This window comes from Mustelus asterias, unplaced genomic scaffold (assembly GCF_964213995.1).
Source record: "Mustelus asterias unplaced genomic scaffold, sMusAst1.hap1.1 HAP1_SCAFFOLD_1276, whole genome shotgun sequence".
Taxonomy (NCBI): Eukaryota; Metazoa; Chordata; class Chondrichthyes; order Carcharhiniformes; family Triakidae; genus Mustelus; species Mustelus asterias.
In genome coordinates, this window is record NW_027591221.1 from 1 (window position 1) to 101,214 (window position 101,214).

A 101,214-nucleotide genomic window follows, 5' to 3' on the forward strand; every position below is an offset into this window, starting at 1 on the left:
CCATACCCCCCTCAATAGCATCTCCCCTGAATTCCCCCTCGCTCCTCCCCCCAATTCCTCCCTCAATTCCCCCAATACCCTCCTCCCCACTCAATTACCCCCTCCCCCCTCTAATTCCCCCTCCCCCAATTCCTCCCTCAATTCCCCCAATACCCTCCTCCCCACTCAATTACCCCCTCCCCCCTCTAATTCCCCCCTCCCCCAATTCCCTCCCTCAATTCCCCCAAAACCCTCCTCGCCCTCAATTCCCTCCTCCCCCCTCAATGCCCCCAATAACCCCCTCCCCTGAATTCCCCCGCCCCCTGAATTCCCCCATCCCCTCAATTCCCCCCTAAACCACCAATTCCCCCTACCCCCCCCTCAATACCCACTCCCTCTGAATTCCCCCTCAATTCCCCCTCCCCCAATTCCCCACTCAATCCCCCTCCCCCTATTCCCCCAATTCCCCACTCAATCCCCCCTCCCCCTATTCCCCTCTCAATTCCCCCAATCCCACCTCCCCCCAATTCCCCCCTCCCCCTCAATTCCCCCAATACCCTCCTCCCCTCAATTCCCTCCTCCTCCCTCAAATCCCCCCAATACTCCCCTCAATTCCCCAACCCCCTCAATTCCCACCTGCCCCCTTCAATTCCCCTACCCCCCCTCAATACCCTCTCCCCCTGAACTCACCCCTCAACTCCCCCTCCCCCAATTCCCCCTTCAATTCCCCCAATCCCACCTCCTCCCTCCCCCCTCAATTCCCCCTCCCCCTCAATTCCACCAATACCCATCCCCCCCTCAATTCCCTCCTCCTCCCTCAAATCTCCCCAATACCCCCCTCCCCCCTCAATTCCCCAACACCCCTCAATTCCCCCTACCCCCCTCAATACCCTCTCCCCTTGAATTCCCCCTCAATTCCCCCTCCCCCAATTCCCCCCTCAATCACTCTCCTCCAATTCCCCCAATACCCTCCTCCTCCCTCAATTCCCCCCTCCTCCCTCAATTCCCCCCTCCTCCTCAATTCCCCCATCCTCCCTCAATTCCCCAATACCCTACTCCCCCCTCAATTCCCCCCTCCTCCTCAATTCCCTCCAATACCCTCCTCCCCCTCAATTCCCCCCTCCTCCCTCAATTCCCCCCAATTCCCTCCCCAGTTCCCCCTACCCCCTCAATACCCTCTCCCCTGAATTCCCCCTCTCAATTCCCCCTCCCCCAATACCCTCCTCCCCCCAATACCCTCCTCCCCTCAATACCCACTCCCCCTCAATTCCCCCAATACCCTCCTCCCTCCTCAATTCCCCAACCCCCTTCAATTCCTCCCTGCCCCACTCAATTCCCCCCTACAACCCTCAATACCCTCTCCCCCTGAATTCCCCCTCCCCCAATTCCCCCCTCAATCACTCCTACCCCAATTCTTCCCTCAATTCCCTCCTCCCCCTCAATTCCCCCCATTACCCTCCTCCCCCTCAATTCCCCCTCCTCCCTCAATTCCCCCCAATACCCTCCTCCCCCTCAATTCCCCCTCCTCCCTCAATTCCCACCAATTCCCCCCTCAGTTCCCCCTACTCCCCTCAATTCTCCCCTACCCCCTCAATACCCTCCCCCCCTGAATTGTCCCTTGAATTCCCACTCTCAATTCCCCCTCCCCCAATTCCTCCCTCAATTCCCCCCAATACCCTCCTCCCCCTCAATTCCCCCAATACCCTCCTCCCTCCTCAATTCCCCCAATACCCTCCTCCCTCCTCAATTCCCCCCTCCTCCCTCAAGTCCAATACCCTGCTCCCCCCTCAATTCCCCCTCTTCCCTCAATTCCCCCAAATACCCTCCTCCCCACTCAATTCCCCCTCCCCCTCAATTCTCCCAATACCCCCCTCCCCCTATACCCCCCCTCAATTCCCCCAATCCCACCTCCCCCTCAATTCCCCCCCTCAATTCACCCTCCCCCTCAATTCCCCCAATACCCTCCTCCCCCTCAATTCCCCCTACCCTCTCAATTCCGCCTGACCCCCCTCAATTCCCCCTGCCCCCTCAATTCCCCCCTACCCCCTCAATTCCCCCTGACCCCCCTCAATTCCCCCCTGCCCCCCTCAATTCCCCCCTCAATACCCTCTCCCCCTGAATTCCCCCTCCCCCAATTCCTCCCTCAATACCCTCCTCCCCCTCAATTACCCCCTCACCCCTCAATTGCCCCTTCCCGCTCAATTCCCCCAATACCCTCCACCCTCTCGAATCCCCCCTCCTCCCTCAATTCCCCCCAATACCCTCCTCCCCTCACTTCCCCCTCAATTCCCCCACTATCCTCCTCCCCCTCAATTCCCCCCTCCTCCCTCAATTCCCCCCTCCCCCCTCAATTCAATTCCCCCCTCCTCCCTCAATTCCCCCCTCCTCCCTCCCCCCTCAATTCCCCCCTCCCCCCTCAATTCCCCCCTCCCCCCTCAATTCAATTCCCCCCTCCTCCCTCAATTCCCCCCTCCTCCCTCAATTCCCCCCTCCTCCCTCAATTCCCCCCTCCTCCCTCAATTCCCCCCTCCTCCCTCAATTCCCCCCTCCTCCCTCAATTCCCCCAATACCGTCCTCCCCCTCAATACCCTCTCCTCTGAATTCCTCCCCCTATTCCCCCCTCAATTCCCCCAATCCCACCTCCCCCCTCAATTCCCCCCTCAATTCACTCTCCCACTCAACTCCCCCCACCTCCCTCAACGAGACCCAGTCCTGGGAATCCTGAGCGCGCCTCGGGACCGCGCACGGCGCCTCTCCATTGTGTGTGGCGGGAGCGCGCGGCGGGGCGGCTGAGGCGGGCGGTGGATACAGAGTGAGTGTGAGGGAGGGGTGGATACAGAGTGAGTGTGAGGGAGGGGTGGATACAGAGTGAGTGTGAGGGAGGGGTGGATACACAGTCAGTGTGTGCGGATACACTGTAACTCTCTCAGCGCCGCGGATACACTGTAACGCAGCCAGGGGAACATTGTCTCTCACTCTCTGCAACATCGTGTGTCCCGCTGCTGGCGATCCTCAACATCCTCCAGCAACAAACTCCCGGAAAATGGCACCGCGAATCCAGGTAGAGTCTCAGCTTTCACCCCTTCACCCTGTGTGAGTGAGAGACACAGAAAGACAGAGAGAGACAGTGAGATAGAGAGAGAAACGGAGAATGTGTAGAGAGAGAATGGAGGGAGGGGGGAGTAAGAGGGTGGAAGGAGGTGGGAGTGAGTGAGTGAGTGGATTAGGGGAGAGGCAGTTGGGCAGAGTGAGTGGGCCAGAGAAGGGAGAGGAGTGAGGGTGCAAAGAAGGGGGAAAAGGGCAGAGTGAGTGTAAAGAAAGGGTGGGAATGAGGGGAGAGGGGTCAGGTGAGGGTGGGGGTTAAAAGAGCGAAGAGGATGAGGGAGAGAAGGTGAGGGTTGGAATGAGGAGAGGGGTGGGCAGAGAGGGTTGAAGTGAGGGAGGGGAGAATGAGGGACTCATTCAAGGAGGAATTGGCCATTGCTTGTATTGGTCTCAGATGGTGAGTGTGTACTGAAGTCTGCTCCTACTTTCCTGAGGCTGCTACTGTCTTTGTGCACTGAGTGTGGCTCAAAGAGCCAGCAACAAACTGTGGCTCACTCTCTCTGGACCTGATTTTAACTTTGTGCGAGTGAGTGGGTTTTGAGTGAGTTAAAATTCCCCTGTCTCCCATCCTGTGTTAATTCGACGCGAAACATGGTGCTGTGTGTTTGTTTTCCTGCGATTATAGATTGTTAATATGTTCCTAAACCGCCCCCCCCCCCCCCCCCAATGCCTACACCATCCCCTCTCCCAGTAATTAATATTTGTCTTTCTGTTTCATATTCGGTAAAGCTAATAATTTATTAAATGTGGCAAAATTCTAACCAATGTTAGTTTGTGTTCTGAATGTAGAGTGTGTTACCAAGGCTGCATTGGGTATCAAATTCGGCGTTGTTCCAATTGTGCTAAATTGTACAGAGTTACAATTTTGGTGACTCATGGCTAAAAAGCAATGTTTAAAGGGGTTTACAATTTATTTTACAGTCCTGGAATTGAGTATAAATATGTTTCTGAGTTTGTTGCATTAAATCCTCTCTCCTGGTTAACAGATGCAGTTGGAATGTGCTGGCCATCCATACGGAAATGCGTTTATGTATGGTGCTGTCTCACTGTTGCTTCATGGCAGTTAGCAGATAGTCCCAGAGATTGACGGCAGCATAGACTGTGTTTAAAAGAGAGATCTTACCTGGTGTCGTATTTTAATGACTGAACTTAATTTAACCCAGCTGTTTCTAGATTTATAGGCATGCATTGCGCTGTCTGTGTTACCAATGCACTTTCCCTCAGTTCTGATTGTCTGAGGTAATACCTACTCCTGTCTCTCTTGTGTACGTTTCGTTAACCCTTTGTGATCGCAACCTGCAAGTAGGTTAGTGTGTGTGGGAGTGAGGGGGGTGGGGAGGAAGAGTTTATTAAGTTTGAGTTTGTTTATTAGTGTCACAAGTCGGCTTACATCAACACTGCAATGAAGTTACTGTAAAAATCCCCCCAGTCGCCACACTCCGGCGCCTGTTCGGATACACTGAGGGAGAATTTAACCTGGCCAATGCACCTAATCACGTCTTTCCGACTGTGGGAGGAAACCGGAGCATCCGGAGGAAACCCATGCAGACATGGGAGAGTGCAGACTCCGCACAGACAGTGACCCAAGCCGGGAATCAAACCCAAGTCCCTGGCACCGTGCCACCCCTAAAAAGTGTTAGGTGCTGTGAGCAGTGCCGTGCCACCATGTTGCCCTATTGGAAAAACACCCAACCAGGCAGTGTCACTACATTTGATCTGATTTATTATTGTCACCTGTATTAACATAGTGAAAAGTATTGTTTCTTGCGCACTATACAGACAAAGCATACGGTTCATAGAGAAGGAAAGGAGAGAGTCCAGAATGTAGTGTTACAGTCATAGCTAGTGAATAGAGAAAGATCAACTTAATGCGAGGTAGGTCCATTCAAAAGTCTTGACAGCAGCAGGGAAGAAGCTGTTTTTGAGTCGGTTGGTACGTGACCTCAGACTTTTTCCCGAAGGAAGAAGGTGGAAGAGAGAATGTCTGGGATGCGTGGGGTCCTTAATTATGCTGGCTGCTTTGTCTGCACTTCCCGATGCCCCGGCAGAGTCAATTATTTGTCATTTATGTTAATGATTTGGATGAGAATATAGGAGGCATGGTTAGTAAGTTTGCAGATGACACCAAGCTTGGTGACATAGTGGACAGTGAAGAAAGTTATCTCCAATTGCAGCAGGATCTTGATCAATTGGGCCAGTGGGCTGACGAATGGCAGATGGAGTTTAATTTAGACAAATGCGAGGTGATGCATTTTGGTAGATTGAACCAGGGCAGGACTTACTCAGTTAATGGTAGGGCATTGGGGTGAGTTACAGAACAAAGAGACCTCAGGGTACATGTTCATAGCTCCTTGAAAGTGGAGTCACAGGTGGACAGAGTGGTGAAGAAGGCATTCGGCATGCTTGGTTTCATCGGTCAGAACATTGAATACAGGAGTTGGAACGTCTTGTTGAAATTGTACAAGACATTGGTAAGGCCACACTTGGAATACTGTGTGCAATTCTGGTCACCCTATTATAGAAAGGATATTATTAAACGAGAAAGAGTGCAGAAATAAATTACTAGGATGATCCTGGGACTTGATGGATTGAGTTATAAGGAGAGGCTGGATAGACTGGGACGTTTTTCTCTGGAGCATAGGAAGCTGAGGGGTGATCTTATAGAGGTCTATAAAATAATGAGGGGCACAGATCAGCTAGGTAGTCAATATCCTTTCCCAAAGGTAGGGGAGTCTAAAACTAGAGGGCATAGGTTTAAGGTGAGAGGGGAGAGATACAAAAGTGTCCAGAGGGGCAATTTTTTCATACACAGGGTGGTGAGTGTCTGGAACAAGCTGCCAGAGGTAGTAGTAGAGGCGGGTACAATTTTGTCTTTTAAAAAGCATTTGGATAGTTATATGGGTAAGATGGGTATAGAGGGATATGGGCCAAATGCGGGCATTTGGGATTACCTTAGGGGTTTTAAAAAAGAAAGAGCGGCATGGACAAGTTGGGCCGAAAGGCCTGTTTCCATGCTGTAAACCTCTATGACTCAATAGATGGGAGGCTGGTTTGCGTGATGGATTGGGCTACATTCACGACCTTTTGTAGTTCCTTGCAGTCTTGGGCAGAGCAGGAGCCATACCAAGCTGTGATACAACCAGAAAGAATGCTTTCTACGGTGCATCTGTGAAAGTTGGTGAGAGCCGTAGCTGACATGTCAAATTTCCTTTGTCTTCTGAGAAAGTAGAGGTGTTGGTGGGGCTTTCTTAACTATAGTATTGGCATGGGGTGACCAGGACAGGTTGTTGGTGATCTGGACACCTAAAAACTTGAAGCTCTCGACCCTTTCTACTTCATTCCCATTGATGTAGACAGGGGTATGTTCTCCTTTACGCTTCCTGAAGTCGATGACCATCTCCTTTGTTTTGTTGACATTGAGGGAGAGATTATTGTTGCCGCACCAGTTCACCAGATTCTCTATCTCATTCCTGTACATGCTACATTATAGGTGAGGCTGGATTAGACTTGTCCAAGCGGTCCCTTTGCTTCTACCCTGCCCCGTTTTGCCAATGGCTGGAATTTCTCATGAACTGCACGGTCTGATTTTCCGAAATCCGTATCCTGCAGTGTAGCTGGGAGCAGAACCCTGGGATCTACCCCAAATGGTACTGGGTTCAAGCTGTGGCCCAGAATGAGTATTTTCCATTGCATACACTGAGGGTCTTCGTGATATGAAATCAAAATACAGCAGATGCCGGAAGTCTGAAATAAAAAGAGAGAATGCTGGAAATACTCAGCAGGTGAAGTGACATCAGCAGAGAGAATTAATGTTTCAGGTCGATAATGGCACTTAATTCATCTTCGTGATCGAAACAAGGTGTTAGTTTTCAATAGGTCGATAATGGCACTTAATTCATCTTCGTGATCGAAACAAGGTGTTAGTTTTCAATATTATGACATTGGAAGTGTGAGTGTGTGTGTCCCAGTGTATGTGTGTGTCCCAGTGTATGTGTGTGTCCCAGTGTATGTGTGTGTCCCAGTGTATGTGTGTGTCCCAGTGTATATGTGTGTCCCAGTGTATGTGTGTGTGTGTGTGTCCCAGTGTGTGTGTGTGTCCCAGTGTGTGTGTGTGTGTCCCAGTGTGTGTGTGTGTGTGTGTGTGTCCCAGTGTGTGTGTGTGTGTCCCAGTGTGTGTGTGTGTGTCCCAGTGTGTGTGTGTGTGTGTCCCAGTGTGTGTGTGTGTGTGTGTCCCAGTGTGTGTGTGTGTGTGTGTCCCAGTGTGTGTGTGTCCCAGTGTGTGTGTGTGTGTGTGTCCCAGTGTGTGTGTGTGTGTGTGTCCCAGTGTGTGTGTGTGTGTCCCTGTGTGTGTGTCCCTGTGTGTGTGTCCGTGTGTGTGTCCCTGTGTGTGTGTCCCTGTGTGTGTGTCCCTGTGTGTGTGTCCCTGTGTGTGTGTCCCTGTGTGTGTGTCCCTGTGTGTGTGTCCCTGTGTGTGTGTCCCTGTGTGTGTGTCCCTGTGTGTGTGTCCCTGTGTGTGTGTCCCTGTGTGTGTGTCCCTGTGTGTGTGTCCCTGTGTGTGTGTCCCTGTGTGTGTGTCCCTGTGTGTGTCCCTGTGTGTGTCCCTGTGTGTGTGTCCCTGTGTGTGTGTCCGTGTGTGTGTGTGTCCCCGTGTGTGTGTGTGTCCCCGTGTGTGTGTGTGTGTGTCCCAGTGTGTGTGTGTGTGTGTCCCAGTGTGTGTGTGTGTGTGTCCCAGTGTGTGTGTGTGTGTGTGTCCCAGTGTGTGTGTGTGTGTGTGTCCCAGTGTGTGTGTGTGTCCCAGTGTGTGTGTGTGTGTCCCAGTGTGTGTGTGTGTGTGTGTGTGTCCCAGTGTGTGTGTGTGTGTCCCAGTGTGTGTGTGTGTGTCCCAGTGTGTGTGTGTGTGTCCCAGTGTGTGTGTGTGTGTCCCAGTGTTGTGTGTGTGTCCCAGTGTGTGTTGTGTGTGTCCCAGTGTGTGTGTGTGTGTCCAGTTTGTGTGTGTGTCCCAGTGGTGTGTGTGTGTGTCCCAGTGTGTGTGTGTGTGTGTGTGCCAGTGTGTGTGTGTGTGTGTGTCCCAGTGTGTGTGTGTGCAGTGTGTGTGTGTCCCAGTGGGTGTGTGTGTGTGTCCAGTGTGTGTGTGTCCCAGTGTGTGTGTGTGTGTGTGTCCCAGTGTGTGTGTGTGTGTGTGTGTCCCAGTGTGTGTGTGTGTGTGTGTGTGTCCCAGTGTGTGTGTGTGTGTGTGTCTCCCAGTGTGTGTGTGTGTGTGTGTGTGTGTGTCCCAGTGTGTGTGTGTGTGTGTCCCAGTGTGTGTGTGTGTGTGTCCCAGTGTGTGTGTGTGTGTGTCCCAGTGTGTGTGTGTGTGTGTCCCAGTGTGTGTGTGTGTCCCAGTGTGTGTGTGTGTGTGTGTGTCCCAGTGTGTGTGTGTGTGTGTGTGTGTCCCAGTGTGTGTGTGTGTGTGTGTGTGTCCCAGTGTGTGTGTGTGTGTGTGTCCCAGTGTGTGTGTGTGTGTCCCAGTGTGTGTGTGTGTGTCCCAGTGTGTGTGTGTGTGTCCCAGTGTGTGTGTGTGTGTCCCAGTGTGTGTGTGTGTCCCAGTGTGTGTGTGTGTGTGTCCCAGTGTGTGTGTGTGTGTGTGTGTCCCAGTGTGTGTCCCAGTGTGTGTGTCCCAGTGTGTGTGTGTGTGTCCCAGTGTGTGTGTGTGTGTGTGTCCCAGTGTGTGTGTGTGTGTCCCAGTGTGTGTGTGTGTGTCCCAGTGTGTGTGTGTGTGTCCCAGTGTGTGTCCCAGTGTGTGTGTGTGTGTCCCAGTGTGTGTGTGTGTGTCCCAGTGTGTGTGTGTGTGTGTCCCAGTGTGTGTGTGTGTGTGTGTCCCAGTGTGTGTGTGTGTGTGTGTCCCAGTGTGTGTGTGTCCCAGTGTGTGTGTGTGTGTGTTGTCCCTGTGTGTGTGTCCCTGTGTGTGTGTCCCTGTGTGTGTGTCCCTGTGTGTGTGTCCCTGTGTGTGTGTGTCCCTGTGTGTGTGTCCCTGTGGGTCCTGTGTGTGTGTCCCTGTGTGTGTGTCCCTGTGTGTGTGTCGGGTCGTGTGTTCCCTGTGTGTGTGTCCCTGTGTGTGTGTCCTGTGTGTGTCCCGTGTGTGTGTGTCCCGTTGTGTGTGTGTGGTCCCCCGTGTGTGTGTGTGTCCCGTGTGTGTGTGTGGTCCCCAGTGTGGTGTGTGTGTGTGTGCCAGTGTGTGTGTGTGTGTGTGTCCCAGTGTGTGTGTGTGTGTCCCAGTGTGTGTGTTGTGTGTGTGTCCCAGTGTGTGTGTGTGTGTCCCAGTGTGTGTGTGGTCCCAGTGTGTGTGTGTGTCCGTGTGTGTGTGTGTCCAGTGTGTGTGTGTGTGTGTGTCCCAGTGTGTGTGTGTGTGTGTGTCCCAGTGTGTGTGTGTGTGTCCAGTGTGTGTGTGTGTCCCAGTGTGGTGTGTGTCCCAGTGTGTGTGTGTGTGTGTCCCAGTGTGTGTGTGTGTGTGTGTCCAAGTGTGTGTGTGTGTGTGTGTCCCAGTGTGTGTGTGTGTGTGTGTCCAAGTGTGTGTGTGTCCCAGTGTGTGTGTGTCCCAGTGTGTGTGTGTGTGTGTGTGTGTGTGTGTGTCCCAGTGTGTGTGTGTGTCCCAGTGTGTGTGTGTCCCAGTGTGTGTGTGTGTGTGTGTCCCAGTGTGTGTGTGTGTGTGTGTGTCCCAGTGTGTGTGTGTGTGTGTGTGTGTCCCAGTGTGTGTGTGTGTGTGTGTGTCCCAGTGTGTGTGTGTGTGTGTGTGTCCCAGTGTGTGTGTGTGTGTCCCAGTGTGTGTGTGTGTGTGTCCCAGTGTGTGTGTGTGTGTGTCCCAGTGTGTGTGTGTGTGTGTCCCAGTGTGTGTGTGTGTGTGTCCCAGTGTGTGTGTGTGTGTGTCCCAGTGTGTGTGTGTGTCCCAGTGTGTGTGTGTGTGTGTGTGTCCCAGTGTGTGTGTGTGTGTGTGTGTCCCAGTGTGTGTGTGTGTGTGTGTGTGTGTCCCAGTGTGTGTGTGTGTGTCCCAGTGTGTGTGTGTGTGTCCCAGTGTGTGTGTGTGTGTCCCAGTGTGTGTGTGTGTGTCCCAGTGTGTGTGTGTGTGTCCCAGTGTGTGTGTGTGTCCCAGTGTGTGTGTGTGTGTGTCCCAGTGTGTGTGTGTGTGTGTGTGTGTCCCAGTGTGTGTCCCAGTGTGTGTGTCCCAGTGTGTGTGTGTGTGTCCCAGTGTGTGTGTGTGTGTGTGTGTGTCCCAGTGTGTGTGTGTGTGTGTGTGTGTCCCAGTGTGTGTGTGTATGTGTGTGTGTGTCCCAGTGTGTGTGTGTATGTGTGTGTGTGTCCCAGTGTGTGTGTGTGTGTGTGTCCCAGTGTGTGTGTGTGTGTGTGTGTCCCAGTGTGTGTGTGTCCCAGTGTGTGTGTGTCCCAGTGTGTGTGTGTCCCAGTGTGTGTGTGTCCCAGTGTGTGTGTGTCCCAGTGTGTGTGTGTCCCAGTGTGTGTGTGTCCCAGTGTGTGTGTGTCCCAGTGTGTGTGTGTCCCAGTGTGTGTGTGTCCCAGTGTGTGTGTGTGTCCCAGTGTGTGTGTGTGTCCCAGTGTGTGTGTGTGTCCCAGTGTGTGTGTGTGTCCCAGTGTGTGTGTGTGTCCCAGTGTGTGTGTGTGTCCCAGTGTGTGTGTGTGTCCCAGTGTGTGTGTGTGTCCCAGTGTGTGTGTGTGTCCCAGTGTGTGTGTGTGTCCCAGTGTGTGTGTGTGTCCCAGTGTGTGTGTGTGTCCCAGTGTGTGTGTGTGTCCCAGTGTGTGTGTGTGTCCCAGTGTGTGTGTGTGTCCCAGTGTGTGTGTGTGTCCCAGTGTGTGTGTGTGTCCCAGTGTGTGTGTGTGTCCCAGTGTGTGTGTGTGTCCCAGTGTGTGTGTGTGTCCCAGTGTGTGTGTGTGTCCCAGTGTGTGTGTGTGTCCCAGTGTGTGTGTGTGTCCCAGTGTGTGTGTGTGTCCCAGTGTGTGTGTGTGTCCCAGTGTGTGTGTGTGTCCCAGTGTGTGTGTGTGTCCCAGTGTGTGTGTGTGTCCCAGTGTGTGTGTGTGTCCCAGTGTGTGTGTGTGTCCCAGTGTGTGTGTGTGTCCCAGTGTGTGTGTGTGTCCCAGTGTGTGTGTGTGTCCCAGTGTGTGTGTGTGTCCCAGTGTGTGTGTGTGTCCCAGTGTGTGTGTGTGTCCCAGTGTGTGTGTGTGTCCCAGTGTGTGTGTGTGTCCCAGTGTGTGTGTGTGTCCCAGTGTGTGTGTGTGTCCCAGTGTGTGTGTGTGTGTCCCAGTGTGTGTGTGTGTCCCAGTGTGTGTGTGTGTCCCAGTGTGTGTGTGTGTGTCCCAGTGTGTGTGTGTGTGTGTCCCAGTGTGTGTGTGTGTGTGTCCCAGTGTGTGTGTGTGTGTGTCCCAGTGTGTGTGTGTGTGTGTGTGTCCCAGTGTGTGTGTGTGTGTGTGTGTCCCAGTGTGTGTGTGTGTGTGTGTGTCCCAGTGTGTGTGTGTGTGTGTGTGTCCCAGTGTGTGTGTGTGTGTGTGTGTCCCAGTGTGTGTGTGTGTGTGTGTGTCCCAGTGTGTGTGTGTGTGTGTGTGTCCCAGTGTGTGTGTGTGTGTGTGTGTCCCAGTGTGTGTGTGTGTGTGTGTGTCCCAGTGTGTGTGTGTGTGTCCCAGTGTGTGTGTGTGTGTCCCAGTGTGTGTGTGTGTGTGTCCCAGTGTGTGTGTGTGTGTGTCCCAGTGTGTGTGTGTGTGTGTCCCAGTGTGTGTGTGTGTGTGTGTGTGTCCCAGTGTGTGTGTGTGTGTGTGTGTGTCCCAGTGTGTGTGTTTGTGTGTCCCAGTGTGTGTGTGTGTGTGTCCCAGTGTGTGTGTGTGTGTGTCCCAGTGTGTGTGTGTGTGTGTGTGTGTCCCAGTGTGTGTGTGTGTGTGTCCCAGTCTGACGAAGGAGCAGCGCTCCGAAAGCTTATGGTATTTGCTACCAAATAAGCCTGTTGGACTTTAACCTGGTGTTGTGAGACTTCTTACTGTGTTCACCCCAGTCCAACGCCGGCATCTCCACATCATGTGCATAAAACACAGTTCTGCTGCTGATGTTCTCAAGGTTTCTATCCATGTGGATCTGTTCCCAGGTACCTAGTTTAAATAAATGTACCCACATGATGTTTATGCAATCCCTTAGGAGTGATTGGTGCCTTTACATCACTATAAAGACACAACAGTATGGTGCCCAGAATTGCTGATGGTAACTCTAGGTGTGGTCTAACCAGGGCTTTGTGTAGCTGAAGCTTTGTTCCCTCGTCCTGTCGATATAAGCACCAGCATTCCATTAGTTTTTCTGATTATTTTCTGTTCCTGTCTGTGACATTTTAATATATTATCTGTATTCTTTCATGGGCAACTAGGGATGGGCAATAAATGCTGCCCAGCCCGTATCCCACAAATGAATAATAAAAATGTGGGCATCGCTGGCAAGGCCAGAATTTGTTGTCCATCCCTAATTGGCCTTGAACTGAGTGGCTCATTCGGCCATTACAGAGGGCAGTTAAGAATCAACCACATTGCTGTGGGTCTGGAGTCACGTGGGTTAGACCGGCTAAGGACGGCAGATTTCCTTCCCTAAAGGACATGAGTGAACCAGATGGGTTTTTCTGACAATCGACAATGGTTTCATGGTCACCATTCCAGAGACTAAAAGTAAAGTTAAAGTTTATTTATTAGTCACAAGTAGGCTTACATTAACACTGCAGTGAAGTTACTGTGAAATTCTCTAGTGGCCACACGCCGGCGCCTGTTCGGGTACATTGAGGGAGAATTTAGCGTGACCAATGCACCCTAACCTGCACATCCTTGGACTCGTTTTCAGTTCTAGATTTTTATTAATTGAATTTAAATTCTACCAGTTGCTGTTCTGGGATTTGAACCCATGTCTCCAGAACATTAACCTACCCCCAATTGTTCATAACTTTTCACTATTTCATATTTTGGTTCCGAATGGACGTTGAAATTTGTATCTTTGTGACATATTTAGAAGTATCACAGCAGATATGATGCTGAATGCAGAAATGTACATAAACCTGAGTTTATTAGGGATAGAAGCAGGAGTAATCCACCAGGCCCCTCAAGCCTGCCCCATCACTTGATACTATCATGGCTGATCTAAGCTAGTCTATTTCTTTGCCTCTTACTGAAATATACACTCAGGTGTTTTGCACTTATATAGGCAGCACCTCACGCCCTGTCGAGACACTTGTCTAGAAAAAGTCTGTGGGAATTGTGAAAGATCTGGTTCTGTGTAGAGCAGGTTGGAATTGACAGAGTCATAGAGCAATGTAGCCATTCGGCCCAACTGGTCCATGGTGCCCTCCCAGCTAGTCCCAATTGCCCGTGTTTGGCCCAATATCCCTCTAATCCTTTCCCATCCATGTCCTTATCCAAATGCTTTTTAAATGTTGCTATTGAACCCGCCTCAACCACTTTCTCTGGCAGCTCATTCCATATCTGCACCACCCTCTGCGTGAAGAAGTTGTCCCTCAGATCCCTTTTAAATTTTTCCCCCCTCACCTTAACCCTATGTCCTCTAGTTTTCAATTCCCCTTCCCTGGGAAAAGGACTGTGTGCGTTCATCCTATCGATGCCCCTCATGATTTTATACACCTCAATAAGGTCACCCCTCATTCCTCTATGTTCCAGGGAATAAAGTCCTAGCCTGGCCAACCGCTCCCTATAACTCAGGTCCACTAAAGTTTGTTTATTAGTCACAAGTAGGCTTACAATAACACTGCAATGAAGTTATTGTGAAAATCCCCTAGTCGCCACACTCCAGTGCCTGTTTGGGTACACTGAGCGAGAATTTAGCACAGCCAATGCACCTAACCAGCACATGTTTTGGACTGTGGGAGGAAACCGGAGCACCTGGAGGAAACCCATGCAGACATGGGGGGAATGTGCAGACTCCACACAGACAGTGACCCGGTGATCGAACCTGGGTTCCTGGCGCTGTGAGACAGCAGTGCTAACCGCTGTGCCGCCCCGCGTCCTGGCAGCATGCTTGTAAATCTTCTTTGCACTCTTTACAGTTTACCAATGTCTTTCCTATAACAGAATAATCAAAACTGTACCTCACACTTCAAGTGTGGCCTCACCAATGACTTCTACAACTGTAACATAATGTCCCAACTCCTCCACTCATGATGGTCCCATGTAACACAGGAATTTCTACACTACCCGGGCAGTACCAGGAACATAGCTTTTTATTAAGAGGAAATAAGCAACTTGAAATTTCCTCATAACTCCCTCCAATCTAACTGCCTTCTATCCTTATTCCCCAGTTTACTCTCCAGTTGGATTTTGTCAAGGAATTCATGTGAAATCTCTAAGTTTGTTCAGCGTGGAATTAGTTCTGGGCATGATTTTCAAGTTTTTCAAGTTTAATTCTAGGTCTGCAGAGAGCTACAAGTTGCTTCCTGGGATAGGGAAAGAAGTCACCAGTGCTTTTTCAGTCTAGATTATTCTGGATGTGAATATGATGGGCAGGGTGACGATGGAATCAGATTTTGCTATAATAGCTTTCGATTTGATTTATTATTGTCACATGTATTAGTATACGGTGAAAAGTATTGTTTCTTGCGCGCTATACAGGCAAATCATACTGTTCATAGAGAAGGAAATGAGAGTGTGCAGAATGTAGTGTTACAGTCATAGCTAGGGTGTGGAGAAAGATCAACTTAATGCGAGGTAGGTCCATTCAAAAGTCTGATGACAGCAGGGAAGAAGCTGTTCTTGAGTCGGTTGGCACGTGACCTCAGACTTTTGTATCTTTCCCAACGGAAGAAGGTGGAAGAGAGAATGACCGGGGTGCGTGGGGTCCTTAATTATGCTGGCTGCTTTGCCGAGACAGCGGGAAGTGTAGGTAGAGTCAATGGATGGGAGGCTGGTTTGCGTGATGGATTGGGCTACATCTATCTCTGACAGAGCATCCCACCCAGGCCCTATCCCCATAACCCCACATATTTACCCTGCTAATTCCCCTAACCTATACATCTTGGAACACTAAAGGCCAATTTAGCATGGCCAACCCATCTAACCTGCACATCTTTGGACTGTGGGAGGAAACTGGAGCACCCGGAGGAAACCCCAACAGACACGGGTAGAATGTGCTGACTCCACACAGACAGTGACCCGAGGCCGGAATTGAACCCAGGTCCCTGGTGCTGTGAGGCAGCAGTGCTAACCACTATGCCACCATGCCGCCCTCATGGGCACAGCCAACTCTTAGTGACAGGAAAGGGTCAGTGTGAAATTTCTTCTTTGTTTAGTCTCGCCCATCTAACATTCTTGTCTCGTTATTCTTTGCCAAATGCTTGGAGTGTTGGTTGGCTGGCTGCTTTTGGACCCTTCACCCCATTGGCCATGCCTCATGTGTGGGCCTAATCTGTGCCTCACTCAGCTGCTGAAGTGAGGAATAAGAACAGAAAGTGGGGAGTGGGTTGGGGGGAGCGGGAGAATTGCAGCCAAACCTCCTCGTGGAATCGTACAGGACAGAAGGAGGCCATTCGGCCCATTGTGCCTGTGCTGCCACTTGAAAGAGCTACCCAATCAGTCCCGCTGGCCTGCTCTTTATCCCTCTCGGCCTTGCAAATGTTTGCCCTCCTGACTTTTGTCAGCCTCTCCTTCGCTTGTCCCAGGGCGAGGGTGGGGAGAATCGCTGCTGTTGCCATGACACCAACAGAGGAATATGTGGATATCTGGTGAGGACTGGTTCTGTCTCAGCTGTGTATCCTCAATCGAATAGTGCTCCTGACACTCAGTGCAGTCAGCATGAGTCAGCAGTGTCACAGGAAATGGTGGCAGGGATGGAGATGGTTTGTTGCTGCGTTTTAATAATGTCCGCCCTGCACCGATATATCTCTGTTTCATCGAGTGTTGTTTCAGCTTGGCAGCAGTCATAGAGCCATAGAGGTTTACAGCATGGAAACGGGCCCTTCGGCCCAACTTGTCCATGCTACCCTTTTTTTTAAAAACCCCATAGCTAATCCCAATTGCTCGCATTTGGCCCATATCCCTCTATACCCATGTAAACTCTCTAAATGCTTTTTAAAAGACAAAATTGTACCCGCCTCGACTACTACCTCTGGCAGCTTGTTCCAGACACTCACCACCCTCTGTGAGAAAAAATTGCCCCTCTGGACACTTTTGTATCTCTCCCCTCTCACCTTAAACCTATGCCCTCTAGTTTTAGACTCCCCCACCTTTGGAAAAAGATATTGACTATCTAGCTTAGTCAGCACGGATTCGTGAAGGGCAAGTCGTGCCTCACAAATTTGATAGAATGTTTTGAGGAGGTAACAAGTGTGTTGATGAAGGTAGGGCAGTTGATGTCATATACATGGATTTTAGTAAGGTGTTTGATAAGGTCCCCCATGGTCGGCTTATGATGAAAGTAAGGAGGTGTGGGATAGAGGGAAAGTTGGCCGATTGGATAGGTAACTGGCTATCTGATCGAAGACAGAGGGTGGTGGTGGATGGAAAATTCTCGGACTGGAGGCAGGTTGCTAGCGGAGTGCCACAGGGATCAGTGCTTGGTCCTCTGCTATTTGTGATTTTTATTAATGACTTGGAGGAGGAGGCTGAAGGGTGGATCAGTAAATTTGCTGATGACACCAAGATTGGTGGAGTAGTGGATGAGATGGAGGGCTGTTGTAGACTGCAAAGAGACACAGATAGGATGCAAAGCTGGGCTGAAAAATGGCAGATGGAGTTTAACCCTGATAAATGTGAGGTGATTCATTTTGGTAGGACTAATTTAAATGTGGATTACAGGGTCAAAGGTAGGGTTCTGAAGACTGTGGAGGAACAGAGAGATCTTGGGGTCCATATCCACAGATGTCTGAAGGTTGCCACTCAAGTGGATAGAGCTGTGAAGAAGGCCTATAGTGTGTTAGCTTTTATTAACAGGGGGTTGGAGTTTAAGAGCCGTGGGGTTATGCTGCAACTGTACAGGACCTTGGTGAGACCACATTTGGAATATTGTGTGCAGTTCTGGTCACCTCACTATAAGAAGGATGTGGAAGCGCTGGAAAGAGTGCAAAGGAGATTTACCAGGATGCTGCCTGGTTTGGAGGGTAGGTCTTATGAGGAAAGGTTGAGGGAGCTAAGGCTGTTCTCTCTGGAGCGGAGGAGGCTGAGGGGAGACTTAATAGAGGTTTATAAAATGATGAAGGGGATAGATAGAGTGAACGTTCAAAGACTATTTCCTCGGGTGGATGGAGCTATTATAAGGGGGCATAACTATAGGGTTCGTGGTGGGAGATATAGGAAGGATATCAGAGGTAGGTTCTTTACGCAGAGAGTGGTTGGGGTGTGGAATGGACTGCCTGCAGTGATAGTGGAGTCAGACACTTTAGGAACATTTAAGCGGTTATTGGATAGGCACATGGAGCACACCAGGATGATAGGGAGTGGGATAGCTTGATCTTGGTTTCAGATAAAGCTCGGCACAACATCGTGGGCCGAAGGGCCTGTTCTGTGCTGTACTGTTCTAAGTCTAAGTCTAGCTCACTTGTGCCCCTCATTATTTTATAGACCTCTATAAGATCACTCCTCAGCCTGCTGCGCTCCAGAGAAAAAAGTCCCAGTCTATCCAGTCTCTCCTTATAACTCAATACATCAAGTCCCGGTAGCATCCTAGTAAATCTCTTCTGCACTCTTTCTAGTTTAATAATATCCTTTCTATAATAGGGTGACCAGAATTGCACACAGTATTCCAAGTGTGGCCTTACCAATGTCTTGTACAACTTCAACAAGACATTCCAACTTCTGTATTCAATGTTCTGACCGATGAAACCAAGCATGTCGAATGCCTTCTTCACCACTCTGTCCACCTGTGACTCCACTTTCAAGGAGCTATGAACATATATCCCGAGATCTCTTTGTTCTGTAACTCTCCCCAACGCCCTACCATTAACTGAGTAAGTCGTGCTCTGGTTCAGTCTACCAAAATGCATCACCTCACATTTGTCTAAATTAAACTCCATCTGCCACTCGTCAACTCACTGGCCCAATTGATCAAGATACTGTTGCAATCTGAGATAAATTTCTTCACTGTCCACTATGCCACCAATCTTAGTGTCATCTGAAAACTTACTAACCATGCCTCCGATATTCTCATCCAAATCATTAATATAAATGACAAATAACAGTGGACCCAGCACTGATTCCTGAGGCACACCACTGGTCACAGGCATCCAGTTTGAAAAACAATTCTCGACAACCACCCTCTGGCTTCTGTCAAGAAGCCAATTTTGTATCCATTTAGATACCTCACCCTGGAGCCCGTGAGATTTAACCTGATGCAATAACCTACTATGCGGTACCTTGTCAAAGGCCTTGTTAAAGTCCATGTAGACAACATCAACTGCACTGCCCTCATCTACCTTCTTGGTTTCCCCTTCAAAAAAAACTCAATCAAATTTGTGAGACATGATTTTCCACTCATAAAGCAGTCGTAACCAAAAACTTCCAATTGTGACACTGACCTTGTGTTTCTATTTTTTTAATATATATAACTCTTTAACTTCATCCTTAAAGTTACAAAGCCAATACTCAGAGTGGATCGGACAAACCCAAGCCCATTTCTTGCTTGCTCCAAAAACCAACTTCAAAATCCAATTGAATCCAAATCAAGCTGACAGGATGGGGCATTGCGCCCCATCGTGGATTCGATCTGTTGTTTGATCTTGGCCAAAAGGCTGGATAGCAAAAATGGACAGCACGGTGGCACAGTGGTTAGCACTGCTGCCTCACAGCGCCAGGGACCCAAGTTCGGTTCCCAGCTTGGGTCACCATCTGTGCAGAGTCTGCATGTTCCCTGCAGGTGCTCGGGTTTCCTCCCACAGTCCGAAAGATGTGCTGGTTAGGGTGCATTGGCCATGCTAAATTCTCCCTCAGTGTACCCGAACAGGCACCAGACTCTGGCGGCTAGGGGATTTTCACTAACTTCATTGCAGTCTTAACTTGTGATATTAATAATAATCTTTAAAAACTTAAATATAAACTGCAGTGGGGTAAATTCTGCTCTGTCACATTTGGAACTTTTCCAATTCAGCTGGAGATGCTGAGCTCAGACTGTGCTCCCTATTTGCTAAATCCCCGAGGATTCTGAAACCTCAGTTAAATTGGTGCCAGTTAATTGTCAGGGGGTTCGACCCAGAATGTTTAATTAGGGTTAGGGGACACACACAATCCTAGGTGTGGTACATTTGCTGATATTATCGTGGCACAGTGGGTTAGCACTCCTGCCTCACAGCTCCAGGGACCCGGGTTCGATTCCCGGGTTGGGTCACTGTGTGGAGTTTGCACATTCTCCCCGTGTCTGCGTGGGTTTCCTCCGGGTGCTCCGGTTTCCTCCCACACTCCAAAGATGTGCGGGTTACGTGCATTGGCCGTGCTAAATTGCCCCTTAGTGTCCCGGGATGCGTAAGTCAGTGGGATTAGCGGGGTCAATATGTGAGGTTACGGGGATAGGGCCTGGGTGGGATTGTTGTCGGTACAGACTCGATGGGCCGAATGGTTTCCTTCAGCACTGCAGGGATTCTATGGTTAGAATGTTTTAAAAAGCCCAGAGGAGAACCTGTGGGTGTTGAATTGAAGAGGCGACATTTTCTAGTTTGAAACATTGCTTCTGCAATGCTAGTGACATAATTGGTGAGGGTGAATCCAGGACAGTTTGATAGGCTGGGGTCGAGGACTGTTCATAAGATGTAGGAGCAGAATTAGGCCACTCGGCCCATCTAATCCGATCCGCCATTCGACCATGGCTGATATGCTCCTCATCCCCATTTTCCTGCCTTCTCCCCATAACCCTTCAACCCATTACCAATTAAAAATCTGTCTAACTCAAATTTACTCACTGTCCCAGCATCCGCTGTACTTTGGGGCAGCGAATTCCACAGATTCATGACCCTCTGGGAGTTGTTGTTTCTCTTCAACTCTGTTTTAAATTTGCTGCCCGTTATCCTAAGACTATGACCTCTCGTCCTAGAATGCCCCACAAGAGGAAGCATCCGCTCCTCGTCTACTTTATCCATACCTTTTATCATCTTGTATACCTCAATTTGATCTCCCCTCATTCTTCTAAATTCCAGAGAGTATCGGCCTAAACTGTCCAATCTCTCTTCATACGACAAACCCCTCATCTCTGGAATCAATCTAGTGAACCTCTGAACAGCCTGAGGTGGGGGGGCGGTGGGGAAGGCCGGGGGGGGTGGAGCAGTTGGTTCAGCGTGTTGTAAGTGTTTGACTTTAGGCTTTGGGCAAACCAAATACTATTGATTATTGTTGGAAAGCTGTAGGCTGCTCCTGGTTTATTTTACCCTTTGCTGAGTTAATTCGCTGAACAGCAAAACTATTTCTCAGCTGCAAAGGTCCGAGTAGTGTTACTTTGGGAGGATTGTGGGACTCCATCGTCGCCCCTGTTTGGCTGATTTCTGAAGCTTTGACCTTCCTGTGAAAATTGGAATTATAAATGCATGTGGGATGCTGTTGTGCTCGGAATAGTGAGAAGTCTCAACACCAGGTTAAAGTCCAACAGGTTTATTTGGTAGCACGAGCTTTCGGAGTGTCACTCCTTCTTCAGGTGTCGTCATCTAAGTCATCATCATCACATCATGTGCCCGGAATAGCCAGGATAGTTTATCAGTCAATGATTAATACTCCAAACTCCCTCCTGATCTAGTCAGCAAAGGGCTGCAGCATCAGGAAGTGGCTATGAGCTTAGTCAGACCACAGGGTTCGACTTGGCTAACCAGACACTAATTGGAAATGCCTCAATGGGCATGTCTCAATGAATGCCCCGGCGGTTGATTGGTGAAGAGGTGGTTTTTGGGGGTGAGCCAGGGGTTGGGCAGTTGGAGGGACAGTTGTGGTGGGCTTGGGGTAGAGTCAGCAAGGACCCAGCCACCAGTGTGTCCCATGCACAGGTGTGTGGGTATCTGGTGAGGACCAAGTTCCAGCTGGGCGGTGGGAGTCTCATAGAAACTCATAAAATTCTAACAGGATTAAAAAAAAGTTTATTTATTAATGTCGCAAATAGGCTTACATTAACACTGCAATGATGTTACTGTGAAAACCCCCTAGTCACCACACTCCAGTGCCTGTTCGGGTACACTGAGGGAGAATTTAGCACGGCCAATGCACCCTAACCAGCACGTCTTTGAACTGTGGGAGGAAACCAGAGGAAACCCACACAGACACGAGGCAGACAGTGACCCAAGCTGGGAATCGAAAACGGGTCCCTGGTGCTGTGAGGCGACAGTGCTAACCACTGTGTTAGACAGGGTGGATTCAGAAAGAACGTTCCCAGTGGTGGGGGGATCCAGAACTAGGGGTCATAGTTTGAGGATAAGGGGTAAACCTTTTAGAACTGAGGTGAGGAGAAATTTCTTCACCCAGAGGGTGGTGAATGTGTGGAATTCACTCCCACAGAAAGTAGTGAGGCCGAAACATTGTGATTTCAAGAAGAAATTAGATATAGCTCTGGGGGCTGAAGGGATCGAGGGATATGGGGGGGGGGGAAGGGGGCTCAGGATAGTGAATTTGATAATCAGCCATGATCAAAATGAATGGCGGAGCAGGCTCGAAGGGCCGAATGGCCTCCTCTTGCTTCTAGTTTCTGTTTCTTGAAAGAACAGATTACTAACCGGAGTCAGTGTGAATTAGCATCTCTCTGAGAATACCAGGCGGGGGGGGGGGGGGCGGTGGTTTAAGAGAGGGGAAGTGACTCTGCTGTTTTTAATCAGTGTATATCTGGTTTATTACACGCTGCTGTCATGTAACAAGGAAAGCCCAGTATTTATGAAACTGCAGCTTGTTGCATCTTTCACTCCTGGGTCCCTGTCTGCAGATTTGATGGTGGAATTTTAGGTCAGTCTTTTATTTTGCTTGGTGCATTTTAAGCATGTGTTTCATTTCCTGGTTTCTCTGGCAATGTTATTCCTTTGCAGTTCATCCTCAGGCACATCCCCACGTGACCAATATCCATGCGCAAAACACAATATTGACCGCTGGCAGATTGTTCGAGTAAGCACCGCTTGCTGGATCTTCACCCATGTTGATCACTGGATATTCATCAGGGATATTAATGCTGGCTGACCTTTCTCATCATATTGTTCCCAATATCTGGGGCACTGGCGCCAATTGTAGAGCCCCCAACATGCTGCTTTGCCTGGGGTATCAGGGGTCACAGTCGCAGGATATGGGTAAACCTTTTTAGGAGTGAAATGAGGAGAAACTTCTTCGCTCAGAGAGCAGTCAGCCTGTGGAATTCAGGAAAGTCGTTGAGGCCACAACATTGTGGGTGGGATTTTCCAGCTGTGCTCATGGTCCCTCCCCCCGCCCGCTACGATTCCTGTGGTGGGTGGGACGGGAAAATTCCCCTCTGTATGTTTTCAAGAAGGAATTAGACATAGCTCTTGGGGTGAAAGGGATCAAATGATATGGGGGAGGAAGGGGGGAAACGGGCTCTTGAGTTGGATGATCAGCCATGGTCATAGTGAAGGGGTTAGCACTGCTGCCTCACAGCGCCAGGGGACCGGGTGCGATTCCTGGTTTAGGTCACTCTGTGTCTGCGTGGGTTTCCTCCGGGTGCTCCAGTTTCCTCCCACCATCCAAAGATGTGTGCGTTAGGTTTAATTGGCCATGCTAAATTAACCCTAGTGTCAGGAGGACTAGCTAGGGTACATGTGTGGGGATGCGGGAATAGGGCCTGGGTGGGATTGTGGTCAGTGCAGACTCACTGGGTCGAATGGCCTCCTTCTGCACTGTAGGGATTCTGTGAATGGCAGGGCAGACTCGAAGGGCCGAATGGCCTCATCCTGCCCCTGTTTTTCTATACGCTAACATGCTACCCATGGATGAAGAAGTGGCATGTTGTGCAATCCAATGAATCCATTTGGAGAGAGCAGTGTGTGATCAGCAAACAGCTGGAGATGGGGAAAAATTACAACATGGAACAGGTGGCAGGGAGTTTGAAAGGAACAACTCAATCTCACAGTTCCGGAGACGTTTTGAATCAAGTTCAATTTGGTTCCTGTTCCTTGGCGTGTGGGAGAAGCTTTGAGGGTTTATTGCTGAGTGCTTTCTGCCTGAGCCCATACTGCGAGTGAATCTATCTAAAGGAGGCAGCAGTGTCTTTCAGTTTCCATGGCGACTGTCACCAGCATTCAACTTTGGATTCCAGTGTTGGGGGACGTTTGCTTCATGCAGTTTTACTGATTGATTTTAAAATGGTATCAGGCAAATTGCCCCTTCGTGTCAGGGGGACCAACAGGGTACATACATGGGGTTACAGGGATAGGGCCTGGGTGGAGTTGTTGCTGGTGCAGACTCGATGGGCTGAATGGCCTCCTTCTGTACTGTATGATTCTAATATTCTAATAAAATTGCAAAAGCTTGGGACGGCTCTGGACTGTTGCTACCTGTATCTCTTCTAGCTTTGCAGGGGAGAAAGCTACATACCTAATAGCTTGGGTGTGAGAAGGAATGCAGAGAAGGTGCTGCAAGTTGGGGCGGCACAGTGGTTAGCACTGCTGCCTTACAGCGCCAGGGACATGGGTTCGATTCCCGGCTTGGGTCACTGTCTGCGCGGAGTCTGCACGTTCTCCCCGTGTCTGCGTGGGTTTCCTCCGGGTGCTCCGGTTTCCTTCTACAGTCTGAAAGATTAGGTGGATTTAGCCATGCTAAATTGCCCCTTAGTGTCAAGGGGACTAGCTAGGGTAAATGCATGGGGTTATGGGGATAGGGCCTGGGTGGGATTGTGGTCAGTGCTGATCCGATGGGCTGAATGGCCTCCTTCTGCACTGTAGGGATTCTATGAAATAAATAAGATCTTTCTTTCAGATTCCACTGCTAAGTTACATAATTTGTCAGGGAAATGATGTATGACTTTCCTTAGATCCTTCCCACTGCTCTGTGCTGTGGCAAACACTCCCAAGGAATGGGAGCTGGAGCCAGCCATTTGGATTGCCTCTTGGTTAAGTACATTCTTCCCTGGATACGGTCCAGTATTCTGGGTGTGGCCTAACGGATTCCCTGTACAGTTGTAGTCAGGTTTCCTGACTCTCAAATCACCTTCCAGTTGTTTTATCGGGAGCAGTCAGTGACAGTATCGTTGCGTCTAATCGGGGAGGGAACATGGCGTGAGTTGCACTGTTGCGATGAAATGCCAGTCAAATGGAGGTTTGTTGGAAAAATAATTGAGCTTTTGTGAAGTAAGAAATTAAATTCAGATGTTTTATTTTTGAGCCCCACTTCCTGTTTAGATCATCATTGGCTCAGACTGAAGAAGTCCCGGCCAAAGCATTTATCAACCGACAGACTGAACATTGGAAATCTGTTTGTGTGTTATCCCAGTGCGGGGCCCCCCATTGGCCCAATCAAATATACACAGCAGAGTGCCTTCCTATCAGAGCTGAGTAGTGGATGACTTCTCTGATTTTATACCTCCTGAGATTGCTTCTCGTGGGGAAAGTTTCAGTTAAATCTTTGCAGAATATCAACGTATCGCCATTCCTTTAAAATGTTACGTTCGTGGTTGTGGTAATTTGAAATCAAACTGTGCTGTGAGTAATTTGATTCCCCCTCAATTAAGGACTCCATAACTTGGGTAGCACAGTGGTTAGCACTGCTGCCTCATAGCTCCAAGGACCTGGGTTCGATTCCCGGCTTGGGTCGCGGGTCTGTGTGGAGCTTGTTGCACGTTCTCCCCATGTCTGCGTGGGCTTCCTCCGGGTGCTCCAGTTTCCTCAGATGTGCTGATTAGGTGCATTGGCCGTGCTAAATTCTCCCTCGGTGTACCCGAACAGGTGCCTGAGTGTGGCGACTAGGAGATTTTCACAGTAGCTTCATTGCAATGTTAATGTAAGCCTACTTGTAACTAATAAATATACTTTTAAAACTCTAAACTTAAACTTTAAAACCTAACTTGCAATTTTAAAAGAGACCTTGCAAGTGGGAAGTTGCATGAATTCTAACAGGACTAGACAGGGTAGATGCAGGGAGGATGTTCCCGATGGTGGGGGAGTCCAGAACCAGGGGTCACAGTCTGAGGATTCGGGGTAGACCATTTAGGATGGAGGTGGAGACATTTCTTCACCCAAAGAGTGGTGAGCCTGTGGAATTCATTACCACAGGAAGTAGTTGATGCCAAAACATTGAATGTATTCAAGAGGCGGCTGGATATAGCACTTGGGGCGAATGGGATCAAAGGTTATGGGGAGAAAGCAGGATTAGGCTATTGAGTTGGACGATCAGCTATGATGGTGATGGCAGTGCAGGTTCGAAGGGCCGAATGGCCTCCTCCTGCTCCTATCTTCTATGTTTCTATGAAACCAGTGTGACTTCAAAATAAACTTGTGCTTTGGCAATGCAGGGCCTTGTGTGACATGGGCTCAATGTCAGTGGGCACAATTTGGCTGTAAATTAGATGTCAGCGAGAGGCTGTCTGCTTAGCTGGTGTGGCAAATGGAAGATTTGGTAGCTGCAGGCACTCCTTTCTGTAGTTGGGATAGATTTGGAGTTTTACTCTGCCCAACCCACTTGATGTTGCTCCGGGAAAATGGTAAAGGTGTTTAATTCCCAAACACTCGTACCTCTCGTCTTAATGTCATTTTACGTTTGAAGGTCAGACCGTGTATGAAGGTCGTGATCTGTGTTGGGCAGCAGTGGGTGTACTGTATGGAATAAACCTCAATCGTGCTTGGAAACCTGCAGCAATAGTCACCATTCTCACTAGCGGAATTGAAATTTTTCTAAAGAAGGAGCGCTCCCCATTCTCTCGCTGTCCTGAACAAGTTGGGTTCTAGCCCAGCGCTGTGTGTCAGCGTATCAGCAAGTGCATACCTTGGTAAATATAATTGAAGCTAATTTTCTTATTAATGGTTATTGGTCAAAGAATATAAATGGACACAGCTGAAATTGGATTTCACAAATCCTAGTCTATGAATTTCTAAATTGTTTGAGTTATAAGGAGAGGCTGGATAGACTGGGACTTTTTTCCCCGGAGTGTAGGAGGCTGAGGGGTGATCTTATAGAGGTCCATAAAATAATGAGGGGCATAGATCAGCTAGAAAGTCAATATCTTTTCCCAAAGGTAGGGGAGTCTAAAACTAGAGGGCACAGGTTTAAGGTGAGGGGAAGAGATACAAAAGGGTCCAGAGGGGCAATTTTTTCTCACAGGGTGGTGAGTGTCTGGAACAAGCTGCCAGAGGTAGTAGTAGAGGCGGGTACAATCTTGTCTTTTAAAAAGCATTTAGACAGTGACATGGGTACGATGGGTATAGAGGGATATGGGCCAAATGCAGGCAATTGGGATTAGCTTAGGGGTTTTAAAAAAAAGGGGCAACATGGACAAGTTGGGCCAAAGGGCCTGTTTCCATGCTGTAAACCTCCCTGACTATGGGGTTGGAAGGGGGGACTCAACACTCAGGAGGACTTCAACTTATTACATGAAAATATGAATGTGGACGTGTTGGCAAATTTCAGCATAGCCAAGTACAAGGCATTTTAGCAAGAAAAATAAGGAGGTCACGTATTGGAAAATAAGAATCTAAATGGAATAAAGGAGCAAAGGAATTTATGGGTGACACTGTGATCAGCACTGCTGCCTCACAGCACCAGGGACCCAGGTTGGATTCTGGCTTTGGGTCACTGTCTGTGTGGAGTTTGCACATTCTCCCCCATGTCTGTGGGGATTTGATATGGAGTTTGTATCTCTGCCGGGCTGGATGTAGAATAACCTTGCTGCAGGTAAAAGACAAACTGCTGTGTTATTCCTCCATGGTAGGCTAACAGTTAATATTAACGCTGTGCCCCTAAATGCCATTGCTTTCCTCTCTCTGCACACATCAGTTACAGGATAACTGGAAGAAACCCAATTGAAACTGCATTGAGGGATCAGCTAAACCTCAGGTAGCAGCTTCATGGCAGTTTTGTGTCTGAAATTGTAAGTGTGCAGTAGCTGAAATGTGGTTTTCTTGCATTCTGTTAGGTCTTGCATTATGTTCTGTTATCCCCCCTTCCACTTCTTAAGTTATGAAGAGAGGTTGGGTAGGCTTGGGTTGTTTTCTCTGGAGCAGAGAAGACTGAGGGACGACCTGATTGAGGTGTTCAAGATTATGAGGGGCATGGACAGAGTGGATAGGGAGCAGCTGTTCCCCTTAGTTGAAGGGTCAGTTACGAGGGGACACAAGTTAAAAGTGAGGGGTGTGAGGCTTAGTGGGGATTTGAGGAAAATCTTTTTTTACCCAGAAGGTGGTGAGGGTCTGGAATGCGCTGCCTGGGAGGGTGGTGGAGGAGGGATGCCTCACATCCTTTAAAAAGTACCTGGATGAGCACTTGGCACATCATAACATTCAGGGCTATGGACCAAGTGCTGGCAAGTGGGATTAGGTGGGCAGGTCAGGGCCTTTCATGCATTGGTGCAGACTCTGCACTGTAGTATTCTGTGATTCTATATGAAGTTTGAGATGGATGCTCCTGTATATTTGCTTCCACTATATTGTCTTGGAATTGGTTCTGATGTGAAGCATCCTCCGAGAGCTAGACCTGGGTTGTGTTTTGTTTCAGTATTCAGTGAGTTCATGCTGGTGGCACAAGGTCAACTGAAGGATCTGCCGCCACACCCGGTTATCACTATAAACAGGCAATATTTTGACTTTGGCAAACAGATTTTCTTTTATTTGCTGGGATCTTGGTAGTGTGATCCAGGTACTTACAATGGTCAACTGTGTGTGAGAGAAAGTCACAAAAGGCATCGACTGTGACCGTGGTGTATTCTCCTTCCTTGTCCCTCTCGAATACACTGTAACCTTTCTGATGATTATCCACAGCATCCACCTCCATGCCCTCATTCCCCTTGTCCTACTCAGTGGGACCACCCTGTCCAATCTAACCTATCCAATCAGAGCAAGAGCACATCTGTCACTGTGTTGTCTTCCCATATTCCCACATCTCTCCCTGCAGGAACTCTCCCGAGGATCAGTCCTAGATCCTTCCCCTTCCTGTGATTGCTGCCCCTTCAAAACAACATCAAGAGTCATGATATCAGCTTCCAGACACCTGCTGACAGCACCCAGCGAGACCTCTTCACCAAAACTATGCTACACAATTCATAGAATCCCTACAGTGCAGTAGGAGGTCATTTGTCCCATCAAGCTTGCACCCTCAACAAGACCCAGACCGTATCCCCGTAACCTTGCTAGTCCCTCTGACACTAAGGGGCAATTTAGCATGACCAATCCACCTGTCCTGCACATCTTTTGGACTGTGGAGGAAACTGGAGCACCCGGAGGAAACCCATGCAGACAAGGGGAGAACGTGCAAACTCCACACAGACAGTCACCTAAGGCTGGAATTGAACCTGGGTCCCTGGCGCTGTGAGGCAGCAGTGCTAACCACTGTGCCACTGTGCAGCCCATAAATTCATTTCATTTGTTCTTTTATTCTATTTAGGATATGTTTTCCAAGTAATATGTGACCTCTTTAATTATGCCTCCTTAATTATGCTGGCTGCTTTGCTGAGGCAGCAGGAAGTGTAGACAGAGTCAATGGATGGGAGGCTGGTTTGCGTGATGGATTGGGCTACATTCACGACTCTTTGTAGTTCCTTGTGGTCTTGGACAGAGCAGAAGCCATACCAAGCTGTGATACAACCAGAAAGAATGCTCTCTCGTTTCCTTCTCTATGAATGGTATGCTTTGTCTGTAAAAGTTGGTGAGAGCTGTTGGTGAGAGTTGTAGCTGACATGCCAAATTTCCTTAATCTTCTGAGAAAGTAGAGGCATTGGTGGGGCTTTCTTAACTATAGTGTCGGCATGGGGGGGCCAGGACAGGTTGTTGGTGAACAGGACACCTAAAAACGTGAAGTTCTCGATCCTTTCTACTTCGTCCCCGTTGATGTAGACAGGGGCATGTCTCCTCTACGCTTCCAGAAGTCGATGACAATCTCCTTTGTTTTGTTGACATTGAGGGAGAGATTCCCCCTGATTCCCATTTACTCCAGTATTGCTCAGGCTTGTAGTGGTCACCCTGAGTCAAATGTTGCTCTGATGTGAGGGGCAGTCACTCTCATCTCCCCTTGAGCGGAGGGACTAGGGCAGATGCTAAATAGATTCACCAGGATGATAACAGATTGAAGCACTGTGCTTCGTCCAAAAAGCTAAATGGGTGAGACTCTTCTCACTGAAATAAAACATGCTGGAATGTGACTTGATAAAGATATTTAAAATCCTGGCCAAGATGTTCCCAAATGTGGGCGAGACCAAACTGAGGGCGTCATAAATATTAAACAGTCACTAATAAATCCAGTGGGAAATTAATGAGAAACAACTTTACCCAGACCGTGATTACAATCTGGAAGTCGCTACGGAGCGTTTGCGTGAAATGGAGGGATACATTCAAAGGAAATAATTGAAATACCAAATAATCTCTGAGGAGAAAGAGATAGAAGGTTAAATTGATAGATGAAGAGGTGTGGCAGGAGGTTTACGTGGGACATTAACAGCAGTTGGGCGAAATGACTTTCTAATGTAATCTCTATCGAATTCTACACGATCTCTTCCAGTGATCTTTAGCAATGACCTATGCAGTAATTCACTTGCGTGAATGTCAGCTATGCATCTTTTATTCTTTTTAATCAGTGTTGATGCACGAACATCTGAAGAAAGGCGTTACCTGCCATACAAAGTGCAACTTGTTGGTCCCTGCCTGTTGTCTTACGGTGGTTGCAGTCATTGCTATTGTCTAAACAAGATAGGATGGCGTGCCAGATTTGCCAGGGGCACATAGAGTGCAGCGGGAGGCTGCACCTTAATTCCCCTCATTGTTCACAAGGTAGAAGAGCGCAGCAAGTGTGAGGGAATCCATCCAGTTGAGTATTTACAAGTACGGCAGCAGTACAAAAGAAGCAGGGAGTGGACCTCTTCACTCAATGCTCTGATGCTCAAGGGTGAAGCGTTGACTTCAAGGCAGCACCAGAAGCCTTTGTCACAAATTCGATAAAGAAAGTAAGACTTGCATTTACAAAATACCTTTCACCACCTCGGGACGCCCCAAAGCATTTCACAGCACGTGAAGTATTTTTGTCATCATGTCACTGTTGGTAATGCTGGAAATACAGCAGCCAGTTTGTGCAAAGCAAGATCCCACAGGTGGCAATATGACAACGAGCAGAGGGATAAATATTGTCAAGATCTTCCCTGCTGCTTTCCGAATAGAGTCATTCACATCACCTGATGAAGCCTTGGGATGGAACCTCACCTGAAAAGTGGCACCTCTGACAGTGCGGCACTCCCTCAGACTGCCTGAAACTCTGCACAGGTCAATGGAGTGGCATACACTCCTCTGATTGGAGGTGAATGCACCACCAACTGAGCCAGATACAAATTGTGGCCAATGAAAGCAGCGAATCCTCAGAGTCAGCATGGAGACCCTGCACCCTGCTTTGTGCGGTAGCTGGAGCAAGACACTTCAATCCAAGGAAGATGGTGATGAATCTTCCTCGTGGCAAAAGCTTCAAAGGCACAGGAGCATTTTAACAGAAAATCTTAATACACTGAATTAGCAATTGCAGTCGACCCATTCAACTGGACCCTGGTAAAATACTATCGCCCTTCTTGCCCAGCCGTGGCGCAGTGAGCAGCGCTGTCGCCTCCGAGCCGCAGGCTTCTTGGTTGGGAACCCACTCCAGAATCTGAGCACTGAAACCAAGGCTGACACTTCAGTGCAATAGTGCAGGAGCGCTGCACCATGGGCAGCATGGTGGCACAGTGGTTAGCACTGCTGCTTCACAGTGCCAGGGACCTGGGTTCGAATCCTGGCTCAGGCCACTGACTGTGGAGTTTGCACGTTCTCCCCATGTCTGCGTGGGTTTCTTCTGGAAGTTCCGGTTTCCTCCCACAGTCTGAAAGACGTGCTGGTTAGGTACATTGGCCGTGCTAAATTCTCCCTCAGTGTACCCGAACAGGCGCCGGAGTGTGGCGACTGGGGGATTTTCACAGTAACTTCATTAATGTAAGCCTTACTTGTGACTAATAAATAAACTTTAAATTGTTGGATACATCATCTTTCAGATGAGATGTTAAACTGAGGCCCCGTCTGCCCCTTTGGGTGGATCCCGTAGCACAAAGAGGAACAGGGAAGTTCTCCCCCGCAGATCTGGACCATGTTAATTGCTGAACTGATTGTTATCTGCCCCTTATCGCATAGCTGCTTGGGGAAGCTCCCTGTGCGTAACTTGGGTTGCCACATTTCTCCCATGACAACAGTACATTTTAAAACATATTTCATTGGCTGGAAAGAGTTTTGCACCATGACTGTCTGTGTGGAGTTTGCATGTTCTCCTGTGTCTGCTGTGTTTCTCCTCCGGATGCTCCAGTTTTCTCCCAAAGATGTGTAGGTTAGGTGGATTGGCCATGCTAAATTGCCCCTTAGTATCCTAAGATGTGTGGGTTAGAGGGATAACAGTATAAATACATGGGGATAGGGCCTGGGTAAGATTTTTTTTAAATGGGTCAGTGCAGACTCGATGGGCCGAATGGCCTGCTTTTTAGGGATTCTGAGAGATTGTGGTAAGGGCTATAGAAATATTAATATTTTTAAATTTCATCACTTTAAATGTTTCACATTGTTGACAACAGAGGAGACCTAGTTCTGGATAGAGACTGGAGGAACTTTATTCCATCTATTCTTTGTAATGTGTAGGTAGCTCTTCCCTTACCTGTGCTTACCAAGGTTATGGATTTCTTTGATTTGTGTCAAGCTTGGGGGGGATAAACTGACATTTTGTTCAAACGTTGCTGTTGCTTAGAAGCAGAAAGACGTGTTTATTTACAAATGGAAATAACTGACCATCTGTTGCCCAGAAGAAGTTGTATTTAGCTGGTAAATTTGGTACCCTTTTGGAGACACTATCTCTTAAACTGATGCAGTGTTGTATGTTTTATTCCTTCCAGGTGGTCAGTATAACGGATGGCTCCCTAATAGTTAAAGAGTTGATTGCAGGCCTATAGAAGCTGTTGCCAACGAGCAACCTTTGTGTCCAATATCAAGTCTGACCGTCGAGGCAACTATGGCAGCCCAGAGAATTCGAGCGACCAACACAAGTGCACTTCCTCGGTGTAAATCGGAAGGGACGTTGATCGACTTGAGTGATGGTTTCTCTGATCTCGGGATGAATGATGTTAAAGGTGAGGATCTGTGATTCAAGTTTTATCATCATTGCACAATGTGATCCATCACTGTTGGATATTCGATAGATTCCTCAGGCTTGTGAGGGACACGAGTTATTAAATAGATGTATAGATGTTTACAACACAGAATGAGGCCATTCAGCCCATTGTGCCCAGTCAACAAAATCTGACTACGCTAATCTCATTTTCTAGCACTTGGGTTTTTCCGACAATCGACAATGCTTTCATAGTCATCAGTAGATTCTTAATTCCAGAAATTTTTATAATTGTAGAATTCAAATTCCACCATCTGCCATGGTGGGATTCGAACCCAGAACGTTAGCTGAGTTTCTGGAATAATAGTCTAGTGATAATACCACTAGGCCATCGCCAACCCTTTTTCATGTGAAGATGTTTCTTCTTGTGTTACCAGGGCTTGTTCTGCTAATTGCTTTAAATTGGTGCCCTTTGGTTCTTGATCCTTCCACTAATGGGAAGAGTCAGTTTCTCCCTATCGACTCTGTCCAAACCCCTCATGATTTTGAATACCTCCATCGAATCTCCCCTCAACCTTCTCTCCTCCAAGGAGAACAGTCCCAACTTTTCCAATCTATGGATGTAACTGAAGTTTTTCATCCCTGGGTCCATGAATATTTTCTGCACCTTGTCTGATGTCTTTCCAAAAGTCTGATGCACAGAACTGGATGCAGCACTCCAGCTGAGGGCAAAACTGTAGGACCTCCTTCGCCAGCACCTTTCAAACCTGCGACCACTACCACCGAGAACAATGGCTCCCAAACTTTTTTCACTGGGCCGCACTTTCAGAATAAAAATTTGCTCGCGCCTCACCGAATTTTTTATTGATAAGAAATACATTCAAACACAAAAAAAAAACAACTCCTAGCAGTGCTTGATTCATAACATAGAACACAACTACTTTATAATATGATAGAACATAGAAAAGCTACAGCACAAACAGGCCCTTCGGCCCACAAGTTGCGCCGAACAATTTCCTTACCTTCTAGGCTCATCTATAACCCTCTATCTTACTAACCTCCATGAACCTATCTAAAAGTCTCTTAAAAGACTCAATCAAATCCGCTTCCACCACCACTACCAGTAGCCGGTTCCACGCACCCACCACCCTCTGAGTGAAAAACTTACCCCTAACATCTCCTCTGTACCTACTCCCCAGCACCCTAAACCTGTAGCCTCTCGTGACAACCATTTCAGCCCTGGGTAAAAGCCTCTGAGAATCCACTCTATCAATACCCCTCAACATCTTACACACCTCTATCAGGTCACCTCTCATCCTTCGCCTCTCCAAGGAGAATAGACCTAGCTCTCTCAACCTATCCTCATAAGGCATACCACTTAATCCCGGCAACATCCACGTAAATCTCCTCTGCACCCGTCCTATGGCTTCCACATCCTTTCTGTAATGAGGCGACCAGAACTGGGCACAGTACTCCAGGTGGGGTCTGACCAGGGTCCTATACAGCTGCAACATGATCATGGGTCATCCAGAAAGTATAAACCAATGCTTGTTTAAACCATGTTTAAATATTTCTTTGATTGTCCTTGAATCTTCCCGCCACACTTGCCATCCTCTCTCGCCGCACCAGTGTGGCGCGCCGCACCCTTTGGGAACCACTAACCGAGAAGGACAAGGGTAGGAGGCACATGGAAACACATGGAAGTTCCCCTCCAAGCCACACACTGTCGTGACTTGGAAATATATCATAGAATCCCTACCCTGCAGAAGAGGCCATTTGGTCCATCAAACTCTCTGACAGTATCTTACCCACACCCTCTCCTCCGCCCTATCCTGTAACCCTGCGCATTTACCATGACTAATGCATTTAACCTGCACTTCTTGGGACACGAAGGGGGCATTTTAGCATGGCCAATCCACCTAACCTGCACATCTTTGGATTGTGGGAGGAAACCAGAGCACCCGGGGGAAACCCAAGTAGACACGGGGAGAATGTGCAAACTCCACACTGCCAGTGACGCAAGGCTGGAATCGGACCCTGTCCCTGGCGCAGTGAGGCAACAGTGCTAACCACTGTGTCACTCTATCAGCTATTCCTTCACTGTCGCTGGGTCAAAACCCTGGAGTGCCCTCCCTAACAGCACAGTGGGTGTACCTGCACCACGTGGATTGCAGCGGTTCAAGAAAGCGGCTCACCCACCACTTACTTTCTCGAGGAGTAATTAGGGAGGGGCAGTGAATGCTTTGCCGAGCCAGCGACGCCCACATCCCCTGAAGAAAATGTAAAACATTTCTAGTACACACTGGGGAAGAGAAAAAATGAGAGGACACTGAAGAAAAAGCTTCAGCGATTTTTTTTTTTTTCTCTCTGAACAGCAAATTGGATTGAGGTTGATTGAGTGCTGTGCTTCTTACAATAAACATGGAGACACCCAAAATGGTTCATAACTTCTTCACTGCTGGGAACAGCAGTTTTTGTCTTAAATGTACAATGAATCAGCCTCGGGTTTTGAAAGCAGACATTTAACTGCCAATAAATGTTTAACCAGTGTAGTTATAACACTTTTGTCACCCACTGACTAATTTAGGCCGGTTCAAATGTTGCAGTGACCCAGATCTGCATGTTTTAGCTTGTTCCGCCTTGGAGCTGTGCGCCAGGAAAGATCAAAATGCAGAAACCAGGAAAGCTCTCATTAAATAAATGGAAAGAATGAATTCCCTGCAGGTTTGTTGACGTGCTAACACTGGTGTAATCACTCCAGAATATCTTGCTGCAAAGAGTGCTCTCTGAAACAGCAATCAAGCACCAGGCTCACAGTTGGTGCCCCGGCAGTTCATTAATTTCACTAATTTATTTTGCCCAGAAGAATGAAGGTCAGAGTTGAATTGCCGATGTCTGTTGGGTGTCGCGTTGGCTTTGGGCCAGTGCCTTTGCTCATGTGTCTGCAATACCAGCCTGAAGTCAGCTCTGAATTTACCTCCTTATTCCTGGTCGAGCTTGATCAGTTAACGGGCAAAATGCATTCTGCTGCCTGAAGAAATGAACTTGTTCCGGTTACAGTGTGGGCAGACCGATACAGTGGTCTGAAAAAAAATCATCAATTAGGGTGGCACGGTGACACAGTGGTTAGCACTGCTGCCTCACAGCGCCACAGACCCAAGTTCAATTTTTAAAAAATTCATTTGTGGGACATGGGCGTCGCTGGCTGGCCAGCATTTATTGCCCATCCCTAGTTGCTCTTGGAGGGACAGTTGAGAGTCAGCTGAGTCAACAGAGGCTGTGGCTCTGGAGTCCCATGTAGGCCAGACCGGCTAAGGAAGGCAGATTTCCTTCCCTAAAGGACATTCGTGAACCAGATGGGTTTTTCCGACAATCGACAATGGTTTCATGGTCATCAGTAGATTCTTAATTCCAGATATTTTCTATTGAATTCAAATTCCATCATCTGCCGTGGCGGGATTCGAACCCGGGTCGCCAGAACATTAGCTGAGTTTCTGGATTAAAGTCTAGAGATAATACCACTAGGTCGTTACCTCCCCTTAACTTATTCTTTCATGGGATGTGGGCGTCGCTGGCTGGGCCAGCATTTGTTGCCCATCCCTAGTTGCCCTTGAACTGAGTGTCTTGCTCGGCCATTTCAGAGGGCATTTGAGAGTCAACCGCATTGCTGTGGCTCTGGAGCCGCATGTAGGCCAGACCAGGTAAGGGTGGCAGATTTCCTTCCCTGAAGGGCATTAGGGAACCAGATGGGTTTTTCCGAGAATGGTTTCATGGTCATCAGTAGATTCTTAATTCCAGATTTTTTTTTGCTGGATTCAAATTCCATCTGCTGTGGCTGGATTCGAACCCGGGTCCCCAGAACATTAGCTAAATTTGTCGATTAATAGTCTAGCGATAATCCCACGAGGCCATTTTCCAGTCTCGGGTCACTGTCCGATTTCGTAGCAACGTAGAAGATGGGAGGAGGCCATTCGGCCCTTCGAGCCTGCTCCGCCATTCATCACCATCATGGCTGATTGTCCAACTCAATAGCCTAATCCTGCTTTCTCCCCATAACCTTTGATCCCATTCGCCCCAAGTGCTATATCCAGCCACCTCTTGAATGCATTCAATGTTTTGGCATCAACTACTTCCTGTGGTAATGAATCTTTGGGTGAAGAAATGTCTCCTCATCTCTGTCCTAAATGGTCTACCCCGAATCCTCAGACTGTGATCCCTGGTTCTGGACTCCCCCACCATCGGGAATATCCTCCCTGCATCTACCCTGTCTAGTCCTGTTAGAAGTTTATAAGTCTCTCTGAGATTCTCCCCACCCCCCACATTTCCTCCCACAAGCCAAAGATGTGCAGGTTAGGTGGATTGGCCATGCTAAATTCTCCCTCAGTGTCACGGGAATTAGCAGGGTAAATACGTGGGGTTACAGGGGTAGGACCTGGGTGGGATTGTAGGCTAGATGGGCCAAATGGCCTTCTCCTGTGCCAGTAGCCTTGAATTGCAGGGGCAAACATCTGAAAATTAACTTCCAAGTCATTTGTCACACTTGCCTTTGTTGCATGTGGCTTTTTACACTTCCAATTGTCTTTGTGACGACACCCATTAATCAGCTGGGATAGTTCTTTTGCCTGTCCTGACGGTGATTGCTATTTTTGAGTGGGAGATGGCTGCTTGCTTGCCCTTTTTAAATGCAGGTTAAAATGGCACCTTGTGTTTCACAAAATGTCTTTTTTTTCCTGGTCACCAGCTCCCTAGTGATGTGTTGTGGTCCCAGAAAATGGAACTTATAGAATCATAGAATCCCTACAGTGCAGAAAGAGGCCATTTGGTCCATTGAGTCTGCACTGACCACAATCCCACCCAGGCCCTGTTCCCATAACCCCACACATTTACCCTGCTAATCTTCCTAACCTGCACATCTTTGGACACTAAGGGGCAATGTAGCATGGCCAATCCACCAAACCTGCACATTTTTGGATTTGGAAAGGACTCCTGCTGCAAGATCTCATCTCCCAAGACCATGTTGTTTGTTGGTTGTGATTGGCTAATGAATGATTGCAGCGATGTACATATGTCTGAACAATAACTGGTTTACTGGATGTACATCACAGTATGCAGGTCTAGAACACCATACCGACCAGATTTCCTAAACTAAACTAGTCCCATTTGGCCAATATCCCTCTAAACCTTTCCTATCCATGTACCTATCCAAATGTCTTTTAAATGTAACTGTACCCGCCTCTACCACCACCTCCGGCAGCTCATTCCATACACGCACCATCCTCTGTGTGAAAAAGTTATGATGTGGAGATGCCGGCGTTGGACTGGGGTGGACACAGTAAGAGTTTTAACAACACCAGGTTTATTTGGTAGCAAACACCATTAGCTTTCGGAGCGCTGCTCCTTCGTCAGATGGAGTGGAAATGTGCTCTCAAACAGGGTACAGAGACACAGAAATCAAGTTACAGAATACTGATTCGAATGCGAATCCCTACAACCAACCAGATCTTAAAGATACAGACAATGTGAGTGGAGGGAGCATGAAGCACAGGTTAAAGAGATGTGTATTGTCTCCAGACATTACAGCTTGTGAAATTGTGCAAGTCCAGGAGGCAAGCTGTGGGGGTTACTGATAATGCGACATAAATCCAACATCCCGGTTGTTGGATTCTCTGGGATGTTGGATTTATGTCACGTTATCAGTAACCCCCACAGCTTGCCTCCTGGACTTGCGGGCTGTCCTGTCTGGAGACAATACACATCTCTTCAACCTGTGCCTCATGCTCCCTCCACCCACATTGTCTGTATCTTTAAGATCTGGCTGGCTGTAGGGATTCGCATTTTAATCAGTATTCTGTAACTTGAGAGTTTTGTGTCTCTGTGCCCTGTTTGAGAGCACATTTCTACTCCATCTGACGAAGGAGCAGCGCTCCGAAAGCTAATGGTGTTTGCTACCAAATAAACCTGGTGTTGTTAAAACTCTTACTGTGAAAAAGTTACCCTTCAGGTCCCTCTTAAATCTTTCCCCTCTCACCTTCATTTCAGTGTTAATGTAAGTCGACAATAATAAATAAACTTTTTAAACTTTAAACCTATGTCCTCTAGTTTTGGACTCCACTACCCTGGGGAAAATGACCTTGGTTGTTCACCTTATCTATGCCCCTCATGATTTTATAGACCTATAAGGTCAGTCCTCATCCTCCTACGCTCCAGGGAAAAATAAGTCCCAGCCTCTCCTTATAATTCAAACTCCTAACTTGGTCTGAAATTGTGGCCCATTGGAATTGATGGCAGGAACCTCTCTGCTTTATGCTGGTGGTATCAGTGTCTTTGATTGGGCAATCGAATCATATATCTTCTCAGGAACATGTGAAAAGGAGGAGGCTGTTTTGCGCACACAGCCTGACTCACATTGCTCACAGCTGATCTGTATTCTGATTATTTAAGCTTTCATACTCTGGCCCGACAAAATCCGGCGATTTTCGAATTGACAATCGACAGCCAGCCTCAACAGGCTTTTTTTCCCGGGGAAAGAGTTCCAGATTTCCAGTCCCCTTTCTCTGGAGAGGCGCTTCCTGGTCCCACCCCTGAATGGACTGGCTCTCATTGCAATGTTCTGCCCCCTTGTCCTGCATTAATCAACCCTATCCAATCCTTTAATCATAAACACTGCAGTGGAATAACTCCTTAATCTTCTATATCCAAGGGAATACAAGCTTACTGCAAAACTCAAAGCTCCTTGCGGTTTATCTGTTGAGTGACTTTGTGAAGAGACATCAGTTGTGAATCGTTTTACAAAGTAGATGCGAATATTGAACAGGAACAGTTTTCTGTGTGGGTTTTGGAGAAGCGGGACCTAAAAGCTCATTTCCTGGATCTCACTTCAAACTAAAACCAGTTACCTGATTCCCAGGTGATGGATTCAGCCGACAGTGAGAGTTATGTCAAGTCCATGACAGCTGGGAGCTTCAGTAAGCGGGCTGGCTCAGGAGAGGAAGGAAGGGCCAGGAGCCTTTCCCATACCCGACCCCTCTCTGGTTTGTGTGGCTGAATTTGCGAGGATGTTGAGAATCGCTGAGCAAGATCGATCCAGCTTGCCGTCTGTCATTCGAGTAGTTGTGTGGTAGTAGATAATGGAGTTGTTGAATAATCATAGCAATCAATCACTTATCAATTAATCAGTAACAGAGCCAGACGTGTCGGGAAAATGTCAGTGGTGGAGGAAGAGGAGGTCCTCTATGATTACATTTGCTGAGCCTCTGTGCTAGCCCCCATGTTCTACATACGCATGTTAAAGCACACCAGAAAATTGGGTGCTTTTCTTGCCCGAGTTGAGTAAGATCCCACACTTGTTGCAATGATCAGTATTGGAGAAGCTGAAGTTATTTCCTGAGGCTGTTACCGCACTGGGAGCTGGTAAATTGGTTACGGCACAGTAACAGAAACAAAGCATATGATCTAAAAACCATTACCAAAGCTTGTGCAGATTGTAACAGTTTGAGCCAGATTTTGTTTGTCGGACTCAGTACATTCAACTGAGGCCCGGTGGCACAGTGGTTAGCACTGCTGCCTCACAGCGCCAGGGACCCGGGTTCGATTCCCAGCTTGGGTCACTGTCTGTGCGGAGTCTGCACGTTCTCCCTGTGTCTGCGTGGGTTTCCTCCCACAGTCCGAAAGGCGTGCTGGTTAGGGTGCATCGGCCATGCTAAATTCTCCCTCAGTGTACCTGAACAGGCACCGGAGTGTGGCGACTAGGGGATTTTCACAGTAACTTCATTGCAGTGTTAATGTCCAGTAAGAAGTCTCACAACATCAGGTTAAAGTCCAACAGGTTTATTTGGAATCATAAGCTTTCGGAGCGCTGCTCCTTCATCAGATAAGTGCTGGCAACTCCACATCATAGTGTTAATGTAAATCGGCTTGTGACACGAACAAATAAACCTGACTGTGTTGCCTATTCTAAATGCACAGCTTCTGTTCCCCTTTTCCAAGTATTTTTGACATGTACACCACTGAATGTCTGAATGGCCGATGTATGTTCATTAATATGTTTGTCTATACTTCAGCTTATTGAAAGGGTTGGCATGGTTATGATGAGCAGAATGGCCTCCTGTACTGCATCATTCATTCCATTTGCAACACTATTACTGCACGTTAATCCGTTTGCACAAGCTTCAATGTCCATTTGTTTGCTTGAAATTATTAAATGGAATTTTAACATCAGAGGTCATAGTCTTTGTCTGTAAGTAAACCCTGTCGTCCGGCCTCAGTTAATGTTCCTCTTTTCTAAAACCCTGCAGGACCTTCTCCAAGTACCTTGAGGTTGGATACATCGACATCCTTCGGTGATGCACGTGAAGTCGTGGCGATCAAGGATTACTGCCCCACTAACTTTACCACACTCAAATTTAACAAGGGAGATCTTCTGTACGTCCTGGACACCTCTGGATCCGAATGGTGGTACGCCCACAACAACACTGAAATGGGTTACATTCCTGCCTCCTACGTCCAGCCCGTTGGCAGAGGTTCCTCCCTGCGGGATAGCGGAATGGTGGACAACATTGGGGACAGCTCCGACGAAGGTGCCAAAGAGATGGACTTACTTGGGGAGTGGGGGGATGTCTTTGAAAAGATGTCTACAAAAGCCCAACACAACAATCCATTTTTGAATGACTTTGCATCCTCCAATCCATTTCTGGATGGAAATGTACCGAGTCAACCGGCGGCTAAATCGGAGGTGGATCTACTTCTGTTCGACCCTGTAACACCATCTTTAACAGGCTCCAAGACATTAATAGCTAACAGTGTGAGTAATGGTGTTCTTGATGAAGCTCTGTTAACCAACTCAAAGGCTGACTTTGACCCACTCCTGAGCAGAAACAATCCTTTCTTCAGGAGCAAGCGATCGTACAGTATGTCGGAGCTTTCCGTCTTGCAAGCCAAGTCTGATGGAGCCCTGTCATCTGGGTTCTTCACCGGGATGCAGTCTCCAGATCCTGAACAATTCAAGAGCAGGGAGGACTTCCGGACAGCGTGGCTCAGCCACAGGAAAATGGCACGCTCGTGTCATGATCTAAACTCCCTGGGGCAAAATCCTGGCTGGGGACAGACCCAACCCGTGGAGACTAGCATTGCGTGTAAGCTGGACAGCGCAGGGGGGGCGGTTCAACTTCCAGACACCAATATCACCATTCACGTACCAGAAGGACATGTCTCTCCCGGAGAAACCCAGCAGATTGCGATGAAGGCCTTGCTGGACCCTCCCGTGGAGCTGAACAATGACAAATGTACGACTGTTAGCCCGGTGGTTGAGATCAAATTAAGCAACATGGAGGTCAAGACGTTCTTGACTTTGGAAATGAAGATTTCTGCGGAGTTGAAGGATGATGTGTCTAGCAGGAAAGATGCTGAGATAACGTGTCTGTGCAGCGACAGCAAAGATGGACCCTTTTCTCCAATGCCTCAGGTCTATCACTATGGCGATACTGTACAGGTACAGCTGGACAACCTGGAGCCTTGCATGTATGCTGTGGTGGTGTCCCGGGCCCGAACTCTGCAATATCCTCACACGGTGTGGGATTGTATTAACAAGAATGTCACAGTTGGTGTTTATGGACCCAAGCATATCCATCCTTCATTTAAGGCGGTGGTAGCTGTTTTTGGGCATAACTGTGCACCCAAGTCGTTGCTGGTCAGTGAGGTGGGCCGCGAGGTCTTGACCGCCCCGCCTGTGGCTTTGCAGCTGTGGGGTAAGCACCAGTTTGTGTTGGCCAAGCCTCAGGACCTGAAGATCAGCATCCATCCCAATATCTCCAACTACGAGATCAAGCCCTCTGACCAAGTTAAGGTTGTCCGTGGATTTCAGGTGAAGCTGGGGAAGGTCAGCCGCCTCATCTTTCCCATCCACTCGCGCGTCCCGGACGAGCTTTCCGACTTCACGCTGAGGATCCAGGTGAAGAACGAGCAGGAGGTGATGATTACGCAGTTCTGTGTGAGGACTCCACAGCCGCCCCCGAAATCTGGGACACGTAACAGCGGGCAGAGGAGGTTCTTGAAGAAGAAGGAAGTCGGCAAGATTGTTCTCTCGCCCTTGGCTGTCACCAGCAAATACCCTACCTTTCAGGACCGCCGTGTCCACAACCTCAAGTATGGCAAACTGCTGAAGACTGTCGTGAGGCAGAACAAAAACTATTATCTCTTAGAGTACAAAAAGGGAGATATCATTGCACTGCTGAGCGAAGAGAAGATTAAGTTGAAAGGGCAGCTGAGAACTAAGGAATGGTACACTGGCTACTACCAGGGCAAAATTGGGCTTGTGCATGCCAAAAACGTACTGGTGGTTGGAAAGATCAAGCCCAGCTTCTTCCTTGGGCCTGATCTCACCACCTCAGCACTCTTGGATCAGATTCTGCGCCCCAGCAAGTTCCTGACCTACATCTACGCCTCTGTAAGGATGACGCTGATGGAAAACATCAGCAGCTGGAGAGCCTTTGCGGACGCCCTGGGTTATAAAAACATGCCGCTCATACACTTCTGCCGGACAGAGATAGACAGTGAGCCGGAACGCGTGGCGTCTGTGCTCGAGAAACTCAAGGAGGACTGCAATGATTCCGAGAACAAGGAGAAGAAGTCTTTTCAGAAGGAGCTGATGGCCGTGAGTACCCACTGATAGAGATTGCATTATCTTCAATTGCTAAGTGGCACATTTGGATTTGCAGTGTGCTGGCATCTCAAAGTTGCTGTGTATAGGCCCGACCTCCTTCATGGGTCCAAGTCACCTGGTGTAGGACGAGAGACGAAACTTTCTAACCTGCCCAGATATAAATTGTGCTTTGCAGTACAGCTTTGCTGTAGTTTATGACCAACACCTGGCTTTAATAAGCTCGACGGCAAGAGATGTGTTCTCTCTCCTCTTTTGTTAGTAATCAGACCTACCGCAGTATATCTCAGAGCAGGAGTAACCTGTGTATTGCTAATAAAACTGTGCAGTAGCGGACCCAGGGTCAGGTTGACAGATGAATGGGCTTGCGAGTCTTGCCAAAAAAACCTGTTTTCCTCCCTTTAAGTTTGGCCTTGGATTGCATAATGCGACGCAGGTGTCAAACCAGTCAGGGATGTGAAGAATCGCGAATGGACGTGTGTATCTACCAGCGCACTAGTCCAACAAACTGTAGAGTGTTTTCTTTTTAATTACTTTAGATTTCTTAGTTAACTAAAAGTAAAATTTGAGAGGCAGTTCCTGAAATTATATCTTATTGTGAAAGAACCCTAATGGGACCACTCCTTTAAATAGTCTGAAATTATTCTGTTATAATTAGGCCTCAACTGGAATATTTGATTTATTATTGTCACATATATTGGGATACAGTGAAAAGTATTGTTTCTTGCGCGCTATACAAACAAAGCATACCGTTCATAGAGAAAGAAAGGAGAGAGTGCAAAATGTAGTGTTACAGTCATAGCTAGGGTGTAGAGAAAGATCAACTTAATGCTAGGTAAGTCCATTCAAAAGTCTGATGGCAGCAGGGAAGAAGCTGTTCTTGAGTCGGTTGGTACGTGACCTCAGACTTTTGTATCATTTTCCTGATGGAAGAAGGTGGAAGAGAGAATGGCCGGAGTGGTTGGGGCCCTTGATTATGCACTTCTCCGAGGCAGGGGGCAGGGTAGACAGAGTCAATGGGTGGAAGACTGGTTGGCATGATGGACTATGCTTCATTCACAACCCTTTGTAGTTTCTTGCAGTCTTGGACAGAGCAGGAGCCAGACCAAGCTGCGATACAACCAGGGAGGATGTGCTTTCTATGGTGCATCTGGAAAAAGTTGGTGAGAGCTGTAGCTGACATGCCAAATTTCCTTAGTCTTCTGAGAAAGTAGAGCGTTGGTGGGCTTTCTTAACTATAGTGTGGACAATTCATGGCATCACTTCAGGGAAGATTTTAAATTTCTTAGGAAGGGAACGAGGCAGTTGACCAGAATGTTGCCATGTTACTTCAGTTAGAAAGATTTGGGCTGTTATTCTTGGAACATGGACGGTTAAGAGGTAACAAAAACAAAAAAATGCCGGAAAATCTCAGCAGGTCTGACAGCATCTGTGGAGAGAGAATAGAGCCAACGTTTCCAGTCTGGATGACCCTTCATCAGAGGGTTAAGAGGTGACTGAGTAGAGGAAAGATGGTGAGAAATTAAGAAAAACTATTCCCTCTGGTGTCAATAACCAAAGGCTACAGATTCAAAATTATTGGGTTAAGATCACAAGGGAGATGTTTTCAATTGAGTCGTCAGGATCTGGAACATTCTTCCTAAAAAAAGGTGAGGTAAGCTGATGATTTTAAAAATGAGTTGGAGAGTTACTCGAGGGAGAGGGACTTAACCAAAGTGGCAGTGTGGGTCTAACCAAGGCTGTTCTTTCATAAGAACAAAAGAACTAGGAGCAGGAGTAGGCCATCTGGCCCCTCGAGCCTGCTCCGCCATTCAGTAAGATCATGACTGATCTTTTTGTGGACTCAGCTCCACTTACCTGCCCGCTCACCATAACCCTTAATTCCTTTCTGTTCAAAAATTTATCTATCCTTGCCTTAAAAACGTCAAATGAGGTAGCCTCAACTGCTTCACTGGGCAGGGAATTCCACAGATTCCCAACCTTTTGGGTGCAGAAGTTCCTCCTCAACTCAGTCCTAAATCTGCTTCCCCTTATTTTGAGGCCATGCCCCCGCGTTCTAGTTCTAGTTTCACCCGCCAGTGGAAACAACTTCCCTGCTTCTATCTTATCTATTCCCTTTATAATCTTATATGCTTCCATAAGATCTCCCCTCATTCTACTGAGTTCCAATGAATATAGCCCCAGCTTACTCAGCCTCTCCTCATAAGTCAACCCTCTCAACTCCAGAATCAACCGAGTGAATCTCCTCTGCACCTCCTCGAGTGCCAGTATATCCCTTCTCAAGTAAGGAGACCAAAACTGTACACAGTACTCCAGGTACTGTCAAAGCGAGAGTTACAGCCAGAGTGGGTCAAATGGACACCTTGTGTTCTGGAAGATTCTATTCTGTGGGGACCCGTCAGAACAGTGGCTGTTCAAGAGGTTGAGTGTCTCCAATCCCCTCGGGTTGAAATAGATTGTGTCTTTGTGTTCCTGTAGATAGCCTCAACACTCACATCCAAAGTCAACTTGGTGTTAACTGAAGAGTCCAATATAGGGATATAGGCAGCATTTTCTTTCAGAAGTGATCTGTTGGAATCATGTAAGATCCCGAAAGGTCTTTGATAGGGAGGATGTGGAGAGGATGTTCCCTCTTGCGGGAGAATCTAGAACTAAGGGGTCACTGCTTAAAAATGAGGGGTCATCCATTTAAAATGGAGATCAGGTGGAATTTTCCCCCTGAAGGTTGCGAGTCTTTGGAGCTCTCTCCCTGAAAAGCTGGTGAATATTTTGAAGTGGAGATGCCGGCGTTGGACTGGAATAAACACAGTAAGAGTTTTAACAACACCAGGTTAAAGTCCAACAGGTTTATTTGGTAGCAAATGCCATTTTGCTACCAAATAAACCTGTTGGACTTTAACCTGGTGTTGTTAAAACTCTTAGAATATTTTGAAGGCAGAGATGGATGGATTGTTGGCGAGGAAGGGGATGATGGGTTACCAGGGGTAGGGGGGAAACTGGTTACTATCAGATCAGCTATGATCTCATTAAATGGCAGAGCACTTAATGAATTGCCTATTCCAGCCCCATGTTCATATGTTCATAGAATAATAGAATGGTTACAACGTAAGGCCGTTTATCCCAATATTTCTACACTGGCTCTCTCCTTAGAATGACGAAACAGACTCCAGCGACTCAGTGACCACCTCCTGTCCCTGTATTTGTACCTGATGCATCCACTAGCCAAAACACTTCTAGTTTCTAATGGCCTGTTGGACAGATACTTGGTTTCTCCATAAAGAACAGGAAGATTTGATTCTCATTTGACCCAGGTTGAGGGAGGTGATGGCCCAGCAGTGTTATCACGAGACTATTAATCCAGAAACTCAGCTGATGTTTTGGGGACCCGGGTTCAAATCCTGCCAAAGGTGGAATTTGAATTCAGTAAAAAACACCTGGAATTAAGGATCCACTGATGACCATGAAACCAGTGTCGATTGTCGGAAAAAACCATCTGGTTCACTAACGCCCTTTAGGTAAGGAAATCTGCTGTCCTTACCTGATCTGGCCTACATGTGACTCCAGAGCCACAGCAATGTGGTTGACTCTCAACTGCCCTCCAAGGGAAATTAGGGATGGGCAATAAATGCTGGCCAGCCAGCGACGCCCATGTCCCACAAAATGAATTTTTAAAAGTAGATCATCTCTGCTATGGCTGTGATAGAAGGGCCTCAGTGCCCTGGGAGCGGGGGTGGAGGGCAGTGAGGGGTGGGGGGCGTAGGGTAAAAAACAGGGCAGTAGACACATGGGAACGCCACCACCTTCAAGTTCCTCTCTAAGCCGCACACCATCCTGACTTGGAAATATGCCGGTTGTTCCCTCACTGTCGCTGGGTCAAAATCCTGGAAAACACTCCCTAACGGCATTTTGGGTGTGCCTACACCACAGCGACTGTAGCAGTTCAAGAAGATGCCTCACCATCTCCACCTCAAGAGAAATTAGGAGTGGACAATCAGCAATGCCCACATCTTACCAATCAATAAAGAGAAAAGGGAATTAAGCTATGATGGGGTAAGACTTGACTGGGATGTATCTACTTTAAAAGTAGACACCTGAAAGCTACACCAGATTAAATGTTGAACTGCAAAGACATTGCAACAAGGAGTCGGGCTGTTTGACTCCATCAGTCCTTATTGGCATTTATTCTCCATGTGGACTATACAGACTAACCTCTTTGTACATCTTGTTGTGACCTTTACTTCAATTGCTAATTTTGGTATAGTATACAGTGACAAAGGCTGAACCCACGTTTCTATAGCACGTGAGTTTTGGGTTAATGTCAAGATGCTTCATATTGAAAGGTGTTCCGACATTGCTAATATTCCACTGTTTCTCCTAAGCCCCATATACACTGCATTTCCATTGTTTTGCTGCAATACAGTGCAAGGACTGGCGATGGCCTAGTGGTATTATTGCTAGATTATTAATCCAGAAACTCCGCTAATGTTCTGGGAACACGGGTTTGAATCCCGCCATGGCAGATGGTGGAATTTCAATTCAAAAAAAAATCTGGAATTAAAAGTAGAGTTTAAAAAAAAAGTAAAGTTTATTTATTAGTCACAAGTAAGGTTTACATTAACACTGCAATGAGGTTAGTGTGAAGTTAAGGATCCACTGATGACTGTGAAATCATTGTCAATTGTTGGAAAACCCCATCTGGGTCACTAATGTCCTTTAGAGAAGGAAATCTGCCGTCCTTACCCGGTCTGGCCTACATGTGACTCCAGAGCCACAGCAATGTGGTTGACTCTCAACTACCCTGGAGCAACTAGGGATGGGCAATAAATACTGGCCAACCAGCGACGCCCATATCCCACGAATGAATAAAAAAAGGACCTTATTGCTCACAGAAGCATGGTGTTGGGGACCAGGCCCATGTGTTCACTGAGAGTGGTGCCTTTAACTTGAGCATTGAGGTATTTATATAAAGGGCTGTGGCAGTAGGAAGGAGGAATCCATACTGGACTTCTGCAAAATAAAAGCACTTAAAAAGCGATCAACATGTGACAGACTTCAGTGGAAAGATTAGGCAAAAGCCTTGGTATTATTAGTACTGTAGCGCACACATTCATCCTCTCCAGCTGCATTGGAGAAAGATAAAGAAGTGCCAGGGACCCGGGTTCGAGTCCAATCATGGGTCACTGTCTGTGTGGAGGCTGCACGTTCTCCCCATGTCTGCGTGGGTTTCCTCCGGGTGCTCCAGTTTCCTCCCACAATCCAAAGATGTACAGGTTAGGTGGATTGGCCATGCTAAATTGCCCCTTCGTGTTGGGGGCAAGGGAAATTGCATGGGGTTACAGGGATAGTTCCTGGGTGGGATTGTGGTCAGTGCAGGCTCGATGGGCTGAATGGCCTCTTTCTGCACTGTAGGGATTCTATGATTCTATTTTACGAATTGCCTCATTCAGAGTGGATTGGGGAGAGATTGTTCTTGATTTGTGTGGCCACTGCTTTCCTCTGCCAGCTGAAATGATGGCAGACAGAAACATGACTAGGACAGCAATGCCAGGAGACCTGTTAATCAGTTGTTGAACTAAAATTGGAGCAATGATTGAGAAATGGCGACATGATGGAGTGGGGATGTGTGTGTGGGGTCATTCTGATAGAACATGTCGAATCGCTTGTATTTAACCGTGGAATAGTGCGGAACAGAAGGATTCCATCAAGCTCTTTCAAGAAGCAATCCAGTTAGTCCCATTCCCTCCTGGACTTTTCCCATATTTCAGCAACCTTTTCTCTTCAGTATTTGTCCCATTCCCTCTTGAAGGCAATCTGTATCCACCGCCCTATCAGACAGCATGTTCCAAATCCTAACCACTCATTGCATTTAGATTAAGTTTACCTTCTGGTTCTTTTTTCATTCACCTGAAATCTCTGCCACCTGGTTATCAGTGCTAAAACCACTGGGAACAATTTCTCTTCACTTAATGTTATCTGAACCCTTTGACTTTTTAAACACCTTGGTCAAATTTCCTCCTAACCTACCGTGAATCACAAAGAAAGCTTTGAGCACACGACTGACCACATCTTAGTGCATTTAACTGTGGTCTGTTAACCTGGAAAATATTAATCTCTCACTGATAAAGGAGCAGCGCTCCACAAGCTCGTGATTCCAGATAAACCTGTTGGACTTTAACCTGGTTTTGTGAGACTTCTTACTGTGCCCACCCCAGTCCAACGCCGGCATCTCCACATTATTGCCAAAATATGTAGGTTCGAGTGGATTTCTCCTTAGTGTCCAAAGATGTGTACGTTAGGTGGGTTGGCCATGCTAAATTGCCCCTTAGTGTCCAAAGGTGTGTAGGTTAGGTGGATTAGTGGGGTAAATGTGTGGGGTTACATTGATAGGATGGGAGCGGTCCTGGGTAAGATGTTCTGTCGGAGGGTTGGCACAGACTCGATGGGCTGAATGACCTCCTGCACTACAGGGATTCGATGATCTCAGGGCTGTGCTCCTCCCATACTTAATTTATCACTTCTCTGCCATTGGGTCAAAATCCTGGAACTCCCTTCCTTAACAGCGCTGTTTAAAAAATTGCTAAGGGTTTCCTGACTCTTGTTATGAAAAACAAGCTGGGAGTTCTTTCAGCTGCTTGATCCAACAAATTCTTCCATTTGTTTCGATGCTGCCTGTGTCGACCTCATTTATTAATAAAACTGGAGATGTATTTTTAAACTCGGGATAGGATCCGCCAGTGTGAGCCTTCCACCAGTTTGGAACATTGGGATTTTCCGTGTCATTTCCCAGTGCACACTTTGAAGAATGGAAAGGTTTAGATGATCTTCACCGACTGTTTCAGACCTGAATGGGAATGGAGAACTTGTCTGTTGGATAAGAAAAATGGTTCCATGTCCATCTCGAATTGGGGCGGCCTCTTGTTAATTCAAGCCATGAAAATTCACCTCTGCACTACTCAGTGACTGGTGCCTAAAATCTCTCACCCGCCACACTGGCTCGTTAGCCGTGCTAACACATGTTGAAGGTAGAATTCAACACATCCTTAAAAAGAAGAAATTCACATTAGTGCACATCTTAAAAGCTGGGAGACTTCTTTTAAATTACTCAGTCGTGTAATCTAAAATGAAGTGGAATTGACAGTTTCTGACTCAGAAACTCTACCGTCTGTTCAACTTAATTACAATTGCAGTATTTCAGCCAGTGTTCAGTTCTTGGTGTGGAAATTCCTGCTTTCTCTGCTGTTTGTAATTTGTTATTCTGGGATTGAATTGGTTCTTGCTATCTGCACATGGCAGGTCGAATCGGGTTAGAGCGTGACATTCACACAGACACCAAAAAGTCTTGTTGTTGAAATAGGTGGTAATCTGACCTCCCCATCAAAGTGTGGTGAAGTCAAATGTGAACCTGCTACTGTCTACGCTTCCCGCTGCCTCGGCAAAGCAGACAGTATAATTAAGGACCTCACACACCCCGGACATTCTCTCTTCCACCACCTTCCATCGGGAAAAAGATACAAAAGTCTGAAGTCACGTACCAACCGACTCAAGAACAGCTTCTTCCCTGCTGCTGTCAGACTTTTGAATGGACCTACCTCGCATTAAGCTGATCTTTCTCTACACCCTAACGCTGACTGTAGCACTACATTCTGCACTCTCTCCTTCTCTATGAATGGTATGCTTTGTCAGTATAGCGCGCCAGAAACAATACTTTTCAGTGTATACTAATACATGTGACAATAAATCAAATCAAAAGTAAACAGAGGTTTGCAGTCCCTGGCAAATCCAACAATGTGTAGGTTAGGTGGATTGGCCATGCTAAATTGTCCCTTAGGGTCCAAAGATGTGTAGGTTAGGGGGATTGGTGAGATAAATGTGTGGGGTTATGGGGATAAGGCAGGGGGTGTGCCGGGGAAGATGCCCAATTGGAGAGTCGGTGCAGACTCGATGGGCCGAATGGCCTCTTTCTGCACTGTAGGGCTTCTTCGATTCTATGAAATCTTCTATTTTTAATCACTGTCTGAAAATCTCTAACAAAAATTCAATAGACTGTTGTTAAATTCGGACTCCAGGATCCATGAATAAAAATGTGGAATGTAAATAAGAGGAAACAGTTAGGTGGCTTTAATGTTTCAGTGTTCAGACCTGTCCAAAGACAGGTGCTTCAGTGTTCCTGCTGCAGATGGCAGAGAGTTTTGATTTAATGCTTTCAATTGATGAGAAACAGTTGTTGGTAAGTAAATCTGCTGAAGACTAACTCATGTTGTTGGCATTTGTACAGATGTCAGCCTTGACTCAGTGGCAGGTTTGGATGTTATGGATTAAAACCCAACTTTCTGAGACTTGAGCAAATAATCCGGTGTGGCACTTGTGTACGGTACTGAAGGACTGCCACACTGTCAAAGGTGCCACCTTTTGTCTGAGATGTCAAACCTCAGGGATGTAAGAGTTCCCATGGTACTATGTGGAAAGAGTGCGGGGTTTTGAGGATGTGGTGTGTCAGGGCTCTCCCAATGCCCCTCAACTAACATTAAACACATGAACTGGGATTCTCAGACCTCACCTGCGGCTGGGATTCTCCAGTCCGGCTGCTGCCGAAGGAGCTTTGAGTGAGCACCAAAATCTCCGTTCTCACTGACAATGGTAGCGGGGTGAATAAGATCAGAGAATCTGGCCATTATCTGGTTATTTATCTGACCACTGTTTGTGGGAGTTTGTTATACACCAGTTGGATGCTGCTATATCTCTCGACGTTACAAACAGTGACCACAGTACAAATGTACTTGCTTTGGTTGTACAATGCTTGAGGGGATGTCCTCCTCCCTGTTGTACAAGCATTGTACAACCAAAGCAAGTACACAAGCGGTTGTGAAAGGTGCTATAGAAATGCAAGTCTCTTGTTAATGGAGAGGTCAGCCAGTACAACACACCCCTGTTATCAGATCGAATTGTGACTGCTCCGACTGGAGGAACTGTTGCGGCAAAACCATCAGTCTGATCTTCAAGTTTTATCTCTCATCCACACAGCTCACTCCCAAACAGCAGCCCTTTCGATTGGCCGAATTGGAGGGAAAGAAACCAAAGTTCACTCTCTCTCTCTCTCTCTCTCTCCATTTGTCAGCAGGGCTAATGACAACAAAGGAAATATGTTGTTTTCAAGGAATTTGTGGCTTTGTTCTGGACAGGATGTGCCGTCTTCATTAATCACGTTTTAAAACTGCAGAAAGTATTATTATTTGGCACAGCAAGGGAGGAGAAACAGTTACCAATACTTTAAAGTTTGAAGTTCATTTATTAGTGTCACCAGTAGGCTTACATTAACACTGCAATGGATTTGATTTGATTTATTACTATCACGTATTGGGATACAGTGAAAAGTATTTTTTCTTGCGTGCTATACAGACAAAGCAGTTCATAGAGAAGGAAATGAGAGAGTGCAGAATGTAGTGTTACTGTCATAGCTGGGGTGCAGAGAAAGATCAACTTAATGCGAGGTAGGTCCATTCAAAAGTCTGATGGCAGCAGGGAGGAAGCTGTTCTTGAGCCAGTTGGTACGTGACCTCAGACTTGTATCTTTTGCCAGACGGAAGAAGGTGGAAGAGAGAATGTCCGTAAATATCTGTGAAAATCCCCGAGTCGCTACAATCCGGTGCCTGTTCGGGTAACGCTGAGGAAGAATTTAGCATGGCCGATGCACCTAACCAGCATGTCTTTTGGACTGTGGGAGGAAACCGGAGCACCCGGAGGAAACCCACGCAGACGTGGCGAGAACGTACAGACTCCACACAGACAGTGACCCATGCCAGGAATCGAACCCAGGTCCCTGGCGCTGTGAGGCAGCGATGCTACATGTGAAGTGTGGCATGTACTGACTCTAAACTTGGGGGGATATGTTCCAGTGCGTAGTTCAAGTTGTCTTTGTGCCTCCACAGTACTGTGATGTTTCCACATGTGGCCACTGGCAACATCCAGATGTTTTATTTTCTCAATGCTAATGGCTCTACATTAGAGAAACTTCATAAACTCTAGATATAGGGATAGGAGTAAGGGGTAGGCCATTCAATCCCTCATGCATATGGCATGCTTGCCTTTATAGGACGGGGCATAGAGTATAAAAGTTGGGGTCTGATGTTGCAGATGTATAGAACGCTGGTTCGGTCGCATCTGGAATACTGCGTCCAGTTCTGGTCGCCACACTACCAGAAGGACGTGGAGGCTTTGGAGAGAGTACAGAGGAGGTTTACCAGGATGTTGCGAGAGGAGTCATGAGGAGAGGTTGGGTAAACTGGGGTTGTTCTCCCTGGAAAGATGGAGGATGAGGGGTGACCTAATAGAGGTGTATAAAATTATGAAAGGCATAGATAGGGTGAATGGTGGGGAGCTTTTTCCCAGATCGGTGGTGACGTTCACAAGGGGTCATAGGTTCAAGGTGAGGGGGGGAAGTTTAACACGGATATCAGAAGGACGTATTTTACACAGAGGGTGGTGGGGGCCTGGAATGCGCTGCCGGGCAAGGTGGTGGAGGCGGGCACACTGGGAATGTTTAAGACTTATCTAGATAGCCACATGAATGGAATGGGAATGGAGGGATACAAAAGAATGGTCTAGTTTGGACCAGGGAGCGGCGCGGGCTTGGAGGGCTGAAGGGCCTGTTCCTGTGCTGTATTGTTCTTTGTTCTTTGCTTGCTGCAGCATTCAGGAGAATCATGGCTGATCTTTAACCTCCACTTTCCCATCCCATCCCCTTAGTATTCAAAGATCTATTGATTTTGTCTGGAACATACGTGATGACTGAGCATCCACAGCAACTTTCACTCACCACGAAGTGAAGAAAGTTCTCCCCTCTGTCCTAAATGGCTTGTGCTCAGACCGTGGGCCTCCGTTTCTAGATTCCCTAGTTAGGGGGAACATCCTCTCCACAACTTCCCCATCTCTTTGCAATGAGGTCAACACTTATTCTCCCAAACTCGAGGGCATATAGATCTGGTGCACTCTGGTCATGATGTGGAGATGCAGGCGTTGGACTGGGGTAAACACAGTAAGAAGTTTAACAACACCAGGTTAAAGTCCAACAGGTTTATTTGGTAGCAAAAGCCACGCAAGCTTTCGGAGCTGCAAGCCCCTTCTTCAGGTGAGTGGGAATTCTGTTCACAAACAGGGCATATAAAGACACAAACTCAATTTACATGAATAATGGTTGGAATGCGAATACTTACAACTAATCAAGTCTTTAAGAAACAAAACAATGTGAGTGGAGAGAGCATCAAGACAGGCTAAAAAGATGTGTATTGTCTCCAGACAAGACAGCCAGTGAAACTCTGTGGGGGTTACAGATAGTGTGACATGAACCCAATATCCCAGTTGAGGCCGTCCTCGTGTGTGCGGAACTTGGCTATCAGTTTCTGCTCAGCGACTCTGCGCCGTCGTGTGTCGCGAAGGCCGCCTTGGAGAACGCTTACCCGAATATCAGAGGCCGAATGCCCGTGACCGCTGAAGTGCTCCCCAACAGGAAGAGAACAGTCTTGCCTGCTGATTGTCGAGTGGTGTTCATTCATCCGTTGTCGCAGCGTCTGCATAGTTTCCCCAATGTACCATGCCTCGGGACATCCTTTCTTGAGCGTATCAGGTAGACAACGTTGGCCGAGTTGCAAGAGTATGTACCGTGTACCTGGTGGATGGTGTTCTCACGTGAGATGATGGCATCTGTGTCGATGATCCGGCACCAGGCCCCTTGTTGTATCATTTGCAAACTTCTTCATCAAGTCCCTCACACCTGAATAGAAATCATTAACATAAACTATAAAAGAACAAGGAACTGAATACTGAACCCTGGTGAATGCCAGCGGTAACAACCTTCCAGTCACACAATCTGGTGGTACAAATGATACAACAAGGGGCCTCCGAAAGCTTGTGTGGCTTTTGCTACCAAATAAACCTGTTGCACTCTAGTCATCCCAGGAATCGTTCCAGTGAATCTTTGTTGCATTTCCTCTGTATAGCCTCCCCGAGCTGGTCCAGAATTCCCCATAATGGCAAGAGTGGCAATGTGCGCTGCTAGTTCTGCCCCCTATAGCCTCCTTTGTATTGTCCTGTGTCTCAAAGGATTTTCCCAAGGTTTTGGACAAGGTTAAATCAACAAAGTAAAAAACAAAGCCCTTGCAATTTAAGATGACATGAATCCAGAATTGGCTTCCTGGCAAGAGTTAGTGTTGAGGATTGTGTGACTGGAAGGTTGTTACCGCTGGCATTCACCAGGGTTCAGTATTCAGTTCCTTGTTCTTTTATAGTTTATGTTAATGATTTCTATTCAGGTGTGAGGGACTTGATGAAGAAGTTTGCAAATGATACAACAAGGGGCCTGGTGGTTGATGGTGAGGGTGAAAGCCTTTGGGCTGGAGGAAGATATAGAAGCGCTGGTCAGGAATGTGCAAAATGGAACTCAATCTGGAAAAGTTTAAGGTCATACCTGTTAGGATGTGCATCAAGGTAAGGGAATACTCGGTAAGCGGGTGGGTACTGAGTATGTGGGGGAATGTCCACAGACCCTAGCAGGGTAGATTGCTGAGGTGCTTAAGAAGGTGTAGGATCCATTCATTCCTTAGAATAGATGTAGGCAGCACTTAGTACGAATTTAAGGTGATTTTCTTTATTGAATAAAACTTAAAATTAACATTACAGAAGCGAAGAAAGGATTACTGGAGAGAGAGAGAGAGAGAGACCAGCAAAAGCCAGTCCCCCCGCAAACCTCACACTGGGCCGAACTAACTAAACAGATAACTGTTACTACAATATATGAATTCTTATCTGTGTTATTGAAATTTCTGGGCACACACAGTCTCTAACTTTCATAAACAATTGGCAGCTGTGTGGCCGTGAAAGCTTCTGTTTTGGCTTATGCGAAAGCCTCGCTTGCAAGATTACTTTCAAAGAATGTAGTCAATTTCTAATCCCAGAATTCCCAGCTGAGTCGAAAATGTGGCTAAGTTAGCTTTAAAGCTTAGCATAGTTAGTTGCATAGGCAGGAATACCTGAAAATGAAGTCTTGTAACTGAAGCAAACCCTACAAAGGATCCCACAGAAGGCACATGGTGAGCTTTTGTTGGCCAAGGCACAGGATATAAAAGCAAGAGGATTATGCTCAAACTGTATACAGCACTAGTTAGACCACAGCTAGAATATTGTATACAGTTTTGGCCACTACATTATAGTAAGAGTTTTAACAACACCAAGTTAAAGTCCAGCAGGTTTATTTGTTAGCAAATGCCATTAGCTTTCGGAGCGCTGCTCCTTCATCAGATGGAGTGGATATTTGATGAAGGAGCAGCGCTCCGAAAGCTAATGGCATTTGCTACCAAATAAACCTGTTGGACTTTAACCTGGTGTTGTTAAAACTCTTACTGTGTTTACCCCAGTCCAACGCCGGCATCTCCACATCATCACTACATTATAGGACAGGTGCAGTTGTGCAGAAGAGGGTGCAGAGCAGAGTCACGAGGAAGGTGCAAGATTGGTGAATTTTAGACACGAGGGAAAAATTGGATAGACTGGGGTTGTTTTCCTTGGAACAGAGGAGACCAAGGGGGGGAGTGGCTTGATCAAGGTGTATAAAATTGAGTGCCCGAGAAAGTCTATAGATATTATCTGTTTATCTTAGCAAGCAGAGGAGTGAAAAACCAGTGAGCATTGATTTTAAAATAGTTTGTGAGAGGATTCAAGGTGGGTGGAGCAAAAACAGATGGTGGCAGGGATCTGGTACTCAGTAATAAGAGCAAATTCCTGTGGATGCTGGAATCTGAAACCAAAAGAGGTAATCTCGAAACGTCAGCTCTTTTCTCTCCTTACAGATGTTGCCAGACCTGCTGAGATTTTCCAGCATTTTCTCTTTTCTCCTTTTGGTATCTGGTGCTCAGCGCCTGAGAGGGCAGTAAAGTAGTAAACCTGTTATGTATGTTGGGGGCATGCCCCTTGAAGAGAACGGGTCAGGTGACCCGGGCCTCTGGTCAGTCTTATGCTGACTGTGCTAGGATATAGACGTATTAATAATCAGTCCCACTTAGTTTACTACCACTAACCTCATGGTGTTTTATTAGTCTCAGTCGCAGACCACATACATAACAAAACCCTCATCACATTTAAACAGTCTTTGAACATGTACTGGTGGGAGACATGATATTCTGGGCTATGAATCTAGTGCAGGAAGCTGGGCTTAGCCTACTGGACTGAGTGGCCTCCTGTGTTAATATTCCGTGATTGTATGCATTGCTGTGAGCAATTCTGCGTCAGTACAGAGAGCGACCAGTGTCAACCACAATCCATACATTGAATAGAACAATTTCATATCTCAATATGTAAATTGGAGAAAGTATGGGAGTGGAAAATATGAGCAGCTGTTAGGGGTGGCATGGTGGTTAGCACTATCAGTTTCTGCTGATAGCCAAGTTCCGCACACATGAGGACAGCCTAAACCGGGATGTTGGATTTATGTCACATTATCAGTAACCCCCACAGCTTGCCTCCTGGACTTGCGGGCTGTCCTGTCTGGAGACAATACACATCTCTTTAACCTGTGCTTAATGCTCCCTCCACCCACATTGTCTGTATCTTTAAGATCTGGTTGGCTGTAGGGATTCGCATTCTAATCAGTATTCTGTAACTTGATTTTTGTGTCTCTGTGCCCTGTTTGAGAGCACATTTCCACTCCATCTGATGAAGGAGCAGCGCTCCGAAAGCTAATGGTATTTGCTACCAAATAAACCTGTTGGACTTTAACCTGGTGTTGTTAAAACTCTTACTTATGGGGATAGGGCCAGGTGGGATTGTAATCAGTGCAGTCTTGATGGGCTGAATGGCCTCCTTCTGCACTGTAGGATTCTATGAAATGATCCCACACGGCCTTTTCATAAACCTCAGCTCAGATTGTCTGTGCTGTGAACTCCTTTCAGATGCTGCAGTCTCAGTGATAAATCACGGATATTATCAGAGCTATTAGGCTACTCTAATTTGGGCCTTTGCAGTTGCAGCTGGTGAAATGTGTTCTTGTCATCTCAAATCAACGCACGCACCTTATTCCCTTCAAACAAAGTGCTGACCACTTTGATGCTTGTTTTTGTTGCAGAGGCATTGTTTGTGCCAAAATTAATTTTCACCATTGTTGGGTGCACCGTCCGTTCATTGTGTGGTTAAGGTCAAGATCAGGAAGAGACAATATGTACAACAAATAACAACTGTGACTTCTAATAGACTGAGATTCTAACATTTAAGGAATGCCGGAGGTAAACGAGGAGACGTGTCCTTTCTCTGTCGAGTGTGAATGTTTTGAGTAGCGACCTTGAGGCAATCGCACAGTTGCCAGACTACCTACCCAACATTTTATTTCCCAGGCCTTGTGAAAAAACAAGCATTCGTCTGGAATGTCATAGTTGCCGTTGATTTTAATTGGTGGAGCTATGAAAATTAATTAGTGTTCTGACGTGGGTGATAGCAGCACAGTCGAGGGAATAACTAACAATGGTTTGTCACCAACACTGTAATTCCCCTGAATAATAGTGCGTGCCATAGATGGCACTTCAGGGCTGCTAGAAACTCAAAAGTTAAAACATTGCATCTAGTTAATCAGCGCGATGACTGCTTATCGAGCCATATGTTCAAATCATCTCGTTTGGACACTTTGTGTGTTCTCCATCTGTCAGCTGCCGAAACAGTTTAAGTTCTACCGCGTTGATGTCAGATGCACCAATTCAGCTTTCTAATGTGTCCATGTCTTGTTAACTGTTTTGCTGCTTTATCCATTTTAATCTGTTCTGAAGCAGCCTGGAGGGATAGGTTTCCAGCAGAACCCTGCAGCACGGTGGCACAGTGGTTAGCACTGCTGCCTCACAGCGCCAGGGACCCAGGTTCGATTCCCGGCTTGGGTCACTGTCTGTGTGGAGTTTGCACATTCTCCCTGTGTCTGCGTGGGTTTCCTCCGGGTGCTCCGGTTTCCTCCCACAGTCTGAAAGACGTGCTGGTTAGGGTGCATTGACCTGAACAGGCGCCGGAGTGTGGCGACGAGGGGAATTTCACAGTAACTTCATTGCAGTGTTAATGTAAACCTTATTGTGACTAATAAATAAACTTTAACTTTTCCCCCAGCATCATTGGCCGCCCTCTCCCCCAGGCCCTGGCAGTGAACCGTTCTTATTTGTGTCAGTGACAGAGAACTTCAAAGATGACAATCGGTGGGGGGGGGGGGGATTTGCCACAAAAAGACTGCTCCCCGGATTCCTCCGGCCCAAAGTTCTAGAAATAAGAACTGGTGAGCAAGGGGCGGCACGGTGGCACAGTGGCTAGCACTGCTGCCTCACAACGCCAGGGGCCCGGGTTCAATTCCCGGCTTGGGTCACTGTCTGTGCGAAGTTTGCACGTTCTCCCCGTGTCTGCGTGGGTTTCTTCTGGGTGCTCCGGTTTCCCCCCACAGTCCAAAGACGTGCAGGTTCGGTGGATTGATCATGCTAAATAGCCCCTGAGTGTCAGGGGGACTAGCTAGGGTAAATGCACAGGGATAGGGCCTGAGTGGAATTGTGGTCGGTGCAGACTCGATGGGCCGAATGGCCGCCTCCTGCACTGTAGGATTCTATGGTTACAAATTGCTCTTTTTGTGATGAGCGGGATGGTCAGATCAGGAGAGGGAGGCCACCTGTGTGGGGCGGTTTGTACGGACGGTACAGTTGCCCCAAGATAAGTTAGCCGTAACAGTGACCTCTTTGAAACAGTCTCTACAATATGTCTTCAAATCTATCGAAGGCTTTTCTGCTGATATGAGCTAATAAGATGGCCATTTTCACACAGCAAGATCCCAAATGTTACAGTAAATGAATGGCTACTTAATCTTAAATATTAGACACAAAAGACCCCAGGGCCATCCGTTTCATCATCTTCCATTCTCATCACAGCAGGGTGCAATGACAATTAAATTGTTAACTAAATATATCACCATAACCTCCATTAATTAGTCCACAACACGTACAAACATGAATGAAAAATGTAACACAACCACCAGTCCAAAGATGTGCTGGTTAGGTGGATTGGCCTTGCTAAATTGACCCTCGTGTCAGGGGATTAGCAGGGTAAATATGTGGGTTAAAGGGATAGGGCCTGGGTGGGATTGTGGTCACTTGATGGGCCGAATAGCCTCCTTCTGCACTGTAGGGATTCTATGATCCTATAAGAATTGTATCCAGAATATTATTCTATGATTCCTGGGGAAGGAATTTTGGTCTTGATATGGAGGAATCTATAGCTCCTTGCCTCGAGCACTGGGATCTTTTAATGTCGGCTGAAATAGATGGACACACCCTTGGATTGATGTCTCATTCAGAGGAAGGTGCTTCTGGCAATGCAGCACCCTCTCGTGAGAATTGTAATAGAGTGTCAGCCAACTGGATGGGGTTAGAACCAAAGCAGTTCAAACTCTTGGGCTGGGAAAACTATCACTTCATCTCCAAGAAGTGTAACACAGCCCCGTTGCGTCGTCATTCGGTAGGTTTGAGAGCAATGTCTCAAACTTGTGCTGAAGGATATTAAAACCAGTGCTTATGCCACTTCAGCTCTGAGGCTTACTGCATGGGTCAGTACCATGTGTGACTCCTTTTCAGCAATTATACACATGGTAAATATTGATCGAGAGCACATTGGAAGGGGAGCAGTGCGAGCTGCTGTTTGGAATCGGATTGATGATTAGTCTGGATGTAAATATGGATGGGAAATGAGGGCAGTTTAAAGATTCTGGAATGCTTCGTTGTATCATTGGATCAGACACAAGTTCTGACTATAAGGGGTCCTGTGACAAATTCTTTTCCTACATGTAGGGGAACCCCAGCAATGTGTGAATAAAGTTGAGCTACCTCTTCCTCCCCAGCAGGTCTGATGCATAACCAACATGCAAGCCAGCAATAAACTACCAGCGCATTTACAGACTGGTTCAACCCAAAATCTAGGACGGGGACCTGCATCCAGCTTAACATACGAGTGCCACCCCTCACTGTAACAGGCCGTACCGCCCCTCACTGTAACAGGCCATGCCGCCCCTCACTGTAACAGGCCGTACCGCCCCTCACTGTAACAGGCCATGCCGCCCCTCACTATAACAGGCCATATCGCCCCTCACTATAACAGGCCGTACCGCCCCTCACTATAACAGGCCATACCGCCCCTCACTATAACAGGCCATACCGCCCCTCACTATAACAGGCCATACCGCCCCTCACTATAACAGGCCATATCGCCCCTCACTATAACAGGCCATACCGCCCCTCACTATAACAGGCCATACCGCCCCTCACTATAACAGGCCATACCGCCCCTCACTATAACAGGCCATACCGCCCCTCACTATAACAGGCCATACCGCCCCTCACTATAACAGGCCATACCGCCCCTCACTATAACAGGCCGTACCGCCCCTCACTATAACAGGCCATACCGCCCCTCACTATAACAGGCCGTACCGCCCCTCACTATAACAGGCCATACCGCCCCTCACTATAACAGGCCATATCGCCCCTCACTATAACAGGCCATATCGCCCCTCACTATAACAGGCCATACCGCCCCTCACTATAACAGGCCATACCGCCTCTCACTATAACAGGCCATACCGCCCCTCACTATAACAGGCCATACCGCCCCTCACTATAACAGGCCATACCGCCCCTCACTATAACAGGCCATACCGCCCCTCACTATAACAGGCCGTACCGCCCCTCACTATAACAGGCCATACCGCCCCTCACTATAACAGGCCATACCGCCCCTCACTATAACAGGCCGTACCGCCCCTCACTATAACAGGCCGTACCGCCCCTCACTATAACAGGCCATACCGCCCCTCACTATAACAGGCCATACCGCCCCTCACTGTAACAGGCCATACCGCCCCTCACTATAACAGGCCATACCGCCCCTCACTATAACAGGCCATACCGCCCCTCACTATAACAGGCCATACCGCCCCTCACTGTAACAGGCCATACCGCCCCTCACTATAACAGGCCATACCGCCCCTCACTATAACAGGCCATACCGCCCCTCACTATAACAGGCCATACCGCCCCTCACTGTAACAGGCCATACCGCCCCTCACTATAACAGGCCATACCGCCTCTCACTATAACAGGCCGTACCGCCCCTCACTATAACAGGCCATACCGCCTCTCACTATAACAGGCCGTACCGCCCCTCACTATAACAGGCCGTACCGCCCCTCACTATAACAGGCCGTACCGCCCCTCACTATAACAGGCCGTACCGCCTCTCACTATAACAGGCCATACCGCCCCTCACTATAACAGGCCATACCGCCCCTCACTATAACAGGCCATACCGCCTCTCACTATAACAGGCCGTACCGACCCTCACTATAACAGGCCGTACCGACCCTCACTATAACAGGCCGTACCGCCCCTCACTATAACAGGCCGTACCGACCCTCACTGTAACAGGCCGTACCGCCCCTCACTGTAACAGGCCGTACCACCCCTCACTATAACAGGCCGTACCGCCCCTCACTATAACAGGCCGTACCGACCCTCACTGTAACAGGCCATACCACCCCCTGGCCACGGGGCTGTCTGTCTGAGGCAGGTTGCATTTTGTTGAAGACTTTCCGCTCTGACGAACAGGGATGATGGAAAGCAGAGATTGTAATTATCAGATATATGTCGCGCATTAGGATGCTGCGAATATATAATCGTACCCTGTCAGAATGCAGCCACAAAAGATATTTTATCCTTTTGGCTGACTGGCTATTTGCAACTGTGTTTAACTGCTGGAAGAGAGACAGATTTGAACCCATTGGCCTTTTATGAGTTGCCCACTGCGTATGGGGACCTCGCTGTGTAACATCGCCCACCAAACAGGGGTTGGTTATATTTCAAACATTTACCTCTGAGCTGCACTGAATTGTAGCTAGCATCTTCTGGAAGCACAAAAATCACCAAACTTTCTGTCCTGGCCGCTGCAGCTCTGTCATAAAAACACAATTGGGTGAGTGTTAATTTTTATTCTGCAGTTTTGTTTTACACAGTGTTTACACTGTGTTTGACACAGTCTCTGCCTCCATGCTGATTCTGCCCTGCCTCATCTCCAGCTCTCTTCAACTTGCCTCAATTTGCCTCAGGGACTGAGGGGGCAGAACAGCTCAAACCGGTTTGTCTCCACTCTTTACGTGTACACCATACTCTCTCTCTGTCACCACGGAACGAAACTACAGAGGCCTCTAGAGAAGCGCACAGCTGACGTGTCTGTGTTAAGGCCTGGCTGTCGTAATTGTTTGTGTTGACAAAGCGGGGGGAACTGAATGAATGGATGTATTATCTCCTCTGAATTACTCAGTGACATTTCAGTATTAATCTACCCCGCGAGCTTCCTCATTGTAGCTTTCTTCACTTTGATCTCATGTTTGCAACATTTTTAAACATTTTTTGGAAGAATTATTTGATCAACGTTCCATGTCAGCTTGCCATTCATAGAATCTACAATGCAGAAGGAGGCCATTTGGCCCATCGAGCCTGCACCGACTCCAGGACAACAATCCCACCCAGGCCCAATTCCATCACCCCAAGTATTTACCCTGCTAATCCCCTTAACCCACACATCTTTGGACACTGAGGGGCAAATTAACATGGCTAATCCACCTAACCAGCACATCTTTCGGACTGCGGGAGGAAACTGGAGCACCCGGAGGAAATCCACGCAGATACAGGGAGAACGTGCAGACTCCGCACAGGCAGTGACCCAAGGACGGAATTGAACCCGGGTCCCTGGTGCTGTGAGGCAGCAGTGCTAACCACTGTACCCACCATGCCACCCAAAACTGTTGACTCTTACACTAAAATGAGCTGCTTGGACCGATCTTCGTTATAGAATCATAGAACCCTACAGTGCAGAAGGAGGCCATTTGGCCCATTGAGTCTGCACCAACCACAATCCCACCCAGACCCTAAACCCATAGCCCCATGTATTTACCCTAGCTAGTCCCCATGACACTAAGGGTCAATTTAGCATGGCCAATGCACCCTAACCAGCACATCTTTCAAGTGTGGGAGGAAGCCGGAGCATCCGGAGGAAACCCACGCAGACACGGGGAGAATGTGCAAACTCCACACAGACAGTGGCCCAATCTGGGAATCGAACCCGGGTCCCTGGCGCTGTGAGGCAGCAGTGCTAACCACTGTGCCACCGTGGCCAATCTTCTCTATTGGGTAGTATTTACAACTCATACACTCACCACCCCAGACAAGCAGAACAAACCACTTTCTCCACGGGCATTTCAGCATCGTCATAAGCAAAACAGAATCGTGAAGTCATTCTGACACAGAAGAAAGCCATTCAGCCCATCGAGCCCAGGGCAGCCCTTTGTAGAACAATCCAGCCCGTCTTGTTTCCCTGCATGGTGGCACAGTGGTTAGCACTGCTGCCTCACAGCGCCAGGGGCCCAGGTTCAATTCCTGGCTTGGGTCACTGTCTGAGCAGAGTCTGCACATTCTCCCTGTGTCTGCGTGGGTTTCCTCCGGGTGCTCCGGTTTCCTCCCACGCTCCAATGATGTGCTGGTTAGGTGGATTGGCCATGATAAATTGCCCCTTAGTGTCAGGGGGATTAGTGGATAAAATACTTGGGGCCATGGGGATAGGGCCTGGGTGGGATTGTGGTCGGTGCAGGCTTGATGGGCCGAATGGCCTCTTTCTGCCCTGTAGGATTCTATGACCTATCCTGCATGTTTAATTTGCTCAAGTGCCCCAGTTCGAAATCATCAACCATTTCCACACTATCGTGGTTAATAGGATGAACTAGCCATAATGGACAGACCTTTGAGTCGCTCAACAAGCAGAAATGCAAGTGATTGTAAAGTTTTGCCCTTTGTTGTGTTTGTGATCCTGCAGTGATTGCTCTGTCACTTTGCACAGACGAGTAAGTAAGGTTGGGTCTGATTGGGAGGACCACATTGAACAAGTGGTGCCTTGCGCTTTGCATTTGATTGTGTGAATGTATTTCTGACTATTATTTGGAGTGTGAGTTGGGTCGGCAGAGTAAGCAGATTGCTCAGGCACACTTAGCCTGTGTCAGTTGGCTCAGCTGTGGCCCATTTGGTGGAACGCTCACTTCTGTGTCACAAGCTTTCAGCTTCAAGACCCCCTCTCCAGGGTTTGGCCGTATAAATCCGGGCTGGTGTTCCAGCGCAGTACCGAGGGAATACTGCAGTGCTGGCAGAGCTGTCTTTCCGGTGAGATGAGGCCCCACCTGCCTGCTCAGGTGGATCCCATGTCACCATCTCCAAAAAGACCAGGGGAGTTCTCCACGCTGCTCTGATCTGGGTCGTTATCGCATTGCTGTGTGTGGGATCTTGCTGTGCACAAATTGGCTGTTCTCTTTTCCCTTATTACTGAGGTGACCGCACTTCCAAAATAATTCAGTAGCAGCAAAGCGCTTGCTTTCTTTGTTACATGAGATCACTGTTTGTTGGGCGCGTGTCCAAAGGTCCCTGAGGCAGCAGAACAGGTAAGTGAGGTGGTTAAGAAGGCATATGGGGATACTTGCTTTTATTAGCTAGGGAGTAGAATATAAAAGCGTTAGGTTATGATGGGGTTGTATAAGATGCTGGTTAGGCCACAGCTAGAATACTGTGTGCAGTTCTGGTCGCCACACTATAGGAAGGAAGCGATTGCACTAGAGAGGGTGCAGAGGAGATTCACCAGGATGCGATCTGGACTGGAACGTTACAGCTATGAAGAGAGGCTGGTTAGGCTGGGGTTGTTTTTCTGGGAGCAGAGAAGGCTGAAGGGGGGACCTGATCAAGGTGTACAAAATGATGAGGGACATGGGGTAGATGGAGAGGAACATTTCTCCTTACTAGAGGGGTCAATAACCAAGGGCATGGGTTTAAGGGAAAGGGCAGGAGATTTGGAGGGGATTTGAGGAAAAACCTTTTCACCCAGAGGGTGGTGGGAGTCTGGAACTCGCTGCCTGAAGGAGTGGTGAGATGGAAACCCCTCACAACATTTAAGAAGTATTTAGATGAGCACTTGAAACGCCCTAGCATACAAGGCTACAGAGCGAGTGCTGACAATGGGATTAGAAAAGATAGGAGCTTGGTGACCACATGAAGACGATGGGCTGAAGGGCCTCTTTATGTGCTGTGAAGCTCTGAGTGGGACGAGCTGGATTGTTCTTGGAATGAGTCAGCACAGACTCGATAGGTCAAGTGGCCTCCTGTATTGTTATATATATTACATAATTGTACAAATACCATCCAGGGACTGCAAAGGCATCATACCCAAGATGGTTTCATTATATCCTGGTGCTGTGTGAAATCTCTAATTCAGTTGCAGTGATGGCCATAGTGGACTACACAAAGTCGGTTGAAAGCCTTGTGTTGTAACTATATGTTGTTGCTGTTAAGCTTACACTGACAGCGAGAAGCTGGAACTGCTCCTCTGGGGCACCCCAAGGGACCCGCAAAGGGGCTCAGGAGAGCTAGGAGGGGACATGAGAAGTCCTTGGCGGGTCGGATCAAGGAAAACCCCAAGGCTTTTTACTCTTATGTGAGGAATAAAAGAATGACCAGGGTGAGGTTAGGGCCGGTCAAGGACAGTAGTGGGAACTTGTGTATGGAGTCAGTAGAGATAGGCGAGGTGATGATTGAATACTTTTCTTCAGTGCTCACCAAGGAGAGGGGCCATGTTTTTGAGGAAGAGAAGGTGTTACAGGCTAATAGGCTGGAGGAAATAGATGTTCGGAGGGAGGATGTCCTGGCAGTTTTGAATAAACTGAAGGTCGATAAGTCCCCTGGGCCTGATGAAATATATCCTAGGATTCTTTGGGAGGCAAGGGATGAGAGTGCAGAGCCTTTGGCTTTGATCTTTGGGTCCTCACTGTCCACGGGGATGGTGCCAGAAGACTGGAGAGTGGCAAATGTTGTTCCTCTGTTTAAGAAAGGGAATAGAAATGACCCTGGTAATTATAGACCGGTTAGTCTTACTTCGGTGGTTGGTAAATTGATGGAAAAGGTCCTTAGGGATGAGATTTACGACCATTTAGAAAGATGCGGATTAATCCGGGATAGTCAGCACGGATTCGTGAAGGGCAAGTCGTGCCTCACAAATTTGATTGAATTTTTTGAGGAGGTAACTAAGTGTGTTGATGAAGGTAGGGCAGTTGATGTCATATACATGGATTTTAGTAAGGCGTTTGATAAGGTCCCCCATGGTCGGCTTATGATGAAAGTGGGGAGGTGTGGGATAGAGGGAAAGTTGGCCGATTGGATAGGTAACTGGCTGTCTGATCGAAGACAGAGGGTGGTGGTGGATGGAAAATTTTTGGATTGGAGGCAGGTTGCTAGCGGAGTGTCACAGGGATCAGTGCTTGGTCCTCTGCTCTTTGTGATTTTTATTAATGACTTGGAGGAGGGGGCTGAAGGGTGGATCAGTAAATTTGCTGATGACACCAAGATTGGTGGAGTAGTGGATGAGGTGGAGGGCTGTTGTAGGCTGCAAAGAGACATAGATAGGATGCAAAGCTGGGCTGAAAAATAGCAAATGGAGTTTAACCCTGATAAATGTGAGGTGATTCATTTTGGTAGGACTAATTTAAATGTGGATTACAGGGTCAAAGGTAGGGTTCTGAAGACTGTGGAGGAACAGAGAGATCTTGGGGTCCATATCCACAGATGTCTGAAGGTTGCCACTCAAGTGGATAGAGCTGTGAAGAAGGCCTATAGTGTGTTAGCTTTTATGAACAGGGGGTTGGAGTTTAAGAGCCGTGGGGTTATGCTGCAACTGTACAGGACCTTGGTGAGACCACATTTGGTATATTGTGTGCAGTTCTGGTCACCTCACTATAAGAAGGATGTGGAAGCGCTGGAAAGAGTGCAGAGGAGATTTACCAGGATGCTGCCTGGTTTGGAGGGTAGGTCTTATGAGGAAAGGTTGAGGGAGCTAGGGCTGTTCTCTCTGGAGCGGAGGAGGCTGAGGGGAGACTTAATAGAGGTTTATAAAATGATGAAGGGGATAGATAGAGTGAACGTTCAAAGACTATTTCCTCGGGTGGATGGAGCTATTACAAGGGGGCATAACTATAGGGTTCATGGTGGGAGATATAGGAAGGATATCAGAGGTAGGTTCTTTACGCAGAGAGTGGTTGGGGTGTGGAATGGACTGCCTGCAGTGATAGTGGAGTCAGACACTTTAGGAACCTTTAAGCGGTTATTGGATAGGCACATGGAGCACACCAGGATGACAGGGAGTGGGATAGCTTGATCTTGGTTTCAGATAAAGCTCGGCACAACATCGTGGGCCGAAGGGCCTGTTCTGTGCTGTACTGTTCTATGTTCTATCAGAAGGTGTTTATCTTCCTCAATAGCAACAGGATGCAAGTTTCTGGGAGTGTAAAGCTCCTTTGCGTGGCCTACTCAAATGATTAGCTAACCTTTCAGTCTTTGATGGAATTTGCATTTCAATCCTGTGACATCAGTCGCAATTTGTAATGCTGGGATGGAAATTCCAACACAACAGATGTCATTAACAGATTGGTTTCATCCAGCAGCTATATTACTAGCGGTGTCCTCCAGGGATTGGGTCTGAAACCTGCTAACCTCTTCATTAATGACACAGGCACTGGTGATTGCAGCTAATGCCAAAATCTGAGCGAGGGGGAGATGCATGCAGGAATGCAACCAAAGGTTTAGTTGGGCTAAGTGAGTGCGTCACCTCACGCCCAATGGTATTTTACGTCGGTCAAGCCACACATACAACGATAGTGAAAGTGGCTGAGAGGAAGAAAAGATCTTGGTGTGAGTGCATCGTGCTTGGTGTACAAAAAATGTCGCTGAAGCCAACAGGTCCAAAGTCCAAAATCCAGCACCCTCGAAACCGAGACTGTGCTGTGTTACAGATTTTAACATAGAAACACAGAAGATAGGAGCAGGAGGAGGCCATTTGGCCCTTCGAGCCTGTTCCGCCGTTCATCACGATCATGGCTGATCGTCCAACTCAATAGCCTAATCCTGCTTTCCCCCCATAACCTTTGATCCCATTCACCCCAAGTGCTATATCCAGCCACCGCTTGAATACATTCAATGTTTTGGCATCAACTACTTCCTGTGGTAATGAATTCCACAGGCTCACCACTCTTTGGGTGAAGAAATGTCTTCTCACCTCCATCCTAAATGGTCTACCCTGAATCCTCAGACTGTGACCCCTGGTTCTGGACTCCCCCACCATCGGGAACATCCTTCCTGCATCTACCCTGTCTAGTCCTGTTAGAATTTTATAAGTCTCTATGAGATTCCCCCCTCATTCATCTGAACTTCAGCGAAAATAATCCTAACCGAATCAATCGCTTCTCATACATCAGTCCCGCCATCCCTGGAATCAGTCCCGCCATTCCTGGTAAACCTTCGCTGCACTCCCTTGAGAACAAGAACATCCTTCCTCAGAAAAGGAGGCCCAAACTGCACACAATACTCTAGGTGTGGCCTCACCAAGGCCCTGTATAATTGCAACAACACATCCCTGCTCCTGTACTCGAAACCTCTCGCAATGAAGGCCAACATACCATTTGCCTTCTTTACCGCCTGCTGCACCTGCATGCTTATATTTTCCCAGATTTTAGATGACTGGAATCGGGTTGGAGTAGGCCGCTGATGAAGATGAGAATTTTACTTTTAAGATTCTAATGCAGCAAGAGGTTGTTCCTCTTTCTGTTTCCAAGGTCAGCAGTCGCTCTGAGCCATCTGTATAAATCTGCAATCTTTCTCTGTGAGGTGAGCTCCTCATAGCTAATAATCAGGCTCCAGAGTGAGGGTGCCAGCAATACTGTTCAATGGTGGCAATGATTTCAAGGATGAATGAAGAGATTCCTTCCTGGAATGAAGAGCTTGTCGTATGAGGAATGGCTGAGGACTCTGGGTCTGTACTCATTGGAGTTTGGAAGGATGAGGGGGGATCTTATTGAAACTTGCAGGATACTGCGAGGCCTGGATAGAGTGGACGTGGAGAGGATGTTTCCACTGGTAGGAAAAACTAGAACCAGAGGGCACAACTTCAGGCTAAAGGAACGATCCTTTAAAACAGAGATGAGGAGGAATTGCTTCAGTCAGAGAGTGGTGAATCTGTGGGACTCTTTGCCGCAGAAGACTCTGGAGGCCAGGTCATTAAGTGTCTTTAAGACAGAGATAGATAGGTTCTTGATTAATAAGGGGATCAGGGATTATGGGGAAAAGGCAGGAGAATGGGGATGAGAAAAATATCAGCCATGATTGAATAGCAGAGCAGACTCGATGGGCCAAGTGGCCTAATTCTGCTCCTATGTCTTATGGCCGTACAGTCTTCTGAGAGTTCTGCAAGCTCCCACGCAGCCACACGTGTTATTGCAAAGGATTTTTCCTTTTTTTCCTCCATCCATTCTCTGCTCTGTGAGCTCAGAGAGCAATGTTCAGTTTGCAGAAATCCTGGTTTTCGGATAGTCGGATTTGGCAAACTACGTACCTGCGTCCAATTATTGGACTGTGTGAATGGAGCTTTTCAGTAGAAATCAAAGGGCGTTATTTTGACATTGTAGAGATGACTGGTCTTCAGGGAAGGAAATCTGCCGTCCTTACCCAGCCTGGCCTAAATGCGAGTCCAGATCCACAGCAATGTGGTTGACTCTTAAATGCCCTCCGGGATGGGCAGTAAATGCTGGCCCAGCCAGAGACATCCATAAACAAAATGGAAAAAAAAGACTGTAGCCTGAGTACAGGGCCCAGTGTTGACCCCCAGCCCCCACCTCACATTGAATATGTTGACTCTTCACAAGGTCCAGAAGAGAGAAACATAGATACTAGAATCAGGAGGAGGCTATTCGGCTCTTCGAGCCTGCTCCGCCATTCATTTTGACCATGACTAATCATCAAATTCATCACTTTGACCCCGCCATCTCCCCCTCCAACCCCAAATATCTCTTGATTCCTTTAGTCCATGAAGAACAATACCGAGCTTAAAGAACCTCAGCTATCCGGGTTCAAGGACCTTGCTGTGTTTCCATAGAAACACAGGTGTGTGTAGTTCTGGCCGCCCTTTTATAGAAAGAATATTATTAAACTAGAAAGAGTGCAGAAGAGATTTATGAGGATGCTACCGGGACTTGATGGTTTGAGTTATAAGAAGAGGCTGAATAGACTGGGACTTTTTTCTCTGGAGCGTAGGAGGCTGAGGGGTGATCTTACAGAGGTCTATAAAATAATGAGGGGCAGAGATCCGTTAGATAGTCAATATCTTTTCCCAAAGGTAGGGTTTAAGGTGAGAGGAGAGAGATACAAAAGTATCCAGAGAGGCAATTTTTTCACACACAGGGTGGTGAGTGTCTGGAACAAGCTGCCAGAGGTAGTAGTAGAGGCAGGTACAATTTTGTCTTTTAAAAAGCATTTAGACAGTTACATGGGTCAGATGAGTATCGAGGGATATGGGCCAAATGCGGGCAATTGGGACTAGCTTAATGGTTTTTAAAAAAAGGGTGGCATGGACAAGTTGGGCCGAAGGGCCTGTTTCCATGCTGTAAACCTCTGACTCTATGAGGTGACTGTTTGAGGTCTATAACATTATGATAGTGTCTCTATTGATGAGTCATTCCAGTTTAGCAGGTTTAAGAGGATCGGATGTGTTTAAGGTTGTGAGAGGAAAGGTGAACGTTAGGTGGCTTTTTCCCTAGAGAGAGCAGCAATTCTCTGGAATGTATTGTATGCTGGGTGTTGACTCTCTTCAAGAGGAAGTTGGGAGACTAGTTCCTGACTGGGCAGAGACTGCATTGCGGAGAAGGTCATTATGGATAACACTTGACCCAACATTGGCTCAATCACCCGAGGACGTTGGAGAGGAATTTTCCTGAGTATTTTTCCTTTATTAGTCATGAGTATTTATCCTCTGTTTGTTAGCTCTCCCAGGAGACTGGATGACTGCAGGGAAGCGGGTATCGGGGGAGGAAATATTTAAGTCCATGATGTTGTGTGGTGTGAGCTGGATGGACCAGTTGGCCTTTCCCTGCCCACCTGTGTTGTATCTCATTTACAGCTGCTGAACCTTTCCTTTTCTTGTTGTCCGCAGGCCTTGTTGAAGCTGGACTGCCAGGGCTTGGTGGCCAGGCTCATCCAGGACTTTGTGCTCCTCACCACTGCTGTCGAAGTGGCTCCGAGATGGCGGGAGCTGGCTGAGAAACTGGCCAAGGTTTCCAGGCAACAGATGGAGGCTTACGAAGCTCCCCACCGCGACAAGAATGGGGTCGTTGAAAGTGAGGTGAGGTTATATCACCTGCCTGGGTCAGTGCACTCAATCTGAAGTTCAGAAGGTAGCACTGTACCAACCCACATCCCAATTCCCACTTTTCAAAAGCTGTTCCTGGTGGATCAGAACAAACAAGGCTCCACATTTTTCTTTAAATGTTCTGACAATTGCGAAGCATTTTAGTTTCACATTGTCTAATTGTCAAATCATCAGTGGAAATGTTCATTTTTAATTTGCTTTATTGAAAACCCTTGATGATTTGCCTCCCAACAGACTGACCCACTCTCTTCCCAATATCACTTTTCCTTCACACTTAAACCAGCTCTCCCTAATGTTACATTTTCCCGCAGCTTTCAGGACAGATGTTGCCTTTCTCCAACTCCAGGCGATAGTGGTTACAGCACAGGAGGAGGCCATTTGGCCCGTCATAGAAATCATAGAAACCCTACAGTACAGAAAGAGGCCATTCGGCCCATCGAGTCTGCACTGACCACAATCCCACCCAGGCCCTACCCCCATATCCCTACATATTTACCCACTAATCCCTCTAACCTACACATCCCAGGACACTAAGGGGCAATTTTTAGCAAGGCCAATCAACCTAACCGGCACATCTTTGGACTGTGGGAGGAAACCGGAGCACCCGGAGGAAACCCACGCAGACACAAGGAGAATGTGCAAACTCCACACAGACAGTGACCCAAGCCGGGAATCGAACCCAGGTCCCTGGAGCTGTGAAGCAGCAGTGCTAACCACTGTGCTACCGTGCCGCTTCCTGTAAGAGCTACATAGGAATTAGGAGCAGAAGTAGGCAAATTCAGCCTGCTTGTGACCAATCGAGAAATTTTTTTGCTTTATTTTTATTCAGCCCTTGGAGCCTGCTCTGCCATTCAATCAGATCATGGCTGATCTCTCCCTGGTCTCAAATCCCCTGCCCCACCCTCTCCCCATAGTCTGGAAGTCTTTTCACTCCAGATGATTTGACCATTTCCTTTTGGGAGACAGGATTGAACCGGCCTCCAGGCACTCTCAGACAGCGCAAACTCGGCCCTAAACTCTCATGGTGTAGTCAAGTTTTTCCTCCTCCTGCCATTGGCTGTTTTGCCACTCAGTTTAAACAGGTGTCCTCTGGTTCACACCCTATGCCAATGGGAACAATTTCTCTTCCTACTTTCTCTGTCTCGGTCCCTCATGATCTTGAACACCTCAGTCAAACCTCTCCACTTGTCTCCAAGAAAAACAGCCCTGATTCCTCCAATCTAGCCACATTATGGGGAGGTGATGGTTTATTGGTATTATCACCAGACTATTAATCCAGAAACTCAGCTAATGTTCTGGGGACCCGGGTTCGAATCCCGCCACGGCAGCTGGTGGAATTTGAATTCAATAAGTCTGTTTTGCAGATTGTGTGCATTTCCCCTCCTCCAGAGTGGAGAGGAAGGCAAATCAGGTCCAATGGTCTGTTTGGAATTCTCTCATTCCAAGGAAAATCAGCCTCTCAGACGTCTTCAATGTGGACTGAGCTTCTTCCTCGCTCTGACAGAAGCTTCGCCCGTCTATTTTCAGCCCCATCAGAGACTCATGGGGCTTGGGATTTAAAAGTTTTCACCTTTTAGAGGGAGACCCCCCCCCCCCCCTCCGCCCCCAATCCCCGGTCCGAATGTTATCCAGTCCACAGCTTCCCTCAGTCTGTCACAAGCTCCACTTTCTGCCTTCAGCCCTGCATCAGAAGCAGGAATAAATTGTCACAAGTTCTTCCCACTCCATCTCTAAATAGGAAGCAGTGACGTCAGTATGAGCACAGGGTGACCAGACTTGAGAACACCCGTACCAAGGTGGTGGGCAGCGGTACTTGAGACTGCATGTGAGAGAAAGTAGAGTAAAATAAAGTTTATTAGTCACAAGTAGGCTGATATTAACACTGCAGTGAAGTTACTGTGAAATTCCCCTCGTCGCCACACTCCAACGCCTGTTCGGGAACATTGAGGGAGAATTTAGCACGGCCAATCCACCTAACCAGCACGTCTTTCAGACTGTGGGAGGAAACCGGAGCACCCAGACAGTGACCCAAGCCGGGACTCGAACCTGGGTTCCTGGCGCTCTGAGGCAGCAGTGCTAACCACTGTGCCACTGTACTGCCTGGAAACAGGGAAAAGAAATGAAACACTGCAAAACTGGAATGAATGAAGATGTGTTTATTTTCTTGAAGATTGTGGCAGTTGCACGGGAGAATGTTAAAGTTTTTGAGTTGCCCTGTTTTACACCCACTCTTCACTGCTCTATCTGATACAGCTGTGTTTAGCCTTGCTAAACAGCAATAGACAAACAGCCATTACTGAGCTCCATCCAGCTGTTGTCTGGATGAGCTTATGTGAGGCTTGGTTATATATAGATGGTTCTTTGTTGATGATCTGACTAGGAGCCCGCTTTTCAGTGCAAGGCCACCCCAGGGCAAGGCTAAAACAAGTTTATGTTTGGCCAACACCATTCATCACCGGATAGTTTCACTTGTGAGTAAGAGTGAATAATGTTAGCCAGACCTCCCCTATTTCTCCCGACCACTTTAACAAGTGCGTCTGCCAGTCACAAAGAGCGAGAGATCCCTCGAGCTCAGAAAAGTGGACATCCCAAACAGGCTGGTACCAATTATGCACTGATAGGTGGGAAAGTGCCATCCCCACTTTGTACACAATAAGGTCACAGAAACGGCTAGTTAATCATTGTTTTATGATGTTAGTTGCAACATTGCATCTCAACTTAAACCGCGGAAAAGCACTTTCCTACTGCATCTGTGTGACTCAAAAAAACATTGTAAGAAATCTTTCCCCATGTCTCCATCGCTTCCTCTCCCAACAATCTCACATCTGGGTGCTCTGGTTCTCGATCCTTCCGCCATTGGCAACACTTTCTCCCCCTCTACTCTGCCCAGCCCCCCTCGTACTCAATGGTATCTCAGCAGATGTCTGGAGAGGTCAGCCAACTGAGATTCAAACAGTATAGATTAATGGGCGGTACGGTGGCGCAGTGGTTAGCACTGCTGCCTCACAGCGCCAGGGATCCGGGTTCGATTCCCAGCTCGGGTCACTGTCTGTGTGGAGTGTGCACGTTCTCCCCGTGTCTGCGTGGGTTTCCTCCGGGTGCTCCGGTTTCCTCCCACAGTCCAAAGATGTGCAGGTTAAGTGGATTGGCCAGGTTAAATTGCCCCTTGGTGTCCAAAGATGTGCAGGTTAGGAAGATTACGGTGGTAAATACGTGAGGTTACGGTGGGATGGGTTGCTCCGTCGGAGAGTCAGTGTAGACTCGATGGGCCGAATGCCCTCCCTCTGCACTGTAGAGATTGTATGTTTCCAGGGTGGGATTAGCGTTGCAGAGTTTTGCTTGTTAACCGTTGTGTAGTATTTAAACAAAACTTCTACTCAGGAGATTAAAGGGAGGGGGGGCTGGGTGGAGCCTCTGACAGGGTGGGTGATGCAAGGAAAACGTGGGAGAATATTTCAGCCGAAAGCGTTTCCAACCTGCATTCTTGGATTCTCGCATTTCATTACATTTTAAAGACACTATATAAATGTAGGTTGTTGTTGAAGGATTCAGAGCCAAGCTGATCCTGTCTCTATTCAAGGGTATCACAGAGAGGCTGGGCAGAAACCCAACGTTATTTAGTATCTTCCTCTTTTCCCCAGTTACCTAACACACTGGGTGTTGGATTTCGAGGTCGTTCAGCACCCTAGGGTGTAGGACAGCTGGACAGAGTCATTCAGCACCCTAGGGTGCAGTACAGCTGGACAGAGTCATTCAGCACCCTAGGGTGCAGTACAGCTGGACAGTGTCATTCAGCACCCTAGGGTGCAGTACAGCTGGACAGAGTCATTCAGCACCCTAGGGTGCAGTATAGCTGGACAGAGTCAGCACCCTAGGCTGCAGTGCAGCTGGACAGAGTCATTCAGCACCCTAGGGTGCAGTATAGCTAGACAGTCATTCAGCACCCTAGGGTGAGTACAGCTGGACAGTCTTCACCCTAGGGTGCAGTACAGCTGGACAGTCTTCAGCACCCTAGGGTGAGTACAGCTGGACTAAGCAATGTGAGTTTGTGACAAGTAACCAATTTTCCAAAGTCTGGTAATTCTTCCAGCACAGCGAACTGCTTTGGTCATAGAATCCCCACAGTGCAGAAAGAGGCTGTTCAGCCCATCAAGTCTGCACTGACCACAATCCCACCCAGGCCGCCTTCCCGTAACCCCACACGTTTACCCTAGCGAGTCCCCCCGACACTAAGGGGCAGTTTAGCATGGCCAATCCACCTAACCCGCACATTTTTGGACTGTGGGAGGAAACCGGAGCACCCAGAGGAAACCCACGCAGACACGGGGAGAACGTGCAAACTCCACACAGACAGTGACCCAAACCGGGAATCGAACCCGGGTCCTTGGCACTATGAGGCAGCAGTGCTAACCACTGTGCCACCATGCTGACTGGTCACTCTTAGTCTGACATTTTTGGAGGCTGATTCTTTCCAATTCTGGATCGGGACATGCAGTCACTGTGAATTTACTTCCAATCCGGATTTTTAGAATTCAATATGCAGTCAACAACTTCAGTCCCTTTCCTAGTATCTTTCCATAGCACTTTTTCAAATTCATTCATGGCCAGCATTTATTGCCCATCCCTGCGGGCATTTAAGATTCAACCACATTGCTGTGGCACTGGAGTCACATGTAGGCCAGACCGGGTAAGGGTGGCAGATTTCCTTCCCTGAAGGACATTAGTGAGCCATCAATCGATAATGGTTTCATGGTCATCAGTAGATTCTTAATTCCAGGTAGTTACTGAATTTAAATTCCACCATCTGCCATGGCAGGATTTGAACCCGGGTCCCCAGAACATTATCCTGGGTCTCTAGATTTCTAGTCTAGTGACAATACCACTGTGCCACTGTCTCCCCACGTAATTGACACAGCAGAAAAGGGGGTGCGGTCAGTGTTGGCAAGCACTCCTTTGTTACATAGAGAAGAATTATTGGCAGCGCGATTGCACCTGGTTCAGACAAACTCTGCAGTTTGGGAAGCTTATCCGCTCGCTGCCTGGTCTCCTGCAATGATGTGGAGATGCCGGCGTTGGACTGGGGTAAACACAGTAAGAGGTTTACCTGGTGTTGTTAAAACTCTTCCTGCAATGGATCAGACACGAGGCTTGGCAAGGTAACACTGATCACTTACCGATTCTAAGCTATCGATAGAACTGGAGGATGCAGCAAAGGTGATCATATGGAAGTGCCCTCAGCCAGTGGAAGGCTTTGTGCGTGTCTCGTGATGTTAACAGTGCTGTGTAAATGCCAGTGGTGGTGGTTGTACAGGGCTAACTGGTTTCTCCTCTCTCCAGGCTATGTGGAAACCTGCCTATGACTTCCTGCTGACCTGGAGTGCGCAGATTGGAGACAGTTACAGGGATGTGATTCAGGAACTGCACCTGGGCCTCGACAAGATGAGGCACCCCATTACCAAGCGCTGGAAACACTTAACGGGGACCCTGATCCTGGTCTACGCCCTGGAGATCCTCCGAGCCGCTGCCTTCAGCCCTCCCGACCAGGACGACATTGCCATTTGACCTGGGCCTTCCCGATTTCTGGCGAGGGAGGACGCGGAGCGTGCCCAGCAACGAGGCCAAGAGTGACTGGGAGATTATTATTTTTTGCCTTGAATGAATGACTCGAGCCTTTTGGAGCTAGTTTCTCTCGAGACCCTCCCGCTGCACTAATAGACCCTTAAAGACCTGGAATACTGTGGGGCTTTCTGTGTTGCACAGGGTCTCGGCTGTCGGTTATATCCCACTGTGTTCAAACTATCGCCATCAATAGCAAAGTTCAGCCTAGCTCCCAGGAGTTTAAGTGCCACCTCGTTTTGTGACCTAGGAGTGAATTCTGATAGCTTGCTTTGCACACAATGAATTGAATGATACATTGGGGAGGGAGGGAAATGGGGGAATTCACCATTGGGTTATTAATAAGCAAAATTTTAACTAAATCCTGTTTAATGTTTTTGAAGCGATAAAATTGTGCTTTAGTGTAGGGAGATGCTAAACTTTCACTGCATGTTTTCTGCCTTTTAAATAGCACTATTTTTTTGGTACTATTTTTAATCGTGTCAAAAGTCAGAATAATGTTCCAGAGTTATTCTCCAGCCCATATCCTCAGTAACTGACTGAATGTAGATTTTAAGCTTTGTAAATACAGCAGAAATCCTAACTACCTCAGGTACGCCACTTCTCCCGAGTCTGCATTAATCACAAAAACCCTTCCCCCCCCCCCCCCCCTTCCCTTCCCTTGCATTAGAAAACCCCAGTGTGTTGGTCAGCTATGTGCTGACCCCGATCCGTCCTGCCTGCGTGCTCTGCCTGACAAGACTCCGAGTTGGAAGGGCTGCAGAGGGAGGTTGGGACATGTTGAGACACGCTTGCACTTTGAGATGGGCTACTTACTGGGTCCCAGCTATTGCATTCTGCCGCATTGGCAAACCCGCTGTGAAGTGCCATTCAAAATACTCAACAGTTGCCAAGCGAAGGCAGTGTTTTCTCTCCAGCTTCAAGTAGCAAAGCTTTGGGTTTTTATAAAGTAAATGAAAGTATCGCTGGTGACTGGGGGGGTAAGAGTGGGGGAGAAGATTCAGCACATTGGTAGGTGAAAATACTGAGAGAATATAGATCAGTGCAGTGAACACAAAGAGATCCTTGTGCATCTCACCTCTCGGTCATCTCCGTTTCATTACACAGTTCACCGTTCTTTAGCTCACCCACCGCTGCTGCCAAGGATGTATTTTATTTGGAATTTCCGGTCTGAAGGTCGCAATTTCTAAACAGTTTTTAAATGAGGCATGGGGGGGGATGTGTTACTCAGAACTTCTGGGTTGTCACAGTTGGTGGAACCCTTGCTGCCTGAAGTTGCAGGTCAGATTTAAATGAGAAGGTTTCGGGCTTGTGTGGCACTCTTTGCGAACCAAAATCGGACTGATTCAATTGTTAATCATTTCCAACAACATGGACTGGACTGATTGTCGTCAGTGAGGCTGCCAGTAATGCATGGGATGGTGAAGACTTGGGGATTGTTCTAAGGGGAAATTGAAAGTGCAGAATCTAAAGAATTCTCTCATTCACTGGCCAAAAAAAAAATTAATATTAATGCTGTTGGAGCACGCTGCATTAACTGGCAATAAGTGGGGTTCATTGGACAGGGAATATCCCACTCCGGTCTTAACTTTAGACACAATTAGTAACTCAGTTCAGGAAGTTTGAGCAGCGAATATTCCAGCTGAACTGGCACCATAATTTTTTTTAATGCCCTTTCCTTTTTGTTGCTCTGCTTTGCAAACCTGTACCTAACTGAAACATGCCCCTCTCGCGCTCTGTCGGTGTGATAAGGGAAGCATGCCAACTTCACCCTCTGGCTGGCTTGTTCGGAATTTCCTTCACAGGTTTTTCTCTTCACATTGCTAACATGTAGGGTCACACACGAGTACACGCGTGTGTCTGTGTCTGCCGCTACATGTCATTCCCTCGCACACTATTCTGAGAGAGATATATTGGGTACATTAGAATGCAGAGTTCAAAATACATTTCCCTGCCAGTCTCCAATCAACCAATTGGAACCTGGAAGTCTGCGCAAAGTCTCCCTTTGTTCCAATCGGTGGTTGTTCCCTAGTTGCCATCGGTGTGGGGCAGCTTTCGTAGAACACATCTAAAGGGAAAAAACTGAGCTCCCTAACTCCAGCTTCTGTACTTTTGTCTGAATGTATTTAGCATTGGATTCGAGGTTAAAAACTGACGTCCAGAAGTTGTATGATACTTCTTGTTCTCTCGACTGGTGAATCTATTAATATTTGCAGACAGACTCCTTAAAATGGTTCTGGATATCGATGTAGGATTTAAGTGACACTCATCTTGGTGTGAACTCCAGTTTATGGTGACTTCAGGAATTAATATGCAGCGGGTGACAATTTTAAAATATATTTAATTTAGCCCCATACTTTAATGAAGTCTTCACATATCTGAACACTAAACGTTGATTTTTTTCTAAGAAAACTAATTTTTAATTTAAAGAAATGCTGACACTACACAATGCTTCACAGTTTGAGATTTGTAAAGGGAATTTGTACATTTACGAATGTTGATGTTTTAAGTAATGTACAATATGCTTACTAGAATTACAATCACAATGAATTCATCACTGGTGCTTTTCAAATAACCCGCACTGGTGTTCATCCACAACTTGAACCGTTTGACTGTGTGACATTCCCTGGTAGAACATTAACTCGAAGCACAATAAACATTTTGTACAGTCTCCTTTCCTGAGATCTGCTTTCAAAGCACTTTGCAATTTAAGTTCATGCCCCCCTCGGTCCACTGATCTGGCTGAGCAAGTAATGTTCTGAGTTCCCTTCTTCATTGACTTGAGTTGCTTCTCACTCCTCTGGGCTTGCTGTTTCCATTTTATCCAGACTAACCTGGTGTTTATTGTGAACCTGCACTTGGAGTGTGCTTCATCTTTGAATTGTTGGTGAATGTGCTTGCCAAACAGGCTGGAATTGGATCAGAGTTGCACGCTCCCTCTAATCTCTGTCATCAGATTGACCTAACCCGATGGAAAAATTATCCCTTTGACATTTTGAGAGTGTTGTGTACTGCAGATGTTTATCAACAGATACCTTCCACTAGCTTGGTCTGAAATTGGGCAATCCCATCGACCAACGTCACAGGAATATTTAGCAGTGTTGGAATTGGAAGGGCACAGTGACGAGCGAGTTTATTCTTTACTAAATGCCAAGACCAGTCAAGGTGTCCTTGAAATGAATAAATATCTCTGACAGTGATAGGGCTGCTTCATCGAGACAGTTTGATTAAATTCCTGCCCTTTGTGAAATCCTTCTCAAGGCAATTGCAGAATTAATTTACATTATCTCCCCTCACCCACCTACAACCCCTCTTAATTTTTGCAGTGCCCTTCCAAAATGACTGTTCGAGTCTGAAATGTTGATCCGTATTTGACTTTTTTTACCCTGAGATTCATTTGCCTGCAAATTGTAAATTAATGTAAAATTTGCTGCTTTGCAACCTGTCTGCTGTCTAGTTTTTGTGACTTGGTTTGGTTTACCATGTTTACTTGAAGGCTATTGATGAGGTCTGATGGTTGAAGTTACTGTGCATCGTCTGTGAAGAGCATCCTAGCGCCAGGTCCAATTGGTGAAGGACTCTCTCTGAAGAAAAAATGGCCAGTTTTAATTTCATCAATTCAAACCTGATGGTCATCGTCTCGATCTGTATTCCTGACTGGCCCATATCACAGAGTACACATCGGCACAGTCTACCATGTCTTAGAATAACATTCTGTTCTTCAGCAGGTTACATGGTCAAGCTTGCTTGCTTACCCTTCTACTGGAGTGCACTATCATCAGATGACATTACTGAGAGTCTCTGGGTTCACATACTAAACAGCACCACAGATCTTTGTTCCTGCGTATGTGTATGTCTCCTCACAGTTCAACATCCCCATGCACCTACAACGTTCCCAAATTTAAGATATGTATTTTGGAAACTATTGCGCAAACGTAGTCTTCATTCTTATGCTCTTAAAGTAGGATTGATTCTTTTTCTGGGGTTGGGTTGAGAGAATGCAACAGTTTTCCATAGTTTGAAAATCAAAATCCTGGAATTCCCTCCCTCACACCGCTGTGGGTGTCTCCACCACATGGACTGCAGCCGTTCAAGAAAGCAGCTTACCACACCTTCTCAAGGCAGGGGTGGTGGGGCGGGGGGCACACTAAATACTGGCTGTACCAGCAATGCTCACATCCCATGGACCAAAATCTTTAATGGTATGAATCTCAGTTTGAAGTGGCAAGTAGTCTGGGATGACCCGATGAATCCACAAAAAACTCCGATGCTTTTCCATGGACCCATGTTACATCCTCTTAACTCAGTCTAAATAGAAGTTGATATCTTAGTTTTTCTTTTCCATTCACTCCCTTACGCCACCAAATAATTAACAGTCAATAAGCTAATATGGACCTTCAGCTCTGCACTTTCTGCCACATGTTTGTGTGTTGCAGGTCACATTACTGCATCCTCACTCTCTGACACACAGCAAACTGTTGTGCTGCTGCCCAGGATAGGCTGCTGTGTGACTATGTGGATTGTCTTATCTCTGTATTTTTTTAAAACCACTGCTCTCCATTGCTCTTGTGTATTTATGAAAAGTAATTTCTAGCTATATTGACACTTCCTGTCTGGTTTTAAACAACTACATTTTTCAATAAAAACCATCTTGCATTTTTGCGTCGCTCACTTTTTGTGAACTTTGTTACCACTCTCGCCCCCTCATGGGGTCTTTCTCTTGCCGAGTCATTTGCTGCCTGCGCCACTCTGACCTGATTCTGAACCTATGTCAAAAAGAACCTGGAATTTTAACACTTTTGTCAAATCCCATTTTAGTTGTCCTCAACATTGAAGATGGGGTGGGATAGTGATTAGCACTGCTTCCTCACAGCGCCAGGGACCTGGGTTCAATTCCAATGTCAGAGGGCTCTGGGCATCACAGTGGCACAGTGGTTAGCACTGCTTCCTCACAGCGCCAGGGACCCGGGTTCAATTCCCAGCTTGAGTCACTGTGTGGAATTTCCACCTTCTCCCCGTATCTGCGTTGGTTTCCTCCGGGTGCTCCAGTTTCCTCCCAAAGTTCAAAGGTGTGCGGGTTAGGTTGATTGGCCGTGCTAAATTGTCCCTTAGTGTCAGGAGTGTTAGTAGAGTAAATATGTAGGGTTACAGAGATACGATCTGGGTGGCTCACTGGGCCGAATGGCCTCCTGGGATTATAAGAGTTCCATTTTAAAGTATGTAATTGGGAAAAGGTCATGCAAAATAGACAGAATTTCAACTCCTGATTGGGAGGTTTGCTGACTAATACCTGGATTAGGTGACCCATAGAATCCCTACACTACAGAAGGAGTACTGTACCAACCACGATCCCACCCAGGCCCTATCCCTGCGAGTTGAGGAAAGGTTGGACAGGCTAGGCTTGTTTCCACTGGAGTTCAGGAGAGTAAGAGGCAACTTGATTGAAGCACTCACAATCCTGAGGGGGGTCTTGGCAGGGTGGATGTGGAGAGAATGTTTCCTCTTGTGGGAGAACCTAGAACCAGGGAGCGAGGGAATCTTCTCCCCAAACTGCAGAACACTGGAATTTCCAAACCAACTATTCACCTGCTGAAGTCAAAGTTATTGTATTATCGAATCGCAACACTCAGTCATCTACTCTACATGAGCCAAGGACTGTCTCATATCCCTTTCTTTGGACTCAATTCTCATTTCTAGTCCGTATGAATGTATTTTACCATTTTCTTACTGTTGGTATTTAATAGACTGACTGTATCTTTAACTCCAGAAAGCCTGCTTAGATTAACTCCTTTTAAAACATAAATATTGGGTCTGGGAAAGGGATGGCAAAGATCCTTTTTGTTTAGATTAATCTTGCTGTGACCAGCAGAGGGGGGATTGGATAAAGAAAGGGGGTCAATTTATCCCCCCCCCCAACAATTTGGGGATTACCAGCCAGACGGTAATGAATTTGGAGCACCTCATCTGTGGACTGCTTGTAACAATGATGAGCAAGGGGGTGAAAGGTTAAAGGACTGTGGGCTGAGGTTATACTCAGATCAAACATGATATTGAATGGTGGAGCAGGTGTGAGGGGCCGAATGGCTACTCCTGCTCCTAATTTGTATGCACATATGTCCTTGAAAATGAATGTGTTGGGGATTCTGGAAGAGTCCGGATGTGAACCCTCCTTTTGCTGTGGGACAATCGGCAGGTACTTAATTGCCTGATTAAAAACTGCAACTTGTCGCAGTGTTTTTGGAACGTGCTAAACTGCACCTCAGCACAAGGCGACATTCGGGAGAGGGGGAAACCCAAATGCAATGATTGCCTTAGCTCCAGTGGTCTGTATCACCTGAACATGCCTCAGGCGAATGCAGGCTACGTCACAGTGCAATGTTGCCTGTGCGAACTAAATCTTCTCCAGTTGACTGCCAGGAATGTAACAGGCCTTGGAGACTTTGGCCGAAGCCTAAAGAGGCCCACACATGATGACTGGAGATAGGTATGTGCTGTGGAAAGATCCTACCTCACACACACACACATACCCACTTTGTGTAAGAACTGTCAAAAGTACATCAGTGAGTGAGTAAAGCCAGATGTGCCAAGCTCACCTATCTTTTAACTGGATTGACAGATGTGCATAAATTAAGCAAAACTTGGAAATGGCTGGTCTAAACTGGAGTTCCATTTCAAAGGTTAGAAAACCGGTTCAGACCAGCACCAGTCGCTTACCAAGTCTTTTACTGATTTTCTTTCTTTTGTGGGCAGGTTTTTAAAAAAGATTTGGGTAAAGGTGGCTGTACGGGAGAATCTAAACGAAGCAAGGTACATGAACAGTTTGATTTTTCCCAGACGGTTCCAGCCTTTACTTCAAAGTTTTGAGCTTCTTTTCCTTAAATTTCATTCATCTCACAGACTAACTCAATAAGGGATGTCATTTTCGTGACAATCCCGTTCTGGGTGTGTGACGGAATTAATTCAGTTACCTCCATGTTTACACAAAACAGTTTGCCTTGATATAGCACCTTCAAACCAGATTAACAATGAGCCACATGAGGGAATATTGGTTATTAAGCAGTGTCTTCAAGGAAGAGGGAGATAGACCAAGACATTTAGGGAGGGAATTCCAGAGGCTAGGTCCCAGCAGCTGATGGCGTGACCACCACCAAGTCAGAGATATACAGCACGGAAACAGGCCCTTCGGCCCAACTCGTCCATGCCGACCAGGTTTCCTGAACTGAACTAGTCCCATTTGCCTGCGTTGGGCCCATATCCCTCGAAATCTTTCCTATCCATGTACCTGTCCAGATGTATTTTAAATGTTGCAATTGTACCCACCTCTACCACCTCCTCTGGCAGCTCATTCCACACACGCACCACCCTCTGTGTGAAAAAGTTGCCCCTCAGATCCCTTTTAAATCTTTCCCCTTAAACTTTATGCCCTCTAATTTTGGGCACTCCTAAAATCAAAGAACTTAGTGTAGAAGGAGGCCCATCGAACCTGCACCGACAACAATCCCACCCAAGCCCTATCCCTGTAACCACATGTATTTACCCTCTTAATCCCCCTGACACTAAGGGGTAACTTAGCATAGCCTATCAACCTAACCCACATATCTTTGGACTGTGGGAGGAAACTGGAGCACCCGGAGGAAACCCACGCAGACACGGGGAGAATGTACAAACTCCACACAGACAGTGACCCAAGACCGGAATTGAACCTGGGTCCCTGGCGCTGTGAGGCAGCAGCACTAACCATTGTGCCACCCCTAACCCAGGAGAAAAGACCTTGATTTTTCAATTGGGAATTGTAGCAGGCAGGGGGTGGACTATGCAAAGGTCCGTTGGCCTCGGGTGGGATATTCCGGTTTTGGGGAGAGTGCGCCAGTAAAATCCCACCTACTGTCTTGTGTGTTAAATTCAGCTTCATTAGGCAGTTGTGGAACACCGAAACACGGAAAATAGGACACGGAGGAGGCCATTCGGCCCTTCGAGCCTGCTCCACCATTCATTATGATCATGGCTGATCATTCGACTCAATAGCCTGATCCCGCCTTCCCCTCATATCCTGCGATCCCATTCACCCCAAGTGCTATATCTAACTGCTTCTTGGAAACATTCAATGTTTTGGCCTTAACTACTTCCTGTGGTAATGAATTCCACAGGCTCACCACTCTTTGGGTGAAGAAATTTCTCCTCATCTCCGTCCTAAATGGTCTCCCCCGAATCCTCAGACTGTGACCCCTGGTTCTGGACACCCCCGCCATCGGGAACATCCTCCCTGCATCTACCCTGCCTAGTCCTGTTAGAATTTTATAAGTTTCTATGAGATTCCCCCTCATTCTTCTAAACTCCAGCGAATGTAATCCTAACATGATGTATTTTAAAATGCGCTGTCCTGTGAGACCCCAAGGTTAACAACATTGACAAGTCCTTGGCATTATGAGACTCCATTTTTAAAAATTATCATTAAACTTTTATGGGATGTGGGTGTCGCTGACTGAGCCAGCATTGGTTGCCTATCCCTAATTGCCCTTGGGGAGATGGTGGTGAGCCACCGCCTTGTATACAATGGAGTGTCTCGCCCGGCTGTTTCAGAGGGTGGTTAAGAGTCAACGCCAATGCTGCGGGTCTGGAGTCACATATAGGCCAGACGGGTAAGGATGGCAGATTTCATAGAAACTTATAAAATTCTAACAGGGTTAGACAGAAAATTCAGAAAGAATGTTCCCAATGGTGGGGGAGTAAATGTTTGTGGATAAGGGGTAAACCTTTTAGAACTGAGGTGAGGAGCATTTCTTCACCCAGAGAGTGGGGAATGTGTGGAATTCACTCCCACAGAAAGTCGTTGAGGCCAAAATGTTGTGTGACTTCAAGAAGAATTTTTTTATAGCTCTTGGGGCTAAAGGGATCAAGGGATATGGAGGGAAATGGGGGATCAGGATATTGAATTTGCTAATCAGCCATGATCAAAAAGAATGACGGAACAGGCTCAAAGGACCGAAAGGCCTACTCTTGCTTCTAGTTTCTATGTTTCTAATTTCCCAATAAATGTGGACCGCCTTGGGGTCAACACGGCACTCTTTCCGTGGTGTATCTTGCTCCAGATTAATGTCATGTTTAGACTGGGGTGGACATCTTTGCATCAACCGTATCGTGAATAGACAAAAGTGAAGGGATGATCTTTTCATTGTGCTGCCAGGAAGGATTCTATCTCATTCATCAACATTCTTGGCTGGGTGCAGGTTTATAGTTCAAATGGTGGGTGAGGTTACTCAAACTGCTTACGTAGCACCTGTTCCAGCAAGGCATTTGATACAGGATTTCAACAGAATGCGTGAGAAACATTGTGAAAGCTTGGCTGCGTCCTGACTTTGATGGTGCATGTGACCCAGCTAACACCCTGACACCTACTGAAAGTGACAAAATGAGGCAATATCAGCACTGGCCACACTGGGGAAACGAAACCACCTTCGACCCAACACACAAAACAGCTCCAGCAAATGTAATGTGCATATTATATAATCATAGAATCATCAAATCCCTACAGTACAGCAGAGGCCATTCGGCCCATTGGGTCTGCACCGACTCTCTGACAGAGCATCTTACCCCAGGTCCTATCCCCGTAACCCCACACATTTCCCACGGCCAATCCACCTCACCTGCACATCTTTGGACTGTGGGAGAAACTGGAGCACCCGGAGGAAACCCATGCAGACACGGGGAGAACGCGCAGACTCCGCACAGACAGTGACCCGAGGCCGGAATTGAGCCTGGGTCCCTGGCGCTCTGGGGCCTCAGCGCTAACCGTTGTGCCAAAGCTCCAAGTCCCAGTTCGAGCTGCTGTACTTGAAGATTTTAAGTGTGCCTGTACGGATATAAATATTAGGCACAATTCATATATAATCATATAATCATAGAATCCCTACAGTACAGGAGGAGGCCATTTGGCCTATTGAGTCTGCACCGACCAAATTCCCACCCAGGGCCTATCCCTGTAACCCGACATATTTACCCTGCTAATCCCCCTGACACTAAGGGGCAATTTAGCATGGCCGATTAACCTAACCTGCACAACATTGGACTGTGGGAGGAAACCGGAGCACCCGGAGGAGACCCATGCAGACATGGGGAGGACATGCAGACTCCGCACAGACAGGGACCTGAGGCCGGAATCGAACCTGGGTCCCTGACGCTCTGAGGCAGCAGTGCTAACCACTGTGCCGCCGATCAGGAGTGTCCTCTAGTCTTCAGTACTGTGGTGCAAGTCTGTATATTACCCTTCTAGTTTCCCTGACACTAATCCACCTAACCTACATGTCTTGGGACACGAAGAGGCAACTTAGTACGGCCAATCAACCTAACCCACACAACTTTGCACTGTGGGAGGAAACCGGAGCACCCGGAGGAAACCCAGACAGACACGGGGAGAATGTGCAGACTCTGCACAGACAGTGACCCAAGGTTGGAATTGAACCTGGGTCCCTGAGACCTCGATGCTAACTGCTGTGCCAAAGCTCCAAGTCCCAATTCGAGCTGCTATACTTGAAGATTTTAAGTGTGTGCCTGCATGGATATAAATATTAGGCACAATTCATAGATAATGAGAGTGGTATATTTTAAAATGGATTAAATCCAATTTATTAACAGGACTAAAATCCATCATAATGAGAGACAAAGAAAGCATTGATTGTGCGGTGCGGAAACCAGTGACAGCAGCGGAGAACATGTGTCTCTTTCAGAGCAAAGTAATAAAGAATCTATGGAATGTAGAAAGCTCTGGAAAGCTCTAAACAAGTTCCTGCTCGGCTTCTGGGAGTGAGCAACAAGGCAGCAATACTGACTGGAAATCTAATCCTGGGGCTGCCGTGAATGAGCGGAATCCTAATCAGTTCATCTCAAAGCACTTTATAAAATCAAAGCACTTTTTATCCGGCCTTTTGCTACATGCATTTGGTGAATTTGCATAATTTTACATAAAGCATTCAGTAGAAACTGTCAGTTCTTATTGACTAAAGCCCCAATAATCTGTGATATATTTCATCGCTTGCCAATACAAAGGGATCAAACAAAAGCTTGTCATCTCCAACAATCACGTATATTTACACAGCACTTTAACCGCGGACAGAACGTCCAAGGTAGTGTTATTAGACACCGGAATCGGAGGAACACCGAGATCTGGAGTTGGAGAAGCTGCTTAAGTGAGGGAGATAGATTGGGGAGTGAGATTGGTTGTTTGCCATGTTGTAATCAGTTCAGTGTGCGCAGTACTTTCCAGATCAGATCTGCTCTGTAAACTGGAGTCTGCTGGCTGACATCCTGACAGGATGGGGAGCAATAATGACCACTGGGTTTGATGGACACAGAGCCAGGTGACTGTACACGCTTCACTGATGGACACCCACTGTAAGTGGGGGAGTGGGAGAGGGCAGGGGGGAGGGGGAAGGGGGAGATTATTCTTCTCCCCCTCAATCATTTTGAGATTGGCCAATGGAGGACCCCCTCCATCTCGTTCTCAAGACCTTTGGCCTGTAAGGCTTGGCTAACTGTGGACTTTCCAAAAGCTAAACTTACGGGATGAGACAGTGGAGGGAGTGAGTGAGTAAGAATTGTCTGTTAGGACATTAACAGAGGGGTGGGATTAACAATGTCAGGGATTAATCCCCTTCTATTCCAGGGAACAGAGGGTTTGAACAGCTTCCAGTTTATTTATTAGTGTCACAAATAGGCTTCCATTAACACCGCAATGAAGTTACCGTGAAAATCCCCTAGTCGCCACACTCCGGCACCTGTTCGGGTACACTGAGGAGAATTTAGCACGGCCAATCCACTTAACCAGCACGTCTTTCAGACTGTGGGAGGAAACCGGAGCACCCGGAGGAAACCCACGCTGACACGGGGAGAATGTGCAAACTCCACACAGACAGTGACCCAAGCTGGGAATCGAACCCGGGTCCCTGGCGCTGTGAGGAAGCAGTGCTACCCACTGCGCCACCACGCCACCCAAGATACTAAAAGCAGGAAGTTAATGGGGAAAATTGCTCGTTGTTTGGTACCCCATACACCTTACAAACTCACCAGCAACACGCAGAGGGAGCAGTGTGTACCATCTACACTGCAGAAGCTCACAAAGGTTCCTTCAGCAGCACCTTCCAAACCAATCACCTCTGCCACCTAGATGGACATGGGAACACCACGGTCCCCTCCAGGCCTCACACCATCCTGATTTGGGAATATATCAGCCATTCCTTCACTGTCACTGGGTCAGAATGTAGATCAGCTTTGGCAGTGCCCTGGGACTCCTACCTGATGTAATAGCAAAGTGGGAGCACTTTGCCCCATGTAGCTGTTAACAAAGAATGCCTGAGAGTATCTTGTCAAGGGCAATAAATGATTGCTTTGCCACCAGCGCCAACTCTCTGAGAATGAAATATAAGCAATGACAGAGTTAAAAAGCAGACTGTTTGGGTGGGGATGGCAGGGGACAGGGAGGATAATGATTTCTTACCGTCCTACACTGCAATCACCTGAAAATACTTTATTCAAAAACTGAGCACTTCATTTAGTGAGCACAATGATTGGTCTATGATTGATGTCCGAACTGTTCTAACCCCCGCACCATCTTGGGGCTTTTAATTCAGATGTCTGTGTTGGTTCAGTTCTAGTAACTCTTATTGGGAGCAACTGGTCACAGTTTCCAGATTAAATGGATCACTCTCCGTGGCTGTCTGGTCTCCTGGAGTAGAAAGAACCCAGGGCCAACTGTGGATCCCACGTGGGTCGCCTCCCCTCTCCCCGCTCCTCCCCACCCACCCCCATCTGAGATTAGCCAACTCAAAAGACCCGGCTGGGAGCAGAGTCTGGACGGTTCGCTATCTCGCTAAACAGGATGTTAATCATCCCTCAGCCACTGTTCACTTCCTCCGACTGCTCAGTCACACCAAGGAATGCGGCTTTTATCGCTAAAGAAGTTAAACTCACAGCAATGGGTTGGCACGGGGGGACCAACTGACAAATGCCTCGCTTGGATATAACTCTCTCCAGTCCGCAGTGTTCAGTGAGAATAAACTGTTCTAGTGGAGCACCGGTCTCCTGTGGTGATTTATGACTGCACCATTATCCTGGGATTCTTTACTCTGAATAAATCCCAAAATTGTGTGCAGACTACAATGTCAACATTGGCTTTTGAATATTCACTAAGGCAAACCAAATCGTTTCTCTCTTACCCTCTGTGTCACTGACTGCAATCCTCTCCTTTCTGTGGGGGAAGTTGGGGCGTGTTAGAATAGAATCCATAGAATCCCTACAGTGCAGAAGGAGGCCATTCGGCCCATGGAGTCTGCATGAACACAGTTCCATCTTGACACTATCCCCGTAACCCCCACATATTTGCCCTCCTGATCCCCCTGACACAAAGGGGTAATTTACCATGACCAAACCGCCTAACCCGCACATCTTTGGAGTGTGGGAGGATTCCGGAGCACCCGGAGGAAACCCACGCAGACAAGGGGAGAACGTGCAGACTCCACACAGACAGTGACCCAAGGCCAGAATTGAACCCAGGTCCCTGTGAGGCAGCTGTGCTGACCACTGTGCCAGTGTTGGGGGAGGCAGAGGGTGCAAGGTGTTGGGATGGGGTGGAATTCACCCCCATATCCCCTCCCCAAATACTACCCCTCAAACAATCACAAATCACTGTCTCATCACCGTCACAGACACATCTTCACTAACACCTTTGAATCTTAGAAACTCTCAGGCAATATTTTACTTTCCACAATTCAGAGCGAGGGACTAAAATCATTCCTCTCTACCGGGTAAAGAATGTGGACCCTCCACTCCCCCTGGGCTGTACTTGGGGTATCTGAGCCTCCAAAGCTGCCTGCTCTACTGAGACAGTACTGGATAAACACAAGTGTTGTCAATGCACATTCTCCCCGTGTCTGCATGGGTTTCCTCCGGGTGCTCCGGTTTCCTCCCACAGTCCAAAGATGTGCAGGTTAGGTGGATTGGCCGTGGTAAATTGTCCCTTAGTCTCCAAAGATGTGCAGGTTAGGGGGGATTTGCGGGGTAAATGGACAAAGGTACAAGGATAGGGCCTGGGTAAGAGAGTCAGTCCAGACTCGATGGGCTGAATGGTCTCCTTTCTGCACTGTAGGATTCTATGATCGCAAATCCACACAAGATCCATGCTGAAATGAACTCTGACCTGAGTCTAAGAGCCATTTGGAAATTTCCAAACTGGATAGATTTCTGACAGGGCAAGGTATAGAATCAGGGCGGATTTCAGATAGAGATCAGTTGTGATCTGATACAACAGCAGGACGGGACATGAGGGGCTGAATAGCCTTCTCCTTCAACGGTGTGGCTGGCATCTCCAAAACCCGAGGAAGCTCGGGCCTCCCGTGCAGGCTTCAGCTGGGAAGGAGCCCCACACGTGCGCTTTACAATATTCACATTGGGCAGGCCCATGTGAATACCCAATGGGACTTGGAGCTGATGACAAAGGCAGCTGTTGAAAAAGCAGAAGTTCAGAGGGCATAAAACCACCAGGAGAAGAGAGAGAGACAGGGAGAGGTTAAAAGTAAAGTTCGCAGGAAGGGAAAAAGACAGAGGGAAGAGGAGTTGTACCTCCCTCAAATTGTTTTTGTATTATGGAGATTTGGCGTGACGTGTAAAAGGCTGGGAACTGCTGGTCTGATGCAATGTACAAACTACCATTCGGAACTTATGGATAAAGGAATGAAATGCGTTTGTTAGTTTCCAGGAAAACCCAGTACAAATCATCAGGGATTAGAATTCCCGAGACACAAATTCTGTTTCGTCCTTATTGATGATAAACCAGTGCCTCCTGGTGTACAGTGATAGTATGACAGGTTCTGGTGAATATAGGTTCGACTTGTCTATAATGTTCCTCCGATGGTTCAACAACAGTCTCAATAGACTGGCCCAAGAGAAGTGTCTGCGTGGGTTTCCTCCGGGTGCTCCAGTTTCCTCCCACACTCCAAAGATGTTGCGTGCGGGTTCGGTTGATTGGCCTTGCTAAATTGCCCCTCAGCGTCAGGAGGATTTAGCAGGGTAAATGCGTCACGTTACACGGATAGGGTCTGGGTGGGATTGTTGTCAGTGCAGGCTCGAGGGGCCGAATGGCCTCTTTCTGCATTGGAGGGATTCTATGATTCTATGAATTGTCCCTTTGGGTGGCACGGTGGATAATACTGCTACCGCAAAGCGCCAGGGACCCGGGTTCAATTCCCGACTTGGGTCACTGTCTTTGTGGAGTTTACACGTTCTCCCCGTGTCTGCGTGGGTTTCCGCCGGGTGCTCCGGTTTCCTCCCACAGTCTGAAAGACATGCTGGTCAGGTGCATTGGCCGTGGTAAATTCTCCCTCAGTGTACCCGAACAGGTGCCGGAGTGCGGCGACTAGGGGATTTTCACAGTAACTTCATTGCAGTGTTAATGTAAGCCTACTTGTGACATGAATAAATAAATTTTAAAACTTTCAGCAAAGCACTGGAAGATTACTTGTACCAGTAGAACCAAATCTCAAGGGAGGTTCAATGTCTTGAAGAAAGAAAGCGTTCAGAAATAAACTTATTTTTATAAGGACAAGAGTGTAACTGCTTGACTTGTCAATAAGATCATGAACCTTCTATTTGTCCTCAAGGTGATTTCACTCCTCCTTCCTGTCTGCCTCACTCCAACATCTTTCCCTGTGGGAGCACATTGAGCACAGGCACGGTGGCAGTGGTTAGCAGCGCTGCCTCACAGCGCCAGGGATCAATTCCCGCCTGGGGTCACTGTCAGTGTGGGGTCTGCCCGTGTCTCCCCGTGTCCATATAAGTTTCCTTCGGGTGCTCCGGTTTCTTCCCACAGTCTGAAAGAGGTGTGGGTCAGGTGGATTGGCCATGCTAAATTGCTCCTTCGTGTGCCAAGATGAAAACGATAGGGGAATTAGCAGGGGACATATGATTGTGGGGATAGGGCCTGGGTGAGATGCTCTGTGGGAGAGTTGGTGCAGACTCAAAGAACAAAGAACATTACAGCACAGGAACAGGCCCTTCGGCCCTCCAAGCCCACACTGCTCCCTGGTCCAAACTAGACCATTCTTTTGTATCCCTCCATTCCCACTCCGTTCATGTGGCTATCTAGATAAGTCTTAAATGTTCCCAGTGTGTCTGCCTGTGGTGAACCATTGTTGGTTCCCACCAGGTAGTGCTGAGCCAAGGTCTGGCCAGTACTATGAGTCTGTATATATGTTACTGTTGGGGTTAGGGTTGGGCTGTTCTACCTGTTAATATAGTCCTTATGGTACACCCCAGTCGGCTCCGCCTCCTGGGAGAGGTATAAAGGTCACTGCTCTGCCTGGTGACCCTTTAGTCTGGGATCATATACTGTATATGGTAGCTCTGTTATTGTTGGCAATAAAAGCCTTTATTTCCCGAGTTCATCCAGCCTCTCGTGTGTTATATCGCGCATCACTGCCTCCACCACCTTGCCTGGCAGCGCATTCCAGGCCCCCACCACCCTCTGTGTAAAATACATCCTTCTGATATCCGTGTTAAACCTCCCCCCCTCTCACCTCGTGAACGTCACGTCACCACCGACCTGGGAAAAAGCTTCCCACTATTCACCCTATCTATGCCTTTCAAAATTTTATACACCTCTATCAGGTCACCCCTCATCCTCCGTCTTTCCAGTGAGAACAACCCCAGTTTACCCAATCTCTCCTCATAACTCGATGGGCCGAATGGTCTCCTCCTGCACTGCAGGGATTCTATGATTCTATGACAATTGCCGAGGGTTCGGGTTAGGGTAGAGAGCCTTTCAACACAGGGCCGCCATTCCACTGCAACGATCAAACAGTTCTGGCTGAGAAGGGCACACTCACACACACCAGGTGCTGGGGTGGGCCTCAAATCCACAGCTTCTGGCTCAGAGGTGGGAAAGCAACGCATTCATTCCACCAATCAGCCCACAATGAGGTGAGGGAATGCCTTAATGATGAGGAGCCTTGGGAACAAGATGATCAGAACGATATGAGCCTCACAAATGTTGTTATTTCAGGCCTTACAAGAATTTCTGTTTTGCTTTAACATACCAGGCGAGACGTTGGTGATATTCACAATAGAGGAAAGCCGCTTTCTTCTCAAGAACTTGATTTATTGAAGTGCTTTTTTAAAGGGAAAGTTCCGCTCTCAAAACCTTTCTGCTTCGTGATGTTTGCAAACCTTCTCTGCTGAACTCCCAATCAGTGAGAAATTCGGAATGGTGTCATTGCACATCAAAGGCTCACTGACGCGAACCATAACCCTAACCCTAACCCTAACCCAACCCTAACCCTAACCCCAACCCTAACCCTAACCCTGACCCTCACCCCAACCCTAACTCTAACCCGAACGCTAACACTAACCCCAACCCTAACCCTAACCCTGACCCTAACCCTAACCCTAACCCTAAACCCAAACCAAACCCTAACCCTAACATGAACCCCAACCCTAACCCTAACCCTAACCCTAAACCCAACCCTAACCCTAACCCTAATCCCAACCCCAACTCGAACTCTAACTCGAACCTGAACCCTAACCCTAACCCTAAGCTGAACCCTAACCCTAACCTGAACCCTAACCCTAACCCCAACCCTAACCCTAACCCCAAACCTAACCCTAACCCGAACCCTAACCCTAACCTGAACCCTAACCCTAACCCTAATGCAGAACCCTAAACCTAACCCTAACCCTAATGTCTCAACCCTAACCTTAAACCTAACCCCTAACCCCTAACCATAACACTAACCCTAACCAAAACACTAACCCCTAACCCCTAACCCGAACCCTAACACAAACGCTAACAATCACCCAAACCTTAACCTTAACCCTAACCCTAACCCCAACCGTAAACCTAACCCTAACCCTAACCCCAACCGTAAACCTAACCCTAACCTTAATCCTAACTCCTAACCCGAACCTTAACCCTAACCACTAACCCTAAACCTAACGCTAACCCTTACCCTGACCCTAACCCCTAACTCTAACACCTAACCTTAACCCTAACCCTAACCTTGATTCTAACCCCTCACCCCTAACCCCAACCCGAATCTGAATCCTAACTGTAACCTTAACCCTAACCCTGACCCTAACTCTAACCCTAACCCTAACCTTAACCCTAAGCCTAACCCTAACCCTAACCCCTAACCCCTAACCCTAAACATAACCCAAACCCTAACCCTCACTCTAACCCTTACGCAAACCCTGACCCTCACCCTAACCCCAACGCTAACCCTGACCCGAACCCTAAACCTAACCTTAACCCTAACCCTCACCCTAAGCCTAATGCTAACGCTGACACTAACCCCTAACCCCTAACCCTGACCATGACATTAATCTTAACTCTTAAACCTAACCTTAAACCTAACCCTAACCTTAACCCTAACTCCTAATCCCTAACCCTAACCCTAACCTTGATCCTAACCCCGAACCCCTAACCCTAACCCTCACCCTAAATCTAACCTTAACCCTAACCCCTAACCCTAACACTAACCCAAACCCTAATCCCGACAGTAACCCCTAATCCTAGTCCTAACCGAAACCCGAAGCTTAACTTTTACCCTAATCCTAGCCCTAACCCTAACCCTAGACCTAACCCTAACCCTAGACCTAACCCTAACCCTAACCCTAAACCTAACCCTAACCTTAACTCTAACACTAAACATAACCCGAGCTCTAACCTTAGCCCTAGCCCTAACCCTAGCCCTAACCTTAACCCTATCCCTTTCCCTAACCCTAACCCTCACCCTAACCCTACCCCTAAACTTAACCCTAACCCTAACTCTAGTCCTAACCCTAACCCTTTCCCTAACTCTCACCTTAACTCTAACCTTAACCCTTTCCCTAACCCTAACCCTCACCCTAACCCTAACCCTCACCCTAACCCTAACACTAACCCTCACCCTAACCTTAACCCTAGCTCTAAACCTAACCCAAACCCTCACCCTAACCCCAATGCAGGAGAGTACTGGACTATATGGTGATAATGATGTGGATCTGTATTTCTGGAACATTCTGTGGACAATAATACAATCGGAGAGGATGCTCAGGTCAGCTGTGGGCGCCCAGCACAATATCGTCCAACACAGTCCATCCACAGAGATAAACAGCACAGATTACCACTCCACATCTATCACCATAACAACATTTTTAGGCACTGGGTTTTGGTGATGACTTTAAGTGAATCTTCTCCCTGGCTTTGTGCTTCCCCAGTTCAATGAGTTGTCTCACCATAGGGCCATCAAAACGCCACAAGGTTCAACACAGAAAAAAAGGCAATTTTGGCTGTTGTGCTTGTTCCAGTTCTCAGCTAGTCCCATTCCCTTTTCCCCATAGCCAGGTAAGAATGTTCTCTTTAGATAATCATCAAACTTCATAGAAACATAGAAACTAGAAGCAGGAGGAGGCCATTCGGCCCTTCGAGCCTGCTCCGCCATTCATTTTGATCATGGCTGATCATCGAATTCAATATCCTGATCCCTCCCCCTCCCCTCCCATAGCCCTGGATCCCTTTAGCACCAAGAGCGATATCTAATTTCTTCTTGAAATCCCTTCTGCACTCCCCCATCATTGGGAACATTCTTTCTGAATCTACCCTGTCTAACCCTGTTAGAATTTTATAAGTTTCTTTGAGATCCCCTCTCACTCTTCCAAACTCCAGTCAATATAATCCTAACCGACTTAGTCTCTCCTCATATAACAGACCTGCCATCCCAGGAATCAGCCTGGTAAACTTTCACTGCACTCCCTCTATAGCAAGGACATCCTTCCTCAGATAAGGACACAAAAACTGCACACAATACTCCAGGTGTGGCCTCACCAACGCCCTGTACAATTGCAGCAAAACATCCCTATCCCGATACTCAAATCCTCTCGCTATGAAGGCCAACATACCATTTACCTTCTTTACTGCCTGCTGTACCTGCACGCTTACTCTCAGCGACTGATGCACGAGGACTCCACTGTTTAATTGAGTACCCACCTGTCTCAATTTACACCCATTCAAGTAATAATCTGCCTTCCTATTATTGCTAGTGGATAACCTCACATTTATCCACATTATACTGCATCTGCTATGCAGATACCCACACACTCAGCCTGTCCAAATCACGCTGAAGCATCTCTGCATCCTCCTCACAGCTCACCCTCCCACCCAACTTTGTATCGTCTGAAAATTTGGAGATGATACATTCAGTTCCCTCTTCCAAATCATTAATATATTATTTCCTCCCGAAAGCCTTGTCCCCATTGCACTTCCAGGCAGGACACTCCCGTGTCAGTTTCAGATAACTTCTTGTCCAGTTCTGCTTTCTCTCCACCTCCCCCCTGTTCCAGGGAGACAACCCCGCATCGTGCGAGACTGACGTCAGTGGTTATTGAAAATGTCCAGCTATCGTCCTGCCTTGGCACGGTGGCACAGTGGTTAGCATTGCTGCCTCACAGCGCCAGGGACCCGGGTTCAATTCCCGGCACATTTCAGTTACCAAAGGGTCTTGCGGTAGGAGGAAGGGTGTTTAAGAGGGATATTTTACAGGGGCGAGGGTGCAATGTTGGGAATAGCTTGTCCAAGACCACGCCAGCTTCCTCAGCCTGGTATTCAGTTCTGACATGTCATAGTGCGTTAGAGCGTAGAACTGAACCAGGAACAAAGGGAGCTGGAGATAGAACTCTGATAATCTAACCCAGGCTGAGAAAGGGAACAAAGTGAAACTTCTGCCCTTTGCTGCCACCAAGTGATGAGATGTCGCACGTACACTTCCGTGTGCCGGCTTGTGTTAATCTATACTTCAGACACTTTAACTCAAGTATCCTTTGGAAACTGCAGTGGGGGCCTCTCAGTTTGTCCAATGGAGATACGTGGACCATTGAACCTTAGAATTCAGGTTTAGCTATCAGTTATGCAATTCTTTTAACAGCTGGGCTAACTGGGACCGCAGTTTTCCTGCGTGTAGTTAGCCCAATTTTGCCCTGGAAAATTTAGTTCCAACAGCACTGGAAATGTTCACTTTGACTTTCACATCGAAGATCAGGAATTAAAGTTTATTTATTAGTGTCACACGTTGGCTGACATTAACGCTACAATGAAGTTACTGTGAAAATCCCCTAGTCGCCACACTCTGGCACCTGTTTGGGTACACTGAGGGAGAATTTAGCACGGACAATGCACCCTAACCAGCACGTCTTTCAGACTGGAAGAAACTGGAGCACCCGGAGGAAACCCACGCAGACATGGGGAGAATGTGCAGGCTCCACACAGACAGTACCGGGAATTGAACCCGGGTCCCTGGCGCTGTGAGGCAGCAATGTTAACCACTGTGCCACCGTGCCAAGGCAGGATGATAGCTGGACATTTTCAATAACCACTGACGTCAGTCTCGCACGATGCGCGGTTGTCTCCCTGGAACAGGGGGGAAGTGGAGAGGAAACAGAACTGGACAAGAAGCAGAAACTGTGGTCCATTGGTGTGGAATCAGTCAGACAGACCGAGTCCCAAATACCAGTCAATATGCAAGATAAGACCGGTTAATGTGTGGCTGGGAAATGAGCTTCCTGCGCTGTTGGGATCAGTTTGGAGGGAGGATGGGCCTGCATAAGATAACTGAGTTACACCTCAACAGAACTGGAATCAATATCATGGAATCATAGAATCCCTACAGTGCAGAAAGAGGCCATTCAGCCCATCGAGTCTGCACCGACCACAATCCCACCCAGGCCCTATCCCCGTAACCCTATGTACTTACCTTGCTAATGCCCCTGACCCCAAGGGGCAATTTAGCACGGCCAATCAACCTAACCCCCACATCTGCGGGAGGAAACCGGAGCACCTGGAGGAAACCCACGCAGACACAGGGAGAATGTGCAAACTCCACACAGACAGTGACCTGAGGCTGGATTTGAACCCAGGTCCCTGGCGCTATGAGGCTGCGTCCATGGCACTGCACATGTCCTTGCAGGGAAGTAGTCCAAGGAGTATTGAGAGTGTAGGTGTGTAGATGCACTAAGCGTGGTAAATTGGTCAGTGTGCTGCAGTTGCAAGTGGCTACATGAGGTTACAGTGAAAACAGAGACTTGGCTCAAACTACAGCAGAAATAAGAACCTACCAATCCTGGTTTCACAGTACGCAGGAGGAATAGGGAAGACAGAAAACAAATTTGGTGAAGTAACAGAGAGGGTTGATGAGGGACGTGTGGTAGATGTGGTATATGTGGACTGTCGAATGGTGATTGATAAATTGCCACATAATCGGTTTGTTAGCAAGACTGAAGCTCACGGGATTAAAGGGACAGTAACATTAATAATGCCAAATTGGCTAAGAGACAGAAAACACAAAGCCATGGGGCGGAATTTTCCGATTACGTCTGCCCCGGATCTGGAAAGCCCCACCCGATGTCAAGGGGCTTTTAGATTGTCAATGAATTCTCCGTCGAATCCTCCGTCCCGCCCGCAACGATTCCCACGGTGGGTGGAACTGGCAGATTCCCGTCGTGGAGAGGGCAGTTTTGAGTGGCATCTTCCCCGTGGTCAGTGTTGGGCCATTGCTCTTTTCAATACTTATAAAGATTATACATCTATATATAAATATATTAACAACCTGGAAGTGGATACAGGGGGCATCGTTTCAAAGTTTGCAGATGGCACAATGTTTGGAAATATAGTAAACAACGAGGACTTGAGGAGGATATGGACAGACTGGTGAAATGGGCATTAAAGAGATACACTCAGATAGGAGGACTAGGGAGAGGGGCAGCACGGTGGCACAGTGGTTAGCACTGCGGCCTCACAGCGCCAGGGACCCGGGTTCGATTCCCGGCTTGCGTCACTGTCTGTGTGGAGTTTGCACATTCTCCTCGTGTCTGCGTGGGTTTCCTCCGGTGCTCCGGTTTCCTCCCACACTCCAAAGATGTGTAAGTTAGGTGGATTGGCCATGCTAAATTGCCCCTTAGGGCCTGATTTTAGCAAACCTTTGTGCCTGTTTCCGGGTGCGAAATCACGGTAAAGTTGGGTGTCGGGCCGAGACCGCGATCTGCACCCGATTCCGAGCAGATCGTGCCTTTACCGACACCCGATTCGGGCATGGGTCCGGCCCGCACCCGAATCGGGCGGCCCGACGATTTAAATGCGTTTGCATGCATTTAAATCGACTTAATGAACCGCGCGCCCAACTCTACCCCCAAATCCCACTTTACCGTCTTCTGGCCCGATCCGCGCCCGCGAGTAATCGACCTGCAAAATAAAAATCCGAAGTCGCCGCTGCAGCTTCCGAAGAGCGGGGTCAGAGACTGCAACGGCTCCCTGACCCAGGTCAGCC

At 47.6% G+C, this 101,214-nt stretch overlaps 1 protein-coding gene across 1 annotated transcript; it reads left to right on the forward strand.

Annotated features, from left to right (window-relative positions):
• Nucleotides 1–2,750: 2,750 nt before the first annotated feature.
• sh3bp4a (SH3-domain binding protein 4a) lies at nucleotides 2,751–82,539 on the forward strand. Its single transcript, XM_078206103.1, has 5 exons — nucleotides 2,751–3,040; nucleotides 32,075–32,308; nucleotides 40,581–42,934; nucleotides 72,047–72,235; nucleotides 77,600–82,539. Exons 2-5 carry the CDS (start codon nucleotides 32,191–32,193, stop codon nucleotides 77,822–77,824), a joined length of 2,886 nt encoding a protein of 961 aa, XP_078062229.1. The 5' UTR covers nucleotides 2,751–3,040; nucleotides 32,075–32,190; the 3' UTR covers nucleotides 77,825–82,539.
• Nucleotides 82,540–101,214: the final 18,675 nt, after the last annotated feature.

Coding starts and splice junctions, on each gene's coding strand:
- sh3bp4a (XM_078206103.1), top strand. CDS start 32,191: ATGGCAGCCCAGAGAATTCGAGCGACCAACACAAGTGCACTTCCTCGG. Junction 42,935..72,046: donor TTCAGAAGGAGCTGATGGCC/GTGAGTACCCAC, acceptor TGTTGTCCGCAG/GCCTTGTTGAAGCTGGACTG. Junction 72,236..77,599: donor ATGGGGTCGTTGAAAGTGAG/GTGAGGTTATAT, acceptor TCCTCTCTCCAG/GCTATGTGGAAACCTGCCTA.